The following is a 103,769-nucleotide window of genomic DNA, read 5'->3' as shown; positions in this document are numbered from 1 at the left end:
TGACACCATAATCAAATCAATCAAATCATGCAATATGGCTTCAACTACCCCTTAACTAGCAATTCAACATTATCTAAATCAGTTTTCAAAGTACACGCGCATACTACAAGAGCCCATATAGCTTATATTGTTCCTATAGCTATCTCCATTATACTCACAAAACATGTAGCTAGTTATTGCACTTACTGCGAGTAATATTCTTATTCAGTCTTTAGCAAATGTTTAGCTTACAATGATACGGAAACTCTGCACTTCCTGTTTCCGTATGTAGATAATGTATTCAAGATTATGCACAGATGCGAATGTCAAATAAATTATCAAATCACCACACACACGACATCATATACATGAAATATCCAGTTCTATGTAGTTCTTAATTTTACGTAAATTGCAATTAATTCCCGTGCATTGGGGCATTTGTAATCATATTAGCTGTTACCTGCAGTGTTATATTGTTGGGGGAAAACGACCCATTAAGGAAAATGTGTTTTATAAGAACCAAAAAGCAACATTTGGTAAGATTTAGAATGTACATACATACTGGCTGTCCTAAAGCAAACACATTTTGAAGTGAAGTGGGCAGAAATACTTTTTTTGTTTTAGATCGGGGCAAAAACACCCCCTTCAATAAGGCAAACTGACCCCTGAAGATTAGTGTATTAATCTATTTAAAGTTTTATTTTGACATTTGTGTAATTGACACTTAAAAGCTAAAGTCTAGGTATCTTACTTTAATTAAATAAATTGAATATCAAAGTAAAATGAAATTGCACATCTCACTGTTAATATCCTCATTATGATGGGTTGGGGGGAATATTAGATAAATGAACCTCAAAATCGTTTTGAGATTAGACAAATTACATTTTAGTTGAGGAGGAGTAGTGTCAGCCAATGAAAGTGTGCCAAATAAATAGTGGTTTCTGTGAGAATTACAGGAAGTTTAACCCAGGGAGGAGGTTAACCCCAAACCACCTAATTACTTCTTTACAATGTGCCTTTAAAACACTAACTATTAGGTGTCCAAGGTTATAGCTGTGTGGTTCTTGTAATGATCCATAATTAAAATGAGGACTTGTGAGCCATACTCAAGGAAACAACACAGAAATAAAAAACTAGAGACAAAGTAAAAATCTTCAGATTATATTCTCAAATACAAAAATATTACATTTTGATTGAACACAGAACCACATGCAGATGCTGTTTTACATACATGGTATAAAGTTTTACAATCACACATTAAAACTAGTTAATGATCACAAGATTCAAAAACTACTTGAGGGACAAGTTACAGAATATTTTTTAAATGGTGTGAAACAAATGCTGATAAATGTGGGTTTTACAATCACTCTCTCTTTATACAGGTTATAGAAAAAAGTAATCAAAATGTATGTTTTCAAGAATATTCATGGGTGAAATCAAAATGAGAATAATGATAAAGTCCAGACCACCAATTTCTTTAAAAACGTATGATTCTTTGATCTAGAATCTAAAACTAAAAATGTAATGTGTCAACGGCAAAATATGAAAACAAAAACAATGTTGTCCAACAATATTCCATCCCTCTTAAAAACACATTGAAATGTACACATGCAAATCCCAGCTACCTTTTATGAGCTCTAATAAACAATCACTGCACAACACTGAAAAGTGCACTACATGTGCATGCTAAACTACACCACTGTTGCTCATTTCAAATAGCCAGGGTCTACAACAGGCAAGACAAATAAGCTACATGTTACTAAATTGTTGCAGGACCTACTGCTAAAATAATACTAACGTTGTGTCGTGGCATGAACAAAAATCCTGTATCTAAAAAACAGGTAAGAAAAACAACTAGACCCTTAATAAAATGTGAAAATGTAAGCTATAAGAAAGGGAAGACTAATCATCAAGGGTATGAGAACGAAAAGGCAGAGGTGTAGCCTGCAGGCAGGATAAGCAATGGAATGCTGCTGAGGGAATGAGATCCATCTCATCAGTGCACTACTTTAGGCCTACTGTGTGCCCTGGGAGCCCTGAGAACCCTGGCTGTAGTTACCATATTGGTTGTAGTACTGATTCCATTGGCTCTGGTTCTGGTAATACTGCTGCCACTGCTGTGCATACTGGATCAGAGAGAGCAAGACATTATGAACTGAGTTTTAGACAGGTGAACATGATATATGGGCCAACCTAAGAAACTAGCTACTCACCTGTTGATACTGCTGGTTGTAGGTCTGTCCAGTGGCAGCAGGAGCAGCAGCGGGAGTTTGGCTGTAGCTCTGGCTATAACCTGGGTACTGGCTGAAGCTGCCGTAGTTGTAACCCTGGTTGTAGTTGCCTTGATTGTATGTCTGTGGCTACAAATTAAAACATACAATGTCAGAAAGTTTGAAGGAGTGGTGAAGAGTTGACAGAGGAACAAATTCCAGAGGGAGAACCACATGTAGGGAGATGCCATTAAACACAGTTTACCTGTCCTTGGCTGTAACTCCCAGTTGCTCCCTTGTTATATTGTCCTTGGCGGTGCTGATTGTAGCCCACTCCAGATTGCTGGTTGCGGTTGTAGCCACGTTGTCCTCCTGCAGCACCATCACGGTTGTTCCCCCAGCGGTTCTGTTGGTAGCCTCCATGGTTATACCCTGTAAAGTGTAAAGCGAAGGCAGTTAAGTAGGCACACCAACGCAAAAAAAACACAGAAATTCAGCAGAAACCTTCTGCCTCACCTCCTCTGAAGTTGCCACCTTGGGGTCCACCACGACTCTGATAGCCTCCCCTTCCACCTTGGGGGCCACCACGGTTGTCATAGCGCTGGTAAGGTGCACCGCGACCACGGAATCCTCCTTGGCGGTTGTCAAAGCGTTTGTCTGGGGGTGGGCCGGCCTTGCGGCCCTCCTCATTGTACTGCTTTACCAGCGTGTCAGCCTCTTCTCGTTGCAGCTCGATGAAGGTCACATCGTCAAGAAACTCACCAGCTTCTGGGAGCACAAAGTTGGCTACAGGAAGCAGAGGGGTAGGCGTTGTCAGGACGAGTATAGCGGCGCCGTCGAAAGACAAAGAAAATCATTATTACTATCTGATAGACAATACAAGGAAGGGGTAGGAAGGGAAAAGAGGGAAGTGGAGGAGAGTTATACCAGAATTGGAGCAAAACATACAGCAAGGGACGGGATAATTTGCTCCAGTTTAAGGAGGAAAAGGAAATAGAAAAATAACAAAACTAAGGAGAGTTATGAATATGTAGATAGGGGAGAGTTAGCAACTGAAAATCACAAGCATAGCCTACGGAAGCATAGCCTGTGGGCGTATGTCCTCAGTTAGTGCTTAAGTAATAAATTGAGCATATTTTTCACTCCCTTGGTACTGGAAATTGCACTGCCAATGGTTTTGGTCAAATTTTCAATTGATCATCTATTAAAATCTCATCCTTCAAGGGTCAGAATCAAAACCAACACTTGAAATGGACGTCACCCTGCACCCTGAGTTTGCAGTGCTAAATAGATGAATGAGAAAGATGACAGAAATGGTTCAAATAAGAGAATGAAGGATGATAGGTGGAAATAGCTCTTTGAATGGGGGCGGGGGATGGGTGGGATCTTCCAAGTTTTCGATAAAACAAAAAAAACATAGGAAATGCATTGTCTGTGTGGTTTTTGATTTTTGTTATCCATGGATTTCCTACCTTTCATTTCTAATACAGCATGATCGGGAACATCCTTCCCTTCCTCATCAGTTCGCTTTAACGTTCGCTCTTTTAAATCCTCGTCCGTGGGACAAATTACAATAGCCTTGCGTTGAAAACCTTCAAAAGGACGCATTTTTCGTCTCTGGGCTGATCCATATACATTTGTCTAGCAATGGTGACAAGAAAGAAGTAGAAGCTGTTCATTATTGTTCACTTGTCTGCTTTTGTTACGGCTTTGCGTTCCATAGGAGGGAAATTGGATTCCTGCAACGATGAAAGTGAGTTTTTTTTTCTCCATGCCTATATTTACTGTTCTGAAACTACATATGGTTCTCTCTCACAACCCAACAACTTACTTGTGTCTGGAATACATTTCCTGTGAGAAAGAACTTTGGGGACCCATGTTAGCCATTACATTTACATTTACGTCATTTAGCAGACGCTCTTATCCAGAGAGACTTACAGTTAGTGAATAATTTTTATTATTTTTTTTTATACTGGCCCCCCGTGGGAAAGCCATCTATTGGGTAAATTCTTGCAAGTTCTCAACTGGTCAACGTTTCCAATGAAAAGCTGAGAACGTTAGCTACTTCAGGCCAGATTCTACATTACAAAAGAACAGTTGCATTTTTTTTTTTTTTTTTTTTTTTATTCGGTTACAAAAATATGCTGCATCTTTTAATCAATTTTTGCCATGTTTACAACGCAGTCTTACAAGGTTGAGCAAATAGATGTGGGGGAAAAAAGTATTTAGTCAGCCACCAATTGTGCAAGTTCTCCCACTTAAAAAGATGAGGCCTGTAATTTTCATCATAGGTACACGTCAACTATGACAGACAAATTGAGATTTTCTTTCTCCAGAAAATCACATTGTAGGATTTTTAATGAATTTATTTGCAAATTATGGTGGAAAATAAGTATTTGGTCACCTACAAACAAGCAAGATTTCTGACTCTCACAGACCTGTAACTTCTTCTTTAAGAGGCTCCTCTGTCCTCCACTCATTACCTGTATTAATGGCACCTGTTTGAACTTGTTATCAGTATAAAAAGACACCTGTCCACAACCTCAAACAGTCACACTCCAAACTCCACTATGGCCAAGACCAAAGAGCTGTCAAAGGACACCAGAAACAAAATTGTAGACCTGCACCAGGCTGGGAAGACTGAATCTGCAATAGGTAAGCAGCTTGGTTTGAAGAAATCAACTGTGGGAGCAATTATTAGGAAATGGAAGACCACTGATAATCTCCCTCGATCTGGGGCTCCACGCAAGATCTCACCCCGTGGGGTCAAAATGATCACAAGAACGGTGAGCAAAAATCCCAGAACCACACGGGGGGACCTAGTGAATGACCTGCAGAGAGCTGGGACCAAAGTAACAAAGCCTACCATCAGTGACACACTACGCCGCCAGGGACTCAAATCCTGCAGTGCCAGACGTGTCCCCCTGCTTAAGCCAGTACATGTCCAGGCCCGTCTAAAGTTTGCTAGGAGTGCATTTGGATGATCCAGAAGAGGATTGGGAGAATGTCATATGGTCAGATGAAACCAAAATAGAACTTTTTGGTAAAAACTCAACTCGTCGTGTTTGGAGGACAAAGAATGCTGAGTTGCATCCAAAGAACACCATACCTACTGTGAAGCATGGGGGTGGAAACATCATGCTTTGGGGCTGTTTTTCTGCAAAGGGACCAGGACGACTGATCTGTGTAAAGGAAAGAATGAATGGGGCCATGTATCGTGAGATTTTGAGTGAAAACCTCCTTCCATCAGCAAGGGCATTGAAGATGAAACGTGGCTGGGTCGTTCAGCATGACAATGATCCCAAACACACCGCCCGGGCAACGAAGGAGTGGCTTCGTAAGAAGCATTTCAAGGTCCTGGAGTGGCCTAGCCAGTCTCCAGATCTCAACCCCATAGAAAATCTTTAGAGGGAGTTGAAAGTCCATGTTGCCCAGCGACAGCCCCAAAACATCACTGCTCTAGAGGAGATCTGCATGGAGGAATGGGACAAAATACCAGCAACAGTGTGTGAAAACCTTGTGAAGACTTACAGAAAATGTTTGACCTGTGTCATTGCCAACAAATGGTATATAACAAAGTATTGAGAAACTTTTGTTATTGACCAAATACTTATTTTCCACCATAATTTGCAAATAAATTCATTAAAAGTCCTACAATGTGATTTTCTGGAGAAAAAAAATCTCATTTTTGTCTGTCATAGTTGACGTGCACCTATGATGAAAATTACAGGCCTCTCTCATCTTTTTAAGTGGGAGAACTTGCACAATTGGTGGCTGACTAAATACTTTTTTCCCCCCACTGTACCCATTAATCCCTTCTGCCACACAGCTCACATTCACTTCCATATAATTAAACAGTAGAAAAACAAAATCTGTCAAATCAATTAAATTTTCTCCAGGTAAACCCTTAAGGACAATCAATTACCTGTTTTTCTAACTATTCTCTGTGGAGCACGTATTTGTTATGCCACTGCTCTGATAATGACCTCTTTAAATTAACAAATAATTAATTGTTTTTAAAGTTGTGTAATATTTCACCTACAATAACAGGGTCCCCATTTACTTACCCATTTGTCAATAGTCCATCTGTCTCATGACAATAACAACACACACTACCTACCTGTCAATACTCACTTACTCCATGGCATCCTTAAGAATGTCCAGGACCTTACCTACCTTGAGTAACTTGAGCAAACGCCCTGTAAATTCAAACATGTTAGTTCACTTACCGTAAGGTTTTATTTATTTAACATACAACATTCAAAAGTTCCATATGCTGTCAGCATGTATAAATCAGCTATCTTACATCAAATGTGATGTGAGTTTAAACTTGAACTAATCTTACAGTTAAAGAACAGAAGGTGTATTTCTTACTCACCACCAGGCAGTGTCTACTTGTTTTTCAACATCATATTATAGACATGGACTATTTGTACAGCTTAGAGCTCTTTCAACAGGTCATACAGAGGAAATCCAAAAATATTGAGTAAAAACATACAATTGCAATACTGCTTTCATTTAAGCAAAACAGAAAGAATGATTTCAGCAGCATGTTCAGCACAATGAAAAGGGTGATAACTTCCAGGAGTTCAGATGTTGATCAGGGCCTCTACACTAGAGAGACCGCATCACAGAGTGCAATTAATGGACATGTGCATCAGTGAACAGCAGTGGGTAGGGGTGAGCACAAAAACATAGTATGGGGTGAGAAATCAGACAGTACCTGATCCAGGATGTAGTTACGCTTCTTGCGGGCAGCGATCTGGATCAGCCTGTTCAGACACTGTGTGGCCTGCTGGATCAGGACATCCCAGCGACCAGAATAGTTCTTCTGACGCCGCAGCCCCATCACCTGAGGGTGGCGGTTTTCATTACGTTAGAGGGGAACTTGACACTAAAGACCAAGACTGAAGGATTCTGTGTTCAAACAAAGATAACAACTGACCTTCATCTTCTCCATTATGGTGTTGGTGCCCAGGATGTTGTATTTCTTTGCAGGGTGCTCCTCCGCGTGCTTCAAGGCCCAAGTGGTTTTCCCAGACGCAGGCAGGCCAACCATCATCAACAGCTGAGGTAAAACAAGAGGGTCAAACGTGCAATTGGTCATGGCATCTCACAGCTACTGATGACAGAAGCAATCTAGTCTAATGAAGAAAAACATTTAAATGATCCACTTGATGATCCAACATGGCTGGCACTCACCTCACAGTCAGCCTTGGTGGCAGGCCCAACTGTTCCCCGCATCCTGTTCTCCAGAGGGACGTTCTGAATGAAGGTGTATCCCTCGGGCAGGGGGAAGAAGGGCTGCTCTTTCTGGCCAAAGTTGAATTCAATGGCACAGTTCTTCACAAGAACGTGGGGAAAGAGCGGCCGCTCAGCCAACTCCTCCCGTGACACACGGAAGCCCACATCCAACCACTTCCCGTTCTTTGAGAAGGCCATCTCCACTTCCTCACCGCTATCGAAGTCCTGAACAAGACATGGAGAGGAAAACGTTTAGGCTTATTGAGTACTTAGCTTCTATTAGGCAGATGAATCTAAGTGAATCTCCTGCACCATCATAAACACTTACAATGTAGCACCCAAGGACATCGTTTTCACCAAACTTTTCCCCGTAATCCTCAAATTTACACTTGGAAGATTTCTTGCCAGTTCCTCCATAGCCATAAGAGAATGGTTCTTCACCTGGTACAGTGGTAAAAGTAGGAGTTTGTGTGTTAGTTTCAAATCACATAAAATATTGATAATAACTATGACATAATCCTGAATGTTCCAGCTCAAGTACAGAAGCATTTTTTTTTAACTGACCGAGCTGTGTGTTGCAGGTGTCCAGGGACCAGCCAATGCGCACTACATGAGGATCAGGCTCACTGCTGGGAAGGTGCTTCACAGAGATCTCCTCGTTTATCTGGGCAAGAAAAACATCCACCAAATTACTATTCATAAAAATCGAATGAGACTCCTCAACAGCAAAATAAACAACCTGAATATTCCATCTGCAAAGCACCCAAGTGAAATGCAACTTCATTTAAAAAGGAAATACTCTACCTTCATTTCAAAGCAGACACGCCCTTTGTTGACGCCATAGGAAACCCGTGCACCTGACCACAGGTATGCAAAACCTTCGATGGTGAGCGGGTATCCACTATACCTGTCACGCGATACCTTGAAGTGCAGATCGCAATTATCTGTGAAAAACAAAACCATCTCATTAAGAGTCAATAATAAACCATTTAAACAAATAAACCATTCAAACAAATCCTACTACCATCCCAAAACATAGTACATTCACTCACAAGTATCAATAGCCACAAGAGTGTCATCAAAATCTTCTTCCTCTTCCTCTGCTGGAGGCTGGGGAGAACGTGCCCTGTGTGACGAGAGAGTGGAGCATAAGCTAGGGGTATAGTTCTGAAGAGTGTTTTCAAACTAGGGATGTGCACGGTTACTGGAATATCCGAACGGGCGTTAGTATTGGAATACTTGTGTGAGTATAATTTTTTTGTGCAAAAACATTTTATGGGCCTGTTTTAACACTGGAAATGCTTTTTCTAAATTAAATTATAATATCCATCTGATGTGTCCTACAAGGATATACCATGACATTTAAAATTATTAATTTAATAAAACATAATTCTGGTAGCCTTCACGTTTGTAGCTTGTTGTTTATGTTGGCCAATCAAAGAGGCAAAGAGGCTCAATGTGTAGCAAGTGGAGCAAAACTGAATAAAATGACAGAATTAAAAGTTAGCGAAATTAGAAGGAGTAGGCTACAACAAGCAACCAACAGGTAGGCTGTTGATTTAGCCAAATGGGGTTGGGGAGAAGGCGCAAAATGTGGCCTCAATTAGCCTAGCTAGCTTCTCTAGGCTACTCCAGTCAAGACAGGCACTGTTAGATGGGATGATAAATAACATTGTCGCTGCTACAAGTTAGGTAGTCTTGGCTGTACTCAAGTAGTCTCTCTCTATGCCTCCATCTGCTCGCTCCAATCTCACAGGCACCTCCGCAGATGCAGCAATAGAGATCCAGCCTTTCACTTGCGCAGCATGCTCAGGTTAAAAACTTGCATTTCAAATATCTGGATATTCGACTATAATTCATGTTACTATTCGAATAGTGAAATTAATTTTAAATCCCCATCCCCATTTCAAACTTGTTCCACTTAGAAAAGTTTTTCAACACATATATACTGTACCTTCTTTCTTCCCGATGTTCATAGTATCCATAGCCACGGCCTTCATCGTATGGCCTCTTACGGCTGTATCGGTCATCTTCCGTTTTGGCCTGGGTCGCCTGCTCAGCCTCCCATTCATTGGCTGGCTCTGAAAGATGAGCCTTTGGCTGCTGTGGCTCCTTCTCTTCCTTCAACTGCTCCTGCTCCTTTTTCAACTCCACTTTCATCACAAACTCCTCTGCAACAAAGATGACAATGTTGTCAATAATTACTGCTTAAGCAACAGTGTGAATTGAGAGAATATACTAAGCATGAACAAGTTATTACTGACCTGTCTTAATTTCAGGCATCTCCACAGGCTTTGCTTCAGGCTCAATTGATGCCGACTCCAGTGGTTCTGGTTGCACTGGGTCTTCCATCTCCGGTTCTTCCATATCTGGTTCCTCCATCTCTGCTTCTAACACCTGCGGCTCTGGCATTGCTAACTGTGGCTCTTGTCTTTTGTCTGACTCACACGCCTGCGGAATCTGTGGCTTCATCACATCTTCGGTGAAATCGACCATCCCATATCCCATTGCAGGGACTTGACCATACATCTGTGCCCCATCCTGGCGGTCTTCTTCACTCTGTTCACCATCACCATTCGCCTCATCAAACTGTTTCTCTTCTGCCTGCGGGACTAACTGTACTTCATTGTCCTCAATATCTTGTTCTTCTTCCCCATCATCTTTAACTAGTAAGGAAAACAGTGTCAGTATCACAAGCTGCTTGTTTGACATATTTGGAGTAGTACAGCAGTTTCATCTGCATGTTACAATTGACAGCCCACCAGTCACGTTGAAACAAACTCTACCATCCCTTTGAAAACGACAAATCTGTGAACAACAGTGGACGTGGCTGTATTGGTGCAATCTTACAACTGTCTACATACACTTTGAACACCCAATATTTGTACCTTCATCGGAGTGGCCATCACCATCTCCAGCGTCTCCACAAATATTGTGTTGCTCATCCCCCTCCTCTCCAACATCGGCACTCGGTGGCCCGTCCACTTCACCTGCAGCCTCGGCCTCAAGTGCTGACTGCAACCTTACGACAAGATCCGCCTTCAGCCCACGAGTATCCAGGCCTCGCAGCTGAAGCTCCTCCTTCAGCTCGTTGACTTTGAGCTTCTTCACATTGATTCCACTCATCTTTCATGCAACTTCTTCAGTGATCAGAAATCCCAATCTGTAAGAAATGAGTGCACAGACAATGAATTTAGTTTAGAAATGTACCTAGCCGCCTAGTACATTGGTAACGTTAGCTAGTTACTGTAGTTAGTTACATTAGTTACACATCTTGGTGCCGCATCTGAGCTAACGTTAGCTAGCTAGCTATTTTCTTTTACAAGTCCATGCATGGACATCGCTAGCGTAGCAAAAACATACAATACACTGCGAAACAACGCACGTTTCAAAAAAAGCCAACAGTTTTCATAAAGTTAGCTAGCTAGGTACATTTTTACTGGAGAGACAGCTAAGGTCTGACGTCACCACACCGAACACAACTAGCTGTACACAAACGTATCTAGTTATGCATGCTAGATAGTATAGTGTAGCTAAGTCATGTGAATTTACATTCAAAATACACTAGCGTGCATTCCTAACCTCTTTCCTCACCCCTATAATGTCCTTGCTAGAGATTCATGCAGCGACCAACTCAACTGAAACAAAATGGACGACTCTGTAGCTACCGAAGCCTTCCCTCCCTCCGTCGTCGTCCTCCTCAGCGAAGCTGTAAACATCTTTGCGCTTGCATTTTATGGGCGAATCGCAACCAACTGACAGGCGCATACACCTACTGTACTGGAGTGTGAGGCCGGTCATGACCTATCTATGCCTCTATATTCTCTTAACTAACCAATAATTTCTAATAAAATAATTCCCTACAAACCTCATTACTCCATTCCCGTCCAACCTCTCTGACCCTGTCAAACAACCTCTCGGTATCTACATCATACATTTCACAAAAATAATAATACATGTTCAACCGTTTCCTCTACCATTACACACTCCAGTTTCCTTATCAATTTCAAAGAGGAATTCAATCCCCTAATCTCATCCTACACAACATAATTTCCTCCCTTCTGTTCCCATTATATGAAGCTATCTCCCATACAGATTTCCTTGTACATTTACATTTTAGTCATTTAGCAGACGCTCTTATCCAGAGCGACTTACTTATTTTTATTTTTTAATACTGGAATCAAACCCACAACCCTGGCGTTGCAAACACCATGCTCTACCAACTGCGCTACATCCCTGCCGGCCATTCCCTCCCCTACCCTGGACAACGCTGGGCCAATTGTGCGCCGCCCCATGGGTCTCCCGGTCGCGGCCGGCTACGACAGAGCATGGATTCGAACCAGGATCTCTAGTGGCACAGCTAGCACTGCGATGCAGTGTCTTAGACCACTGCGCCACTCGGGAGGACGTACTATCCCATTGTCTCTACCAGCAATTTAACCCATTTATGGAGCAGTGCAAAGCATGGGACTGGAGCAGTGCAAAGCATGGGATGAGGAAGCTGGGAAGGAGGAGGGCATGGATGAAGTTTTAGGGTAATCCTGCAAAGACCTGCTCATCAAGTGTAACGTACCAGTTATGTATGGGTCAAGCCATCTCTGTGGTTGGAGGAGGCTATGGAGATAAGAGTCAACCTGAAACAGGGGAAGCCCCCCAGGTCAAGAGGCTGCCTGAGCCCATCCTCACTCCACACAGATCAAGTGAGAGTCTAAATCACTACACTAAATCACTATCACATATAAAAGCAAACCCATACCTTACAAAGACCCTGCCATTTGACAATTCCGACCTCTTTGTTTGTGTTTTTCCCCCATTATTTAGAACAGCCGGTGCAACTGGGAAGAGGAAAGTGTTCAGATTGGCTGATGTGATCCAGTTTTTGACAGATATCCAGCTTGAAAAGTTGACCAACATGGATGTCAAGCGCATCCTGCTCTCAGAAAAGGCTACAGCACAGAGCGGGATGGCCCATGTGAGTTTTTCAAAACATTGTACCTCTGTGGGCCTCCCGAGTGGCGCAGCGGTATAAGGCACTGCATCAGCAGTGCTTGAGGCGTCACTACAGACCCAGGTTTGATCCCAGGCTGTGTCACAGCCGGCCGTGACCGGGAGACCCATGAGGTGGCGCACAATTGGCCCAGCGTCGTCCGGGTTAGGGGAGGGTTTGGCCGGCCAGGATTTCCTTGCCCCATTACGCTCTAGAGACTCCTTGTGGCGGGCTGTGTGCCTGCAAGCTGACTTCGGTCGCCAGCTGGATGGTGTTTCCTCCGACACATTGGTGTGGCTGGCTTCCGAGCAGTGTGTCAAGAAGCAGTGTGGCTTGGCAGGGTCGTGTTTCAGAGGACGCATGGCTCTCTCCTGAGTCCGTAGGGGAGTTGTAGCGATGGGACAAGACTATAACTATCAATTGGGGAGAAAAAAGGGTGAAAGTAAAAAAATAAAAATAATAATAATTACACCTCTGGAATACACTCTTAGAAAAAAAGGTAATATCTAGAACCTAAAAGGGTTCTTCGACTGTCCTCATAGGAGAACCCTTTGAAGAACCATTTGAATAACTTTTTTCCAAGTTGAACTCTTTCCACAGGGTTCTACCTAGAACCAAAAATAAGTTTGACCTAGAACCAAAAAGGGTTATCTTATGGGGGCAGCCGAAGAACCCTTTTGGAACCCTTTTTTCCAAGAGTGTAGATAAATGGAGAAATTAAGGAAGGCATCAATTTCCATGGGAACGAACATATATAGGAAGAGGCAAACATCTAATTTAAAATCAAATTACATTTTATTTGTCACATGCACCGAATACATCAGGTGTAGACCTTACCGTGAAATGTTTACTTACAAGCCCTTAACCAACAATGCAGTTTTAAGAAAATAGAGAAAATATTTACTAAAGAAAAAAAAGAAAAAAAAAGAAACATAATAAATATATATATACAGTACCAGTCAAAAGTTTGGACACACCTACTCATTCCAGGGTTTTTCTTTATTTTTACTATTTTTTACATTGTAGACATAAAACTATGAAATAACACATATGGAATCATACGCTTGACCTCATCTTTACTAGATGCTGTTCTTCTACTAATCTCACTGCAACTCCCCTCCAAGTCTCCGACCACTACTTTGTATCCTTTTCTCTCTCGCTCTCCTCCAACACTACTCACTCTGCCCCTACTCAGATGGTAATGTGCCGTCGCAACCTTCGCTCTCTCTCTCCCGCTACTCTCTCCTCTTCCATCCTATCATCTCTTCCCTCTGCTCAAGCCTTCTCCCTCCAATCTCCTGATTCTGCCTCCTCAATCCTCCTCTCCTCCCTTTCTGCATCCTTTGACTCTCTATTTCCCCTATCCTCCCGGCCAGCTCGGTCCTCCCCTCCTGCTCCGTGGCTTGACGACTCATTGCGAGCTCACAGAACAGGGCTACGGGCAGCCGAGCGGAAATGGAGGAAAACTAGACTCCCTGCGGACCTGGCATCTTTTCACTCCCTCCTCTCTACATTTTCTTCCTCTGTTTCTGCTGCTAAAGCCACTTTATACCACTCTAAATTCCAAGCATCTGCCTCTAACCCTAGGAAGCTCTTTGCCACATTCTCCTCCCTGCTGAGAGCGAGAGTTGCACCCCTTCTCAAAAAACCTACACTCGATCCCTCCGATGTCAACAAACCAGTATCCCTTCTTTCTTTTCTCTCCAAAACTCTTGAGCGTGCCGTCTTTAGCCAACTCTCTTGCTATCTCTCTCAGAATGACCTTCTTGATCCAAACCAGTCAGGTTTCAAGACTGGTCATTCAACTGAGACTGCTCTTCTCTGTGTCACGGAGGCTCTCCGCACTGCTAAAGCTAACTCTCTCTCCTCTGCTCTCGTCCTTCTAGACCTATCTGCTGCCTTTGATACTGTGAACCATCAGATCCTCCTCTCCACCCTCTCCGAGTTGGGCATCTCCGGCGCGGCTCACTCTTGGATTGCGTCCTACCTGACAGGTCGCTCCTACCAGGTGGCGTGGCGAGAATCTGTCTCCGCACCACGTGCTCTCACCACTGGTGTCCCCCAGGGCTCAGTTCTAGGCCCTCTCCTATTCTCGCTATACACCAAGTCACTTGGCTCTGTCATATCCTCACATGGTCTATCCTATCATTGCTACGCAGACGACACACAATTAATCTTCTCCTTTCCCCCTTCTGATAACCAGGTGGCGAATCGCATCTCTGCATGTCTGGCAGACATATCAGTGTGGATGACGGATCACCACCTCAAGCTGAACCTCGGCAAGACAGAGCTGCTCTTCCTCCCGGGGAAGGACTGCCCGTTCCATGATCTCGCCATCACGGTTGACAACTCTATTGTGTCCTCCTCCCAGAGTGCAAAGAGCCTTGGGGTGACCCTGGACAACACCCTGTCGTTCTCCGCTAACATCAAGGCGGTGACCTGATCCTGTAGGTTCATGCTCTACAACATTCGCAGAGTACGACCCTGCCTTACACAGGAAGCGGCACAGGTCCTAATCCAGGCACTTGTCATCTCCCGTCTGGATTACTGCAACTCGCTGTTGGCTGGGCTCCCTGCCTATGCCATTAAACCCCTACAACTCATCCAGAACACTGCAGCCCGTCTGGTGTTCAACGTTCCCAAGTTCTCTCACGTCACCCCGCTCCTCCGCACACTCCACTGGATCCAGTTGAAGCTCGCATCTGCAACAAGACCATGGTGGAGACACATGAAACCCCACCTCTTTAAGGAATACCTGGGATAGGATAAAGTAATCCTTCTACCCCCCCTTAAAGGGAGAGCTCCTAATCTCAGCTTGTTACCTGTATAAAAGACACCTGTCCACAGAAGCAATCAATCAATCAGATTCCAAACTCTCCACCATGGCCAAGACCAAAGAACTCTCCAAGGATGTCAGGGACAAGATTGTAGACCTCCACAAGGCTGGAATGGGCTACAAGACCATCGCCAAGCAGCTTGGTGAGAAGGTGACAACAGTTGGTGCGATTATTCGCAAATGGAAGAAACACAAAAGAACTGCCAATCTCCCTCGGCCTGGGGCTCCATGCAAGATCTCACCTCGTGGAGTTGCAATGATCATGAGAACGGTGAGGAATCAGCCCAGAACTACACGGGAGGATCTTGTCAATGATCTCAAGGCAGCTGGGACCATAGTCACCAAGAAAACAATTGGTAACACACTATGCCGTGAAGGACTGAAATCCTGCAGCGCCCGCAAGGTCCCCCTGCTCAAGAAAGCACATATACAGGGCCGTCTGAAGTTTGCCAATGAACATCTGAATGATTCAGAGGAGAACTGGGTGAAAGTGTTGTGGTCAGATGAGAAACAAAATCGAGCTCTTTGCCATCAACTCAACTCGTCGTGTTTGGAGGAGGAGGAATGCTGCCTATGACCCCAAGAACACCATCCCCACTGTCAAACATGAAGGTGGAAATATTATGTTTTGGGGGTGTTTTTCTGCTAAGGGGACAGGACAACTTCACAGCATTAAAGGGACGATGGACGGGGCCATGTACCGTCAAATCTTGGGTGAGAACCTCCTTCCCTCAGCCAGGGCATTGAAAATGGGTCGTGGATGGGTATTCCAGCATGACAATGACCCAAAACACACAGCCAAGGCAACAAAGGAGTGGCTCAAGAAGAACCACATGAAGGTCCTGGAGTGGCCTAACCAGTCTCCAGACCTTAATCCCATAGAAAATCTGTGGAGGGAGCTGAAGGTTCGAGTTGCCAAACGTCAGCCTCTAAACCTTAATGACTTGGAGAAGATCTGCAAAGTGGAGTGGGACAAAATCCCTCCTGAGATGTGTGCAAACCTGGTGGTCAACTACAAGAAACGTCTGACCTCTGTGATTGCCAACAAGGGTTTTGCCACCAAGTACTAAGTCATGTTTTGCAGAGGGGTCAAATACTTATTTCCCTCATTAAAATGCAAATCAATTTATAACATTTATGACATGCATTTTTCAGGATTATTTTGTTGTTATTCTGTCTCTCACTGTTCAAATAAACCTACCATTAAAATTATAGACTGATCATGTCTTTGTCAGTGGGCAAACGTACAAAATCAGCAGGGGATCAAATACTTTTTTCCCTCACTGTAATTGTCTGCATCACTTCCAATCCCCCATGTTATATATATATACAGTGGGGAGAACAAGTATTTGATACACTGCCGATTTTGCAGGTTTTCCTACTTACAAAGCATGTAGAGGTCTGTAAATGTTTATCATAGGTACACTTCAACTGTGAGAGACGGAATCTAAAACAAAATCCAGAAAATCACATTGTATGATTTTTAAGTAATTCATTTGCATTTTATTGCATGACATAAGTATTTGATCACCTACCAACCAATAAGAATTCCGGCTCTCACAGACCTGTTAGTTTTTCTTTAAGAAGCCCTCCTGTTCTCCACTCATTACCTGTATTAACTGCACCTGTTTGAACTCGTTACCTGTATAAAAGACACCTGTCCACACACTCAATCAAACAGACTCCAACCTCTCCACAATGGCCAAGACCAGAGAGCTGTGTAAGGACATCAGGGATAAAATTGTAGACCTGCACAAGGCTGGGATGGGCTACAGGACAATAGGCAAGCAGCTTGGTGAGAAGGCAACAACTGTTGGCACAATTATTAGAAAATGTAAGAAGTTCAAGATGTCAAGTCCCTCGGTCTGGGGCTTCTTGCAAGATCTCACCTCGTGGGGCATCAATGATCATGAGGAAGGTGAGGGATCAGCCCAGAACTACACAGCAGGACCTGGTCAATGACCTGAAGAGAGCTGGGACCACAGTCTCAAAGAAAACCATTAGTAACACACTACGCCGTCATGGATTAAAATCACGCAAGGTCCCTCTGCTCAAGCCAGCGCATGTCCAGGCCCGTCTGAAGGAATGGGAGAAGGTCATGTGGTCTGATGAGACAAAAATAGAGCTTTTTGGTCTAAACTCCACTCGCCGAGTTTGGAGGAAGAAGGATGAGTGCAACCCCAAGAACACCATCCCAACCGTGAAGCATGGAGGTGGAAACATCATTCTTTGGGGATGCTTTTCTGCAAAGGGGACAGGACGACTGCACCGTATTGAGGGGAGGATGGATGGGGCCATGTATCGCGAGATCTTGGCCAACAACCTCCTTCCCTCAGTAAGAGCATTGAAGATGGGTCGTGGCTGGGTCTTCCAGCATGACAACGACCCGAAACACACAGCCAGGGCAACTAAGGAGTGGCTCCGTAAGAAGCATCTCAAGGTCCTGGAGTGGCCTAGCCAGTCTCCAGACCTGAACCCAATAGAAAATCTTTGGAGGGACCTGAAAGTCCGTATTGCCCAGCGACAGCCCCGAAACCTGAAGGATCTGGAGGTCTGTATGGAAGAGTGGGCCAAAATCCCTGCTGCAGTGTGTGCAAACCTGGTCAAGACCTACAGGAAATGTATGATCTCTGTAATTGCAAACAAAGGTTTCTGTACCAAATATTAAGTTCTGCTTTTCTGATGTATCAAATACTTATGTCATGCAATAAAATACAAATTAATTACTTAAAAATCATACAATGTGATTTTCTGGATTTTTGTTTTAGATTCCGTCTCTCACAGTTGAAGTGTACCTATGATAAAAATGACAGACCTCTACATGCTTTGTAAGTAGGAAAACCTGCAAAATCGGCAGTGTATCAAATACTTGTTCTCCCCACTGTATATATATATATATATATATACATACATACATATATAGATATCCTTTAAAAATATATATATTCCCCTTTATTACTTTCCAACCCCACCACCCTTTCCCTAATTGGAGTAAACTAGTGAACAACAATGCTTAGGCCTCTACTTCCAGCTTATACTTACTATATACATTTTATGGACACAGTCAATTTGACAATAATTATATTTTGTTTGTTTTTTCTCCTGACCTTCTTCTACTCTCAACCTCTCCGATCATTTTCATGATGTCCATCCGGTTTGCTTCTATATGCCATATCTTTCTAACTGTGCTCTTTCACAAAAGCTCCCAACCTACAACCTATATACTTATTATGGACACAGTATGCTTACATTATTAGTTATCTTGTTATTAGTTGTTGTTAGTTGTTATTAGTCCCATCCTTCAACTCCATTCAACACCACCCATCTATCTCTTAACACCATCCATATAGGATTTCTATTTGCCATATATTTTTCAACTGTACTGTGATGTTTTACAAAAGTTCTGAACCTTTCTATTCTCATTGTTTCTACAGATTGTAAATTGAAAATATACATTTTTGCTAAAGGTATTATTATATTATTGATCGATTGACTGTGACTTTTCAGATCACCCAGTAATGCTATCTGCAGGGTTAGCTCCAGGTAAATACTGCAATCCTTTAGCCATTCCTGGACCTGTGTCCAAAAACAAGCTACAAATGGACAGTACCAAAACAAATGATCTAATGATTCTGTCTCTTCGCAGCAAAATCTGCAGAGCTGGGAAGATTGTATCCCCCATATAAATAACATTCAATTGGTAGCAAGAATTTTATATAATAATTTTAATTGAAATATTCTAAGTTTTGAATCCGGTGTCGTTTTATGTATCAGTTCACAATCACTATGCCATGGGATCAGTATGTCAAAAATCTCTCAACTATTTTGCAATCTATATGGGACGGCTGTCAATCCTTTGGTCCTTAAATTAAACTGGTCTACTTTCTTATTTATCACAATTTTCTTTAACCAATTATATTCTTTAATGTAAGGCCGACAGACAAGTTCCTTACTTTCTCCCCCTTCCACTTTCCTCTTCCATTTTTGCGGTAAGGCTGCAATTATTTGGTTGTAATTTTGGGTAGAGCAGACATTTCCATATGTTTTTGTTAGCTGCATTTGCAACATCACTCCACCAGTCCTACCGATGATATCATTTACAAAGATTATACCTTTTTTAAACATTTTGTCAAAAAAAAAGTTTTTTTGTCAATTAGTATATTTGAGTTTAACCACAATATTTGTTGCATTATTTGTTCTGTCGTTTCTGGAGGATTAAATTGAAATTGCAACCAACTTTCTATGGCTTGTTTTAGAAATAGTGATATTTGGGAGATGATTTCCTTTTCAAATAACTGAAAGTGAGAGGTTGTAATCTGAATAAAGGGAAAAAGGCCATTCTTGAACATTGGGTGAGACAATCTTACTAATTTGCTAGAGAACCCGTTCGGATTTAAGTATAACTTTTGTATGACTGAAGCTTTTAGTATTCTAATGCTTTAATATTTAATAATTTCTGTCCTCCGAATTCATATTCATTATATAAATAGGCCCGTTTAATTTTGTCTGGCTTGCCGTTCCAAATAAAATGGAATATTTTTTTCTCATATAATTTAAAAAACTGTTCGCTAGGCGTAGGCAAGACCATAAGCAAATAGGTCAACTGGGATAATACTAAAGAGTTAATCAGCAAGATCTTATCTATTTTGCTAACTTTCTGTTAAAATGTATTGGAGTGAGATCATTTATTTCCTTTGGGATATGTATTCCGAGTATATCCACATCACCATCAGACCATTTTATTGGTAAACTACATGGTAATGTAAAATTGTATTTTTTAGTGATCCAATACGTAATATAGTACATTTGTCATAATTTGGTTGTAATCCAGAGAGTTTAGAAAATGTATCTAGATCCTCTATGAGGCTGTGGAGGGATTCTAGTTGTGGATTTAAAAGAAAACATGAATCATCAGCGTACAATGACACCTTTGTTTTTATGCGCTTCATTCTTAATTACAGCACGGTCTCATAGACTTGACCTAACATAGTAAAGGTAAATCCGGGTTGTTCAAATTAGTACTCTATTTTACGTTTGGTATGGTTACATAAAACAGATGGTTACTTAAACCAAAAACGAGGGTGGTTGGACGTGTGGGTGTAAAATGCGAACGTCTAGCATCCAAAAGTTGCGAGTTCGAATCTCATCACGGACAATTTTAACTGATTAGCCACTTTTCTACTACTTTTTAGCTACTTTGCAACTACTTAGCATGTTAACTATCCCTTCCCCGAACCTTAACCCTTTAACCTAACTCCTAAACGTAACCTTAAGCCTAACCCCTAGCCAGTGGCGGCTCCTGAAAAAATTCTCAGGGGGGGCAATTTTTCTGATGATTTAGGTGACCTACACACATTTTAAAAAAGATATGTCCAGCAACAACATGAAGACAGGGGCAGCATATAAGTCAATACCAGAAGCATTTATTGACTGATCTGGGGAGATGGATTCCAGTTTCTGTGACAGATTATAAATAATCTCTGATGCCTTTGTTATATTAGCTTTTGGTTGAATGTACACAACGGTAACAAACAATTGGGGGAACTCACGGGGCAGATAGTAAGGTCGCAGTGACACAGAAAGCAGTTCAATGTCGGGGGTACAGAGTCGCTCTCTTACCAGGATCGATTTTCCCTGTGACTGTCAGATCGCGGTCCGCTCTGACCAGGGTGAAGCCGGCCGGCTCCACTTCTCTGTCCGGGACTCTGTCATCCAGCCAAGTCTCAGTAAATGCCAGCAAACAGGCCTCCCGATATTCGTGTTGGAAGCGCAGATTCGCTGACAACTCATCCGCTTTCCCCCTCAGTGACTGGGCATTAATCAGCAAGGTGGTGGGTAAGGGAAGTTTGTTCTTAATTTTTTTAAAGTCGTTGTCTGATTCCCCCGCGTTTTCCACGTTTGCATTTGGGTTTGTAATCCACTCGCAGACAATCAGGTATTAGATGGGCCATTGGGATATCCATCGCGTTCGTATTTGAGTTGCATTGTAGTAAAAACTCCCTGCTGTATTGGATTCCGCTGCCAGCAGCGTTTTCATTATTTAGTCCGTTCATAGCGGGTATGTACACGATCAACAAGGTCAGTCCAAAACCCACCACTGGAAATCCATGGTTGGCAGAATGTTTGTAAACTAAGTGTACAAATTAAAAACATAAAATAACGCCACTAAGTGTACAAATTAAAAACATAAGATAACGCCACACTGCAGGTCGCAACAGAGACGCTGCTACCCGCTATTTTCTTAGTTACGTTCATGGTTACGTTACGTATGATGAAAGCGCGTAAGTGCAAGCCCTCAGAAACCCATAGAGATTGTATTGAAAGCTCTGAAATTTGAAAAAATAGATTTTACATGGGAGTCTATGACAGACTTCTGGGCGATTTTCAACCTGACTGAAATCGCCCCAAAAGGGCGGGGGGGCATTTGAAGCACGACTTTAGCCTGATTGGACATTTAGTGGCAGTCAGATCAGATTAGAACACTGATAACTACTGTTGCCGTGATATAATTGATTAGAAAAAAAATCCCTTCCTTTTCCCGTTTGGCAGTGCGTCGCCCATATCGCCCTATTGAACACATCGCCCCTGCCCCTAGCCTAGCTCACGTTAGCTAGCTAGCTAACATTACCCACCTAGCTAGAATTCGTAACATCTCATACGTTTTGCTAATTCATAACATATTCTACATTTTGCTAATTTGTAATATATTGTACGTTTTGCAAATTCAGAACATATAATATGAATTGTAATTCGTAACATTTCATACGAAATGGGTGATGGGCATCACAAATGAATACATACCATATGAAACGTAACATATCATACTAAATATAGCGTCTCGGATTTATGTACAGAATAATACGAAATGCTCTGAGACCAGGTTGGTTGCACCCCATCCGGTACAGGCAGCCCCCGCTAGACGAAAGGAAACTGCAGACATAATTTTGCAGGTAACACTAGAATTTCTTGTCTCTGGTACAGTGGTTGTTTGTATTCATGTCAAAGTTTTGAAAAGGTGTAGATTTAATGACACAACTGGTATCTTGCAACCGACAACAAGCAGAATAATCTACAGTCACTCTGGGCATCCCCTCAAAATGACACTTATAAAAGCCATGCTGAAATATTATTAGATATACTGTAGATAGATGGTATATAATATAACTCAAATCAATTATGTTTCTACCAGGTGGATTTGCCAGTAGTGGAAGAAAACCCCACTTCGGACCCTGTAGAGACAGTGGGAGCCAATGGAGGAGGCACCTACTGAACCTTCAGATGTCACTGACCAATTAAAAGATGTCATCGAAGACAGTACCACAGAACCTGAGACTGGCACAGGAAATGCAGAATGATGCTCCATCTGAGGAAGGGCATAAAGGACAATATTATAAACTGAGGATGAACAGTTGGAAAATTGTGACTGCTCCTCTGTATTTGTACTGGCTCTTACCACCATGAACCTATTGTAAGTAGACACTGATTCTTGTTCATCCCAAAATATCTATGTTATGTGTCCTTAGTTTTGTATTTGTCGAAATTGCCTAATGCACTGGGGCAATCTAGTAGGAAAAATATTTACTAAAATGTAATAGATTTTTAATCCTTAATAGAAAAATATCTGTCATGAGAAAAAAATAAAACAGCTTTTTGTTTGTTATATTTGTCCCATGTCATTTTATTGTGCCAAAAAAAAAAAAAAAGACGTATAGCCTATGCATATACTGATCAGCTCTCTGTTAAAGGTGGTCGGTGAATTGAACCTTTATTTAAGGTTTTTGATTGCGACTGCCTGCAAGTCACTGTTTTAGGCAGAAAGGCTATACAGACACACCTGACCTGCAAACTGACAGTTAATTTCTGAATTGGTTAAAATTAGGTTAGGGTCAGGGTTAAGGGTTTGGTTAAGGTTATGGTTAGTGTAAACTAAGGGTCAGTTTTAGAGTTTGGTTAGTCGTTTTGCAGGTCAGCAGCGCCAGGAGTGATGGATGTGTGCTGCCACTTGATGGACATTCTATGCATAGCAAAGTACCACGTGCACAGCAACCGTATTGTTTACCATAGCAACGGGTCGCTCGTGGTATTTTATTCTGGTGAAGAACAAGAACTTGGATAGCTAGCGTACCCCGATGGCTATCGGTTGAGATTTTGGTAGTTTTAACGTTTTTGAAAAGTGTTGATAAACAACCTAAACTTAACCACGACACTGGTGCGTACTGGGCGTTAGCAATCTGTTTTCACAACAGGACCGTGTTTTGAGTTGTTAGGAACGCATGAAAAATGGAGTCAGAAGGAGCGCTGAACAACCAAAGGGAGCAGACAGCGATCTGCTTCAAGGCCTTTATGCTCAAGAATAGTACAAAAAGTAACCTCAACCTGTGAGTATTTGTATGATTGCCATAGTGGATAGTGAAGGTATCTTGTTAGTAAAGTGACTATGACACTGTTCTCCAACCTTTCCAGCTATGACCATCTTGCACGACTACTGACCAAGGTGATGGATGAGCGTCCAGAAAATGTGGTTGATGTAATTGAAGACATGAGCCGTGAGGTGAAGCAGGGATTGCTGCAGGACAAGCAGAGCACCTTGAGAGACATGCCACTGGCACCTGCTGCACAGCTCTTGGCTGAGCAACAGAGGTTACTGTTTTCACGGAGAGGGGGTGATGATGGTGACCAAGAGGAGGAACTGGTAAGATAATACATTATCTAGGTTCTTGCACATTCATTTTACCAAGACTGATTTGGGGAAACTCATGAGCAAGTTGTATAGTGTAATCAATAATTATTTAAACGTGTCTGTGTCTCATTAGGTAGAAACACCGCTCCCCAATGTGAGTGAGCTTGGCTTCTTCCTGGAGCAGGCTGGAGTTGGACTGGGCAGAGAGGAGATGCTGAAGGTCTTCCTGGCACTCAAGCAGCTGGTGGATTCCCAACCGCTAGTGCGCTGCCGACTTTGGGGAAAGATCCTGGGCATAGAAGGCAACTATCTTGTTGCTGAGTGCGAGTACAGAGAGGGGGAGGAGGAGGAAGAGGGTAATGAGGAAACAGTGGAAGACGAGGAAAGAGATGGAGAACCTCGGGATGATGATGAGGAAGCTGATGTGGTGGAAGTGGTGAGTTACTGAAAAAATCTGTTTTACTGTATGTTGCTTTCATATTACGTTTCTTCTTTTATGAAAACGTTATGATGACTTTGCTTTTTAGATTGATACGCTCCCAAGATCCACCTTCAAGCCCCCGCCTGTGGTGCCAAAGGAGGACAACCGCACAGGTGTGAACAAGTTTACTTACTTTGTGTGCCGAGAGCCTGGCCTTCCCTGGGTGAGGCTGCCCACTGTCACTCCCACCCAGATCACAGCCGCACGCCACATCCGCAAATTCTTCACAGGGAGACTGGATGCCCCCATCATCAGCTATCCTCCTTTTCCTGGCAATGAGGCCAACTATTTGCGAGCCCAAATTGCTCGCATCTCTGCCGGCACACAGGTCAGTCCCCTCGGGTTCTATCAGTTTGCAGAGGAGGAAGGTGAGGAGGAAGAGGAGGGAGCCCGAGACAGCTTTGAAGAGAATCCTGACTTTGAGGGAATTCCTGTTCCTGAAATGGCAGAATCTCTATCCACCTGGGTGCATCATGTCCAGCACATCCTCCAACAGGTAACACTCAAACAAATTCCTTTTCTAATGTGATACTGATAAGCCATTTTTAGGCAATTTTCTGTGCCCTGAAGATGATCACATGGCCTCTCCTAGGGTCGCTGTGTGTGGGTGAACCTGGCTGACAAGCCTGAGGATGACTTTGAGGAGGAAGCAGATGAAGAGGAGAAGGAGGAGGAGCCTGATGAGCCTGAGCCAGAGGTGGGGCCTCCCCTCCTCACTCCACTCTCTGAGGATGCAGGTCAGTCTATTCCAGGGGAGAACAACTGCCCCATCTGATTGAAGCCACAGAAGTTAAAGTCCGACCGCGTTTACTGAAGGCTTTGTTTGCACAAAACAGGATCCCCATTATAGTGAATGGAAAAATGGCAATCTTTGTGGTCAATCTTTGTGTAAAAAAATAAATAATCTAAGACAATGATGGTACCAATAATTGCTTCTAATACACCAGATGTATGTATTTTTAAATCGCACAGAGAATAAGTTATAAGGATAATTTAGTTGCTAATGGCAGCCTGCAGTACCCCAGTTGGCCTTGAGTTACTCAATGAGAGGGGGCAGCACTGAGTTAGCCTGCAACGTCACTTCCTGGAGTGGCTTCAAACGGGAGACTATAAGCAAAGACAGTAGATAGGCTTAAACTGCTTCTCTAATAGTAATCCCTGATGACACTTACATTTGACATTTGAGTCATTTAGCAGACGCTCTTATCCAGAGCGACTTACAGTTAGTGAGTGCATACATTTCTCATACTGGCCCCCCGTGGGAAAATCAAAGGCACTCCTACGATATACGAGGTTGGCGTAATAACATGTTCAAATACATAAGACATTGGCTCGAATCTAGGTTTTGCCTTTAGATTTCGATAAAATTAACAATTAATGAAGAATTTTTCACTTCTCTCATTGACTTCTCAAACACACCAAACCCTGGTCTGCTAAGTCTGCTTCGCAAGTGTTCCCAGAAGTCTTGCAATGTTTCGTCTCCGGGTTTAGAAACTCTGCTATAAGGACACAGCTGACGCTTACACCGACTACATGGTCGCGGGAAGCTGTTTTGGTTTGGGGGTGCTGTCGAGAAATATCCGCCAACAGAGGAGGGAGGGGGGGATTGAGGAAAAATAATGATCTGCTCATAGAGTGCTGTCACCAGGAATAGTAAAGGCCTAGTTCACTGATTTAGTTGAAAAAATTCAACGACCGGAGTAATAAAGGCCTAGTTAGATCCCCCCCACCGAAAAAAAAATAGTTTTTACTTTTTTTTTAATGACATTTTTTTCATTACGATTTATCAGGGGGTGCTGCAGAACCCTCAGCACCCCTACTTCCCGCGGCTATACCCGAATAGCCGAAACCTAAAACTGCCCCTTACCTTAACCCTGACCTTAACCAAACCCTTAACCCAGACCCTAACCTAATTTTAATAAATTATGACATTAAATATCAGTTTGGGCATCAGGCGTATCCTTATAGCCTTTTTCAGCTCAAACTGCGCATTTTATGTCTCCATGAGACGCCATCTTAACCAACTTCATTTAGCTTCAATGCGCTATTTAGTCTTCACATAGGAATGAATGGTGTCATGTAAGCGATGGCTTTGTCCATTCATATATAGTCATTGGTCTATTCTCAGTCTGTGTTGGTTGGCCTACATTTTCACTCTATGCTGGTAGCATGTCTATTGTGAATATTTCTCCCTATGTGTTAAACTCACTTCGACTGCATGATGTGTATGTATTCCGAGTGGTGTAAAGTACTTAAGTAAAAATATTTTAAAGTACTACTTAAGTCGTTTTTTTTGGTTATCTGTACTTTACTTTACTCTTTTTATTTTTGACAACGTTTACTTTTACTTCACTACATTCCTAAAGAAAATAATGTACTTTTTACTCCATACATTTTCCCTGACACCCAAAAGTACTCGTTACATTTGGAATGCATAGCAGGACAGGAAAAAGCTCAAATTCACGCACTTATCAAGAGAACATCCCTGGTCATCTACTGCCTCACTAAACACAAATGCTTTGTTTGTCAAATTATGTCTGAGTGTTGGAGTGTGCCCCTGGCTATCCATAAATTTAAAAAACAAGACAATTGTGCCGTCTGGTTTGCTTACTATAAGGAATTTGAAATGATTTATACTTTTACTTTTTATACTTAAGTACATTTTATCAATTACATTTACTTTTGATACTGAAGTATATTTAAAACCAAATACTTTTAGACTTTTACTCAAGTAGTATTTTACTGGGTGACTTTCACTTTTACTTGAGTCATTTTCTATTAACGTATCTTTACTTTTATTCAAGTATGACAATTGGGTACTTTTTCCACCACTGTGCATTTCAGAGACTACCAACACCCCTCCCTGGAGCGCCAAGATGTCCTCCACCCTCATCTCTCAGTTTGCTATTGCAGTGCTGCGCTCAAACCTCTGGCCAGGGGCTTATACTTATGCCAGTGGAAAGTAAGATTGAGTGTAATGTAATGTTATATATTGTTATAACTGTGGCATATAGACAATATCCCCAATCAAATAAATATATATTTTTTGTTTTCTAATTTAGGAAGTTTGAGAACATCTACATTGGCTGGGGCTTGAAATTTGCAGGGGAAGGGTACATCCCAACTGTTCCATTAATGCCCCAGCGAGAATACCCCAGTGGGCCAGAGATCACAGAGGCCCTGGACCCCGGTCTGGGGGAAGAGCAGGCACTGAAAGCAACCCTGGAGGAACAGAAGGCTGCCCAAGAAGAGACAGAGGGCCTGGGTGAAGACGAAGAGGAGGAGGAAGAAGAGGATGATTAAGGATGACTTTGTAGTTAACAGACACTACATTACAAAATAGGCAATATTTACTGTTGACTAAAGCCCTAGGGCTCTATTTAATCCTCATCCGAAGTTCAGCTTTACAGCGTGATTTAAATTGAAAGGCAATGTTCCGGCTTTAGTTGAGACTGCATTCACAGGAAACGCTGCATATGTCGGCTCAATCGGAAATGACCTTTACATTTCTACTGTGGAAGCGTTACAGATTGAATAGAGCCTCTAATTTATCAGGAAAGAACAAATAAAACAATTAGTTAAGCAATGTCCTTTTTGTTTCACAAGCACAAAGCACTGAGAGAACAATGTTTGCACATGTTATTTTTATTTGGCATTTTTTAAAGATTATACAGACAATACAGGTAGAGAGCAAAACACACACTGATCCCAGATCGAACCCACCATGCTCCAACAGAGTCCCACCCCAAAAGGTTTTAATTAAACAATGTTTGTGCATTTAATTTACATATTTTCTTAGCCATCAGCCCTTAGTCAGATGTGTTGGCAAGGCAGACTTCACTGTTTATTACTTTCCACATGAAGCAGACAAGTAACTCAATACCTCACTAATTGCTCCTGTCCTTAATTGGCCATGTCAGAACATGTGAGGTATGCCTTCAATAAGTATATATATCTCTATAACCATAAAAGAGCATGACAGAAACTAGTCAGAGAAGAAAAAGTCAGATTTCTTATTAATTTTGCATAAAACAAGACATGGAATGCATGCAATACAAGTAATTATTTGATTAATCTATGCTAACCCAGTGAATTAGGTTAAAAACCATTCTGTAAATCAAATGAAGCAGACAAGTTTATCATGGATCATTAACTATCATCATCATCCTTCCGTTTAATCTGTTTCTCTGTAATACAGACGTTTGAGTAATGTGTAGTGTACATGTACTATGCTTTACCTCTTATTAGTCAAGCCACAAGATAATTGTATAATTTAAAACAAAATGTTTAATCAAATAATAATCAAGATGGACAATAAATCAAAATGGTTAAGTGCAAGGTTGCAATAAGCCACCACCTTTTAAGTGCCTGGACAGGTTGATAGGAATCATCTCCCTGTGTGGGAATTTAAATCTATTTCCTTTGGAATGACAACAGAAATAGTATCTACTGTATAATAAAACACAATTCAACATTTCACATTTTAGAGATTAATAAATAAAGGGGAATGGCTGTTAGCAGACTCCTCTGAAATAATGTACAGAGTTGAAAAATGTGTACCATCTCTTCCGTAGTCTGAACCCAATATAAGATGCCCAATTAAAAACGTCTTTGGCTGATGACTTTGCTATTGTGTAAGACGAGCAGCATTGAGCAATGACAACATACTTCAAATAAGTAAAGTAGAAGCCTTGACATTTTATGACTGAAACACTGTGTTTAACAAACCAGTTTATAACAGTATGTTCTAGTAGTACATAAATGTTGCCTCTGGAAATGTCCAGGACATAGATTACCTATAAGCATGAGCACTTTGAGAGTGACGTGGAGTTACTGTGACAGAAAACAACACATGACAAGAAATAAACTACAACAATGTTTAGTATCAGGTAATTATCCATCTTATTTGGATGGGCTAGCTAATAGCTACACTTCTTTATCTACCTGGTGCTATTCTACACAGGATTTTTCCAGTAGTTTATCTTTGGGGTCTGGGCCAGGACCCTTGTTGCTTGACAACACATCAGAGATTGATAAGTGGATAGACAGGAAACACTCATTTAAAGGGTTCAATGCCTGTGATTAAAGGATGAGACCAACCAGACAGAAAAATGGAAAGTTATTCAGGAATGTAACGTGATATATAGTGTTAAAGTTCCAGGAGTAGCGAGGGAGATTATGATTTGTTCTGATGGATTAACAGAGGGAAGGATTAGCGAAGGTCGCTCTCATCATCCTGTATTTGTTTCTTGATCCTAAGTAACATAGTGGTGTTCCACTGATCCAATCTTGAGATGGAGTCAAAGTCCTTCACCTGTTAGAGAAGGAGAACTGGTTTAATGGACAAACATAATTTAAACATAATTCTGTCATCATGGAATGGCATGAGAAAAACCTACCGCATCGGTGAATGCATCCACATCCTGTTCCTCATATGCATCTAGAAGTTTCTGTTAAAAATACAGCATAAGACATTTATTGTACACTGTCACAATACTTATCACTCAGGAAATGTGTCATGTTTGCTTTTATATCCACTCAGATATAAAGCCATTCAAAGAGCTGTTTAACTTAGAAAACAAAGCAGAAATACGAAATACAAACATAGTGACCGATGGTATAATAATAGACCTACCTTAACCAGTTTGCATTCTCTAGCGTCTGAGAAGGCTGGAAACATTTCCTCATATCTCTGTACAGACAGCTGACGGTAGACAAGAGATCAGAGCAAGTCAAAACTACTACATAGAGGCAAAGTGTTGATGTAAGTATAAGAAAATAAAGACTCACCCTTGCATTAAGCATGTCCACACAGAAGTGACAAAGAGCTGCTTTAAAGAAGTGGTCTTTAGCTCCATACTTCAACAGGACGCTGTCCATTGCATATGTTCCGATCTAAGCATTACACAAAACAAACTCATAATAAGGTAATTGGGGAAAGCCCACTAATGCAGTTAATTGGTCATTTAATACACATACATGGGTAAATACACACCTGTTCATAAATCTCAATGGCTTTCTGGTACTGTTCCAGTTGGGCAGCATAGGTGGCCACTTTCAAAAGGCACTTATTTGCAGCACTACAATTAGATTGGCAAGAAACTAATCAGTTCAAGACATTCACACAACACTAAAATAAATGTATGAAAAGTGGGATGGAATAGACCAGTAAATCCATAAGAGATTATGCCAGAACATTGAAACACCTGTTTGACTCCTCCCCTTTGTAGTAATCTGCAGCCTGTTCATAGTGAGCAATGGCCTGTGGATTAAAGATGCACATTTACTAGTCATGGCCTCTCAGTAATACCAAAGGCTGAAATATGTGAAAGATTATTTATTTTTTAAACAGTACATTACAGGATACCACACTCTATAAGGCTCTTATAACTGACCTTATCAACGTCTAATAGCTCACTCTCGTAGATCTCAGCAATAGATATATGGTGTTTGGCTGCAATGGTGAAACGGCCCTGCAGACAAGAAAAGGTGAAATAATCATCAACACCATACAGTTAGTGCTCCTGAACACTAGGCACAATTTTCTATCATTGAGCAGGCTTCAGATTTACTTCTTTGTTACACTAGTAAATGCAGAAATACTCCCAGCTTCTCACCATGTCGGTGTAAATTTCAATGGCTTGGTTCAGGCAGTTGATGGCCTCTGTGGAGATGAAAAGTACACTCAAATAGAATCACAGTCACACAGGAATTACTGTTTACCCTGGATCTTCAGTGTAGGATTCTAAATAAATAAAATAAATAAATAAATTGGTCATTTAGCAGACGCTCTTATCCAGAGCGACTTACAGGAGCAATTAGGGTTAAGTGCCTTGCTCAAGGGCACATCGACAGATTTTTCACCTAGTCGGCTCGGGGATTAGAACCAGCGACCTTTCGGTTACTGGTACAACGCTCTTAACCACTAAGCTACCTGCCCATTCTAATAGGGCATATACAGCGCCACACATTGTTCAACCTTTGAGGATATAATACAATTTATATTTAATGTCTGTTCCATAAACCCAACTATAATTTTGATAATGCAATTGTAATCTCTTTCAGTAAAATGGGATGTACCTTGTGGGTCTGCTTTTTTGAAAGCATTGCCTGCATCAAGTAAATTGATGGCTCCATCAAGTTTGTTGTCCATCTGCAGATGGAGGTGTGCTGCTTGGGAGAATGCGTTGCCAGCAGCTGGAACAAAATGTGAACCAATATTAGGTTGGTTACATCCAACACAATCCCAGTTGTTCTAAATGTCCACTATAAAATTGAAACCAAATCTTACCACTCCAATTTTTGGCCATTTTGAACATGTTTGCTGCCCTCACATACATGTCACACGCTTCCTCATACTTCCGGGATGAACCTCTGGAGAAAAACACAGACAATGTTGTTTAGACCTAACGAATACTACGTACAACAAACATCAAACATGCTTGACATGGCAATGAACGAAAAAGGCAAAACATGAGATATAGCCAGGCTGCTAACAAAGTGATATAACAACACTGTCAGTAGACCAGATGAATAGGGAATATTTGACTGAGTACTCAATGTTGGTGTAACATAGCTAGCTAGCCAACGTTATCGTCAACGTATATATAGTTATTCTTTGGTGAGTGTTTTCGTAGGTATATACTTTGATGTTAAAATACATATGGGACGCGGATCTGAATTAGTAGTAGCTAGCTAATACAAATCAAATAAACAAGCTAGCAAGCTAAACTTAGTTGGCACATACCCGAACAACATCCCAAATCCTCGTGAGGATTTCATCTTTTTATCAGCCTCAGCGATGAGAGCCAAAGCCTCCTTCTCTTTCCCGGAATTATCCATATTATTTAAACAATGTATTATTCGTTAGCTCTGGAAATTGTACGTAGTATTCAATGCAGAACACAGTAAGCTCTGTATTTACATTTAGCTACGCGTCACATCCGTTGTTATTATACGCTCACGTCACACTGAAACCGGAAGTACAAATCACGTGATGGTAGGCAACACTGGGTGTAATCATTACGTCAATTCTGTTGCAAAACGTTTTGTCTGTTGCGAAACAGTTTACTACAAACGGAAACCGCAAACGACCGTTTCTATTGGACAAATCCCGTTTCGTTCCGTTTGCTTCGGTAAACGGTTTCCCTAATGAATACGCTCCTGCTGTGATACATTGTTGTAGCAAGAATCATTTTGGATACATTTGTATCATTGCGCGTATCACCGAAATATTACTACAAACAATGGAGGACTATCAACCACTCAAATGAAGTTTACATAGACGGTTTGGCTTTAAATTGGATGCTAAAAAAGAGCATAGTTTACTGTTTCCATTGTGAACAAAGCTTCTCCTACCATCACAGCAATATAAGCTTGCAATACCATTTGCGGAAAAAAACACAGGTATTTTAGGATATCATATATGCGTTCATTTGGGCAAAATTGTATTTGGTTATTTGAGGGTTTCTCGTTTTTCAGAGCGCATCTGGAGCGCATGAACGATTGACTATAACCCAAAGTATTTTATCCTTTCCTGTTCAAAGATCACCAGCTGTTGATAGAGATGTCCTTATTTTGAAACCACAGGCGCCGTAATTTTATGAAGGTATTCAGCTGGGGTTCTTATATTTGTGTGAATGTTTTATTTTTCATATTCAAATTGTTCTGGACTCGAGATAATTACTAGCTAGTTGGTCATAATTGTTAATCTCAGGTGATCAACGGTCCCTAGTCTGAATTGAGAGACAGCTCAGGAGTTTAGGAACCTCAAACTTCTTGGCGGTGAAAATATTTCAGTCAGGAGTACATATTGAGATCATTATTCTGTTTTGATATATATAGAAAGGAAAATCTCAATGCATGCCAAATATGATGGTGTATCATCATCCTACAATTAGTGCATGTTTGCTGTGCCCTTTTTAATGAGTTGTTGTTATTACTGTGTAGTAGGCTACTGAGGTAGTTATATGGTAATTATTTGTACATCTTAATATTTGGAAGCTATGTAACAAAACACAATTTGACCTAACACTGATTATTTATTTATTTTATCTTCCATTCTAGTTATCTCCGACAACTCTAACATGGATTTCCGAGGGTACACCCTGACCAGCAGTCTGGCCCCAAATTTGAGGAGAAGGGGGGATCGGGGAGCAACAGGATTGGTTTTGGATAGGCGCAAGTCCACAGTTTGGAATTACTACATCCAGCTTAATGAGATGTATGTAGAGTGTAATATATGCAAGAGGCAGTTGTCTTTTCACAACAGCACTACAACAATGAGGGAGCACCTCGTCCGCAAACATAATATACGCGACAACGCGCCACCTGTACTTGATAACACAGCAGTGGCCGGGGCCCCGATTCCAGCTACATCAATCCAGCCGATGGCCCAGCCCGGATTCCCCTGCAACATCTCTACTACATCTGCTACAGCCAACACATGCATGTTCCAGACGGATTTGCACATAGTTGTAAAAGAGGAACAGCAGGATGCTGACTTATCTCCTGAACAAGGGACGGCCAAACGTGCACGAATCACATGTGCTCCTCCCCCAGATGTAGGAGGCGGTACCAATGCAAACCCTGTCTCCAGCCAAGATTTGGAACCGTCAAACTCAAATACTGGATTACTATACAGTGAGAACAACAACTTTGGTGATACCTACCGTAGTGGCACTGATGTCAAAGAATCCAATGACAAGCGTACTGGGGTCCTGACTGACCTAATATTGGAAATGGTGTACAGGGACTTGCAGCCACTGTCTGTGGTGGAGGAGAGGGGATTTCGTCTTCTGTTGAGCTGCTTAGAACCACAGTACCCAGTGCCCTCTCCCTCTCAGCTTGGCAGCCTTCTTTGGCATCACTATGATGTTCTGAAACGGCACCTGCAGCAGTATCTTCAGTCTGGCCTTGCTCCACGTTGCATAACACTTTGCACTGAATACTGGCAGTCAGTAGCAGGTTGTGCGGTGGGAGCAGGCGGCCGGCTCTTCGTCACTGTAAGTGCACATTTTGTTGACAAAGACTGGCGCTTGGCCCGTTGTGTGCTTCAGACCTGTCCCATGCCCAATATCAGAGAGGATACTTGTGAAAGAGGGCTCATTCAATTTGGGGACACCCTGAAGGCAGTTATCTCTGAATTCCATCTTCCCCAGAGCTCTGTTTTCTGTGTTGTGCATGATACTCCCAGGATCTCAGAGGCCAGAGAGACTGAGAATATGGGACTTCCGAAAGAAAAAGAAAATCGTATTGCTGGACCAGGCCAATCACTTCAGGATCTCCCAGAGGGCTGGGTAGCATTACACTGTGCAGGGGAAGCCCTCAAACTCTGCATCCAGGAAGGACTATGGATGGAACCTGTCAGACAGGCTCTTGCTGAGGCCCGCAGGATTATCTCACATTTCCAGCATGACGCACCTGCTGCCGCTGCCCTTATCCACAAGGCAGAGGCTGCGAATAAGGCAGGTGCTTGTCTGGTGCTGGATGACCCAGGGCGCTGGGCAACTGCTATCGACATGTGTGAGAGTCTGCTAGAGCTGAAGTGGGTAGTGAGCTCAGTTCTAGAGGAGCAGAAAGCTGCTCCAAATTTAGCAGACCACCAGTGGCGCCTCCTCCAGGAGCTGGTGCCAGTGCTTAAGACCGTGCGCATCGCTGCCTCCTTTTTGAGTGAGGACATCAATTTGTCCATCTCCGCCCTTATGCCGTGCCTGCATGGCGTATCTCGTGTCCTAGAGCAACATATCGCAGAGACCAGCTGCCCTGTGGCTCGAGGAGTCATGGAGACAGTGCGGTCAGGGATGGAGCGACAGTGGAGACTGGGTGAAGATGAGGCCTTACTGGACAGCCCTGCCGTCCTCTCCTCATTCCTGGATCCGAGGTTTAAGGAGCTGCGCTTCCTCAGCCCACATGCACGTAGTAAGCTGCACGACAAGGTCAAGGAGCTATTATCTGCTCAAGCACAAACAGAGGTGGAGGAAATGAGCAGACAGCGTGACAAAGGAGGTAATGATGCGGATTGCGAAGAGGAAAGGGAAAAGGAAGTGAGGAATAAGGGATTGGATAACTCACAGTCAACCATCGCTCCTCTGGATTCACCTGTGTCCTGTGAATCAAATGAAGAGGGGGACATTATTGTGCTGCAGCAACAGTTAAAGGGGCTGTCCCAGACTGCCCCGTCACACGTCAGTGGAGAGGGACTGGGTGAAGGCTCGCACTGCAGTGCTGGAAATGGTCCTAGGAGAGTAGCAGGACTGTCTAGCCTGTTAAAAGAAGACCTGCAGCCCCCTGTTTATAGGCAAGTGAGCCCTGTGCCCAAAAGCATGTACGACATACTGCTAGGAGAGGATCCCACTGAGCGAATGCCTGAGATACACCAACAGCTGGAGAACTACATCGCAGAGCCACTGTGCAAACGCAGCCTGTCACCTCTGCACTGGTGGCGCTCTAAAGGAGCATCGCTTCCCTGCCGTGGCCAGACTTGCCCGTACATTTCTGGCTATCCCTGCTACTGCTGTGCCTGCAGACAGAGCTTTTGCTCCTAGAGAGACTACTGTTGCTCAACGCAGGGCCATTCTGGGGCCACAGCATTTGGATCATATTCTATTCCTTCACCAGAACAGTGACTATGTGGAGAAACTGATGGGCGGGTCTACGAGGCATGAAGAGAGGGGCAGTGACAGGAATGGAGCCAAGCAAACTCTGTATCAGTCTTTAGTGTCCTATGAGAGCAAGACTTTGGTGGGAGGGGAGAAGTTGTGAACTTGTGATCAGTCTATATACCTTACTTTATAAAGTAAGAACAATGTTGTGCATATGCACAAAACATAGGCCTGTGAGAAAAGATCCATCCATTCATGCCTAAGATTTATCTGACTTCAACTCGTCTAGGTGAAGAGTTGAAAAATCAACGACAAGGCAAACAAATAATGCAGCTCAAAGCCACACTTGTGTGGCGTCTGTAATTACATGTAAAATAGTGTCCGCCCTACATATCTACATTTGAGTTGGGATTTACATCATAAATCGTTGTAAAGCGCTTTCAAAATGTACCATACCAAAAAAGATGTAGCCTATATGTAAAGGTGTGAGAAGTTGTAGATGTATGGTCACTAGCTGAATGACAACAAAAATGCATGTTATCCTTGGTTTGCATAAAGTCAAAACACTGGTTCAACTGAGAAGCTTGTACAGTAATTGCAGCATGATGTCGATTCAGAAATGAGAAATGTCTCAAACACTAACTGTGAAGAACTGTTGTATTAAAGGAATGGTTGAAAACAACATTGTTCAGACAAACACATTTATTTTAAAACAACACCTGAGTGAGACAACAAGGTTAACTTTCATCAACACTCTCACATAGAGGACATGCCACTCAGGTAAAGGACAGTACTCTTCCTGAACTAATAGATTGTTCATCAAGACTTTTAACTTAAATAACATAAATAACCCAAGATCCAATCCAGAAGTGTTAAACTCAGGCCAAAACAGTTTGTGAGGAGCGGGCCACAGTTCAGTAAATGCATTCTCTGTTCTCAGCTGCCCAGGATCTAACCCTGATTCATATGCATTTTTTATGACCAATTGTCAATGTATTGTAGTTGTAAACAAAGAGTAATAACTACTAATAACGTAATTATCTTACAATGGATTATTCAATTGAGCATACCAAGCAAACTTTGGATTTCATATGGATACAAATGTAATTAAATCTACAGGACATTTTAGCAAGGATTTCAGGTTGCTTAAAAAGAGCATGTGGTTTAGAAACTTTGGGACAATGTGAACCAACGATAACGGAACCAGTTGTCCAACAGCAGAGAATGACAAAGGAACATCAATGCAACATCACATTAAGTTCTAAACCTTATCGTAGGGTGTGTTTTTTGGAAAGAAAAAAATAAGTCAATTGTTGTTGTTGCTTTCTTTAGTTAAACATTATTTAGAAGTGATTTTCAATAAATACCTGCCAATATGAATTCATTGCGAGTGAATTTCGGTCATGTGTAAGAGTTCGACTTACACTTGACTTGTCAGTAACTGAAACAGTCCTGTGCTCACAACTATTATATTATATTATTTATTTATTTATAGAGGATCCCTCTGGTACAGTAGAGTAAAGGCACCTTGTCAGAGTCCTGACCTGGATCTCCTTCATGAGGGTTGTCTGCAGGGCAGCCCATAGGACAGACATACTTGGTCAGCCACTCCCTCTCCTGCTGCCGGTGGGTCTTCATATGAGCACTACGACTCTTCACCTTGTCAAATACCCTGGAGGACATGTAGCGGGACAGAATGATGCATGTCAGTATGATGATGTGAGAACATTAAGCTCAAAGGTGCTCAAAAATAGAGAGGGGGGTCAACAAGTCATCCTGGCTTAATTAACCAAGGGCATGCTCAACAAGACAGCAATGTTATGCAATATCATTGTGATGTGTCCCTGGCATTGTTTTAGCGAAGTTCCACTGACCGCCCACACTCTCGACAGATGTACTCCAAAGCACCTCCTGTGGTAGTCTGCTCCTCCTGTACCCCTTTAGTCCTGTTCCCTGGTTTAGTAAGTGTCCTCCTGGGCCCTCTCCGTCCCACATGGTTGTCCTCATAACAGCCAGGTGACTCCATCTGCTGTATACAGGTAGTGGAAATTATTTCATTGGAAAATATTGGGTGACTTGTTTGACATGGTAAGTAAATCTGTTTCTGTACACCTAAAACTGTTTGTACTGTATAGGAGGTTTGATACATATTTTCCAATACTATACTATACTACACTATACATAGTAAGTAAATCTGTAAATCTGTTTCTGTAAACTGTTTGTACTATATAGGAGGTTTGATACATATTTTCCAATACTATACTATACTATACCATACTACACTACACTCACAGGCTCTTCACCAACTGCTTCCTTTTTGTCTGATCCTCGGCTGCGTTGCTTGAATTTCTTGAGCTTCTTCATGGCATAGTAGTACTCCACACACTGGGAGACGGACTTAGTCTGTAACTTCAGTGTGAGACAACTGTCAAGTCAATGCAATTTCTTCAGTTATCCTTCTCTGTCTATACCCTGTCCAGTTGCAGCACGACATTACAAGTATACACTGAGTGTATAAAACATTATGAACACCTGCTCTTTCCATGACATAGACTGACCAGGTGAATCCAGGTGAAAGCTATGATCCATTATTGATGTCACCTGTTAAATCCACTTCAAATCAGTGTAGATGAAGGGGAGGAGACAAGTTAAAGAAGGATTTTTAAGCCTTGACACAATTGAGACATGGATTGTGTATGTGTGCCATTCAGAGGGCGAATGGGCAAGTAAATATTGAAGTGCCTTTGAACGGGCGTATGGTAGTAGGTGCCAGGCGCACCGGTTTGTGTCAAGAACTGCAACGCTGCTGGGTTTTTCACGCTCAACAGTTTCCCCATGTGTATCAAGAATGGTCCAACACCCAAAGAACATCCAGCCAACTTGACACAACTGTGGGAAGCACTGGAGTCAACATGGGCCAGCATCCCTGTGGAACGCTTTCGACACCTTGTAGAGTCCATGCCTCAATGAATTGAGGCTGTTCTGAGGGCAAAAAGGGGGTTGCAACTCAATATTAGGAAGGTGTTCTTAATGTTTTGTACAGTCAGTATATTTGGCCATTTCAATATTATGATTCTCTTACCACACTGTGAATAAGCTGGAAGTCCTTCTCATGGGTGAGCAGCGCTTTACGAAATAGTTTCTTCTCTTGAGGACTCCAATCATCTGACCCTGTCAGCCATAGGTTTTATGACAGTTTTATGACAATAAATGAAAGTATTAGTAGCATGTACAGCATGGCTTGAACTAAACATGTAAACATCAAAGAACATAACTGAATAGTCTTGAAATGTGCATCAATATTCATAACTCATTTATCTTCATTCCACTTTTCAGAGTATCAAATTGGGTACCTGGGTAGTGATAGTCACTCAAAGGGTGTGTTGAGGAACGGAAGTCTCCCCTGACTAACAGTAAATCCAGTGCAGCCTAGGGATACAACACACAATGTATACCATTGGTTGTCCTGAATCAACATTGTCTTCAATTTGAGCTGAGCTTAGGTACCATACTGTTGTACTGCTCACCAGAATGTCTCCCTGCACCTCATGCAGACAGTGGAGGGCCAGCTCTGTGTTGGTGCCCCCTCCTGGCAGTATGCTGGAACAGCACAAGTCCATCAGTTCAGTCACTGGAAACACAGTCAAGCAGACAAGCAAGTCAACCTCTCTCACATTTCAGTGGTAACTCTTTCTGTTAACTGATCATGTCGATATCAGGTCTAGGTTGAAGATACCCAAGTTAGGACAAGAGGATTCTAACATCCCATAACTCTTTGCATAAAAGCGGAAGAATTTTAAACAATGGGACCAGGAATGCGAGCTAAAATTACTGGAAGTTAATTTTAGCAGAACAGAAATTTCGCCATCAAAGTGAGAAAAAAACCGTCGTGAATTTCAACTAACTACTCAGCAAACACATAGCATAACTGTTTTACTGTCAATTTATTAATTTCAACGTTTTAAAAATGATCTACAGCAACTTTATTACTTGATTCCCCGACTGCGGGTCATGTTTTCAATGCTAATCCTGTAGAATCAGCAATGGTGCTGGTCCCATGAATTTGTCTATTTTCGAACGCTTCCGCATGGTTATTACGTTGTCCTAACCTACATATCTTCAACCTAGTATCAGTTGTACTAGCAATACAGTAGCTCATACCAATATATCGAACAACCGTGTGTGTGTGTGTGTGTGTGAAAAAGAGAAACATACCCCCTCTTTGTGTTTCCATGTTGCTGGATATGTCTCCCCATGGAGCCCAGACAAGCTGGGCAGGGTGCTCATCATATAACATTAGAAGCAGGTTACGTATGGGTGGGATCTCAGCCTGGAAACGTTGGCCCACGTTGATTCTCCTGGAAATCACACAGGCTCCTTATTAATAGACTGACTCTCAAGGATTGTAACACTAAAGCGTTGGCTGAACACACTTCCAAGAGAAACGTACGGCTCTATGTTGACCACTGTGTCGTCCATCATCAAGGAGATTCCATCAGCTCCATCTGAAAAGCAGAAGCCATAAAACACAAAGTTCTTCATGTATTTCAGTGGCAAAACTCTGAACCTGGGAAGATACTTCCTAATGTGAAACAAACCCAAAGAGGCGGTGTAGCTGCTGGGAGGGGGAGGACCGGGGTGAAGCCAAGGCAGTGTGCTGAAGTACAGGCCGGTCCCTGGGCGTAGGGGGCTCAGCATGGGTGGGGGTGTGTAGGGAGGAGGCTGGAAGCTGGGGTTGAGCAGGTGGTCTGCCAGGTACATGGGGGAGCGTAGCTGACTGGGGTAGCCGCCTGCTGCACGACACCAGGGAGCACCCCCACCCTCCTCTCCTAGGAGCCTCCGTTGGGATGGCTGTGGGAGCATGGGAGGAGGGATGATCAGAGTCTTCATGAAGTCAAGACGCCGGCTCCTCTTTGACCTCCCTGAACCATTCTGAGGGTTCTCCGCCTGCCACACAACCAACAACAGGGGGGTTATCAAGTTATAATTGTTCATATTGCTCGGCAGTAATGATTTAAGAAGGCACTGACCGTTGTAATCTATTTTTTCCTATACTTACATTGAGTGACGAAGGACTGTCAGGGTCAGTCTCCACAGAGACTGGAACTGAAACAGGTATGACCAAAGGAGACAGAGGCATGTGTTCTGTTCTAGATGGCGACCTCAGAGTCTGTGGTCCTCTCTCTCCAGGCTGCAGGAAACATCATAAGCACAAATAGACATACAGGCTGTAATGACAAAAGTTTGTTCTTACTTGACATCTGGACATGTAATAAAAAAAGCACCCAAAGATTACTAATGTTTAATAATATCATCATGCAAATAACTATACGGCTAAGGAAGCTGTTACCTCTGGAGAGTAAGGTTCCATTTTAATACAGGGTGCATATGGTCCACTTGAGGACTTGGCCTTGTTGCTGTGTTCTGTCTGGTGAGAGCTAGGTAATATCCTATGGGAAGAAGACCAGCAGTTAAGAGGCCAATCTCTACTGATCAAAAATATAAACACAACATGCAACAATTTCATTGATTTTACTGAGTTACAGTTCATATGAGGAAATCAGTCAATTGAAATAAATTAATTAGGCCCTAATCTATGGATTTCACATGACTGGGAATACAGATATGCATCTGTTGTTCACAGATACATATTTTTTTTAAATGGGCCTCAGGATCTCGTCACGGTATTTTTGTGCATTCAAATTGCCATAAATAAATTGCAATTGTGTTTGTTGTCTGTAGTTTATATAATAATAATAATAATATGCCATTTAGCAGACGCTTTTATCCAAAGCGACTTACAGTCGTGCGTGCATACATTTTTGTGTATGGGTGGTCCCGGGGATCGAACCCACTACCTTGGCGTTACAAGCGCCGTGCTCTACCAGCTGAGCTACTGCCCATACCATAACCCCACCGCCACCATGGGGCACTCTGTTCACAACGTTGACATCAGCAAACCGCTCGCCCACACAACGCCATACATGTGGTCTGCTGTTGTGAGGCCGGTTGGACGTACTGCCAAATTCTCTAAAACGACGTTGGAGGCGGCTTATGGTAGAGAAATTAAACATTCAGTTCTCTGCCAACAGCTCTGGTGGACATTCCTGCAGTCAGCATGCCTTTTATTGTCCCCAGCACAAGGTGCACCTGTGTAATGATCATGCTGTTTAATCAGCTTCTTAATATGCCACACCTGTCAGGTGGATGGATTATCTTGGCAAAGGAGAAACGCTCACTAACAGGGATGTAAACAAATTTGTGGCCAAAATGTAAGAAAAATAAGCTTTTTGTGCGTATGAAAAATGTCTAGGATCTTTTATTTCAGCTCATGAAACATGGGACCAGCACTTTACATGTTGTGTTTATATTTTTGTTCAGTGTAATTGTTTTTTTGTAAAGCTCCCTATTTCTATTCATCAAATGTAACTGTTACAAGTTGACTTACCTGTCACTACACTCTTGTCCCTCTCCTGGCACACTGATAGTTCTTCCCTGTACAGAGGAATATAGAAATATTATAAATACAGTATTGATAAACAAACTGGTATGTGTTAAATTGTTGATCACCGCTAGTAGTGCACGTACCTGGAAGGTCTGACAAGGGTTGCTGTCTGAGCTGAAAGAGGCCATAGCCACCTGGCTTGGGGAGACTAGGTAGTGTGGTCGAGGGCGGGGACGTCGGGGAGCCAGGAGAGAGGTGGGGCGAGGTATGGATAGAGGTGGAGCGGGAAGATCTACAGCCCTCATCTTCTTCCTCCTCTCTCTCTTCCGCTTACTGTCGGTCTTTGTATTACAAGTATCTGACTTCAGCACACTGTAGAGGCAGGGTAGGACAATGGCTGGTGGTGGTGGGATAGGTGGGACTGGGTTGGGCTTGTTTGGAAGACTTGAGCTTGAGTGGATGAAAACAGTGTTGGGAAACGATGTAGATGTTACACTGGAATCGGAGCTTGCTGTTGGTTCAAAAGAATGAAGCTGAGTGTTAACTTGGGGTTTCCCTTCCGAGTTCATCTGGCCATAAGTCGACTGCTCCTGCTTGGACGGAGAGTAGCTCTTCTCTGGGGACGCTGGCTTCAATAAACACTCCCCGTTACCAACCTCACTACAGGGATGAGAGGACAACATTTCTTCAAGCACTTGGAGGTCAGACACAGGGAAGTCATCTACACTCTCCCATCCATGAGGACTTGGGCCATCCACTCCAGGAGGTAGTGATGGTATCGTAGCAGTGCTGATGTTACTAGGCTCAGGGGCCCACTGGGGTGGATGTAATTCACCTGGGCACCTGGGACTTTTGTCAGACCGCTGCATCCACGTGTCCAGGACTAAGATAGGCATTGACTGAGAGATGTTCTGCTCTGAGTAGTTGTTCAGTTGTAGGCCACTTGGAGGAGCAAATCCTTTGTAACCGTTGAAGCTGAAAAAGCCAGAGTAATCAGCAACCTTCTGTTGAGTGTCTAATGTAGGTTTGGGTTGGGTCAGGAACATGGGGTGGTAATTAGAGTGAGCTGTTGAACCCGCCAAATATGCAGCACTATCCACAGACTCCCACTTGGTAGCAGCAGAGTGGGCTGGGTGGGTTAGATGAGGGGGGCTTTGGGACATGGGAGGGATGAAAGGGAGACCATGCTGAGAGATATAGTGGCGCTTCAGGGAGTGAGAATCACAAAAGCTCTTCTGGCACCCAGGTTCAGCACATCGGAACTGCTTGCGTTTCTGATGGGTCAACATGTGGCCATTGCTGTAGAAAGAGATGTTATCGTTTTCATCAGGGTATTGAAATGTCAAATGACTGTATAAAAAAAAAAATACAATAGATACACTGAGTGTACAAAACTGGATTTTTAAGCCTTGAGACAATTGAGACATGGATTGTGTATGTGTGCCATTCAGAGGGTGAATGGGCAAGTAAATATTTAAGTGCCTTTTAACGGGGTATGGTAGTAGGTGCCAGGCGCACCGATTTGTGCCAGGCGCACCGGTGTGTGTAAAGAACTGCAATGCTGCTGGGTTTTAGACGCTCAACAGTTTCCCGTGTGTATCAAGAACGCTCCACCACCCAAAGGACATCAAGTAAACTTGACACAACAGTGGGAAGCATTGGAGTCAACATGGGCCAGCATCCCTGTGGAACACTTTCAACACCTTGTAGAGTCCATGCCCTGACGAATTGAGGCTGTTCTGAGGGCAAAAGGTGCTCCTAATGTTTTGTACACTCAGTGTACTTGTTAATACAGAATTATCGCTTCTAGAGCGAGGGGATATGACTCACAGGTGATCATGACGTTTAAATGCTTGTTGGCAGATGGGGCAAACATGTGGTCTTTCCTGTTGGTGGGTCTGTAGATGTTTGTTGAGTGTGTTGGCTGTTCCAAACATCTTATGGCAGAGTGTACACTCATAAGGTGAAGACCTGATAGGTACTGTCAATGAAAATGGCTCCAACAGAGGGCTCTCTCCCACGATGACAGGACTAGAGGAGTTTTCTGAAGTGATATTGCAGAAAAAGGAATATAGCTAAGCACACCTAGCTAATACTCAAACATAAAACTAACACAAACAGGGATGGCATTATCGTTCTTCAATTCATTACTGCTCCTTCAGACAACAAATTGATTAGGCTATATTCTGCTACAACAACTACTCACCACTCTCCATGTTTCTATTTGGCTCACATCGCATCCAAGGCTCTGGGTGAAATGGGTGCGAGGAGGGCAGTGGTGGGTTGAGGACATCAACATCATCAATAGTGAAGTCTTCACTGCTAGAAAGAGGGGGCAAACACCCCTTGGTACATTCATCAGTCTTCAACATCTGTTGCTTCACCATATCTGCAACCAAATGTAGTTAATTCCTTCAGTGACAGTAACGTTAACGTTCCACAAAGTCATGTTGTCTAACACAAAATACAAGGTACCAGTCATTGAACAGAGTTAATTATTTAAGATGTGTTCATTTGTAGGGTAAAGGACAAACAGTAACTTAAGCCCAAAAGCATGGAGTTGAGAGCAGTCTGTGCCTCTACCCACTGGGCACAGACGTCATCGTCTAGTTTTGATTTACATTTGGTTGAGATGTCAACTAACGTTAAAGTGAAATTTCATTTCATTTAGGTTAACAGTTTGGGTGAAAAAATACGAAATTCCCTTACCTTGATGACTTTTTGTAAATCCAATCAGTTTTTGAAGTTGATTCAACGTCATCTTATTTTTTGTTTTTGTTGAAATGACGTGGAAACAACATTGATGCAAGCACTTTTTTCCAAGTGGGTAAAGTTAATCAATAAGCCGAGCTAGCTAGCTAGCTAGCTAAAAGCTAGAAAGATTTGCTTGCTTGGTACAGTAGTTCCAATATGTGAATGACTCGCCTCAAGTAACGTTAGCTAGCTAGCTAAACAAATTGTGTTGTTTTAGCTACTTCTTTTTAAATCTGCTTTGACATACCGTTAGCTGTCTGATTGGTTGGCTGAAAGATCTTCATTCACCTGGTAGTAAGCTAATTTAGCTAGCTACTAAAATAGAATCACCTCAGAATTTCCTCTGCTACTACAGTAACCGTTAACTAGCTAGCCATCTTAGCTAAGGTCGGCGCTAGCTAGCATGCAAGGCGAAGAAGTTGATGTTGTGGTCAAAGACAGTAATGTTACTTGTGGTGCTGTCATGAGAAAGCTAGGTATATATCACCAATTAGAAAGATCTCTGACTGTTATCAGCAAATTTAGCTAACTAGCTAGTTAATAGTTTAGCAGGAACTCACCTCTTATAAATTCTACTCAAGTCATCCAGAGATAATTTCCATAGCAGGTAGCTAACGTAACTGCTAAAAACTGTAGGCCTACACTTCAAATATCAGAATTGAGAGGGAAAACGGATGCCGACGGTTAGCTGTCTGTCTGTCCACGATCTGTCTCACCCAGGCCTGACAGGGTGGGTGTGAGGTTCAATGATTGGTGAGGTATCACAGTCAGGTCAAATATACGTTTTTTCAACTGACACAGCACTGTCACTACAGCAAGCCCTCAGCCTTGGAACGTTCACCAGATGGTTTAATTTTATTTTTCATTCAATATTACAATGTTACTTACACTGGATGGAATGGATTAATTTCGATATATATTTTTAAAATCCCATTCCCATCCAAACTAACTGTCGTGACTGGCTGGTGAAATCCATATGCCTACTTGCTTTCCTATTAATCTTCTGGTTTGGCATAAAGGCTGCCAATATCAGTACCATGTTTGTCCTGCGATGTACATTCTTATGTCTAAGCCCTTATTCCCCTTTTTAGTAAAAAAATTGCAATCCTCCACCTGATCCCAACTGACATTTGGTCTGTGTTAGTTGCACTTGAACAGCTGTAGTCAACACCCTCTCCACCCTCTGAGTATGCCCCAGAGGCAGCATAAGAGCGTCTGCTAAATGACGTAAATGATAAGATCTGAGATCACTGTTCTGTTCACAATTTCCAGCTCTTTCTTTGCAATCACTACTTTTTTTGAGAGGAAGTGGAAACACGTTTTGCATACTTTTACTGCAGAATAAGAGACTCACCAACACTTCAAGGACTGTTATTTGTTCTACAGGACTAGGCCTACACACTCCACCATCATGGGGGGGTGAAGGACAAAAATGCTGAAACGCTGGAGGATGTCAATGTAGTAGTGTGATGTTGTTCCCCTAGATTATGCACCAAATTGCACACAAGGACCAGTTCAAGTAGGCCAGGTCAAGAGGGGGATGTTAATAAGTTAATAATAATAATTCAAAAATGTTTTCTTTATTTAATTACAGCTGCATAGCTACTGTTATTTTTTGGTGTACAAACATTTTTTAAATATCTATATTGTAAATATACCTGATTGTAAAATTTTTGTATATTTTGGTTTGGTCCATCGCGGGTTATCTGTACTTACATACCCTTTAATTGTTCTCTTTTGCCTGACCTTCAACTAGCAAGGTGCCGAGAGCTGTGACTGCACCAAGGGCTAACATAGTGTGTGTTGTCTCTTCGTGTGCAGGGCAAATAAAAATAATCCGACCAGCAGACCTCCAGTTGTGGCAGTGTCCTAATTAAAAGTACACAACGCAGAAAGAACAACTCTACAAACTGGTGCCGTGACCTGCCGACTGGTCAGCTCAAGCTGACCACCGGAGCTGTGTGCATGTGGATGAGGTGCGCGATCTGCGCATGTGCATTTGTTGATGGTTTGCTGTAAGCGAATATATACTGTAAATAGTGAAGGTGAATGTAGCATATTCATTAGATACAGGTATTTGTGTTTATTTGTATGTTTTGGATGAATTTGTTTATTGCACAAAAAAAATTGTATTTGACTGCAGTAAATTACATTGTATTTTAGTGCTCTGTTGAGCCATGGAAGACTCAAGTCCATAAAATGAGTTATGCTGGGGATTTTAGTGTGGGTAGAGGGAGGGGTGTCCTTCCATTTACATCAATTGTACAGTCAGCTCCTGGGAGTAGAGCGTTTGCTAGTCCTGAGTTTGCAAGCACTGGGAGGGGTAGGCTGTTTATTCCACCTGACCAGGGTATCCCACCTCTGTCTTTTGATGTACCATCACCCACAGTCCTCAGTAATAATGGGACGCCTCCGAGTCAGCTTAGTGACCTTATTAAGCAGATTGGTTCAGAGATAGGAGAATCTATCAGAGCGAGTTTACTGCAGCCTGGGGTTTCAAGTCTTTCTCCTACCCGTCCCCCTCACCAACCCCAGCAGTTTCCCCTGCCTGAGCAGTGTGGGTCAACCTTTATTGATGCGTCCAAGCTGAATCTGGTTGTGAAGTCAGGTGTTAGTGCTCCACCTTTCTTTAGGGGTGATGGCTCAGATAAGTACTCTGTCCTGGAGTGGGAGGAGCTAATGGGAGTCTACCTAGAGAAGAGGGGTTACACAGGGTCTGAGAATGTTGGAGAGGTGATGTCTAGGCTCATGGGGAGGGCATGGGATGTGACCAAAGTCTGGATGCGTAACAACCCTGTTGTCACAGATGTTAAGGCGGTGTTCAGTGTTCTCAAGCAACACTTTGGGGATACTGTCTGCTCAGGTATGCCATTAGCTGATTTCTATTCAATCAAACCATATGCTAATGAGGATCCACTAGATTTCTGGATTAGGTTTAACAAAGCTGCAGAGGCAGCTGAACAGTACCTTGTAAGTGAGGGCAGGACCTTACCCAATCAGTGCTCAGAGTTGGCAGTCATGTTTGTACGCAACTGTCCTGATTAAGAGTTGGCCCAAGTGTTCAAGAGCAAACCCCTTCGTGACTGGACAGCCAGTGAGGTACAGGATCGATTGTAAGAACTGTTAAGGGAACGTAAAGCATGTAGAACACAACTTTCACAGCAGGTGGCTGCCGTCTTTGACTCCCCGCAGGAGGGAGTGGGTCCTGTGAATAGACCTAATGTGTCATCTTTTTCTCAATGTGGCCGTGAACCAGACCAGAGCTGTATCTGAGGGTGGGACATTAGAGAAAGTTTTGACTTTGTTAGAGAAGGCTCTGGTCAGCAATACTCAGTCTGTGAACAGAGGGCCCCGTAAACAGTTCCACAAACGTCAGCGTGAGTGCGCTGTCTGTGGAAGCACTAATCACTGGACCAAAGCTCACTGTCAGATGCACCAGCTGTGCTTCAAGTGCTTCTCTTCGGGCCACATGAGCTTTGACTGTAGTGAGGCTGGGCAGCGACAGAGCCCTGGATGTGGACAGACAGGCAGGTCTCAGGAAAACTAGAAAGCCTCCATTCTGAGGAGGGCAATGTGGGGCATTCTTATTTTTCCTCCACTGATGATGATATCCAATCTGTTTATTCTTATTTTTGTGAATCAGTACCCAAGAACAACAGTCATTTTTCAGAACACAATGAGAATTACTCAGAATGTTTGTTTTACACCACCGTGCTAGTACAGGATAATGTTGAGCTGAAGCGGATGTTAGATAGTGGGTCCATGGCTACTACTCTGTGCGCAGATATTGTACCTCGGTTGACGGAGGCAGGAGTGGTAGAGGGGAACTTTTCTAGCTCCTTCAGACATCATCCTGGTGGGTTATGGTGGGACGCAAACTAGCCCAGTGGGCATGTGTGACTTAAAAATGCAGCTTTATGGCTTCAGCTATGTAGTCCCAGTGCTTATTGTAGATGGGCAGGTTGATGAACTCATTGTGGGCACTAATGTGTTGAAGTCTCTGATTAGACAGTTCAAATCAAATGACAGCTACTGGCGGGTGGTGGGTACACCATGTTCCTCTAGCCAGTGTGATGACAGCCACTTCCTGCGTCTCCTGTCAAATCTGGAGAGATGGAGAGGAGACTCCATCCCAGATAAAGTGGGCACCATTAAGTTGAAGAGAGCAGGAACGCTCCAACCCATGAGTGAGCATCTGGTGTGTGGCCGCCTACCCCCAAAGACAAAACTCTCTGTGGGCAGTACTGTTGTTGTCGAGCTCAGCACGTCTTGTTGTGTGAATCGACACATATAAGTGGGGAGAGTAGTTACGCCTCTGTGGGGGGATGGATGGCTCCCTGTGAAGATTGTGAATCCAACAACAACCAGTTACCCTGAGACGATATGCTAAAGTGGCGGATGTGTACGCTTGCATTGCATTGGAGGATTTTGATGATGTCAAGCAGCAAGCAGCTTACCAGAACGTGGCAAAAGTTCAATGTGACAGCTCACATGGCAGTCTGACAGCTAAGAGTTCAGTTGGTGGCAGTGTAGTTAATGGCAACAGTACACTGAGCAATCTTGGACTTCAAGGCCTGTCTGTTGAGGAGTGTCCAGTTTCACAGTTCTGGAAAGATAAACTTGTCAATTTAATTGGGAAGTATGACACAGTGTTCTCTAGACATAGCCTAGATTGTGGTGAGGCAAAGGAGTTCTGCCATCGCATACGGCTGACTGATGACCGCCCATTTCGATTACCTTATCGTAGGCTTTCTCCAGCTCATCACCAAAAACTCAGGGAAACACTGGATGATATGGAGGAAAAGGAAATCGTCAGAAAATCCAGCAGCGAGTATGCCTCACCATTGGTGCTGGTATGGAAAAAGAATGGGGACTTGCGCCTGTGTCCTGACTTTAGGTGTTTAAATGCCCGCACAGTAAAGGATGCTCATCCCCTGCCTCATCAGGCTGATGTACTGGCCGCGCTGGGAGGTAATGCCTTCTTCAGCACAATGGACTTGACGTCAGGGTATTATAACGTGCCACTGCATGAAGAGGATAAGAAATACACTGCCTTTTCCTCTCCTTTAGGTCTGCACGAGTACAATCGGTTACCTCAGGGCCTCTGCAACAGCCCGGCTACTTTTATGAGAATGATGCTGACCATCTTTGGTGACCAAAACTTTCAAAGTCTCCTTTGTTATTTGGATGATCTGATGGTTTTTGCTAAGACGGAGGAAGAGAGTCTGCAGAGACTTGAGATGGTTTTTCAGCGGTTGCAGGAGCACAATCTTAAACTGTCTCCGTCTAAGTGCAAGTTTTTGAGGAGGTCTGTTAAGTTTTTGGGCCACATCATTTCTCAGGAGGGTGTAGCCACTGACCCTGCTAAAGTTCAAACTATTTTGAATGTGACTGAGAGTGAGATGATGGAAGCTGATGGTGTCACTCCGTCTCCTAGCAAAATCTGTTATTTCCTTGGTATGGTAGTATACTATCAGCACTACATTGAGAATTGTTCCATGGTTGCTAGGCCATTGTTTCAGCTAACTACAGGTCAGAAGAAGCCTAGGAGAGGCAAGGGTAGGAGGAGGCCTGGTCCCTCTCGCAGGCTCACTGCTGCAGACTGGACTGCTGAATGTCAACTCGCTTTTGAAGCTTTGAAATCAGCACTAGTTGACCAGGCACTGCTGGCTCATCCAGATTTTTCTCAGCCATTTGTACTTTCTGTGGATGCATCTACTAGTGGTTTGGGAGCTGTACTATCCCAAGTGCAAGATGGGATGGCCATAGCCAGGCCAATAGCTTTTGCTAGTAAATCTCTTAATCATGAACAATCCAAGTATCCTGCTCACCGGCTGGAATTTCTAGCCATGAAATGGGCCATTCATGATAAATTCAGCCATTGGCTGCGAGGGCATACGTTTACTGTGTGGACCGACAACAGTCCACTCAAATATATTCTTACAAAGCAGAGACTTGATGCATGCGAGCAGAGATGGGTTGCAAAGCTGGCACCTTTTGATTTTGATATCCAGTACATACCAGGTCCCAAGAATGTTGTTGCTGATGCTTTGAGCAGAGGGCCATTTGTCCGCTCCACAGTTCTGCACCGAATGACAAGAATTCCATATGATGTCCTGCTGGAGGAAGCCAGAGGTCTTCGAGTGGATGATGTTCAAGACATGTTCCGCCTCTCCTGTGAACAGCAGGAGGCTGGCTGTGGAATGTATATGGCTCCTGGGAGTGAGTTGAGTAGAGCTGGAGATGAGGTCAGTGGGTTGGTTTCCTGTGAAGAGGTGTCTGCTGTCCTCCATGCTCACCGCCAATGGGATGATGGTGCCACAGTGAGGGCCGTTTCACATGTGCAGCACCTTGAGAAGTTGATGTCCATGGGTCAGAGCCCTTTACCTGTCTTTGCACACAAGGAGCTGTATGATAACCAGTCACTAGATCCTGTCATCAGCAGAGTCATGTTCTTTGTAGATAGAGACCGGCGCCCATCTAGGAGAGAGCGAGTCCTTGAAGCTAATTTAGCAGTTTATACTCTAAGACAGTGCGGAAAACTCACCACGCGGTTAGGGATTCTGTATCGTGTCTCAAAACACCCAGTGAGTAAGAAGAAAATATTCCAGTATGTCGTACCTGTGTCTTTGAGAGGCCTTGTGTTGAAGGGAGTTCATGATGATGCTGGTCAGCAGCGCACATTGTGGCTTACGAGACAGCGGTTTTACTGGGACTCTATGGAAAAAGATGTCAAGGAATACGTGGCCCACTGTAAGAGATGCGTGTTGAGTAAAGCACCTGAGCCTGAAGCAAGAGCTCCACTTGTCTCCATTGTGACAACGGCACCTTTGGAACTCGTGTGTGTTGATTTCTGGACTTCAAAAGATTCAAACAACAAGTCTATTGATGTGTTAGTAGTGACTGATCACTTTACTAAGCTGGCCTGTGCGTATCCATGTCCAAACCAGTCTGCTAAGACTGTTGCTTGTGTTCTCTGGAATAATTTATTCTGCATTTATGGGTTCGCTGATTGTATCCATTCTGACAGGGGTGCTAACTTTGAGAGTTCACTTATTGCAGAATTACTTCAGTTATCTGGTGTTGGAAAGTCCCACACCACACCTTATCATCCCATGGGTAACGGTCAAGCAGAACGTCTGAATCGCACACTGGGTGGGATGATTAGAGCTCTGCCAGCTAGGTCCAAGGCTAAATGGCCTCAGATGTTGAACACATTGACATTCTCCTATAACTGCACTGTTCACGAGACTACTGGGTTTCCGCCCTTCTTCTTGATGTTTGGACGCACCCCTAGGTTATGTTTGAAAGTGTGCTGTTGGATGGGGACACGGTAGATGTGGACAAGTTTGTCCAGTCTCTGGGTGAGGATCTGAGAGAGGCCATGACATTGGCTCAGCAGCATGCCAGTAAGCAACAAAAGAGACAAGCCGAGGTCTACAACAGACGGTCGAAGGGTCATTCGGTAGAGAAGGGAGACAGAGTTCTACTTGCTAACAAGGGAGAGAGGGGCAAGAAGAAACTGACTGATCGCTGGGACAGTGCGGTGTACATAGTTGTTGCGAAGAACAGCTCACTGAACACATATCGTATACATCACCCTACCACTGGACGCATAAAAACTGTGCATAGGAACCTGATTATGCTAGTCAACTTTCTGCCTTTGCCTTCTTGGGAGGAACCTGTGGGTCACGGATCTCTATCGAGGGGTGACGTGATCTCTGAGATGTCTGCAGCGTCCAGCAAAATGGTTGGGAGTGACGCAAGGACTGTCCAATGGGTAGCAAGCCTTCCTGAGTCTTCTGGGAGGATACTCCAAAAGGATGGTGAAGTCCCAGCTGATGGAAGTGAAGTGGAACAACCGTATGAAGTCCCCTTGAGTGAGGAGTGCTCAGCAGAAGTGGACCAGAGAGAGATCACCAAAGCCTACAAGAGTTCTGATAGCAAATCTCCATTCAATGGGGATGGTGCTGTGACAGATGTTGTTAACTTGGTTGAAGATGCTTCGTCAGTGTGGTCCGTGACAATCTACCAGGATTCTGATCAGTCGTCTGACACTTCTAGTGTTGAGTCTGTAACGGAAAGTGTGCTGGCTCCGGATATGCCGATCTGTAGTACTACCCAACCTGAGGTTAGACCTCTGAGCACGGTTAGTGCTGTCCGTGACATTCCTGCTAGGTTTTTGGGTGAGGGTGTTCGGACTAGACTAGGTAGACTTATTAAGCCAGTGAATAGGCTAATCCAAACTATGTCTACACAGGAAATGAAACAGTTCTTGGTTTCTCAGTGACGGTAGGATATTGCCTACCTTTTCTTTTTTTGTGTGTATGTGGTAATCTAAGTGGGTCTTAGAGTGATTTGTGGGTTTGTCTAATATTTTTGACAATTCATGTGTCACGGTCGTTGAGAGACGGGTCAGACCAAGGTGCAGCGTGGTATGCGTACATGTTTATTAAGACGAATAAACACTTGACAAAATAACAAAACAACGAAAACGTGAAGTCCTATGGGCTATACACACAACAAGCCTAACAGGAACACAAACAAGATCCCACCACTAAGGTAGGCAACATGGCTGCCTAAGTATGATCCCCAATCAGAGACAACGATAGACAGCTGGCTCTGATTGGGAACCACACCCGGCCAACATGCCCCCCAGGTGGTTCGGCCGCAAATCAGCCTTGGAGGCGGCTCCGGCTCCGGGCGTGACGACCTCTCCCTCTCTGCCTCCCCGTTGCACCCCTGGTCTGGTCTGTACCTTGGCGCGATGCTTCCCCTCTCCTTCCTCCCACGATGCACCAAGCCCTGTCTGGACCCTGGTGTGGGAGGCCCCGACCCTGGAGAGGGGCTGACGTCTGGGCCTGGAGTGGAGCCGCTGACCGGAGCTGAACTGGACCCCCGCTGCTCAGGCTCCGGAGTGGAGCCGCTGACCGGAGCTGGACTGGGAACACGCACCACTGGTCTGGTGCGAGGAGCAGGCACGGGTCGTGCCGGACTGGAGACACGCACCACTGGTTTGGTGCGGGGAGCAGGTACGGGGCGTACCGGGCTGGCGACACGCACCACTGGTTTGTTGCGGGGAGCAGGTACGGGCCGTACTGGACTGGATACGCGCACCACTGGTTTGGTGCGGGGAGCAGGTACGGGGCGTACCAGGCTGGCGACACGCACCACTGGTTTGGTGCGGGGAGCAGGTACGGGGCGTAGCGGGCTGGCAACACGAACCACTGGTTTGGTGCGAGGAGCAGGTACGGGGCGTACCAGGCTGGGGAGGCGCACTGATGACACAGTGCGTAGAACCCGAGCAGGATATACTGGACCGTGGAGGCGTACTGGAGGTCTGGAGTGTACAGCTGGCACAACCCGTCCTGGCTGGATGCCCACTTTCGCACGGCACGTGCGGGGCGCTGGCACAGGACGCACTGGGTTGTGAACGTGCACTGGCGACACAGCGCATAGGACTGGCGCAGGATATACTGGACCGTGGAGGCGCATTGGAGACCAGGAGCATTGAGCCGGCACAACCCGTCCTGGCTGGATGTCCACTTTCGACACGTGCAGGGCGCTTGAAGTTGTGTATTTTATGTGTTGCGTTGTCATCAACTCCAATTGGAATGTTAGTTCGTCATAGCCTAGTTTGTTAAATAGCCTGCCCCTTATTTGTTAAATATGTTGAACATGTTTGCGGTCCACATTGTTCTAATTGATTCAATGTGGAAATACATTGTTAAATATAGGCTAAAGCATTTGCACTGATATAGGGGCTAGGCCTAGTGTAACTTGCGGTCTGGACATGGACATGCCAAACGTAGTAAATAAGCAAGATTCAATTCACTAGGCTATTGATAAGGCCTAAAAAAACAGTAATTATAGTCGTTCAGGCAGGACACATTTCGTTTTTTCGGGACTGGAACAATGATGGAAGTTTTGAAACAGGTAGGAACAGTGCATTGCTCTTGTGACTGGTTGAATATGTCAGTGAAAACAGGGGGAGGGCTGGTCAGCACAGAGCTTAAGTGTGGCTGGAGAGACCTTATCCGGGCTGGCAGCCTTCCTGCTGTTCTGTTTCCTAAAGAGTCTGTTGACCTCCTGCTCTGTGATGACCAGGGGTGGGGGAAGGGGGGAAGGCAGCCTGGGGGGACGGAGGGGGGGTGGGGGATTCCTGGGATGGCAGGGGTGGGGTAGATGGGTGAGGGGGAAGTGGCAAGGAGGGGTAGGTGGAGGGGAGCATTGTCCTGGTGATTGAAGGGCATTTGTGAGTCAAATGCAGTAGAACTGGTTTAGTTTATTCGGCAGTGAGGGGTCGTCTGCTGTCGGGGGTGCTTTTGGTTTGTAGTTGGACATTTGTTTCATTCCTTTCCAGACAGACGAGCAGTCGTTGCTGGAGAATTGTTGCTCTAGCCTGTCTTTGTACTGCTGTTTGGCTGCCTTAATTCATTACATTACATTTCTATTAATTCCTGATGGTAGCTTTTTCTTGGCCTCTCTATATAAAATAAAATTGTATTTGTCACATGCACCGAATACAACATGTGTAGACCTTAGCGTGAAATGTTTACTAACAAGCCCTTAACCAACAATGCAATTTTAAGAAAAAATACTTACGAAAATATTTACTAAATAAACTAAAGTAAAAAAAACGTAACACAATAAAATAACAATAACGAGGCTATATACAGCGGGTACCGGTACCAAGTCAATGTGCGGGAGTACAGGTTAGTCGAGGTAATTTAGGTAATTTGTACATGTAGGTAGGGGTAAAGTGACTATGCATAGATAATAAACAGCGAGTAGCAGCAGTGTCAATGCAAATAGTTCGGGTGGCCATTTGATTAATTGTTCAGCAGTCTTATGACTTGGGGATAGAAGCTGTTAAGGAGCCTTTTGGACCTAGAATTAGCGCTCCGGTACTGCTTGCCTTGCGGTAACAGAGAGAACAGTCTATGACTTTGGTGACTAGAGTCTGACAATTTTTTGGTCTTGCTTTTGTGGTCTTCCTCTTTGGCAGAGCAGAGCAGAGCGGAGAGCCCTAAGCTCACCAGTGAACCATAGCTTGCCATTGCTGTGTGATAGAAAAGTATTTGATGGTATGCAGTTCTCCTCACATACACCGATGTAAGATGTGACCCTGTCTGTGTAGTCGTGTATGTTGGCATTGTTGTCCATGAATATGTTCCAATCCGTGGTGTCTAGGCAGTCCTTTAACTTCCCAATGGCTTCATATGTTTGACAGGCTTGGCGGTTTTTCGGCGCCATAATGACTGCGGCAAATTCACAGGGTGAATAAAAGTCATTTTTTTGTCCTTATCAGAAGTTGTAGCTCATCAGTTTTGTTGGAGAGTGAATGCACATTGGAGAGGAAAAGGCCCAGCAGAGGGCCACGGAGTCCTTGCCTTCTGAAACGCACTAGAGTCCCCCGGTGTCTCCATTGCACAGTCCCATAGCTTCGGTTTAAAATCCAACAGTAGTATATCGTCTGATGATGACATAATTTTGGGACAAAAACAAGGCTGTAATGTGTCGCTAATATTCAGTAGCTCATTCCGGGTGAAAGAAATGCGCATTTTTGCGATCCAAAAGTGAACAAATAAACAAGTAAACCCACCCACGATCAGCGACCAAAACAACGTGGCTGCCTCACCTTTGGCGCCCGGTTTGCTCACCTCGGTCATCATGAAAACCTTATTTTCAAATCAACTGTTTGAACTGAAAAATGTATTAATAGTGCATGCATTCTGCATATATCGTATCCTTCTAACATTTTGCCTTGTGGGCGTGTTGATTTGAAGCAGAAGGTACAGTGGGGGAAAAAAATATTTAGTCAGCCACCAATTGTGCAAGTTCTCCCACTTAAAAAGATGAGAGAGGCCTGTAATTTTCATCATAGGTGCACGTCAACTATGACAGACAAATTGAGGAAAAAAATCCAGAAAATCACATTGTAGGATTTTTAATGAATTTATTAGCAAATTATGGTGGAAAATAAGTATATGGTCACCTACAAACATGCAAGATTTCTAGCTCTCACTGACCTGTAACTTCTTCTTTAAGAGGCTCCTCGGTCCTCCACTCGTTACCTGTATTAATGGCACCTGTTTGAACTTGTTATCAGTATAAAAGACACCTGTCCACAACCTCAAACAGTCACACTCCAAACTCCACTATGGCCAAGACCAAAGAGCTGTCAAAGGACACCAGAAACAAAATAGTAGACCTGCACCAGGCTGGGAAGACTGAATCTGCAATAGGTAAGCATCTTGGTTTGAAGAAATCAACTGTGGGAGCAATTAGTAGGAAATGGAAGACATACAAGACCACTGATAATCTCCCTCGATCTGGGGCTCCACGCAAGATCTCACCCTGTGGGGTCAAAATGATCACAAGAACGGTGAGCAAAAATCCCAGAACCACACGGGGGGACCTAGTGAATGACCTGCAGAGAGCTGGGACCAAAGTAACAAAGCCTACCATCAGTAACACACTACGCCGCCAGGGACTCAAATCCTGCAGTGCTAGACGTGTCCCCCCTGCTTAAGACAGTACATGTCCAGGCCCGTCTGAAGTTTGCTAGAGTGCATTTGGATGATCCAGAAGAGGATTGGGAGAATGTCATATGGTCAGATGAAACCAAAATATAACTTTTTGGTAAAAACTCAACTCGTCGTGTTTGAAGGACAAAGAATGCTGAGTTGCATCCAAAGAACACCATACCTACTATGAAGCATGGGGGGTGGAAACATCATGCTTTGGGGCTGTTTTTCTGCAAAGGGACCAGGACGACTGATCCGTGTAAAGGAAAGAATGAATGGGGCCATGTATCGTGAGATTTTGAGTGAAAACCTCCTTCCATCAGTAAGGGCATTGAAGATGAAACGTGGCTGGGTCTTTCAGCATGACAATGATCCCAAACACACCGCCAGGGCAACAAAGGAGTGGCTTCGTAAGAAGCATTTCAAGGTCCTGGAGTGGCCTAGCCAGTCTCCAGATCTCAACCCCATAGAAAATCTTTGGAGGGAGTTGAAAGTCTGTGTTGCCCAGCGACAGCCCCAAAACATCACTGCTCTAGAGGAGATCTGCATGGAGGAATGGGCCAAAATACCAGCAACAGTGTGTGAAAACCTTGTGAAGACTTACAGAAAACGTTTGACCTGTGTCATTGCCAACAAAGGGTATATAACAAAGTATTGAGAAACTTTTGTTATTGACCAAATACTTATTTTCCACCATCATTTGCAAATAAATTCATTAAAAATCCTTCAATGTGATTTTCTGGAAAAAAAATTCTCATTTTGTCTGTCATAGTTGACGTGTACCTATGATGAAAATTACAGGCCTCTCTCATCTTTTTAAGTGGGAGAACTTGCACAATTGGTGGCTGACTAAATACTTTTTTTCCCCACTGTATGATGTTAGTTACAATATGTATTGTATGGAATGGGAGGACAGATTGTTTTTACTCTGTGGAGATATTAATCCATGGGTGGAGCTGCTACCAGCACTCATTCAAATGAAATATTTGAGTTCCACTGAGATTATACATGTTGACCATATTCATATAATTGTTCCATTGTTTTAATGCATTCATAAAATTACTGTGCTGTTCTTTCTTATTTTAGGATTTTCCAGCAGTGTTGCGCTGTTTGATGCACTTAAATTGGAGTTCTCTGGTGGGCACACACGTGCCTTTGGGGCTCTGCATGGCTATGAAGACAAGTTGCATGTGGTACAGAGTAAAGCAGACAAGGTCGACTACCAACAGCTGATGTGAGTGTATGGGGCACACTGGTCACTTAAGGAGAACACCTGCACCCCTTCTGTCCACACAAGGCAACCATGAATGTGATGATCGTTTTGTTTTGGGACACTTTGTGCTTTGAAGTCCTCAATGCACAATGCCCAGAACCCAATAGGTTGAAAGACGCAGACGGCGTGAAGCTTTGCGCATGCATATTTGAGGACCGTCACTATAGGCTCTATGCACGCATCACTTCCGCATTGGCGTAAGGACGCTTGGGCATTTCCGGTTACCGGAAGAAAACATTAGACAGTGACAGTAGACCGTTATTTTTATTTTTATTTTTTACCTTTATTTAACCAGGTAAGCCAGTTGAGAACAAGTTCTCATTTACAACTGCGACCTGGCCAAGATAAAGCAAAGCAGTGCGATAAAAACAACAACACAGAGTTACATATGGGGTAAAAAAAACATAAAATATATATACAGTGTGTGCGAATGTAGTAAGTTATGGAAGTAAGGCAATAAATAGGCCATAGTACAAAATAGTTACAATTTCGTATTAAAACTGGAATTATAGATGTGCAAAAGATGATGTGCAAATAGAGATACTGGGGTGCAAATTAGCAAAATAAATAACAATATGGGGATGAGGTAGTTGGGTGGGCTAATTTCAGAAAGGCTGTGTACAGGTGCAGTGACCGGTAAGCTGCTCTGACAACTGACGCTTAAAGTTAGTGAGAGAGATAAGAGTCTCCAGCTTCAGAGATTTTTGCAGTTCGTTCCAGTCATTGGCAGCAGAGAACTGGAAGGAATGGCGGCCAAAGGAGGTGTTGGCTTTGGGGATGACCAGTGAGATATACCTGCTGGAGCGCAGACTACGGGTGGGTGTTGCTATGGTGACCAGTGAGCTAAGATAAGATGGGGAGTTGCCTAGCAGTGATTTATAGATGACCTGGAGCCAGTGGGTTTGACGACGAATATGTAGTGAGGGCCAGCCAACAAGAGTGTACAGGTCACAATGGTGGGTAGTGTATGGGGCTTTGGTGACAAAACGGATGGCACTGTGATAGACTACATCCAATTTGCTGAGTAGAGTGTTGGAGGCTATTTTGTAAATGACATCGCCGAAGTCAAGGATCGGTAGGATAGTCAGTTTTACGAGGGCATGTTTGGCAGCATGAGTGAAGGAGGCTTTGTTGCGAAATAGGAAGCCGATTCTAGATCTAACTTTTGATTGGAGATGCTTAATGTGAGTCTGGAAGGAGAGTTTACAGTCTAACCAGACACCTAGGTATTTGTAGTTGTCCACATACTCTAGGTCAGACCCGCCGAGAGTAGTGATTCTAGTCGGGTGGGCGGGTGCAAGCAGCGTTCGGTTGAAGAGCATACATTTAGTTTTACTAGTGTTTAAGAGCAGTTGGAGGCTACGGAAGGAGTGTTGTATGGCGTTGAAGCTTGTTTGGAGGTTTGTTAACACAGTGTCCAATGTATACAAAATGGTGTCGTCCGCATAGAGGTGGATCCAAGTGTCACCAGCAGCAAGAGCGACATCATTGATATACACAGAGAATAGAGTCGGCCCGAGAATTGAACCCTGTGGCACCCCCATAGAGACAGCCAGAGGTCCAGAGGTCCAGACAACAGGCCCTCCGATTTGACACATTGAACTCTATCTGAGAAGTAGTTGGTGAACCAGGCGAGGCAGTCATTAGCGAAACGAAGGCTATTTAGTCTGCCAATAAGAATGCGGTGGTTGACAGAGTCGAATGCCTTGGCCAGGTCGATGAAGACGGCTGCACAGTACTGTCTTTTATCGATCGCGTTTATAATATCGTTTAAGACCTTGAGCGTGGCTGAGGTGCACCCATGACCAGCTCGGAAACCGGATTGCATAGCGGTGAAGGTACGGTGGGATTCGAAATGGTCGGTGATCTGTTTGTTAACTTGGCTTTCAAATACTTTCGAAAGGCAGGGCAGGATGAATATAGGTCTATAACAGTTTGGATCTAGAGTGTCACCCCCTTTGAAGAGGGGGACGGCCGCGGCAGCTTTCCAATCTCTGGGGATCTCAGACGTTACGAAAGAGAGGTTGAACAGGCTAGTAATAGGGGTTGCGACAATTTCGGCAGCTAATTTTAGAAAGAAAGGGTCCAGATTGTCTAGCCCAGCTGATTTGTAGGGGTCCAGATTTTTCAGCTCTTTCAGAACATCAACTGTCTGAATTTGTGTGAAGGAGAAGCCGGGGGGGGTGCAGAGCTGGTGGCCGGGGTAGTGGTAGCCAGGTGGAAAGCATGGCCAGCCGTAGCAAAATACTTGTTGAAATTCTCGATTATTGTAGATTTATCGGTGGTGACAATGTTTCCTAGCCTCAGTGCAGTGGGCAGTTGGGAGGAGGTGCTCTTATTTTCCATGGACTTTACAGTGTCCCAAACCTTTTTGGAGTTAGTGCTACAGGATGCAAATTTCTGTTTGAAAAAGCTAGCCTTTGCTTTCCTAACTGATTGTGTATATTGGTTCCTGACTTCCCTAAAAAGTTGCATATCGCGGGGGCTGTTCGATGCTAATGCAGTACGCCACAGGATGTTTTTGTGCTGGTCAAGGGCAGTCAAGTCTGAGGAGAACCAGGGGCTATATCTGTTCTTAGTTCTACATTTTTGGAATGGGGCATGCTTATTTAAGATTGAGAGGAAAGCACTTTTAAAGAACAACCAGGCATCCTCTACTGACGGAATGAGGACAATATCCATCCAGGATACCCGAGCCAGGTCAATTAGAAAGGCCTGCTCGCTAAAGTGTTTTAGGGAGCGTTTGACAGTGATGAGGGGTGGTCGTTTGACCGCGGACCCATTACGGACGCAGGCAATAAGGCAGTGATCGCTGAGATCCTGGTTGAAGACAGCGGAGGTGTATTTAGAGGGTACATTTGTCAGGATGATATCTATGAGGGTGCCCATGTTTACAGATTTAGGGTTGTACCTGGTAGGTTCGTTGATAATTTGTGTGAGATTGAGGGCATCTAGTTTAGATTGTAGGTTGGCCGGGGTGTTAAGCATATCCCAGTTTAGGTCATCAAGCAGTACGAACTCTGAGGATAGATGGGGGGCAATCAGTTCACATATGGTGTCCAGGGCACAGCTCGGGGCTGAGGAGGGTCTGTAGCAAGCAGCAACAGTGAGAGACTTATTTCTGGAAAGGTGGATTTTTAGAAGTAGAAGCTCAAACTGTTTGGGCACAGACCTGGATAGTACGATAGAGCTCTGCAGGCTATGATGGCAGAGAATAAGTTTACAAGGTGTTTGCTGGAGTTGCCTAAAGTATCTGTTAATGATACAGTGGGGAAAAAAAGTATTTCGTCAGCCACCAATTGTGCAAGTTCTCCCACTTAAAAAGATGAGAGAGGCCTGTAATTTTCATCATAGGTACACGTCAACTATGACAGACAAATTGAGAAAAGAAAATCCAGAAAAATCACATTGTAGGATTTTTATGAATTTATTTGCAAATTATGGTGGAAAATAAGTATTTGGTCACCTACAAACAAGCAAGATTTATGGCTCTCACAGACCTGTAACTTCTTCTTTAAGAGGCTCCTCTGTCCTCCACTCGTTACCTGTATTAATGGCACCTGTTTGAACTTGTTATCAGTATAAAAGACACCTGTCCACAACCTCAAACAGTCACACTCCAAACTCCACTATGGCCAAGACCAAAGAGCTGTCAAAGGACACCAGAAACAAAATTGTAGACCTGCACCAGGCTGGGAAGACTGAATCTGCAATAGGTAAGCAGCTTGGTTTGAATAAATCAACTGTGGGAGCAATTATTAGGAAATGTAAGACATACAAGACCACTGATAATCTCCCTCGATCTGGGGCTCCACGCAAGATCTCACCCCGTGGGGTCAAAATGATCACAAGAACGGTGAGCAAAAATCCCAGAACCACACGGGGGGACCTAGTGAATGACCTGCAGAGAGCTGGGACCAAAGTAACAAAGCCTACCATCAGTAACACACTACGCCGCCAGGGACTCAAATCCTGCAGTGCCAGACGTGTCCCCCTGCTTAAGCCAGTACATGTCCAGGCCCGTCTGAAGTTTGCATTTGGATGATCCAGAAGAGGATTGGGAGAATGTCATATGGTCAGATGAAACCAAAATAGAACTTTTTGGTAAAAACTCAACTCGTTGTGTTCGGAGGACAAAGAATGCTGAGTTGCATCCAAAGAACACCATACCTACTGTGAAGCATGGGGGTGGAAACATCATGCTTTGGGGCTGTTTTTCTGCAAAGGGACCAGGACGACTGATCCGTGTAAAGGAAAGAATGAATGGGGCCATGTATCGTGAGATTTTGAGTGAAAACCTCCTTCCATCAGCAAGGGCATTGAAGATGAAACGTGGCTGGGTCTTTCAGCATGACAATGATCCCAAACACACCGCCCGGGCAACGAAGGAGTGGCTTCGTAAGAAGCATTTCAAGGTCCTGGAGTGGCCTAGCCAGTCTCCAGATCTCAACCCCATAGAAAATCTTTGGAGGGAGTTGAAAGTCTGTGTTGCCCAGCGACAGCCCCAAAACATCACTGCTCTAGAGGAGATCTGCATGGAGGAATGGGCCAAAATACCAGCAACAGTGTGTGAAAACCTTGTGAAGACTTACAGAAAACGTTTGACCTGTGTCATTGCCAACAAAGGGTATATAACAAAGTATTGAGAAACTTTTGTTATTGACCAAATACTTATTTTCCACCATAATTTGCAAATAAATTCATAATAAATCCTACAATGTGATTTTCTGGATTTTTCTCCCTCATTTTGTCTGTCATAGTTGACGTGTACCTATGATGAAAATTACAGGCCTCTCATCTTTTTAAGTGGGAGAACTTGCACAATTGGTGGCTGACTAAATACTTTTTTTCCCCACTGTATTTCATCACAGCCTATTTGTTCCATAGCCATCCATAAGTGTTCATTTTAGGATTGTGCTGCCAACATTAGCCATTGGTTGCCCAGGCTTTAACTAAGGGCCCATTTTGATAATTGACCAAAAGACAGGCAACTGTGTAAAGTTGATTGATGCTGCCCGTCAATGAAAGAGGGATTACTGTACTGAATAATTTATGTTCCTTAACCCTGCGAATGAGCCGCTCAATGTGGACTCTCAGTCTGGCAATAGATTGTGTCTTCCTGACCTCTGGCTCAGACAGTTGTGCTCTCTTACATAGAAAGGTAGGTATGTGGACCTTGCAGGGCACACAGTCTTCTACAAGGAAACCCTTGTCAACCATTATGGCCATAGATGGGTTTAAGATAGCCACAATGCCAGACTGCTTCAGAATCTCTTTATCGCTGATGGCACCTTCATAGAGAGACGACACAAAGGTTACTGCGCCATGAGGGGGCATCCCAATTAATCCTTTAAATGTACAGTGTGATTTATAGTTCGAGAACACCTCACTCTGGAGGAGAAGAGAACTAGGTGTTTGGCAGCGTATTTCGGTACAGTCCAAAATAATTTGTGTGTCAGAGTAACCCTGAAAAACCTCTGGCATGTGAGATTTGACAGTCTCCTCATCCAGCCAAATACCCACAGCCCCTAGTACAGTATACAGGAAGTTAGCCCATGTATTTATGATGCGGCTTACAGTTGACTGGTGGATTTTGAATCTGTGGGCCAGATCCTTCTGCATCAGACCCAATGACAAGTAATTCATGAAGAGAAAAAATGTGTCAATGGGTTGAAGAACCTGAAAAGAGTAAGAATTCCATTATTACCTCATTACACAAATAGATTGTTACTGGCTTAACTTTCAAGATGATAAGATGATGCAATATATCTTGCTTTGTAAGAACAACTGTAAAATATATTCACAGTTGCATTGCCAGTGTGAGGGACCTCATCAGTCTTTGCTACACTTCGTGCTCTTGTCACCCGTATGATCTTGCAGGTGGCTGGCTCTATCTGCTTCCAAAAGGCCATCAGGTGGGCATGACTTGCAAACCTGTGGGACATACGTGATCCATTTCTATATGTTAAGTGTCCATACACAACATTAAATTGCAAGCATGTTAGCATCCTTATTGACAGTTATACAACATCTTAGAACATTTGGCACTAAGGTCAGAAACTGGACCACGCACACGTCAGTCCTTTTGCTTACTGCTCTTCTCAGTATTTTAAAATACAATTAATGTGTTAGTAGATAGCCTAGATCTAGATAGTTTTAGATAGATACTTTACTCATCCCGAGGGAAATTCAAGGTTTCCAGTAGCTTACAACAACACACATCACACATGCAACATTTAAACAGATAATAATACTAGTCATTGTTGACAGCTCAAATACATAGGCCTATATATTAAACACATTGGACATTTTAATTTACCTTGTGAAAAACCTTATGTCATCATCAGATCCAGCAAACCGCTCCAAGCAGAACTTGCTGCCGATAGTTATCTCCTCAATTTGATTTCGGAGCCTTGCTATCTCTACACTATGTTCTTCATTGTGGTCAAGGGACATATCCAGCGCAGCAGGTTCAGTACTGTTGCAGTAGTCATGGTCAGGAGGACAGTCCAATTCCACAGACAGATCATTCATGGTTTCTGTGTTGGGACGCTCGGTCCTTTCCCAAACTCCGGGCCGTGGGGCTGGAAGACTGAAATTGTTCCATTGAATCAGCACTGGAACAGCTCCCTTCTTCAGATGTCTGCGCCCAGCTGGAGTTGGAGGCTCTATCACATCTTCACTTAGAAAGTGTCGGCTGCAGAATCGTGTGTTTGTTGTAAGAAAGTTGACACGTCGAATGTTAATCACCCACCGTTTATATAATTCACTGTCTTTGGGAAAAGTAAAAAAACTAACAGAAGAATTGCATCTGGCAGACACTGTACATTGCGGCACACAGCAGTGATGGCTGGAAGAGCTGTCATCCCGTTTTTGAAAGGACCCTTTTGTACGTTTACACGTCATCGTGTTATAAGTCAAGACGAAGTATTACAAGTAAAAACATTAACATAAACATTAAGATAAACAACAACGACGACGAAAATTAACCGTTTCGGATGTTTTTGACGACAAGCATTCAATGCTAGCATACGGTAGCACAGCATTCTAACGATAACCGGAAATTTACATCCATCCTGAGATTTAACCGCAATACGTCATGCTCGCCTGTGCATATCGCCTATTATGACGAGCACATTTGCGCGGGAGAGTACCTTGATGCTACCCATCCACTGGGCATACACTGGTTAAATCAACGTGGTTTCGTTGAACCAACGTGGAATAGATGTTGAATTGACGTCTGTGCCCAGTGGGCAGATGATGACGTCCCTATCATCAACCGCGTCTCTTCCTTAGTTGTGGCAAGGGGTTGCAGCCTCACTGTTTTGGAATACACCAAGAAAAGAGGAAGCAGATCCAAGTTCATGGCTGGAATCAAATATCGCCTCAAAGATGTGATGCAAGGTCTTTTAAGCTCATGGGAAAAAGACATATCTGGATAATACTGTGTGTGCTAGAGGTAGAGATCATGTAATCTCGCTCACCAGACACTTCTGCCCATTCCTCGGAATTGCTATGCGTAATTAGCCTGAGGATGAGGTTTGAGATCATGCAAGAAATTAGTGCTAACAGGAGAGTCTGCCAATCAAGACAGAGACTATGGGCGCATGATGATGATATCCTGTGTCTGGAGAATACATTAATATATGGGCCTACGTGAATTTGTTACAGGAAATATGTTTTGTTCCGGTCAGTTCATAATAGCAGGCCTTAAAACTAAGTATAGCTTTAAAAAATATATTTTGAATGTATTCATTGACTAAACATTAATGGAAATTGACAAGCATCATGCTATGGAGTGAGGATAAAACTGCCAAAATGCATGGGGATAGTCTCACGTGTATTCTGAACAAGTTAGTGTCTGATAATGGGCCGTCATTATCGTCTGCAGAATTCATTCAGTTCAGTGTGGATTATGGATTTCAGCACAATATATCATTACACCATGGATACACATAAATTGAATTTTAAAAATCTAAATTTTACAGACAAAATGTAGATGGGCAAACCATCCACCTATGCCCCCAGCAGCAGAGAAGCAGGTTGGCATTTATTGGGCTGACTCATGTACTAGAAGCAGCACCGCAGAGTGGTCACAGCCTAACCTTAACCACACTGCTAACCCTAATGCCTAACCCTAATCTTAAATCCCTAGAGTCGATGTCTGCGCCCCATGGAAATCTAATTAGCATAATACAAAAATACCCATACAAATGTGTCAGTTTAAGATAGAGCTATCTATTTTCTTTGCAATACACCGCATCTGCCGATGTCGCACTTCCGCATCTGCGGTGAAAGGTGACAGAGCTAGAGCGGTGTTTGTCAAATCATGAGACATCCCGAAAATCGGTCTTGTCATAAAATCGCGAACACGTACATGTCTATTGTTTTGCTCTAGGTCTCCCACAAGCTTCACAAGCCTAGTCTGAATGTCCCCTGGTACCAGTTTAAAAAATGAATGGAAATACTGTATATTTGGAGACTGTTTAGTCCCAAAAATAAGGGGTTAAATACATGTAAAAATCAAATAAAATAAAAATCCTGATCTTTCTTATATCCCTCAGATATAGGACAGACACTTAAGAACAAACGTCCTACAATTTTTTTGGGGGGACTATCTGTTGTTCCATGTAGTGAATCTGTTATTCAATGCGTTTTGTATGGGCTAATAGCAGGCCCAAAATAAAAGGCCACATTTTTTTTCTTCAGCAAATTAATTGAGACAAGGCTTAGACTGTTATGGGTTAAATTTAAGACCAAAAATCTAATTCTTGTTTTCAGGAAATGTTAGGATAATATCGAATAGGTCTATTATAGCCAATTTTGACTTTGCAGCTGGCCCATCTAGCGGAAACTGCTCAGTTCTGCCTCCAGGGGAAGATTAATGACAATAAACGTCAACCAGTAGCAGAGAAAGGTTCTATATCGTGGAGCTCCGCCCCATAGGGGAGCTCTGCTCCTAGTGGTTTACCCTCTGCCCTAAGGCAATATGCCCCAGAGGCAGCATAAGAGCGTCTGCTAAATGACGTAAATGTAAATGTAAATGATAAGATCTGAGATTTACATTTACATTTTACATTTTAGTCATTTAGCAGACGCTCTTATCCAGAGCGACTTACAGGAGCAATTAGGGTTAAGTGCCTTGCTTAAGGGCACATCGACAGATTTTTCACCTAGTCGGCTCGGGGATTAGAACCAGCGACCTTTCGGTTACTGGCACAACGCTCTTACCCACTAAGCTACCTGCCGACCCCAGATCACTGTTCTGTTCACAATTTCCAGCTCTTTCTTTGCAATCACTACTTTTTTTGAGAGGAAGTGGAAACACGTTTTGCATACTTTTACTGCAGAATAAGAGACTCACCAACACTTCAAGGACTGTTATTTGTTCTACAGGACTAGGCCTACACACTCCACCATCATGGGGGGTGAAGGACAAAAATGCTGAAACGCTGGAGGATGTCAATGTAGTAGTGTGATGTTGTTCCCCTAGATTATGCACCAAATTGCACACAAGGACCAGTTCAAGTAGGCCAGGTCAAGAGGGGGATGTTAATAAGTTAATAATAATAATTCAAAAATGTTTTCTTTATTTAATTACAGCTGCATAGCTACTGTTATTTTTTGGTGTACAAACATTTTTTAAATATCTATATTGTAAATATACCTGATTGTAAAATTTTTGTATATTTTGGTTTGGTCCATCGCGGGTTATCTGTACTTACATACCCTTTAATTGTTCTCTTTGCCTGACCTTCAACTAGCAAGGTGCCGAGAGCTGTGACTGCACCAAGGGCTAACATAGTGTGTGTTGTCTCTTCGTGTGCAGGGCAAATAAAAATAATCCGACCAGCAGACCTCCAGTTGTGGCAGTGTCCTAATTAAAAGTACACAACGCAGAAAGAACAACTCTACAAACTGGTGCCGTGACCTGCCGACTGGTCAGCTCAAGCTGACCACCGGAGCTGTGCATGTGGATGAGGTGCGCGATCTGCGCATGTGCATTTGTTGATGGTTTGCTGTAAGCGAATATATACTGTAAATAGTGAAGGTGAATGTAGCATATTCATTAGATACAGGTATTTGTGTTTATTTGTATGTTTTGGATGAATTTGTTTATTGCACAAAAAAAATTGTATTTGACTGCAGTAAATTACATTGTATTTTAGTGCTCTGTTGAGCCATGGAAGACTCAAGTCCATAAAATGAGTTATGCTGGGGATTTTAGTGTGGGTAGAGGGAGGGGTGTCCTTCCATTTACATCAATTGTACAGTCAGCTCCTGGGAGTAGAGCGTTTGCTAGTCCTGAGTTTGCAAGCACTGGGAGGGGTAGGCTGTTTATTCCACCTGACCAGGGTATCCCACCTCTGTCTTTTGATGTACCATCACCCACAGTCCTCAGTAATAATGGGACGCCTCCGAGTCAGCTTAGTGACCTTATTAAGCAGATTGGTTCAGAGATAGGAGAATCTATCAGAGCGAGTTTACTGCAGCCTGGGGTTTCAAGTCTTTCTCCTACCCGTCCCCCTCACCAACCCCAGCAGTTTCCCCTGCCTGAGCAGTGTGGGTCAACCTTTATTGATGCGTCCAAGCTGAATCTGGTTGTGAAGTCAGGTGTTAGTGCTCCACCTTTCTTTAGGGGTGATGGCTCAGATAAGTACTCTGTCCTGGAGTGGGAGGAGCTAATGGGAGTCTACCTAGAGAAGAGGGGTTACACAGGGTCTGAGAATGTTGGAGAGGTGATGTCTAGGCTCATGGGGAGGGCATGGGATGTGACCAAAGTCTGGATGCGTAACAACCCTGTTGTCACAGATGTTAAGGCGGTGTTCAGTGTTCTCAAGCAACACTTTGGGGATACTGTCTGCTCAGGTATGCCATTAGCTGATTTCTATTCAATCAAACCATATGCTAATGAGGATCCACTAGATTTCTGGATTAGGTTTAACAAAGCTGCAGAGGCAGCTGAACAGTACCTTGTAAGTGAGGGCAGGACCTTACCCAATCAGTGCTCAGAGTTGGCAGTCATGTTTGTACGCAACTGTCCTGATTAAGAGTTGGCCCAAGTGTTCAAGAGCAAACCCCTTCGTGACTGGACAGCCAGTGAGGTACAGGATCGATTGTAAGAACTGTTAAGGGAACGTAAAGCATGTAGAACACAACTTTCACAGCAGGTGGCTGCCGTCTTTGACTCCCCGCAGGAGGGAGTGGGTCCTGTGAATAGACCCTAATGTGTCATCTTTTTCTCAATGTGGCCGTGAACCAGACCAGAGCTGTATCTGAGGGTGGGACATTAGAGAAAGTTTTGACTTTGTTAGAGAAGGCTCTGGTCAGCAATACTCAGTCTGTGAACAGAGGGCCCCGTAAACAGTTCCACAAACGTCAGCGTGAGTGCGCTGTCTGTGGAAGCACTAATCACTGGACCAAAGCTCACTGTCAGATGCACCAGCTGTGCTCCAAGTGCTTCTCTTCGGGCCACATGAGCTTTGACTGTAGTGAGACTGGGCAGCGACAGAGCCCTGGATGTGGACAGACTGGCAGGTCTCAGGAAAACTAGAAAGCCTCCGTTCTGAGGAGGGCAATGTGGGGCAGTCTTATTTTTCCTCCACTGATGATGATATCCAATCTGTTTATTCTAATTTTTGTGAATCAGTACCAAAGAACAACACAGTAATTTTTCAGAACACAATGAGAATTCCTCAGAATGTTTGTTTTACACCACCGTGCTAGTACAGGATAATGTTGAGCTGAAGGGGATGTTAGATAGTGGGTCCATGGCTACTACTCTGCGCGCAGATATTGTACCTCGGTTGACGGAGGCAGGAGTGGTAGAGGGGAACTTTCTAGCTCCTTCAGACATCATCCTGGTGGGTTATGGTGGGACGCAAACTAGCCCAGTGGGCATGTGTGACTTAAAAATGCAGCTTTATTGCTTCAGCTATGTAGTCCCAGTGCTTATTGTAGATGGGCAGGTTGATGAACTCATTGTGGGCACTAATGTGTTGAAGTCTCTGATTAGACAGTTCAAATCAAATGACAGCTACTGGCGGGTGGTGGGTACACCATGTTCCTCTAGCCAGTGTGATGACAGCCACTTCCTGCGTCTCCTGTCAAATCTGGAGAGATGGAGAGGAGACTCCATCCCAGATAAAGTGGGCACCATTAAGTTGAAGAGAGCAGGAACGCTCCAACCCATGAGTGAGCATCTGGTGTGTGGCCGCCTACCCCCAAAGACAAAACTCTCTGTGGGCAGTACTGTTGTTGTCGAGCTCAGCACGTCTTGTTGTGTGAATCGACACATATAAGTGGGGGAGAGTAGTTACGCCTCTGTGGGGGGATGGATGGCTCCCCTGTGAAGATTGTGAATCCAACAACAACCAGTTACCCTGAGACGATATGCTAAAGTGGCGGATGTGTACGCTTGCATTGCATTGGAGGATTTTGATGATGTCAAGCAGCAAGCAGCTTACCAGAACGTGGCAAAAGTTCAATGTGACAGCTCACATGGCAGTCTGACAGCTAAGAGTTCAGTTGGTGGCAGTGTAGTTAATGGCAACAGTACACTGAGCAATCTTGGACTTCAAGGCCTGTCTGTTGAGGAGTGTCCAGTTTCACAGTTCTGGAAAGATAAATTGTCAATTTAATTGGGAAGTATGACACAGTGTTCTCTAGACATAGCCTAGATTGTGGTGAGGCAAAGGAGTTCTGCCATCGCATACGGCTGACTGATGACCGCCCATTTCGATTACCTTATCGTAGGCTTTCTCCAGCTCATCACCAAAAACTCAGGGAAACACTGGATGATATGGAGGAAAAGGAAATCGTCAGAAAATCCAGCAGCGAGTATGCCTCACCATTGGTGCTGGTATGGAAAAAGAATGGGGACTTGCGCCTGTGTCCTGACTTTAGGTGGTTAAATGCCCGCACAGTAAAGGATGCTCATCCCCTGCCTCATCAGGCTGATGTACTGGCCGCGCTGGGAGGGAATGCCTTCTTCAACACAATGGACTTGACGTCAGGGTATTATAACGTGCCACTGCATGAAGAGGATAAGAAATACACAGCCTTTTCCTCTCCTTTAGGTCTGCACAAGTACAATCGGTTACCTCAGGGCCTCTGCAACAGCCCGGCTACTTTTATGAGAATGATGCTGACCATCTTTGGTGACCAAAACTTTCAAAGTCTCCTTTGTTATTTGGATGATCTGATGGTTTTTGCTAAGACGGAGGAAGAGAGTCTGCAAAGACTTGAGATGGTTTTTCAGCGGTTGCAGGAGCACAATCTTAAACTGTCTCCGTCTAAGTGCAAGTTTTTGAGGAGGTCTGTTAAGTTTTTGGGCCACATCATTTCTCAGGAGGGTGTAGCCACTGACCCTGCTAAAGTTCAAACTATTTTGAATGTGACTGAGAGTGAGATGATGGAAGCTGATGGTGTCACTCCGTCTCCTAGCAAAATCTGTTATTTCCTTGGTATGGTAGTATACTATCAGCACTACATTGAGAATTGTTCCATGGTTGCTAGGCCATTGTTTCAGCTAACTACAGGTCAGAAGAAGCCTAGGAGAGGCAAGGGTAGGAGGAGGCCTGGTCCCTCTCGCAGGCTCACTGCTGCAGACTGGACTGCTGAATGTCAACTCGCTTTTGAAGCTTTGAAATCAGCACTAGTTGACCAGGCACTGCTGGCTCATCCAGATTTTTCTCAGCCATTTGTACTTTCTGTGGATGCATCTACTAGTGGTTTGGGAGCTGTACTATCCCAATTGCAAGATGGGATGGCCATAGCCAGGCCAATAGCTTTTGCTAGTAAATCTCTTAATCATGAACAATCCAAGTATCCTGCTCACCGGCTGGAATTTCTAGCCATGAAATGGGCCATTCATGATAAATTCAGCCATTGGCTGCGAGGGCATACATTTACTGTGTGGACCGACAACAGTCCACTCAAATATATTCTTACAAAGCCGAGACTTGATGCATGCGAGCAGAGATGGGTTGCAAAGCTGGCACCTTTTGATTTTGATATCCAGTACATACCAGGTCCCAAGAATGTCGTTGCTGATGCTTTGAGCAGAGAGCCATTTGTCCGCTCCACAGTTCTGCACCGAATGACAAGAATTCCATATGATGTCCTGCTGGAGGAAGCCAGAGGTCTTCGAGTGGATGATGTTCAAGACATGTTCCGCCTCTCCTGTGAACAGCAGGAGGCTGGCTGTGGAATGTCTATGGCTCCTGGGAGTGAGTTGAGTAGAGCTGGAGACGAGGTCAGTGGGTTGGTTTCCTGTGAAGAGGTGTCTGCTGTCCTCCATGCTCACCGCCAATGAGATGATGGTGCCACAGTGAGGGCCGTTTCACATGTGCAGCACCTTGAGAAGTTGATGTCCATGGGTCAGAGCCCTTTACCTGTCTTTGCACACAAGGAGCTGTATGATAACCAGTCACTGGATCCTGTCATCAGCAGAGTCATGTTCTTTGTAGATAGAGGCCGGCGCCCATCTAGGAGAGAGCGAGTCCTTGAAGCTAATTAAACAGTTTATACTCTAAGACAGTGCGGAAAACTCACCACGCGGTTAGGGATTCTGTATCGTGTCTCAAAACACCCAGTGAGTAAGAAGAAAATATTCCAGTATGTCGTACCTGTGTCTTTGAGAGGCCTTGTGTTGAAGGGAGTTCATGATGATGCTGGTCAGCAGCGCACATTGTGGCTTACGAGACAGCGGTTTTACTGGGACTCTATGGAAAAAGATGTCAAGGAATACGTGGCCCACTGTAAGAGATGCGTGTTGAGTAAAGCACCTGAGCCTGAAGCAAGAGCTCCACTTGTCTCCATTGTGACAACGGCACCTTTGGAACTCGTGTGTGTTGATTTCTGGACTTCAAAAGATTCAAACAACAAGTCTATTGATGTGTTAGTAGTGACTGATCACTTTACTAAGCTGGCCTGTGCGTATCCATGTCCAAACCAGTCTGCTAAGACTGTTGCTTGTGTTCTCTGGAATAATTTATTCTGCATTTATGGGTTCGCTGATTGTATCCATTCTGACAGGGGTGCTAACTTTGAGAGTTCACTTATTGCAGAATTACTTTAGTTATCTGGTGTTGGAAAGTCCCACACCACACCTTATCATCCCATGGGTAACGGTCAAGCAGAACGTCTGAATCGCACACTGGGTGGGATGATTAGAGCTCTGCCAGCTAGGTCCAAGGCTAAATGGCCTCAGATGTTGAACACATTGACATTCTCCTATAACTGCACTGTTCACAAGACTACTGGGTTTCCGCCCTTCTTCTTGATGTTTGGACGCACCCCTAGGTTGCCGGTAGATGTTATGTTTGAAAGTGTGCTGTTGGATGGGGACACGGTAGATGTGGACAAGTATGTCCAGTCTCTGGGTGAGGATCTGAGAGAGGCCATGACATTGGCTCAGCAGCATGCCAGTAAGCAACAAAAGAGACAAGCCGAGGTCTACAACAGACGGTCGAAGGGTCATTCGGTAGAGAAGGGAGACAGAGTTCTACTTGCTAACAAGGGAGAGAGGGGCAAGAAGAAACTGACTGATCGCTGGGACAGTGCGGTGTACATAGTTGTTGCGAAGAACAGCTCACTGAACACATATCGTATACATCACCCTACCACTGGACGCATAAAAACTGTGCATAGGAACCTGATTATGCTAGTCAACTTTCTGCCTTTGCCTTCTTGGGAGGAACCTGTGGGTCACGGATCTCTATCGAGTGGTGACGTGATCTCTGAGATGTCTGCAGCGTCCAGCAAAATGGTTGGGAGTGACGCAAGGACTGTCCAATGGGTAGCAAGCCTTCCTGAGTCTTCTGGGAGGATACTCCAAGAGGATGGTGAAGTCCCAGCTGATGGAAGTGAAGTGGAACAACCGTATGAAGTCCCCTTGAGTGAGGAGTGCTCAGCAGAAGTGGACCAGAGAGAGATCACCAAAGCCTACAAGAGTTCTGATAGCAAAACTCCATTCAATGGGGATGGTGCTGTGACAGATGTTGTTAACTTGGTTGAAGATGCTTCGTCAGTGTGGTCCGTGACAATCTACCAGGATTCTGATCAGTCGTCTGACACTTCTAGTGTTGAGTCTGTAACGGAAAGTGTGCTGGCTCCGGATATGCCGATCTGTAGTACTACCCAACCTGAGGTTAGACCTCTGAGCACGGTTAGTGCTGTCCGTGACATTCCTGCTAGGTTTTTGGGTGAGGGTGTTCGGACTAGACTAGGTAGACTTATTAAGCCAGTGAATAGGCTAATCCAAACTATGTCTACACAGGAAATGAAACAGTTCTTGGTTTCTCAGTGACGGTAGGATATTGCCTACCTTTTCTTTTTTTGTGTGTATGTGGTAATCTAAGTGGGTCTTAGAGTGATTTGTGGGTTTGTCTAATATTTTTGACAATTCATGTGTCACGGTCGTTGAGAGACGGGTCAGACCAAGGTGCAGCGTGGTATGCGTACATGTTTATTAAGACGAATAAACACTTGACAAAATAACAAAACAACGAAAACGTGAAGTCCTATGGGCTATACACACAACAAGCCTAACAGGAACACAAACAAGATCCCACCACTAAGGTAGGCAACATGGCTGCCTAAGTATGATCCCCAATCAGAGACAACGATAGACAGCTGCCTCTGATTGGGAACCACACCCGGCCAACATGCCCCCCCCCCCCAAAGGTGCGTACTCCGGCCGCACCAACCTGACTCATTAGGGGAGGGTCCGGGTGGGCATTCAGCCTCGGAGGCGGCTCCGGCTCCGGGCGTGACGACCTCTCCCTCTCTGCCTCCCCGTTGCACCCCTGGTCTGGTCTGGACCTTGGCGCGATGCTTCCCCTCTCCTTCCTCCCACGATGCACCAAGCCCTGTCTGGACCCTGGTGTGGGAGGCCCTGAACCTGGAGAGGGGCTGACGTCTGGGCATGGATCGGCAATTCTCCCACGATGCACCAAGCCCTGTCTGGACCCTGGTGTGGGAGGCCCCGAACCTGGAGAGGGGCTGATGTCTGGGCATGGATCGGCAATTCTCCCGCGATGCACCAAGCCCTGTCTGGACCCTGGTGTGGGAGGCCCCGACCCTGGAGAGGGGCTGACGTCTGGGCCTGGAGTGGAGCCGCTGACCGGAGCTGAACTGGACCCCGGTGGAGCGGACTGCTCAGGCTCCGGAGTGGAGCCGCTGACCGGAGCTGGACTGGGAACACGCACCACTGGTCTGGTGCGAGGAGCAGGCACGGGTCGTGCCGGACTGGAGACACGCACCACTGGTTTGGTGCGGGGAGCAGGTACGGGGCGTACCGGGCTGGCGACACGCACCACTGGTTTGGTGCGGGGAGCAGGTACGGGCCGTACTGGACTGGATACGCGCACCACTGGTTTGGTGCGGGGAGCAGGTACGGGGCGTACCAGGCTGGCGACACGCACCACTGGTTTGGTGCGGGGAGCAGGTACGGGGCGTAGCGGGCTGGCAACACGCACCACTGGTTTGGTGCGAGGAGCAGGTACGGGGCGTACCAGGCTGGGGATGCGCACTGGTGACACAGTGCGTAGAACCGGAGCAGGATATACTGGACCGTGGAGGCGTACTGGAGGTCTGGAGTGTACAGCTGGCACAACCCGTCCTGGCTGGATGCCCACTTTCGCACGGCACGTGCGGGGCGCTGGCACAGGACGCACTGGGTTGTGAACGTGCACTGGCGACACAGCGCATAGGACTGGCGCAGGATATACTGGACCGTGGAGGCGCATTGGAGACCAGGAGCATTGAGCCGGCACAACCCGTCCTGGCTGGATGTCCACTTTCGACACGTGCAGGGCGCTTGAAGTTGTGTATTTTATGTGTTGCGTTGTCATCAACTCCAATTGGAATGTTAGTCCGTCATAGCCTAGTTTGTTAAATAGCCTGCCCCTTATTTGTTAAATATGTTTAACATGTTTGCGGTCCACATTGTTCTAATTGCTTCAATGTGGAAATACATTGTTAAATATAGGCTAAAGCATTTGCACTGATATAGGGGCTAGGCCTAGTGTAACTTGCGGTCTGGACATGGACATGCCAAACGTAGTAAATAAGCAAGATTCAATTCACTAGGCTATTGATAAGGCCTAAAAAAACAGTAATTATAGTCGTTCAGGCAGGACACATTTCGTTTTTTCGGGACTGGAACAATGATGGAAGTTTTGAAACAGGCAGGAACAGTGCATTGCTCTTGTGACTGGTTGAATATGTCAGTGAAAACAGGGGGAGGGCTGGTCAGCACAGAGCTTAAGTGTGGCTGGAGAGACCTTATCCGGGCTGGCAGCCTTCCTGCTGTTCTGTTTCCTAAAGAGTCTGTTGACCTCCTGCTCTGTGATGACCAGGGGTGGGGGAAGGGGGGAAGGCAGCCTGGGGGGACGGAGGGGGGGGTGGGGGATTCCTGGGATGGCAGGGGTGGGATAGATGGGTGAGGGGGAAGTGGCAAGGAGGGGTAGGTGGAGGGGAGCATTGTCCTGGTGATTGAAGGGCATTTGTGAGTCAAATGCAGTAGAACTGGTTTAGTTTATTCGGCAGTGAGGGGTCGTCTGCTGTCGGGGGTGCTTTAGGTTTGTAGTTGGACATTTGTTTCAGTCCTTTCCAGACAGACGAGCAGTCGTTGCTGGAGAACTGTTACTCTAGCCTGTCTTTGTACTGCTGTTTGGCTGCCTTAATTCCTGATGGTAGCTTTTTCTTGGCCTCTCTATATCAAATAAAATTGTATTTGTCACATGCACCGAATACAACAGGTGTAGACCTTAGCGTGAAATGTTTACTTACAAGCCCTTAACCAACAATGCAATTTTAAGAAAAAAGACTTAAGAAAATATTTACTAAATAAACTAAAATAAAAAAAACGTAACACAATAAAATAACAATAACGAGGCTATATACAGCGGGTACCGGTACCAAGTCAATGTGCGGGAGTACAGGTTACTCAAAGTAATTTAGGTAATTTGTACATGTAGGTAGGGGTAAAGTGACTAAGCATAGATAATAAACAGCGAGTAGCAGCAGTGTCAATGCAAATAGTTCGGGTGGCCATTTGATTAATTGTTCAGCAGTCTTATGGCTTGGGGATAGAAGCTGTTAAGGAGCCTTTTGGACCTAGAATTAGCGCTCCGGTACTGCTTGCCTTGCGGTAACAGAGAGAACAGTCTATGACTTTGGTGACTAGAGTCTTTGACAATTTTTTGGTCTTGCTTTTGTGGTCTTCCTCTTTGGCAGAGCAGAGCAGAGCGGAGAGCCCTAAGCTCACCAGTGAACCATAGCTTGCCATTGCTGTGTGATAGAAAAGTATTTGATGGTATGCAGTTCTCCTCACATACACCGATGTAGGATGTGACCCTGTCTGTGTAGTCATGTATGTTGGCATTGTTGTCCTTGAATATGTTCCAATCCGTGGTGTCTAGGCAGTCCTTTAACTTCCCAATGGCTTCATATGTTTGACAGGCTTGGCGGTTTTTCGGCGCCATAATGACTGCGGCAAATTCACAGGGTGAATAAAAGTCATTTTTTTGTCCTTATCAGAAGTTGTAGCTCATCAGTTTTGTTTGGAGAGTGAATGCACATTGGAGAGGAAAAGGCCCAGCAGAGGGCCACGGAGTCCTTGCCTTCTGAAACGCACTAGAGTCCCCCGGTGTCTCCATTGCACAGTCCCATAGCTTCGGTTTAAAATCCAACAGTAGTATATCGTCTGATGATGACATAATTTTGGGACAAAAACAAGGCTGTAATGTGTCGCTAATATTCAGTAGCTCATTCCGGGTGAAAGAAATGTGTCACGATCGTCTACCAATGAGGAGGACCAAGGCGCAGCGTTGAATGTGAACATATTATTTATTAGAATGATCACCCGATCAAAACAACGACGTGACAGTCAATGGTCAATACACAACCAAACACGAACAAAATCCCACAAACCCGAATGAAAAACAGACAGTTTAAATATGGCTCCCAATCAGAGACAACCAACGAACAGCTGACACTCGTTGCCTCTGATTGGGAGTCACTAAGGCAAACACAGAAAACAACAAACCAGAACCCCCAACATAGAAACACACCACATAGAACAAACACACCCTGGCTCAACAACTAGAGTCCCATTGCCAGGGTGTGACAGTACCCCCCCCTAAAGGCGCGGACTGCGACCGCGCCTCAAAAAGAGCAAAACAGGGGAGGGCTGGGTGGGCATACCTCCTCGGCGGCGGTTCTGGCTCCGGGCTTGACCCCCACTCCTTCTCTAACCCCCCAAAGTACCCCTGGTCCGGTCTGGCCCTGCTGGCCGGAGCTGGACTGAACACTGGTGGAGCGGATTGCTCTAGCTCCGACGTGAAGCCTCTGACCGGTGCCGACCAGCCACCGGTGGAACAGGCACGGGCCGTGCCGGACTGACGACGCACACCACTGGCTTGGTGTGGGGAGCAGGAGCGGGCCGAGCCGGGCCGTCGAAGCGCACCCCTGACTTGGTGCGGGGAACAGGCACGGGCCGTGCCGGACTGACGCACGCACACCACTGGCTTGGTGTGGGGAGCAGGAGCGGGCCGAGCCGGGCTGTCGGGCGCACCCCTGACTTGGTGCGGGGAACAGGCACGGGCCGTGCCGGACTGACGACGCACACCACTGGCTTGGTGTGGGGAGCAGGAGCGGGCCGAGCAGGGCCATCGGGCGCACCCCTGACTTGGTGCGGGGAACAGGCACGGGCCGTGCCGGACTGACGACGCACACCACTGGCTTGGTGTGAGGAGCAGGAGCGGGCCGAGCCGGGCCGTCGAAGCGCACCCCTGACTTGGTGCGAGTGGCAGGAACAGGCCGGACCGTACTGGGAACACACACCACTGGCCCTACGTGGGGATCAGGAACAGGCCGGACCGGACTGGCAACACACGCCAGTACCTCTCGCCGTGCCTCTACAACCTCCTTCCCCCTGGTGACCAGTGACTCCCGTAACCTGGCGTCCTCCTCTGCCAATCCGCTGGGCCGCTCTGCCACGGTCTCCTGCTGGCCCGTCGTCCACGGCGTTAGCCCCCCCCTAAAAATTTTCTGGGCGTCTCCCCTACCCGTGGACCAGGTCTCCATGTCCCTCGCCAGCCTTTCGCCCTTCTGCCACAAGGTCAAGCCCTTCTCCTCCTCACTCGGCTTGACCCAGTCGAGGAGGCGAAGGAGATCTGTTAGGGATCTCCCTGGCGATGGCTCCTGGACACGCTGCTTGGTCACATCTTGGTGGGATTTTCTGTCACGATCGTCTACCAATGAGGAGGAGGACCAAGGCGCAGCGTTGAATGTGAACATATTATTTATTAGAATGATCACCCGATCAAAACAACGACGTGACAGTCAATGGTCAATACACAACCAAACACGAAAACAACAAACCAGAACCCCCAACATAGAAACACACCACATAGAACAAACACACCCTGGCTCAACAACTAGAGTCCCATTGCCCGATCAAAACAACGACGTGACAGTCAATGGTCAATACACAACCAAACACGAACAAAATCCCACAAACCCGAATGAAAAACAGACAGTTTAAATATGGCTCCCAATCAGAGACAACCAACGAACAGCTGACACTCGTTGCCTCTGATTGGGAGTCACTAAGGCAAACACAGAAAACAACAAACCAGAACCCCCAACATAGAAACACACCACATAGAACAAACACACCCTGGCTCAACAACTAGAGTCCCATTGCCAGGGTGTGACAAAATGCGCATTTTTGCGATCCAAAAGTTAACAAATAAACAAGTAAACCCACCCACGATCAGCGACCAAAACAACGTGGCTGCCTCACCTTTGGCGCCCGGTGTGCTCACCTCGGTCATCATGAAAACCTTATTTTCAAATCAACTGTTTGAACTGAAAAACGTATCAATAGTGCATGCATACTGCATATATCGTATCCTTCTAACATTTTGCCTTGTGGGCATGTGTTGATTTGAAGCAGAAGGTATGACGTTAGTTACAATATGTATTGTATGGAATAGGAGGACAGATTGTTTTTACTCTGTGGAGATATTAATCCATGGGTGAAGCTGCTACCAGCACTCATTCAAATAAAATATTTGAGTTCCACTGAGATTATACATGTTGACCATATTCATATAATTGTTCCATTGTTTTAATGCATTCATAAAATTACTGTGCTGTTCTTTCTTATCTTAGGATTTTCCAGCAGTGTTGCACTGTTTGATGCACTTAAATTGGAGTTCTCTGGTGGGCACACACGTGCCTTTGGGGCTCTGCATGGCTATGAAGACAAGTTGCATGTGGTACAGAGTAAAGCAGACAAGGTCGACTACCAACAGCTGATGTGAGTGTATGGGGCACACTGGTCACTTAAGGAGAACACCTGCACCCCTTCTGTCCACACAAGGCAACCATGAATGTGATGATCGTTTTGTTTCGGGACACTTTGTGCTTTGAAGTCCTCAATGCACAATGCCCAGAAGCCAATAGGTTGAAAGTCGCAGACGGCGTGAAGCTTTGCGCATGCATATTTGAGGACCGTCACTATAGGCTCTACGCACGCATCACTTCCGCATTGGCGTAAGGACGCTTGGGCATTTCCGGTTACCGGAAAAAAACATTAGACAGTGACAGTAGACCGTTATTTTCATTTTTTACCTTTATTTAACCAGGTAAGCCAGTTGAGAACAAGTTCTCATTTACAACTGCGACCTGGCCAAGATAAAGCAAAGCAGTGCGATAAAAACAACAACACAGAGTTACATATGGGGTAAACAAAACATAAAGTCAAAAAATACAACAGAAAATATATATACAGTGTGTGCGAATGTAGTAAGTTATGGAAGTAAGGCAATAAATAGGCCATAGTACAAAATAGTTACAATTTCGTATTAACACTGGAATGATAGATGTGCAAAAGATGATGTGCAAATAGAGATACTGGGGTGCAAATTAGCAAAATAAATAACAATATGGGGATGAGGTAGTTGAGTGGGCTAATTTCAGAAAGGCTGTGTACAGGTGCAGTGACCGGTAAGCTGCTCTGACAACTGACGCTTAAAGTTAGTGAGAGAGATAAGAGTCTCCAGCTTCAGAGATTTTTGCAGTTCGTTCCAGTCATTGGCAGCAGAGAACAGGAAGGAATGGCGGCCAAAGGAGGTGTTGGCTTTGGGGATGACCAGTGAGATATACCTGCTGGAGCGCAGACTACGGGTGGGTGTTGCTATGGTGACCAGTGAGCTAAGATAAGATGGGGATTTGCCTAGCAGTGATTTATAGATGACCTGGAGCCAGTGGGTTTGACAACGAATATGTAGTGAGGGCCAGCCAACAAGAGTGTACAGGTTACAATGGTGGGTAGTATATGGGGCTTTGGTGACAAAACGGATGGCACTGTGATAGACTACATCCAATTTGCTGAGTAGAGTGTTGGAGGCTATTTTGTAAATGACATCGCCGAAGTCAAGGATCGGTAGGATAGTCAGTTTTACGAGGGCATGTTTGGCAGCATGAGTGAAGGAGGCTTTGTTTGCAAAATAGGAAGCCGATTCTAGATCTAACTTTTGATTGGAGATGCTTAATGTGAGTCTGGAAGGAGAGTTTACAGTCTAACCAGACACCTAGGTATTTGTAGTTGTCCACATACTCTAGGTCAGACCCGCCGAGAGTAGTGATTCTAGTCGGGTGTGCGCGTGCAAGCAGCGTTCGGTTGAAGAGCATGCATTTAGTTTTACTAGTGTTTAAGAGCAGTTGGAGGCTACGGAAGGAGTGTTGTATGGCATTGAAGCTTGTTTGGTGGTTTGTTAACACAGTGTCCAATGTATACAAAATGGTGTCGTCCGCATAGAGGTGGATCCAAGTATCACCAGCAGCAAGAGCGACATCATTGATATACACAGAGAATAGAGTCGGCCCGAGAATTGAACCCTGTGGCACCCCCATAGAGACAGCCAGAGGTCCAGACAACAGGCCCTCCGATTTGACACATTGAACTCTATCTGAGAAGTAGTTGGTGAACCAGGCGAGGCAGTCATTAGAGAAACCAAGGCTATTTAGTCTGCCAATAAGAATTCGGTGGTTGACAGAGTCGAAAGCCTTGGCCAGGTCGATGAAGACGGCTGCACCGTACTGTCTTTTATTCTCCAATCTCTGGGGATCTCAGACGTTACGAAAGAGAGGTTGAACAGGCTAGTAATAGGGGTTGCGACAATTTCGGCAGCTAATTTTAGAAAGAAAGGGTCCAGATTGTCTAGCCCAGCTGATTTGTAGGGGTCCAGATTTTTCAGCTCTTTCAGAACATCAGCTGTCTGAATTTGTGTGAAGGAGAAGCGGGGGGGCATGGGCAAGTTGCAGCGGAGGGTGCAGAGCTGGTGGCCGGGGTAGTGGTAGCCAGGTGGAAAGCATGGCCAGCCGTAGCAAAATGCTTGTTGAAATTCTCGATTATTGTAGATTTATCGGTGGTGACAGTGTTTCCTAGCCTCAGTGCAGTGGGCAGTTGGGAGGAGGTGCTCTTATTTTCCATGGACTTTACAGTGTCCCAAACCTTTTTGGAGTTAGTGCTACAGGATGCAAATTTCTGTTTGAAAAAGCTAGCCTTTGCTTTCCTAACTGATTGTGTATATTGGTTCCTGACTTCCCTAAAAAGTTGCATATCGCGGGGGCTGTTCGATGCTAATGCAGTACGCCACAGGATGTTTTTGTGCTGGTCAAGGGCAGTCAAGTCTGAGGAGAACCAGGGGCTATATCTGTTCTTAGTTCTACATTTTTTGAATGGGGCATGCTTATTTAAGATTGAGAGGAAAGCACTTTTAAAGAACAACCAGGCATCCTCTACTGACGGAATGAGGTCAATATCCATCCAGGATACCCGGGCCAGGTCAATTAGAAAGGCCTGCTCGCTAAAGTGTTTTAGGGAGCGTTTGACAGTGATGAGGGGTGGTCGTTTGACCGCGGACCCATTACGGACGCAGGCAATAAGGCAGTGATCGCTGAGATCCTGGTTGAAGACAGCAGAGGTGTATTTAGAGGGTAAATTTGTCAGGATAAATCTATGAGGGTGCCCATGTTTACAGATTTAGGGTTGTACCTGGTAGGTTCGTTGATAATTTGTGTGAGATTGAGGGCATCTAGTTTAGATTGTAGGTTGGCCGGGGTGTTAAGCATATCCCAGTTTAGGTCACCAAGCAGTACAAACTCTGAGGATAGATGGGGGGCAATCAGTTCACATATGGTGTCCAGGGCACAGCTCGGGGCTGAGGGGGGTCTGTAGCAAGCAGCAACAGTGAGAGACTTATTTCTGGAAAGGTGGATTTTTAGAAGTAGAAGCTCAAACTGTTTAGGCACAGACCTGGATAGTACGATAGAGCTCTGCAGGCTATGATGGCAGAGATTAAGTTTACAAGGTGTTTGCTGGAGTTGCCTAAAGTATCTGTTAATGATATACGGAGGGTCGTCCGGACATCCAGTACGACACCACGTAGCAAACTGGATAAAGGCTTCACATTTTACGTTTCTTATTTTCTTTGCAACTTTGAAGGTAATATGCTAACGCTAGCTAGCCTGAGCTAGAAGCCTTGCTTTGGTGTTTTAAGTTATGACTCCGTCCTGCTTCAGGTTAATCATGCTTTAAATAAAGTTGAATCGTGTATATACCTCTAACTTCATGTGTTTGTACTTTTATGAAAGTATCAGGTAAAAACAGGGCTACAAATGAGATCTCTGTGAGAGCGCACTGCTACCGCTCAATGAAGAAACTAAAGCCACCACACCAGCTGAGAGTAGGACTAGATTAAGTGACACGTTCAAAGTTCTGTTGAACTTGTTCAAGGTTCCGTTCAACACGTTTTACTCGTTTAATGTTACCACAGCTTTGATTGCCATTGCTAAGAGAACACTTTAGAACTTTAGTGGTTTTCACGATAGCTGAACAGTGGTAGCCTAATACAGACCAGGGTAGCTGAGTGGGAATTGCCATGCTTTGTTGTTGGGTCTGTTGTAAACAAATTGGAGTTTGATTTGAAATGTAAACAATAATGAGATTACTACTTTTTCCTGACTTGATGACTGCAATGACAGTAACATATTCCACTCAGCTATTCTTCAAACTGCTGATGTTCTACTCAAAACTGTCCTGTCATCTTTACTTCTTTCTTTATAAACATATGGCCCAACTTCCTTGCTTTTGTACTTGATGTTTCTACTTTTCAAGAGGAATTAGGAGCAAAACCTTCACTCTACTGTTGTTATTGGTACTAGGCTACAATGTTGCACCACTCACCTACTGCTCTGCCAATACTGTTTGAAGGTAGGTAAATGGCACAAGACAATAGGTAAGTGGTGGGAGACAGTATAGCCAAGTGGAAAGTTGCTTACACCAGTAAAAAGTAGAAAGAACAAGTTTTGCTCCTACTCCTGCTGCTGTAGACCCTCATCTTTCAAAACCCATTAAATTATGCTTCTGTGTATTTCAGATGACATTGCGTGATTCACAGCCAGTTGTGCTTGTTAAAAGCTACTGTTCCTGTGTGGCTGGGTGTGGGATATGCAATCATTTGGTTGCATTACTATATCAGAATGTGGCATGTCTGTCGTCCCTCCTGTACTTTCGTGCACTGAAACAGAGCAAAAGTGGCATAAACCACAAACAATGGTTTGTATAATTTCAATACCAGACAGTTGTGTCACATGCATACTAGCATCTCTCCTAATACCATCTCATAAATAAATAGGGAGTGAAGCCAGGACCTGTGGATGCCATGGTTGTAGTGAAGCCCAAACCAGATGCTACTCCGGCAAGCGGAATTAGGTATGCAGAGTCCAATTAAATAGGCAGACTACAATGTGTTGCGAAATAAATGTTATTAATCGCTGTTAGATTCTGGTGTATTTCCTAGTGAACCCTTTACTTTTCCTGATATTGTTATTCCAGATCTACACTTTACAAGGGCTACAGCTGTGAGCTACCAGACCCATCAACCCTCAAAACACTATCTGCCTATGCTGACATGGAACCAGACTCTCTTCCCCTTATCTGCAGAATGAACATCACATCTGACAAACCACTCGTGGACTCCATTTTTGGCAAGGTACAAACTGGCAGTATCCTGTCATATCAACACCCACCACCTCCACCTGACAGTGTTGTCATCCATGAGGATGCACCACCGTTCCCAAAAGTGCCACTGGACGGTTACCATTTACAACCAACAGACTGTTCATACGAGATCATGACGGATCAAGAAAAGCTTCACCTCAGTTCTCTGTCTGTGACTTTGTCACAGTCACACCTGATTGAGGAAGCAACCAGATGCCAAAGTGAAACACCCGAGTGGCATTCACTGAGGACGGAGAGAGTGACTGCTTCACATTTCCGGGAGGTAAGCCATGTTAGAGGTACAAGCACAGCAGAAAAACTGGCAGAAATAATTATCAGAGGGAAAAGACAAACACCACTAATGAAAATGGGGCTGGAAATGGAAGCAGGTGCATTGAAGGACTATGCAGTTCTAAAAAATCTTAATCTGACAAAGTGTGGGCTAGTCGTGCATCCGGACGCACCTTGGCTGGGTGCATCGCCTGATGGGCTGGTATATGACCCACTTGAGCGACCATCATTTGGTCTAGTTGAAATGAAATGCCCAAATGTAGCCAGCTACATAGACTGCAAGTTCCTGAGATTTGACCATGGCCTACACAAATTGAAGGAAAGACATTGTTATTATTGGCAAGTCCAGGGACAGTTACTCATCACAGGCATGGAATGGTGTGATTTTGTTGTCTGTGCCCACGATGACATTTTCGTGCAGCGCATTTGCCGAGACAGCACTGTATTAAGCTCCCTGAAAGAGAGATGTGATTTGTTTTTCTTTAACACATACATGTCAAAATATCTCTCTATGAAAAGTAACTGAACAGACACATGAATTATTGTACAATCATTTTAAAATGTATTTTGTCAACTGTCTTTTTTCTGTATGGAGCTCCCCCTACATATAGATATTTGGCAGCTCTTATGTTTACTTGTGTCTGACTCTTCGCTCGGTCAGCCTGCCGTTTCCTCTTTCTCTGTTCCTCCGACAATGCTTTCCTAGCTTTCTGCTTCTTTTTGGCCGGCTCAGCCATGACGATAGTGTGAAAAACTCCATCGCTACCTTGTTAGCCGGTTCCTGAATGGGCGTATGTGTGCAGTGCTGTGAAGCAATTCGTTACATCGCGAGACCTGATATCCCGCGATACTTCCTGACGCTGTGGACAGCGGCTCGCCGGCCGAAAGTTGCAAGGGTGGTTTTTCCGCTCACAGGCACTAGGGGGAAGGGCCACGACCACCATTCAACTCGAAAAAAGCCATAAAACCATTCCAATGACTCCGAAGCTGTTCAGTTAAGGTAAATTAAGCTAAAAAAGCTGCATAGTTCCCCTCAGTTAATCGCTGACTTGACTAATTTACTGTCTGTACGATCATCTGTGGCTCAATGAAAACATTTTTGGAAAAAAAAGACATGAATTTCATAACATATTTCATCACAGCCTATTTGTTCCATAGCCATCCATGAGTGTTCATTTTAGGATTGTGCTGCCAACATTAGCCATTGGTTGCCCAGGCTTTAACTAAGGGCCCATTTTGATAATTGACCAAAAGACAGGCAACTGTGTAAAGTTGATTGATGCTGCTCGTCAATGAAAGAGGGATTACTGTACTGAATAATTTATGTTCCTTAACCCTGCGAATGAGCCGCTCAACGTGGACTCTCAGTCTGGCAATAGATTGTGTCTTCCTGACCTCTGGCTCAGACAGTTGTGCTCTCTTACATAGAAAGGTAGGTATGTGGACCTTGCAGGGCACACAGTCTTCTACAAGGTAACCCTTGTCAACCATTATGGCCATAGATGGGTTTAAGAGATGGGTTTAAGCCACAATGCCAGACTGCTTCAGAATCTCTTTATCGCTGATGGCACCTTCATAGAGAGACAACACAAAGGTTACTGCGCCGTGAGGGGGCATCCCAATGAATCCTTTAAATGTACAGTGTGATTTATAGTTCGAGAACACCTCACTCTGGAGGAGAAGAGAACTAGGTGTTTGGCAGCGTATTTCGGTACAGTCCAAAATAATTTGTGTGTCAGAGTAACCCTGAAAAACCTCTGGCATGTGAGATTTTACAGTCTCCTCATCCAGCCAAATACCCACAGCCCCTAGTACAGTATACAGGAAGTTAGCCCATGTATTTATGATGCGGCTTACAGTTGACTGGTGGATTTTGAATCTGTGGGCCAGATCCTTCTGCATCAGAAAAATTTGTCAATGGGTTGAAGAACCTGAAAAGAGTAAGAATTCCATTATTACCTCATTACACAAATAGATTGTTACTGGCTTAACTTTCAAGATGATAAGATGATGCAATATATCTTGCTTTGTAAGAACAACTGTAAAATATATTCACCGTTGCATTGCCAGTGTGAGGGACCTCATCAGTCTTTGCTACACTTCGTGCTCTTGTCACCCGTATGATCTTGCAGGTGGCTGGCTCTATCTGCTTCCAAAAGGCCATCAGGGCATGACTTGCAAACCTGTGGGACATACGTGTTACATTTCTATATGTTAAGTGTCCATACACAGCATTAAATTGCAAGCATGTTAGCATCCTTATTGACAGTTATACAACATCTTAGAACATTTGGCACTAAGGTCAGAAACTGGACCATGCACACGTCAGTCCTTTTGCTTACTGCTCTTCTCAGTATTTTAAAATACAATTAATGTGCTAGTAGATAGATACTTTACTCATCCCGAGGGAAATTCAAGGTTTCCAGTAGCTTACAACAACACACATCACACATGCAACATTTAAACAGATAATAATACTAGTCATTGTTGACAGCTCAAATACATAGGCCTATATATTAAACACATTGGACATTTTAATTTACCTTGTGAAAAACCTTATGTCATCATTAGATCCAGCAAACCGCTCCAAGCAGAACTTGCTGCTGATAGTTATCTCCTCAATTTGATTTCGGAGCCTTGCACTGCGTTCTTCATTGTGGTCAAGGGACATATCCAGCGCAGCAGGTTCAGTACTGTTGCAGTAGTCATGGTCAGGAGGACAGTCCAATTCCACAGACAGATCATTCATGGTTTCTGTGTTGGGACGCTCGGTCCTTTCCCAAACTCCGGGTCGTGGGGCTGGAAGACTGAAATTGTTCCATTGAATCAGCACTGGAACAGCTCCCTTCTTCAGACGTCTGCGCCCAGCTGGAGTTGGAGGCTCTATGACATCTTCACTTAGAAAGTGTCGGCTGCAGAATCGTGTGTTTGTTGTAAGAAAGTTGACACGTCGAATGTTAATCACCCACCGTTTATGTAGTTCACTGTCTTTGGGAAAAGTAAAAAAACTAACAGAAGAATTGCATCTGGCAGACACTGTACATTGCGGCACACAGCAGTGATGGCTGGAAGAACTGTCATCCCGTTTTTGAAAGGACCCTTTCGTACGTTTACACGTCATCGTGTTATAAGTCAAGACGAAGTATTACAAGTAAAAACATTAACATTAAGATAAACAACAACAACGACGAAAATTAACCGTTTCGGATGTTTTTGACGACAAGCATTCAATGCTAGCATACGGTAGCACAGCATTCTACGATAACCGGAAGTTTACATCCATCCTGAGATTTAACCAGAAATACGTCATGCTCGCCTGTGCATATCGCCTATTATGACGAGCACATTTGCGCGGGAGAGTACCTTGATGCCTACCCACCCACTGGGCATACACTGGTTAAATCAACGTGGTTTCGTTGAACCAACGTGGAATAGATGTTGAATTGACGTCTGTGCCCAGTGGGCAGATGATGACGTCCCTATCATCAACCGCGTCTCTTCCTTAGTTGTGGCAAGGGGTTGCAGCCTCACTGTTTTGGAATACACCAAGAAAAGAGGAAGCAGATCCAAGTTCATGGCTGGAATCAAATATCGCCTCAAAGATGTGATGCAAGGTCTTTTAAACTCATGGGAAAAAGACATCTCTGGATAATACTGTGTGTGCTAGAGGTAGAGATCATGTAATCTCGCTCACCAGACACTTCTGCCCATTCCTCGGAATTGCTATGCGTAATTAGCCTGAAGATGAGGTTTGAGATCATGCAAGAAATGAGTGCTAACAGGAGAGTCTGCCAATCAAGACAGAGACTATGGGCGCATGATGATGATATCCTGTGTCTGGAGAATACATTAATATATGGGCCTACGTGAATTTGTTACAGGAAATATGTTTTGTTCCGGTCAGTTCATAATAGCAGGCCTTAAAACTAAGTACAGCTTTAAAAAATATATTTTGAATGTATTCATTGACTAAACATTAATGGAAATTGACAAGCAGCATGCTATGGAGTGAGGATAAAACTGCCTAAATGCATGGGGATAGTCTCACGTGTATTCTGAACAAGTTAGTGTCTGATAATGGGCCGTCATTATCGTCTGCAGAATTCATTCAGTTCAGTGTGGATTATGGATTTCAGCACAATATACTGTATCATCAAGTGTACATGAAACTGCTGTTATTTAACCTATAAACGTCTGAATGGCCCTCATACTACTGTGGTAACTGCCATATCATTACACCATGGATACACATACATTCAATTTTAAAAATCTAAATTTTACAGACAAAATGTAGATGGGCAAACCATCCACCTATGCCCCCAGCAGCAGAGAAGCAGGTTGGCATTTATTGGGCTGACTCATGTACTAGAAGCAGCACCGCAGAGTGGTCACAGCCTAACCTTAACCACACTGCTAACCCTAATGCCTAATCCTAATCCTAATCCCCTAGAGTCGATGTCTGCGCCCCCATGGAAATCTAATTAGCATAATACAAAAATACCCATACAAATGTGTCAGTTTAAGATAGAGATATCTATTTTCTTTGCAATACACCGCATCTGCCGATGTCGCACTTCCGCATCTGCGGTGAAAGGTGACAGAGCTAGAGCGGTGTTTGTCAAATCATGAGACATCCCGAAAATCGGTCTTCTCATAAAATCGCGAACACGTACATGTCTGTTGTTTTGCTCTAGGTCTCCCACAAGCTTCACAAGCCTAGTCTGAATGTCCCCTGGTACCAGTTTAAAAAATGAATGGAAATACTTGTCATGATTTAACTGGATATGAACCCACATGCAGACAACTACACCGAGCCAGAGAAGGTTTATTTACAAAGTAAAATTGTCCAGGTTTCCAAAAATAGGGGAAGAGCAAGTCCAGGTCTACAGGGAGGGTAACGGATCCAGGTTCTGAGCAGGAGAGGTACCGTAACGTCCTAGTGTCCGTGGTGAGTCCAAAAGGGAGGTCCAGTAGTGGGAAGCAGGATGGTGGTGGCAGGAGTGAAGCGGAGGCAGGAGTCAGGTTCCAATAATCTGTGGCACAGGAGAAAAGTAAATAGAACAGGCCAAAACCACAAAGAGTGAAAACAAGTAGGTTGAGTCGGCAGCGAGACTAACATGGTCGTCTTGACTATGATCTGACGATGAGTGGCAAGTTTGACCGGGTCTTTAAGGCTGAGGTGATTATGGTGTATGAGCTGCAGCTGGAACCCTGACTCCCGCACACCAGACTTCACTCCTGCAATCAAGAACATACAGAGGGGAGGGGGAGAGCAGAGAGAGAGCTACCTAGCAGCAGTAGGCCTAACAGTACCCCCCCCTCTACGGACGCCACCCGGCGGCCGACAGGGTTTATCCGGATGTAACCTATGAAAATCACGGACCAGAGCAGGATCCACAATGAAGCTCCTGGGAAACCAGGAACGTTCCTCAGGACAATAACCCTCCCAATCCACCAGGTACTGGAAACCACGACCCCGGCGGCGAACATCCAGAAGTCGCCGGACAGAGTAGACAGGACCCCCACCCACGATCCTGGGCGGAGGAGGGGGACGACAGGGCGGGCACAGAGGGCTGACAGACACAGGCTTGATCTGGGACACATGAAAAGTGGAATGAACCCGTAGGGAGGCAGGAAGCTGTAGTTTGACCGCGCAGGGGTTAACAATAGACAGTATCTTGAACGGTCCTATAAAACGTGGCGCCATCTTCTTGGATTCATTCTACTTTCAATGGAAGATCACGTGACTTAAGCCATACCTCTTGACCAGGAGAGTAACCGGGAGCCTGGGACCGGTGACGGTTGGCTTGCCTCTGCATGTACGACGAAGCTCGGGACAGAGCTACCCTGGCCTTCCTCCAGACCTTGAAGCAGCGGTGCATGTGGGACTGCACCGAGGGTACCGCCAGTTCCCTCTCTTGAGAAGGGAACAGGGGAGGTTGATAACCCAGAGCACACAGAAAGGGAGACAAACCAGAGGAAGCGTTAGTCAAGGTGTTATGAGCATATTCCACCCAGGGAAGCATGGAGCTCCATGACCCAGGGTTAGACCCTGTGACACAGCGGAGAGCGGTCTCCATCTCCTGGTTCGCCCTCTCGGCTTGCCCGTTGGTCTGGGGGTGATATCCAGAGGACAGGCTGGATGTGATGCCCAAAGCTTTGCAGAAAGCTTTCCAGACCTGGGAGACAAACCGGGGACCCCTGTCAGAGACAATATCAGTGGGTAGACCATGAGAGCGGAACACATGTTCAACCAAAATATCAGCCGTTTCTCTGGCAGTGGGCAGTTTAGGTAGGGCCAAAAAATTAGCAAACTTAGAAAAACGATCAATCACAGTAAGAATGACAGTCTTTCCAGACGAGGTGGGAAGTCCAGTGACAAAATCCAATGCAATGTGGGACCAGGGCCGGCTGGGTATAGGTAGAGGTCGTAGATGACCAGCGCTGGCTTGGGTGGAGTTCTTACTTCGTGCACATACCGTACAAGCAGCAATGAAGGCTCGAGTGTCCGCCTCCATCCTGGGCCACCAGAACTTCCGTCGCAAAAAGTCAAGGGTCCGAGTAACTCCAGGGTGACAGGTAAGGGGAGACGAGTGAGCCCACTGAAGTACCTGGGAGCGAACAGACTCAGGGACAAACAACCGGTTAGGGGGACCGCTCCCAGGGTCAGCTTGTAGATGTTGAGCCTCTCTAACAATCCCTTCGATGTCACATGTAATGGCAGCAATACTGCAGGGAGGAGGCAAGATGGGTTCAGGGTTACTACCAGTATCAACAGCAGAATGAACACGAGACAGGGCGTCAGGCTTGACGTTGCGTGACCCAGGACGGTAAGACAGAGAAAAATTGAATCTACCAAAAAATAGTGCCCACCTGGCTTGACGGGGATTGAGCTGCTTCGCTGACTGGATGTATGCCAGATTCTTATGATCCGTCCAAACGATGAAGGGTTGTTCTGCCCCCTCCAACCAATGCCGCCACTCCTCGAGAGCCAGCTTAACGGTGAGCAGTTCACGATTGCCAACATCATAATTCCTCTCTGCCTGAGAAAGTTTCCAGTGAAAGAAAAGCACAGGGATGCAGTTTGTTATCGTCAGGGGATCGTTGTGACAACACCGCACCTACCCCAGTGTCGGATGCATCCACCTCCACGACAAACTGGCGGTCGGGGTCAGGCTGCATCAGAATGGGAGCCGAGGCGAAGCGATGTTTCAGCTCTTCGAACGCTGATTCGGCCCCTTCATTCCAAGCGAACGGTCGTGAGATGGAGGTGAGAGCGGTGAGTGGCGCAGCAATGCGGCTGTAGTCCTTGATGAACCTCCTGTAGAAGTTCGCAAACCCCAGGAATCGTTGAAGTTGTTTGCGGGTGAAGGGTGCTGGCCAGTCCGTGACAGCAGAGACCTTAGCTGGGTCCATCCGCAACTCCCCCTGAGCTATTATGTAACCCAAAAAAGAGGTCTCAGACACATGAAATTCACATTTCTCCATCTTCACAAATAATTTGTTCTCCAACAACCTTTGCAACACCTGGCGCACATGCCGTTCGTGTTCCTGGGGGGACTCTGAGAAAAATCAGGATATCATCCAGATAGACAAAAACAAAACGATTCAACATGTCCCGTAGGACATCATTCACCAGTGCCTGAAAAACAGCAGGGGCATTAGACAAACCAAAAGGCATGACCAGATACTCAAAATGTCCCAAGGGTGTGTTGAAGGCAGTCTTCCATTCATCACCTTTACGAATGCGCACCAGGTGATACGCATTTCGTAGATCCAGTTTCGTAAAGATCGTAGCACCATGAAGGAGGGGAAAAGCAGAATTAATCAAAGGCAGTGAATATTTGTTCTTAATGGTGATGTTGTTAAGTCCATGGTAATCAATACAGGGTCTGAGGGTCTTATCCTTCTTTCCAACAAAAAATAATCCCGCTCCTACAGGTGACGAGGAAGGACGAATAATACCTGCCGCCAAGGAGTCCCGCATGTAGTTCTCCATAGCCTCCGTCTCCGGGCGGGAGAGATTGTACAGGCGACTGTTAGGGAGAGGGGCTCCGGGCTGGAGGTCAATGGCGCAGTCGTATGGCCGGTGAGGAGGAAGAGAAGTAGCTCTGTGTTTGCAGAAAACGGATGCCAGGTCATGATACACGTCAGGAACAGCAGAGAGATCCATGGACTCCAGTGGAGGTTGAGGCACAGTGCTGGCAGGGGTCTGAGCAGAACACAAACAGTTCACATGACAAAATGTGCTCCATGAAACAATTCTACCTCTCACCCAATCAATGTGTGGATTGTGTCTTATGAGCCAGGGGATACCAAGGACCAGGGGGGTCTGTGGGCAGTCAATTATGTGAAACTGAATGTTCTCCTGATGATTACCCGACACTCTGAGACAAACAAGGACAGTCTGATGAGTAATACGGGTCAACAATTGTCCATTTAGACCCCTAGCCTGCAGCGGACGGTCCATAGGAACCGTCTCTAAATCCATTTGTTGAGCCAACTCTCGATCCAAAAAGCTTTCATCGGCACCAGAGTCAACCAGCGCACTAAAAGGGAAATCCTGGACCTGCCACTGGAGGGATGCCTGGAGCAGAATGCGGGGAGAAGAGGAAGAATCCGCTGTTCGGCTCACCAAAACTTCTCCCATTAATGATGCGCCGGCCCTTTTCCCGGACGAACTGGGCAGGAAGGAACGAAATGACCAGCTTCTCCACAATACAGGCAGGCCCGAGCCTGAATACGACATGCACGCTCCTCTGAGGACAACCGTGCACGACCCACCTCCAAGGCTTCGGGTTCAGTGCTCCTAGTATCGACTCGGGAAGACTCAGCCTTCTCCGTAGGGAAGAGGCGGGGAGGAGTTGGTTGACGACAGACAGGTTGCTTGGAACTAACACTCCTCTCCCGGCGGCGCTCCCGAATCCGATTATCCAACCTGATGGTGAGTGAAATAAGGTTATCCAGCGTAGGCGATTCATCATATGACACCAATTCATCCTTCAAAGTCTCAGACAAAGCATTAATGAACACTCCTTGTAATGCCTCGTCATTCCAACCACTCACTGCCGCTAACGTCCAAAACTCCACTGCCATCTCCGCCACACTGCGAGACCCCTGCCGAAGAGAAAACAACCGTTTAGCAGCCTCCTTGCCCCGTACGGGGTGGTCGAAAACCTTCCTCATCTCAGTGGTGAAGGCAACGTAAGCGTTGCAAATGTCCGACTGACTCTCCCAGACCGCGGATCCCCAGGAACGAGCAGAACCGCTAGTAGAGTTGATCAGGTAGGCAATACGGGCTCTTTCTGAGGCGTAGGTGAGGGGCTGTTGTTCAAATACTAACAAGCATTGAGTCAAAAAATCACCACAGGTTCCCATGTTCCCGTCATAGCGCTCTGGAGCAGGAACAAAAGGCTCTCTGATCTGGGCTGGAGGAGCAGGAAAAACAGGCGGAGCAGGAGAAGGAGCAGTTTGTATGCCATGAACGAGGGGTGCATTATTAACTCTGATAGTAAGGGCAGACACTTGATGGGTGAGTAATTGCACCTGATTAAGCAGCATCTGACTGTTCTCAGAAATAGTCTTAAACAAAGTATCATGTTGACCAAGTAAAATGCCCTGATTGGCTATGGCAGTCCGAATTTGAGTGCACTCTGGGGTGGTATCCGAGCTACAGTCTGCTGGGTTCATGTTGGTCAGATCATACTGTCATGATTTAACTGGATATGAACCCACATGCAGACAACTACACCGAGCCAGAGAAGGTTTAACAGGTTTATTTACAAAGTAAAATTGTCCAGGTTTCCAAAAATAGGGGAAGAGCAAGTCCAGGTCTACAGGGAGGGTAACGGATCCAGGTTCTGAGCAGGAGAGGTACCGTAACGTCCTAGTGTCCGTGGTGAGTCCAAAAGGGAGGTCCAGTAGTGGGAAGCAGGATGGTGGTGGCAGGAGTGAAGCGGAGGCAGGAGTCAGGTTCCAATAATCTGTGGCACAGGAGAAAAGTAAATAGAACAGGCCAAAACCACAAAGAGCGAAAACAAGCAGGTTGAGTCGGCAGCGAGACTAACATGGTCGTCTTGACTATGATCTGACGATGAGTGGCAAGTTTGACCGGGTCTTTAAGGCTGAGGTGATTATGGTGAATGAGCTGCAGCTGGAACCCTGACTCCTGCACACCAGACTTCACTCCTGCAATCAAGAACATACAGAGGGGAGGGGGAGAGCAGAGAGAGAGCTACCTAGCAGCAGTAGGCCTAACAATACTGTATATATGGAGACTGTTTAGTCCCAAAAATAAGGGGTTAAATACATGTAAAAAATAAAAATATATTTTTATATAGGACAGACACTTAAGAACAAACTTCCTTCAATTTTTGGGGGGGGACTATCTGTTGTTCCATGTAATTAATTGAGACAAGGCTTAGACTGTTATGGGTTAAATTTAAGACCAAAAAGCTAATTCTTGTTTTCAGGAAATGTTAGGATAATATCGAATAGGTCTATTATAGCCAATTTTGACTTTGCAGCTGGCCCATCTAGCGGAAACTGCTCAGTTCTGCCTCCAGGGGAAGATTAATGACAATAAACGTCAACCAGCAGCAGAGAAAGGATAAGTATAGAAGGACTAGCTGGCTAGGCACCTTACTTGCAGTGAGACAACCAATCAATGCAGGGAAACACCTGCTAATGACGCACTTGGCATTAAACTATGAGGCAGGCACTGTGCCACCTGCTGTAGTCTGGCAACCCTGCAAGCCCTGCTGGAGAAACTGAAAATCCAGACAGTACTTAGAGTTATCGGAAGCTAACTGTAACTACCCCTTGAGAGATTTCACATGACACTCCATTTTAGACCATCAGGATACCTAACCACACAATATATGGTATTAAACACTATTACACTCCGTATTACAAGAGTATTTGGTGGGGGGGCTGATACGAAGCCTCCCCCTTGTAATATTTCAGGTAAATATTTGTTTTGGGTAGTATATAGAAAACAACCACTAGGCTTATCTCTCATGACACCTCTCCTGCCTAAGGCTCTTGGTTACATGCAGATCACTGGCTTTTTCCACATACAGTTGAAGTCGGAAGTTTACATACAATTAGGTTGGAGTCATTAAAACTCGTTTTTCAACCACTACACAAATTCCTTGTTAACAAACTATAGTTTTGGCAAGTCGGTTAGGACATCTACTTTGTGCATGACACAAGTCATTTTTCCAAAAATTGTTTACAGACAGATTATTTCACTTATAATTCACTCTATCACAATTCCAGTGGGTCAGAAGTTCACATACATTAAGTTTACTGTGCCTTTAAACAGCTTGGAAAATTCCAGAAAATTATGTAATGGCTTTAGAAGCTTCTGATAGGCTAATTGACATCATTTGAGTCAATTGGAGGTGTACCTGTGGATGTATTTCAAGGCCTACCTTCAAACTCAGTGCCTCTTTGCTTGACATCATGGGAAAATCAAAAGAAATCAGCCAAGACCTCAGAATTTTTTTTGTAGACCTCCACAAGTCTGGTTCATCCTTGGGAGCAATTTCCAAACACCTGAAGGTACCACGTTCATCTGTACAAACAATAGTACACAAGTATAAACACCAAGGGACCACGCAGCCGTCATACAGCTCAGGAAGGAGACGCGTTCTGTCTCCTAGAGATTAACGTACTTTGGTGTGAAAAGTGCAAATCAATCCCAGAACAACAGCAAAGGACCTTGTGAAGATGCTGGAGGAAACAGGTACAAAAGTATCTATATCCACAGAAAAACGAGTCCTATATCGACATAACCTGAAAGGCCGATCAGCAAGGAAGAAGCAACTGCTCCAAAACCGCCACTACGGTTTGCAACTGCACATGGGGACAAAGATCGTACTTTTTGGAGAAATGTCCTCTGGTCTGATGAAACAAAAATAGAACTGTTTGACCATAATGACCATCGTTACGTTTGGAAGAAAAAGGGGGTGGCTTGCAAGCTGTTACGTGAATTATTTAACAAACTATTTCAGTGTCTCTGTGCGTCTCCCAAAAGGTTGTAAGTCTTTTGGGATTTAAGTAACGGACAGAGTCCCGGTCTGCATAGTCAGAGATTTATTCATTGAGAATTCTGCCATCACAATTTCAGAGTCCATCTTTTATACTCATACGTCATACAAAAATCCCTCCTCTCTGTAGGCAGGCTGTAGTTTTCCACTTTATAATTGCTCTCCTGACCATCAGTTCACACACACACACACACACACACATACACACATACATACACACACACACACACAGGCATACACACACACACATGCATACACACACATATGCACACACATATACACATTTACACACATACATTTTCTTATCATATTCTCTCTCCTCCCTAAATTCCTCAGTTATCTTGGTTTCTCAGTTGCCTGTAGACAGTTCTCCTTGTCCTTTGTTGTCTGGCCTAACTCTTACTCACATTGCTAAATAGTAGCACAGTGTCATAATCTTTACTGGTCCTACACTCACACATGACCAGGTAGTAGATTCTAACACATCTCACACAGTTTCAGAGTGTAATAATTAGTCACTACTAAGAATGTACTAATCATACTTAAAACAAGAACATTTCACAACTATATTTAAGGGTGGAACATTTAGTCATTACTTTTAACCTGTATATATTTTAATTCCTATATCACAAGCTGAAGAACACCATCCCAACCGTGAAGTACGGGGGTGGCAGCATCATGCTGTGGGGGTGCTTTGCTGCAGGAAGGACTGGTGCACTTCACAAAATAGATGGCATCATGAGGAAGGACAATTATGTGGATATATTGAAGCAACATCTCAAGACATCAGTCAGGAAGTTAAAGCTTGGTCGCAAATGGGTCTTCCAAATGGACAATGACCCCAAGCATACTTCCAAAGTTGTGGCAAAATGGCTTAAGGACAACAAAGTCAAGGTATTGGAGTGGCCATCACAAAGCCCTGACCACAATCCTATAGAACATTTGTGGGCAGAACTGAAAAAGCATGTGCGAGCAAGGAGGCCTACAAACCTGACTCAGTTACACCAGCTCTGTCAGGAGGAATGGGCCAAAATTTACCCAATTTATTGTGGGAAGCTTGTGGAAGGCTACCTGAAATGTTTGACCCAAGTTAAACAATTTAAAGGCAATGCTACCAAATACTAATTGAGTGTATGTAAACTTCTGACCCACTGGGAATGTGATGAAATAAATAAAAGCTGAAATAAATAATTCTCTCTACTATTATTCTGACATTTCACATTCTTAAAATAAAGTGGTGATCCTAACTGACCTAAGACAGGGATTTTTTTACTAGGATTAAATGTCAGGAATTGTGAAAAACTGAGTTTAAATGTATTTGGCTAAGGTATATGTAAACTTCCGACTTCAACTGTAACTGTAGTACAGTAATACAACAATACAAAATAAATACAGTCTTAAACCCAAAATGTCATAGTAACACAGATTATTTTCTGTTTAGAGGAAATAGTAATAACAAATAAGCATAACCCAAATTTGCCAAAAAAATTATTAGGAGAAGAAATGACAACCTTTACAACAAAATGACATGTACGAGTCTCCTTGTCTAAAGTCAACAGCTCAAATGCTAGTCTGATTGATGACAAGCAAATGATGGACACTGTCAAGAGAGGAAGGTCGTCTGCTACTGTTGCATTGAGCCCAACATGGTGGAAGAACGATAGCTAATTACTGTATGAGAGGAGGCAACCTATTCAAGCCCTCCTCCCCATCATACCCACTAATCTCTCTCCATTTCTAACTCTCCATTTGTGTGTAGAGAGATTGCCTTGTTCAACCATCCCACCTCAACTCTAGAGCCCTGGACCTACCAACCTGTCTGTCTTGTTTATGCAGTAAGTGGCTAATTAGAATCTTTAAATTAGATTGTGTTGATGTGTTCTGGTCCACAGTTGACATTGTTGGTAAATAGAATATTGAGCTTATTTCATCTTTTTTTGGCACACATTTGTTTGCATCCCTGTTAGTGAGCATTTCTCCTTTGCCAAGATAATCCATCCACCTGACAGGAATGGCATATCAAGAAGCTGATTAAACAGCATGATCACTACACAGGTGCACCTTGTGCTGGGGACAATAAAAGGCCACTCTAAAATGTGCCATTCTGTCACACAACACAATGCCATAGATGTCTCAAGTTTTGAGAGAGCGTGCAATTGACATGCTGACTGCAGGAATGTCTACCAGACCTGTTGGCAGATAATTTAATGTTCATTTCTCTACAATAAGCCGCCTCCAACGTTGTTTTAGAGAATTTGGCAGTGTGTCCAACCAGCCTCACAACCGCAGACCACGTGTAACCACGCCAGCCCATGACCTCCACATCCGGCTTCTTCACCTGCGGGATTGTCTGAGACCAGCCACCCGGACAGCTGATGAAATTGTGGGTTTGCAAAACCGAATAATTTCTGCACAATCTGTCTCAGGGAAGCTTATCTGGGTGCTCGTCGTCCTCACCAGGGACTTGACCTGACTGCAGTTCGGCGTCGTAACCATCTTCAGTGGGCAAATACTCACCTTCGATGGCCACTGGCATGCTGGAGAAGTATGCTCTTCACGGATGAATCCTGGTTTCAACTGTACTGGGCAGATGGCAGACAGCGTGTATGGCGTCGTGTGTGGGAGAGCGGTTTGCTGATGTCAACGTTGTGAACAGAGTGCCCCATGGTGGCGGTGGGGTTATGTTATGGGCAGGCGCAAGCTACGGACAATGAACACAATTGCATTTTATTGATAACAATTTGAATGCACAGAGATAACATGACGAGATCCTGAGGCCCATTGTTGTGCCATTCATCCGCCGCCATCACCTCATGTTTCAGAATGATAATGCACAGCCCCATGTCGCAAGGATCTGTACACAATTCCTGGAATCTGAAAATGTCCCAGTTCGTCCATAGCCTACATACTCACCAGACATGTCACCCATTGAACATGTTTGGGATGCTCTGGATCGACCTGTACGACAGCGTGTTCCAGTTCCCACCAATATCCAGCAACTTCGCACAGCAATTGAAGAGGAGTGGGACAGCATTTCACAGGCCACCACAATCAACAGCCTGATCAACTCTATGTGAAGGCTCATGTGTCGCGCTGCATGAGACAAATGGTGGTCACACCAGATACTGGCTGGTTTTCTGATCCACGCACTTACCTTTTTATAAGGTATCTGTGATCAACAGATGCATATCTGTATTCCCAGTCATTAGAAATCCATAGAGTATGGCCAAATTAATTTATTTCAATTGACTGATTTCCTTATGTGAACTGTAACTCAGTAAAATCTTTGAAATTGTTGCATGTTGCGTTTAAGTTTTTGTTCAGTGTATATTTGGCTGTGTTCTGATGTAGGCAACAAACTATAAAGTTTGAAATATTTTTTGTTGTACAGTCCATTGAAGTGTAGTAGGCCTACGTGTTATGTAAATGTTCATATCAAAAACAAAGCTAGTTTTCATCATCAATTCATTCAGTTGTCTGTGAAATTGGGGACAAATAAGAGGCTGAGAAAAGAAGACTGCCCTCTGAAGGGGCCGAGTGGGCAACTGTCATTGAGAGCCAAACTGTGCCACATGATGACCAGCAATATAATTGGGCATGGTATACAGTATGGAGGGATGACAGAGGTGATTGCAGAATTTCCTCTGTTATTTGCTTTATTCACATGCAACTTGTAAGATAACTAATGCTACTACTTGTAATCATCACAAATACAGTAAGATCATCATGACAAGGTGATAATGAGTGTTCAGCATATTTTATTTACAGATACAGCAACAGAGAAACAAGTGATGTGCTAGCAGAAACCCCCTGGGTAATTTTTTGATTTCACCTTTATTTGATCAGGAAATCATAATGCTGGTGCCTATGGATGTCTCTCCCTGCACCTCTACCCTCTGAGGCCCTCACTGTGACACTTCCAGCTGAGACCCAGGCAGCAGCAATAACAAGCAAATTAAAAAAACACAGGCATGGCTCCATCTCATCAAATCAAATCAAATTGTATTTGTCACATGCGCCAAATACAACAGGTGTAGACTTTACAGTGAAATGCTTACTTACAAGCCCTTAACCAACAATGCAATGCAAATAGTCTGGGTAGCCATTTCATTAGATGTTCAGGAGTCTTATGGCTTGGGGGTAGAAGCTGTTTAGAAGCCTCTTGGACCTAGACTTGACGCTCCGGTACCGCTTGCCGTGTGGTAGCAGAGAGAACAGTCTATGACTAGGGTGCCTGGAGTCTTTGACCATTTTTAGGGCCTTCCTCTGACACCGCCTGGTATAGAGGTCCTGGATGGCAGGAAGCTTGGCCTCAGTGATGTACTGGGCCGTACGCACTACCCTCTGTAGTGCCTTGCGGTCGGAGGCCGAGCAGTTGCCATACCAGGCAGTGATGCAACCAGTCAGGATGCTCTCGATGGTGCAGCTGTAGAAACTTTTGAGGATCTGAGGACCCATGCCAAATCTTTTCAGTCTCCTTAGGGGGAATAGGTTTTGTCGTGCCCTCTTCAGGACTGTCTTGGTGTGCTTGGACCATGTTAGTTTGTTGGTGATGTGGACACCAAGGAACTTGAAGCTCTCAACCTGCTCCACTACAACCCCGTCGATGAGAATGGGGGCGTGCTCGGTCCTCTTCTTTTTCCTGTAGTCCACAATCATCTCCTTTGTCTTGATCACGTTGAGGGAGAGGTTGTTGTCCTGGCACCACACAGCCTGGTCTCTGACCTCCTCCCTATAGGCTGTCTCGTCGTTGTCGGTGATCAGGCCTGCCTACCACTGTTGTGTCATCGACAAACTTAATGATAGTGTTGGAGTCGTGCCTGGCCATGCAGTAATGAGTGAACAGGGAGTACAGGAGGGGACTGAGCACGCACCCCTGATGGGCCCCCGTGTTGAGGATCAGCGTGGCGGATGTGTTATTACCTACCCTTACCACCTGGTGGCGGCCTGTCAGGAAGTCCAGGATCCAGTTGCAGAGGGAGGTGTTTAGTCCCAGGGTCCTTAGCTTAGTGATGAGCTTTGAGGGCACTATGGTGTTGAACACTGAGCTGTAGTCAATGAATAGCATTCTCACATAGGTGTTCCTTTTGTCCAGGTGTGAAAGGGCAGTGTGGAGCACAATAGAGATTGCATCATCTGTGGATCTGTTGGGGTAGTATGCAAATTGCAGTGGGTCTAGGGTTTCTGGGATAATGGTGTTGATGTGAGCCATGACCAACCTTTCAAAGCACTTCATGGCTACAGACGTGAGTGCTACCGGTCGGTAGTCATTTAGGCACGTTACCTTAGTGTTCTTGGGTTCAGGAACTATTCTGGTA

At 44.5% G+C, this 103,769-nt stretch overlaps 5 protein-coding genes across 18 annotated transcripts; 2 read left to right on the top strand and 3 right to left on the bottom strand.

Annotated features, from left to right (window-relative positions):
* Positions 1 to 1,124: 1,124 nt before the first annotated feature.
* LOC121579540 (heterogeneous nuclear ribonucleoprotein U-like protein 1) lies at positions 1,125 to 11,267 on the bottom strand. Of its 3 annotated transcripts, none has more exons than XM_041894223.2 (16): positions 11,016 to 11,267; positions 10,322 to 10,596; positions 9,698 to 10,099; positions 9,388 to 9,604; positions 8,486 to 8,559; positions 8,238 to 8,377; positions 7,998 to 8,097; positions 7,762 to 7,874; positions 7,392 to 7,658; positions 7,135 to 7,257; positions 6,913 to 7,041; positions 3,662 to 3,830; positions 2,706 to 2,975; positions 2,455 to 2,621; positions 2,193 to 2,339; positions 1,125 to 2,105 (listed from the first exon to the last, which is right to left on the bottom strand). In XM_041894223.2, the coding sequence occupies exons 2-16, from the start codon at positions 10,557 to 10,559 to the stop codon at positions 1,995 to 1,997; spliced, it is 2,667 nt and encodes an 888-aa protein (XP_041750157.2). In that variant the 5' UTR covers positions 10,560 to 10,596; positions 11,016 to 11,267; the 3' UTR covers positions 1,125 to 1,994. The 3 variants fall into 3 exon arrangements, with proteins under 3 accessions (XP_041750157.2, XP_041750158.2, XP_041750156.2); XM_041894224.2 differs by having other exon boundaries at positions 11,073 to 11,267; XM_041894222.2 differs by having other exon boundaries at positions 11,028 to 11,266.
* A 12,059-nt stretch (positions 11,268 to 23,326) lies between these two features.
* Positions 23,327 to 27,999, top strand: LOC121579538 (radial spoke head protein 6 homolog A). The gene is made up of 7 exons (XM_041894219.1): positions 23,327 to 23,634; positions 23,720 to 23,948; positions 24,070 to 24,372; positions 24,464 to 24,913; positions 25,010 to 25,154; positions 27,262 to 27,379; positions 27,480 to 27,999. The coding sequence occupies exons 1-7, from the start codon at positions 23,537 to 23,539 to the stop codon at positions 27,718 to 27,720; spliced, it is 1,584 nt and encodes a 527-aa protein (XP_041750153.1). The 5' UTR covers positions 23,327 to 23,536; the 3' UTR covers positions 27,721 to 27,999.
* Positions 28,000 to 28,044: 45 nt separating this feature from the next.
* LOC121579539 (alpha-soluble NSF attachment protein) lies at positions 28,045 to 32,374 on the bottom strand. The gene is made up of 11 exons (XM_041894220.2): positions 32,165 to 32,374; positions 31,709 to 31,791; positions 31,498 to 31,614; positions 31,035 to 31,081; positions 30,813 to 30,890; positions 30,624 to 30,679; positions 30,413 to 30,497; positions 30,208 to 30,312; positions 30,053 to 30,121; positions 29,817 to 29,867; positions 28,045 to 29,731 (listed from the first exon to the last, which is right to left on the bottom strand). The coding sequence occupies exons 1-11, from the start codon at positions 32,257 to 32,259 to the stop codon at positions 29,630 to 29,632; spliced, it is 888 nt and encodes a 295-aa protein (XP_041750154.1). The 5' UTR covers positions 32,260 to 32,374; the 3' UTR covers positions 28,045 to 29,629.
* A 201-nt stretch (positions 32,375 to 32,575) lies between these two features.
* On the top strand, positions 32,576 to 37,400 carry LOC121579536 (zinc finger BED domain-containing protein 4). Of its 3 annotated transcripts, XM_041894218.2 has the most exons (3): positions 32,576 to 32,823; positions 32,964 to 33,025; positions 33,484 to 37,400. In XM_041894218.2, exon 3 carries the CDS (start codon positions 33,504 to 33,506, stop codon positions 35,961 to 35,963), a length of 2,460 nt encoding a protein of 819 aa, XP_041750152.2. In that variant the 5' UTR covers positions 32,576 to 32,823; positions 32,964 to 33,025; positions 33,484 to 33,503; the 3' UTR covers positions 35,964 to 37,400. The 3 variants fall into 3 exon arrangements, with proteins under 3 accessions (XP_041750152.2, XP_041750151.2, XP_041750150.2); XM_041894217.2 differs by lacking the exon at positions 32,964 to 33,025; XM_041894216.2 differs by having other exon boundaries at positions 32,576 to 33,025.
* On the bottom strand, positions 37,348 to 46,046 carry LOC121579535 (zinc finger protein 541). Of its 10 annotated transcripts, none has more exons than XM_041894204.2 (16): positions 45,780 to 46,046; positions 44,672 to 44,854; positions 44,296 to 44,509; positions 42,609 to 43,764; positions 42,469 to 42,515; positions 41,371 to 41,470; positions 41,080 to 41,211; positions 40,619 to 40,967; positions 40,471 to 40,525; positions 40,236 to 40,378; positions 39,548 to 39,651; positions 39,374 to 39,449; positions 39,103 to 39,191; positions 38,313 to 38,429; positions 37,895 to 38,049; positions 37,348 to 37,692 (listed from the first exon to the last, which is right to left on the bottom strand). In XM_041894204.2, exons 2-16 carry the CDS (start codon positions 44,850 to 44,852, stop codon positions 37,506 to 37,508), a joined length of 3,105 nt encoding a protein of 1,034 aa, XP_041750138.2. In that variant the 5' UTR covers positions 44,853 to 44,854; positions 45,780 to 46,046; the 3' UTR covers positions 37,348 to 37,505. The 10 variants fall into 10 exon arrangements, with proteins under 10 accessions (XP_041750138.2, XP_041750139.2, XP_041750141.2 ...); XM_041894205.2 differs by having other exon boundaries at positions 37,895 to 38,046; XM_041894207.2 differs by having other exon boundaries at positions 40,619 to 40,871.
* Positions 46,047 to 103,769: the final 57,723 nt, after the last annotated feature.

The sequence above is a fragment of the Coregonus clupeaformis genome, chromosome 13, assembly GCF_020615455.1.
Source record: "Coregonus clupeaformis isolate EN_2021a chromosome 13, ASM2061545v1, whole genome shotgun sequence".
Classification (NCBI taxonomy): Eukaryota; Metazoa; Chordata; class Actinopteri; order Salmoniformes; family Salmonidae; genus Coregonus; species Coregonus clupeaformis.
Note: the sequence above shows the minus strand (reverse complement) of the source record. Positions and strands in the feature narration are given on the sequence as shown.

What these genes read in the sequence shown, in the direction of transcription:
- LOC121579540 (XM_041894223.2), bottom strand. Translation starts at nt 10,559, where the DNA reads ATGAGTGGAATCAATGTGAAGAAGCTCAAAGTCAACGAGCTGAAGGAG. An exon ending in CCACCAAGGCTGACTGTGAG is followed by an intron (nt 7,258 to 7,391) that starts GTGAGTGCCAGC and finishes GTTTTACCTCAG; the next exon opens with CTGTTGATGATGGTTGGCCT. An exon ending in CCATAATGGAGAAGATGAAG is followed by an intron (nt 7,042 to 7,134) that starts GTCAGTTGTTAT and finishes CGCCACCCTCAG; the next exon opens with GTGATGGGGCTGCGGCGTCA.
- LOC121579538 (XM_041894219.1), top strand. Translation starts at nt 23,537, where the DNA reads ATGGAGTCAGAAGGAGCGCTGAACAACCAAAGGGAGCAGACAGCGATC. An exon ending in GTGACCAAGAGGAGGAACTG is followed by an intron (nt 23,949 to 24,069) that starts GTAAGATAATAC and finishes GTGTCTCATTAG; the next exon opens with GTAGAAACACCGCTCCCCAA. An exon ending in TCCAGCACATCCTCCAACAG is followed by an intron (nt 24,914 to 25,009) that starts GTAACACTCAAA and finishes GGCCTCTCCTAG; the next exon opens with GGTCGCTGTGTGTGGGTGAA.
- LOC121579539 (XM_041894220.2), bottom strand. Translation starts at nt 32,259, where the DNA reads ATGGATAATTCCGGGAAAGAGAAGGAGGCTTTGGCTCTCATCGCTGAG. An exon ending in AGCTATTAGACGTTGATAAG is followed by an intron (nt 30,680 to 30,812) that starts GTCAGTTATAAG and finishes TTTAATCCACAG; the next exon opens with GCCATTGCTCACTATGAACA. An exon ending in TGGACATGCTTAATGCAAGG is followed by an intron (nt 30,122 to 30,207) that starts GTGAGTCTTTAT and finishes GTCTACCGTCAG; the next exon opens with CTGTCTGTACAGAGATATGA.
- LOC121579536 (XM_041894217.2), top strand. Translation starts at nt 33,504, where the DNA reads ATGGATTTCCGAGGGTACACCCTGACCAGCAGTCTGGCCCCAAATTTG.
- LOC121579535 (XM_041894204.2), bottom strand. Translation starts at nt 44,852, where the DNA reads ATGGTGAAGCAACAGATGTTGAAGACTGATGAATGTACCAAGGGGTGT. An exon ending in TTTAAACGTCATGATCACCT is followed by an intron (nt 43,765 to 44,295) that starts GTGAGTCATATC and finishes CTCTTTCTACAG; the next exon opens with CAATGGCCACATGTTGACCC. An exon ending in CATGGAAACACAAAGAGGGG is followed by an intron (nt 39,652 to 40,235) that starts GTATGTTTCTCT and finishes CTGTGTTTCCAG; the next exon opens with TGACTGAACTGATGGACTTG.